The sequence below is a fragment of the Tachypleus tridentatus genome, chromosome 10, assembly GCF_004210375.1.
Source record: "Tachypleus tridentatus isolate NWPU-2018 chromosome 10, ASM421037v1, whole genome shotgun sequence".
NCBI classification, from domain to species: Eukaryota; Metazoa; Arthropoda; class Merostomata; order Xiphosura; family Limulidae; genus Tachypleus; species Tachypleus tridentatus.
This window is the reverse complement of record NC_134834.1, coordinates 77,258,774-77,402,952: the sequence shown is the minus strand read 5'-3', so window position 1 is coordinate 77,402,952 and position 144,179 is coordinate 77,258,774. Positions and strand designations below refer to the sequence as shown.

The 144,179-nt window shown below is 33.7% G+C and overlaps 1 protein-coding gene and 1 long non-coding RNA gene across 3 annotated transcripts; one reads left to right on the top strand and one right to left on the bottom strand.

The window, feature by feature from the left end:
• Window positions 1–35,932: 35,932 nt before the first annotated feature.
• On the bottom strand, window positions 35,933–37,725 carry LOC143229636 (uncharacterized). Its single transcript, XR_013015970.1, has 2 exons — window positions 37,587–37,725; window positions 35,933–36,468 (listed from the first exon to the last, which is right to left on the bottom strand). It is a non-coding gene; the product is annotated as an uncharacterized LOC143229636 (long non-coding RNA).
• Window positions 36,181–97,475, top strand: LOC143229635 (uncharacterized). Of its 2 annotated transcripts, none has more exons than XM_076462237.1 (3): window positions 36,181–36,476; window positions 89,410–89,584; window positions 94,408–97,475. In XM_076462237.1, exons 1-3 carry the CDS (start codon window positions 36,181–36,183, stop codon window positions 95,617–95,619), a joined length of 1,683 nt encoding a protein of 560 aa, XP_076318352.1. In that variant the 3' UTR covers window positions 95,620–97,475. The 2 variants fall into 2 exon arrangements, with proteins under 2 accessions (XP_076318352.1, XP_076318351.1); XM_076462236.1 differs by having other exon boundaries at window positions 94,405–97,475.
• Window positions 97,476–144,179: the final 46,704 nt, after the last annotated feature.

The following is a 144,179-nucleotide window of genomic DNA, read 5'->3' as shown; positions in this document are numbered from 1 at the left end:
GCATTAAAGCTAACCAAACAGTAGCAACAAATTTTGAATGTATATATATATATCGATATCGATTTATCTAAAAATACTAGTTAGACGAAAATAAAATATTAAATCTACAGTTAACGATGTAAGTATCAAAGGAAGTGGATTTACATTATTATCAAAGCTAGATGCAAACTTTGGTTTTTATCGTCTTGAACTTTCTTCTGAATAAATAACCATATTCTGCATAGACACTTTGAACCATACTTCGGAACCTTATGCATTGCAGAGAATTTATAATATGCTATTAGAGAAGTCATCAGCGATATCTATGGAAATTTCAACGTAAGTGATGATATTCTAGTTTTGGAAAAAAAAATATAGGAAGACCAACACGACGAGCAAGTAGCTGTTTTCAAGTTACATTAGAGGAAGTTTATTCTCAGCTAAAATCAAAGGGAATTCAACAGATCAGGGTTAGAATTATATTGATATGTTTACTTAGTTACGTTTCTTCTAGCCCACAAAACATTAGAGCAAATTAAAATATTACAACATGAAATAATCCCACAGATGTATGGGATTTCGTTGGACTAATGGATTTTGGTGTTAACTTTATTTAAATGTTGCTGTTGTATATCGCTCAAATGTTTCAATACTGAACAAGGAAAAAAAAATTAATGCCAGTGTACATAGCTAAACGAAAGTGATCGAGGTATATTTACAACCTCAACTTACAAGTAATAAGCTAGGTATTTACTTTCACCCAAAAAAAGAGATTGCACTTTAAGTAGATGCAAGCTTTTTTGGATTGACAATTCTGTTATTAAAAAAAAAAAACTACTTAGAAATCATTGATCAAATTTAATGACGATTTTCATAAATAGAAAATGAAACCTTGGTTGTTATTTTTGGCGGTGAACAGTTTCATTCTTACCTCTATGGATCGAAGTTTAAGATTATTACTGTCATAAACTTCCGGATCAGCTTTACAATAACCATAGTTTGTAATAGCCAGCTTTACGTCTTTAGTAGTATAATAACTTCCATGTGGTACACAATCCAGCAGGGTATATTTCACAACCGAGTATTTATTATAAACTCCAGAAAGAAAAAAGTGACTGAAGAGTATGGCTACTTTATAGTAAATTATGTAGGACATAAAATGATGTAAAAAAGTAAAAACTGAAAGAGAACGATGTTACAGTATGTCATTGTATGTCCAACCACAATAGAGTCGAAATAAGGAGTCGTTAATAATAAAATATTTAGGTGGTACTTTCAAGATTCATGAAAACCTACTCACTTAGTTTGATAGGTAGTAATCTTATTTGCTTTACCAAATTAAGTAATTTCTCTGATTCATTAATATATATAAGCTCTTCTGAAGTCAAACATATTTTTAAGAGAAAAGGTCTAGTTTGAGAGAATTGACAAGTGTATTGATAAAATAAATATAAAACTGTCTAACATTTCGAGCAACTGTCTCTACCACCATCTTTATAACTCTGGAGATGACAGATGTTTTCTTGTTGGTTTCTTTAGAATTTTCGCGCAAGGTTATGTAAGAGATCTCTGCGTATCCGTTCCTAATTTTGGATCGATAGGTTAGAGGGAAAGTTGCCATTCAACAACTCTTGATCTAGTGTTGTTTGACCAAATAGTGCTCTTTGACCTTAATTCTCATAGCATTCTACGTTCCAAAAGTTCGGGAGGAGTTATTATGGCAATAGGACGTGAGCCCCAAATCTTTGAATTAACAGTCTTGGCACGCTACTGTTTCGCCGCATCCATTTCCACTTCAGCAAAAGTTGTGGTTGAGATTCAATATAGCAAGTCTTCTCTCTGACATTTTCAAAGGGTGATTGTTGTTGTTGTTGTTGTTTTGAATTAAGCACAAAGCTACACAGTGGGTTATCTGTGCTCTGCTCACCACGGGTATCGAAACCCGGTTTTTAGCGTTGGAAGTCCGCAGACATATCGCTGAGCCACTGGGGGACTTAAAGGGTGACAATATGTGAGTAGCAATAGATGAATATACACAAACAAGAATATTCCTTAGTACGAAATGACAATGAGCCATTATTACACAGTCTAGATACACAAACAAGAATATTCCTTAGTACGAAATGACAATGAGCCATTATTACACAGTCTGGAATAAAGACAGCTTAGTAAACTTCCAAGTTTTAATCATAGAAGGATCATCCGTCACTGGCCTAGAGCCATCAAAGTAGCAGAAAGATTTTTGATGAACTGTGACACTTCTGGTGTTTAGTTCATATGTAAATTTGTTTTTTAATGAATGTTGTGTAAGATGTTTAATTCAGCAACGTAAACCAGTGAGACAGTATCGTAGTAGAAACGTTCACAATAAGTTGATAAATGTTCACTTGTGTCACTGAAGTAAGGAAGAAAACCATGAAAGTAGTGGTAAGAAAACATATATACCATGAATCCAGTAACGGAAATAGTATATTTTGAACAATTCTAACCACAATTACATAGTAAAAGGCAAAAAAAAAAGAGAGAAAATTATACCTATTGCAAAGAAACTGCAAAAAACGTAAGCCTGGCGGAAATATATCCAAAACATTTTAAGGATTCTTAGTTTCATTGAGAATCTGTCACACAAGAAACCGAAAAAGAATAAGGCTCAACAAGATGTAGATGTGATAATAACTTCAGTAATAGCAAATGTGTTAACAAAATAAACACAAACCTTTGAACAATATATGAGAATATTTTGTACTCTGTCTGTATAATTGGATAACATGTTATATAACGTTTCTATTTCTGTCCATAAGATCAAAGTTAAATAAGACAAGTCGTAAGCAGCTATTCAGCTCAGTACGAGCTGGGCTAAATAGGACTAACCCAGTTGCGTGTATAAACGCAAGGTACCAATTTTAATGTTTATGAAACATCGTAGAACTAATACATATAGATGAACAGGAAGACAGGAAATAAGAATATTTAATTACGTAAAGAAAACACATTTAATATGTTACCAATTATGGGGGAAATATGCAAATGTATTATAAATTTATGACATTCAAAGCAATAAAGTCTGATGTTTTGGCAAAGTATGTAAACATTGTTTAGAAACTTTTGTTCCAGGCAATTCTTTCACGCCCACCGTTAGTACAGCGGTAAGTCGACGGACTTACAACGCTAAAATCAGGGGTTCGATTCCCCTCGGTGGGCTCAGTAGATAGTCCTAGGTGGCTGTGCTATAAGAAAAGCACACATTTTTTAGCCCCCCAGTGGTTCAGCGGTATGTCTGCTGACTTACAACGCTAAAAACCGGGTTTCGATACCTGTGGTGGGCAGAGCACAGATAGCCCATGGTGTAGCTTTGTGCTTAATACAAAACAACAGCAATTCTTTCAGAATTTCGACTAAAGTTGCATAAAGGCCTTTTTGTTTATGAACAAACATAGCAACGAGTCCTCATGTTGTAGAGTGTGTTTGTGTGTTTTTCTTACAGCAAAGCCACATCAGGCTATGTGCAGTATCCACCGAGGGAAACCGACACGTAGTGGATTTTCAGGACTGGTTATTTACGTTCTTATTTTATCCATTTCAAACTTAGCATTTACTATGTTTGTTTTTAAAATAATGTCGCAAACCTACAATATAGTCTACCAGCTCAAAATTGGGCAGAATTTTACGTATATAGTGCTAGTTAGCAGTACCCACCGCCAACACTTGTTCTACTATTATCTGAGGAAATATTTGGATTTGAACGTCACTATTGTGGCGCAACTACGTTCTTAAAGTGCGGAGCGCATTTTTGTGATATGGGATATAAGCAATAATTTTTAATTATACAGTTGAGGAACGTTTAGGTTACTCCAAATCCTTAATGAAAACATAAGCAACAAGTAATTATTACAATATCACTATTGCCGTCCTTGTTTGCGAAACTACTTTTTACGACAAACAAACATCATCCAAAACTGATCAATTAATAAGTAAAATTTTTTTAAAAATCGCTGACCAAAAGTAACTTTTTATGTATAGTAAATTGACATAAAGTGTCTAAATATCGTGAAATTAAGCTATTATTATAATTAATTCGGGGTTATTTGATTGCTTGTTTGTTAGTATCAGAGAAATGTCACATGGACTATTTAATGTGTCCACTGCGGGTATCAGAACCTCGGGGTTTAGTGTTGTAAGTCCGTAAACTTATCGCTTTCTCACAGGGAGACGAATCCTCTAATAAGAAAACTTCGGTGTCAATTTCATTGGTTGAAAGCATTTGGAATTTTATTATAAATTAAAGCTTATGTAACTTTAGTATTGTGATGCGACGAAACACAAACAAGCGCTACCAGTCAGTATATTTGCTTTCTTAAAAAAGGCCCGGCATAGCTAGGTAGGCTAAGGGTCGAGGGTTCGTATTCCCATCGCATCAAACATGCTCGTCCTTTTAGCCATGGGGGCGTTATAATGTAACGGTCAATCCAACTATTAGTTGGTAAAAGAGTAGCCCAAGAGTTGGCGGTGGGTGGAGATGACTAGCTGCCTTCCCTCTAGTCTTACACTTCTAAATTAGGGACGAATAGCTTTGTGCGAAATTCAAAAACAAACAAACAAAACAAATATTTATTCACGTATGATTCACAAAATAATTTCAAGGCGTATCTATACAGTTCCTTTTCACAGTCGTTTATTTCTTTGTTCTAATTTAATTAGAGCAATATTAAATCGTTATGCAAACTATAAAATAATGTATAGTACATTTAACGTGGTCAGCAATCCGTATTTTGGAACATAGCCCCAATGTGCCTCTTTTGATACGTGCAATGAAATCTAGTAAAGGACGAAAATATGACAAAATGATCACGTGCTTTTTAAGAGTTGGCGGTGGGTGGTGATGGCTAGCTTCTTTCCCTTTAGTCTTACACTGCAAAATTAGGGACGGCTAGCGCAGATAGTCCTCATGTAGCGTTGCGCACAATTAAAAAAAACAAACAAACAAGGGTTAAAGCACCCATTAAGTTACATAATAGTGCTTTGAACAGCCTGCTACAATATCGATATTATTTTATTTTATGATTTTTGTAATATGTTAATGAAGTTACTAGAATTATTCTCTTCAAGTGTAGTGTTACAAGTCTTAACAACATTCTAAACATAACATTTAAAGCTGTTTCACCTGGTGCTTTGAAACCGTATTGTTGAATAAAATATTTTGAGATGAACTCACAGTTTTTAATTGAGCATATAGAATCTTTGTAAATGTTTACGTTGACTGAAAACACTGCAATAGATAAGCTAATCAATCATGTCTGTTTTGCGTAATAATGTTTTGAAAATTTTTCTGGACAGATAAGGAAATCAATAACATTTTGTGGTAATTGTATGTCTTATAAGAACTAAGTAAACTATAAAAAATCATTCTTGAAAGCACTCAGTTACATACACATAATTTAACATTATCACATTTTTATTCTATTTAAAATTTATGAGATGTTACAAACTTGTACTTCAGCATTTATTTTGAAAATTGGAAAAGAATTGGAAAATTTATTCTTAACATCCAAAATGACTGAATAGAAATGCTAAAAATACACAATACTTGTGTACACTTGTACTTTTACTCACCACGTGTAAGACCTTTTAGCAAATTTCGATCAAATTAGGATAAACTAAAGATAACTTTATGTGCGATAAACTTCTCTCCAACAGTACTTAAGTGAAATTTACATAGTCTGTGAGACATATTCTTTTCTATCATAAAAGTTAAATCAGATTATATGGTATATATATATATATATATATATATATATATATATATGATGTTGGTTAGCGTATAATATGATAACAGATTTATATATTTCCAACTCACGTCAGTATTAATTCAAGTCATAGCTAAATTATACTGGCCTGGATGTGTGACAAGAAAAGAAGAAATATATATCCACGTATAAAACCCTTTCATGTGAAGGACAGAGTAAGTTTCATTCCATACAATTCATTTTTTTATACTCCAATAAAGATTATTTCAAATATTGTTTTTATAACGGTTTAAAGAATTTTAAAAATAACATTTCCTACCGGAGAATATAGAATCAAGTGTCTATTTTAATCGGGTAATCTGATGGTCACGGGCTCGAATCCCCGTTACACCAAACATTTTCGCCCTTTCACCCATAGGGGCGTTTTGCAAAATTGGAGACGGTTAGCGCAGATAGCCCTCGTGTATATTTGCGCGAAATTCAAATCAAACCAATCATTAACCGATATCTTTATAGATCAAGAGCAAATATCTTGGAAAAGAAAATACAACTTATCTATATTATGAGTAAGACTGAAATTTGTTAATTTTTTATATTTATGGTTTTAAAATAGTGCAAAATTAGACGTTTGTAAAAATTGGTACTAGTTTTTGTTCTTAAGAAAACTGTATAGATCGACACTGGTAAAGATAAACTGTCAAGAGTATTTTGTGCAATGTAAAAAATGAAATACACGGAGTATTTTGGAAGAACATTTTAGGTACTTTTGTCTTTGCTTAATAAAAATCAATGCATGTATGTGTTTTTTATAGCAAAGCGGCATCGGGCTATCTGCTGAGTCCATCGAAGGGAATTGAACTCCTGATTTTAGCGTTATAAATTCGTAGACTTACCGCTGTAAGGGACAGAAATCGATGAACTTTATTTCTAATGTAAATGTAGTATTAAAGTTACTTTGGTTCTTGAAAATGAAGCATTGAAATTACTTTAAGCCACATTATAATAAAACAGATTTGAAAAAAATTATAATGAAATAGGGTAAACATATCGAGATTATTTGGGAATCTGTGAAAATCGAATTATTTAAGCCGCTTTAGGGTCTGATAAATTGAAATATTGGAGGTTCTCCATATTCTGATAAAATAAATTTTTCTAATTGTTTGTAGATTCTTATGATATAAAACCTCTAAACAACTTTGTTCTGTGATAGAAAGGGCATCTTGGATAGTATTTTGGAACTTTGTAAAACACAATTTTGGAATTACTTTGGGCTTTGGCGAAAAAAAAAAGAATGTTCTAATCTCTGACTAAAGTAGTTATTTAATTGTTTTTGAATTTTCGCGCAAAGCTACACGAGAGCTACTGCGCTAGCCGTCCCCAATTTAGCAATGTAGGATTAGAGGGAAGGTAGCTAGTCATCATCATCCACTGCCAACTCTTGGGGTACTCTTTTACCAACAAATAGTGTGATTAACCATACATTATATCGCCCCCACGGCTGAAAGGGCGAGCATGTTTGGTGGGTCGGGGATTCGAACCCGCGACTCTCGAATTATGAGTCGAGTGCCTTAACCAGCTGGCCATGCCGGGCCTCGGTTAACGAAGATAAATTAATCGCGTATTACAACAATCACGTAACTGTCAGAAATACACAATGTAAACAGAACCTTCCTGTTATACATAGTTTTTATATTAAACTCAAAGATTTTTTATAAGTGCAATAGTCCCATTTCTTACCGTAAACTGAATCATCACATTCAACAATTTTCGAGATTTGTACAAAACACAGAGCTCCTTCACGAATTCGTAAGTCTTTTTACACAAAAAAGAAGTGTCATTACACTCTAGAAGTATCCAATGTTAAAAATAAGCACAAAGGTTTTTCGCGAATGTATCATCGTGTGTAACAGCAGTAGGTCTAAAGATATACAAAACATGGGGTTCGATTCCCCATCAGTGGACACAGCAGATAACTCGATGTAGTTTGTGTCTTAATCATAAACACTTTCGTAGATGTAACAATCGTGTTGTCATCTGTAAATGTGTCAGCTTTCATATAACTTATTTTTCTTTTAATTAATAACTGAAACGTGTAATGACTAATGCAGTTTTGCCTGTAATTTACTTATGAAATGCTCAAAACTTATGAGTGAAAGTAAGGAAGAATATATGAAAACATAAAAACTATACCCGTCTCTTCAATATATTGAATATGCCAGAAAGTATTTTATTCGAATTTACCACTGATGTGATGTAAAATGTTGAAAATTCCGTGTATGAAACAATTTATGAAATATTTTTAAATATAAGATAATTACATTTATGTATTTAAAATGTGCATTTTTATTAAGTTCAAAAACTTCTGGGTACATTATTTTTTTGTAATTAAGCCCAAAGCTATACAAAGCAAAGCAGAGATAGTCCCCTGGTAAGTTTACACTCTTACAATACTAAGATCCCGAGTTTGAGTCCCTCGATAGACACAGCTTTACTCTAAACAAATAGATTTACTGCAAAGCCACCAGGGGGTCCAATAAAAAATAAAGTAAATTGCTGTGTTTAACGTTAGTGGTTATTTTCTGTATCGTTATTTATAGATAAATTTAACACTACCTTATTAAATTAAAATATTATTTCAAAATTTTGTCGGCTCTTTACAAGTACCATAGAATAAATTGAAATAAGTTTTGTATATATAAAGAGAAAAAATTTATAAATACAGAGCCTTGGGTAAAAACGAATTGCACAATACTTTTATGAAAAGTTAAAGTCTGTTTGTAAATGTGTCGGAAAGAGTATCGAAGTAACTTCTAAAGCAATCATCAACATATATCTTGTTATTTGTTTCTATTTTATTTATGTAAGATTAGTGTACCTCAGTACTTTGGAAATGGGTTACAATAAAATTAAAAATCGGACAATAAGCACAATGGTATTATACACATTATTGAATTTAACACAATTTTTCGTATATAACGTTATGTTTAACGACTAGAGAAGTCGTTTTTGCTCGTGTTACACTCATTAACCCGAGTTGTTGTTCTTTTGTCAGACTAGTTTCAATAGTTTAAAATGTAAGTTTTTCATTTGCCCTAAAGAAGAAAAGAGAATAAGTTAGTTCATTTTGAAATGGACGTTTGAAAGCAGTTTCTATTATTTGAAATCTCATAAATCTTCAGTAACAATACTCCCACTGCCCGAAATCCAGTGGTACATTAGCGAGAGCACAAGTGGGAACGTTAACAGTCTTCCCTCTGAGTGATCAGTTTCTTTGTCATGTTAATAGTTAAATCAGCATTTCACTTTGAGGTTCGTTTCGTTTACCTTGGTGTTGCCTTGAGGATTAATTCTTCAGTGAAGTAAAAATCTCATCCATATGTATGGAGTTTATAACACTGTGAGGGCAGGGACCGTCCAAGCCGATAACGTACACTTACTTCATCACGATACAGTTTCTTCGTGATATCAGGAAAGTTCTCGATGTCCGTTTTTACATCAGCGCCGATAATGTTAATCTTTCACACGATTTAATAAACACCGAAAACCTGACACCGGACGAGAGCGGCTTAGTCCATGTATTGTCTAATAAGGTTAACAGTAATAAGTCCTATATTTTCATTACTGCTACTTCTACACACAAAATTCATGATGTTTTTTCTTTTTCTTGTTACTTAAGCCTATTCGTCTATTACGTATTTAATTATCTTATCAAACTACAAAAACAACAACTAACAAACGATATCCTGAACATGTGGATTTTTCTCATTGTTTATGAGGATTTATGAAGCTTCTTTATGGTTGAGCACAAAGCTACATCATGGGCTATCTGTGCTCTGCCCACAACGGGTATCGAAACCCGGTTTCTAATGTTGTATGTTATTTTTGCTGTTTCCTCAGTCAGAAAATCTGTTGTGAAAAGTTCGTTCTTACGAAAAACTAAAATCTTTAGATATATTTTATGTCATCTCTAGTTATCAGTTGCAGTAGAAGAAAAGTTTATGTTTACTTCATAGTTTTAGTCCTAAGATACACAAAAAATATATCTACACATAACTCTCTTTAATTTTCAACTAGAATAAAAATGGCTACTAACGAAACATTCCATTGTTAACTCTTGCTCTTGTTTCAATGAATAATGGGATTTATCAGTCATTATAACTTATTTACATTTCATAGGTGTGAAACGCGTTTTTCCGGTAACGTGCCGTAACCAGTGTACCCTTACATTCATAAGTTTTTGGATTTACACTGCTAAAATCAGGGGTTCTGTTCCCTTCGGTGGCAACAGCAGATATCCCAGTACGGTTTTGCTGTAAGAAAAACAACAACAAAAGAAAAACGCACACGCACTTACAATATGAACACACTGAGAACTATCGGGCCAAGCCATGTCCAGGAAAAACAAACAAAAACACAAATGTGTTTAAATATATGAATATACTGAGAACTATCGGGCTAAACCATGTCCAGGTTTCATCTGTGAACGTGCGATTTTATAAAATAATGCTCTTCGTCTATTGGTCGCAGGATATCACTGCACAATGTTCTTTCAACTTTTAACGTTAGTTTTGAGCTGTTTATGTTGCTTTAGTTATTTGAACCTTTAATATTTTTGGCACTGCTTTCTTAGTGTGGTTATGAATAAATTCTTCCTGCTTATTTGAAAAAAAAAACACACACCAAAAAACATCAATTTCAAACTACTTTCAACAACTTCATATTTCTGTTTGGAGACATCAGAAAGTTTCGTTATGCCCTACCTGGAGTGTAAAAATCGACTCTTCCAAGCTGCTGAGAAATATTGACCTTAGCGGCCGCTAGGCTTCTATTTCACTGAGTGGTGTAACCCGCTGCATGGGTGGTGTATAATGTGGTATGGTAAGTGGCGCAGCGTTATCTCATGTCTCAAATTTTGTACGGTTTTTATGAAAGCGTAGAGTATTTATGTTAAATACACAAAGAGATTATTAATAAGGTTCTAGGATTTCTCTATCTTAGATATTGTGTTTGTTGCATATTCGAAGTATGGGACAGTTTCCCACCCAACGGCTGCCGTAGGCTAGCGTCCGACTGTGAAAAATGAAAAGAGGACCGACACATACCTGCGGTGGTGTTTCACTGAGAACCCTGCCGCGGCTGTTTCTCAGTTTGCCGTGAGGTGGCTACTAATTCACGTAAACTAACCCATCGGTCACACGGTACGAAGCTGTTCGTCGTGGTTTCCACTAGGAAATGAAAAGTGGAACGAATAAGGAAAGCCACCAAAACGGTAACACTGCTTTTTTAAAAATACATTTAATTACGATTTTAGTATCTACTGAGTGTAAACAATCGGATTCAATTGTGTTTGTACTTTGAAAATTCAATAGCTTTTAAACATTTTTGTTCTAAACAACGATCTCATTAACTTTGATAGAATAGGAATAAACCAGTTATTCTGTAAATGTATCACCGTATTATAATTTTAAGTAAATATCTTTTGTTTACTTTCTAGATTATAGTTTATTCTGTAAATGTATCACCGTATTATAATTTTAAGTAAATATCTTTTGTTTAATTTCTAGATTATGGGTTATTCTGTAAATGTATCACCGTATCATAATTTTAAGGAAATATCTTTGTTTGCTTTCTATATTATGGGTTATTCTGTAAATGTATCACCGTATTATTATTTTAAGGAAATATCTTTGTTTACTTTCCAGATTATGGGTTATTCTGTAAATGTATCACCGTATTATTATTTTAAGGAAATATCTTTGTTTACTTTCTAGATTATGGGTTATTCTGTAAATGTATCACCGTATTATTATTTTAAGGAAATATCTTTGTTTACTTTCTAGATTATGGGTTATTCTGTAAATGTATCACCGTATTATTATTTTAAGGAAATATCTTTGTTTACTTTCTAGATTATGGGTTACTGATATTATGATGATTATCCGTTGAGTAAGTTTTGGGCAAAGAAATATTTGTGAATTCTTTTAGTTTGGAGCGTTTTGAGATAATTTGTTTGAAGACATTTTGAGAACGATTTTCATCATCTTTCTAGGAAAAGCGTACAAAGGACTTAAACTGTGCCGCCGTTTGAACAATGGGTTGTACTGAGTAATGATTTAAAACGATTAAATCGTAGTCAATATACTTCACTTTTAGAGGGAGTAATAAATGTTAAATACGCAAGGAAAACACATTTCTATTTCAACATAAAAATAAAACATCTCGTTTGTTGCTATCTCTCACAACTCAGCTGAAATTTTACCAAAATACGATTTTAAAATCCAACAATAAAAGTCGAAAATAAATACTGAACCACCAGAACAAATAAGATTAGAAACTGTGATCAGACGAACGCTTAGTAAGCCTCGTAGTAAAATTGAAAAAAAAAAACAAACTATTGTCTATCGTCAGTTATAAAATTAATTGCTTGTTAATATTTTTACATAAAAGTTAATTGCTTCAAACGTAAGTGAAAGCAGTGCGAATAATATATTTAATGTTATTTATTTTATCAGGAACATATTATAAATCTTTCAGTAACACAAGTGGTTATTTTGGTGGTTTAACTTGTTTTTCATCTTTATTTTAAGTAGATCTGGAATTTAGGTTTTTTGTTTATCATTCTATTACTGATTTACAGACGTTACTTTGTAATTGAATAAAAATACTCGACGTACTCGGGTTTTTGTGTAAAATAAAGTTAAAACACAATGAATTCAATTATTTCTTGTCGTTGATGTCTCTTTCTTCTTTCAATAAAGAGACTTTGTTCTTCTGAACTTAATGAACATGGGAGCGCAATGTTCATCGTAATTCACTTACAAGGACCGTAATTTCAAAGCTTACGGAGGGACGATTATAAGAGGATCGTAATTAATTCTACTACTGAAGACTGCGCTTCAACTGATGTGAAGTTTAAACTTTTAAGCAGTTTCTGCAAACTGAATAAATCGATCAATAGTGCATGTATAAATAGGAGGAATTTCACGTACTAAATACTAGCTCAACTTTTATTTATTCAGTTATTTTGAGTTTTACTTAAACAAGAGTAAATCCTCACTAGCCGCAGCACTTGAAATTCGTTTAGGCAGCATCACAGTAGATTGATCTAAGAGACCTTTGGCATGATAAAATGCATCAGTCGAAATGGTTTGATCACCTGAGTCCAAACCTTATAATTAGATCTCTCATTGGTGAAGAGAAGATGGAGCTATGGGTTAAAAGTTTGTACTTCAAAAAAATCAAGTTGAGCTATTATATGAGCCGATATGCCGCGGCTGAAAACGATATGACTTTGAGCTACAATCTGCACTCGACAGGAAGTTGATTAGGTTTAGGTTGTGTTGCACTCGACAAGAAGTGGATTAGGTTTGAGTTGTGTTGCACTCGGCAAGTAGGTTTTGTATTTCACCTCACAAGAAGAGAGAAGTTTGTGACGTTAAATAGCTTTGAAAGTTTCCATTAGGAACTCTTAAGAAGACTTCCAGCGTTTAAGATTATTTATTAGGATTTGCTATATAACCAAGAGCAAGAAGACATACAGCCTGGCTTTACAAGTTCGACGCTGGTTTAATTTGTACAGATTAAATATCTGACTTTAGCAGTGAGCGACACGACACTTTTATTAGGTAGCACAGTCTCGCACACACACACACACACACACACACACTATGAGGATTGAGACGCTTGTAAGGTGGGTACAGCTTATTCGAAGGACTTTAATGATACACAGTATGTAACTAAAATATTACGTAAATGTATACAGAATATATTCTTTAGAGTATATCGTGAGTATGGAAAAGAAAAAAATTCTGAAGTTGTATCAGAAACATAATAGTATCATACAAGGAGGGTGGCATACCCAAGTAATACTACCTTGTTTTGACAGTATTTTCTGGGTAAAGTTACTTTTCTTGAGTAATTCCACCTTGTTTTTACAGTATTATCTAGGAAGGTTTATTTTCAGTTTCTCAGTTACAGTAGCTCAGTATGCGGGCTGCTTAATGAAGGAAACCGAAATATCTTTCTTTTTGATCAAAGTATGTTTGTAGTTACTGACTTCATCACCACACGAAAAACCCGCTTGAAATACATAGCTGGTGGGGTGTGTGAGTTGGGGTATTTACGGCCCATCTCGTGTATTGTCTCAGCACTAAAACTAAGGCTTGTGTTGAAAAGTGTGGCTTACATAAGGGTGTAGATATACTGCACGTGCCTTTAATTCGTGTATCAGATGTACTTTTAGTGAATTGCTAATGGAATTCTATAATGTACATTCACCTCCGTTGTCAAACTATTTTTTTTTTTTGTCATAGAAGTTACGACATAGTTATAATGAGAAACACTATACACTACCCAAGTTGTCAAACAGTCAATGGGTGAGGTGAATACCAGAAAAATAGTGTGCCATTATGGCACAAATGAATGGCAGCTTAAGAGAAGGGAAGAGTAGGTTTGGAGTGGCATAACGTAAGAAGGAGGCCTTCACATGTTTCAAAAACAGAAGTTTAATTTGTGTTACAGCCTGCATTTAAAGATAAGTAAAATAACTTAAAACTTGTTAAGTATTTTAGTTTAAAATGTTATTGATTATAACTGTATACGTAACACTTTGTGGGTGGGATGAACTACAGAAGATATGATATACGAGTTTGTATTTTGATACTGTATTCACAACCGAAAAAGCAAATCTTCTTATTCAAGTAAGACTGATGTGCCTCTTTTACGAATAAGATATTATGGTATAACAAAATACAAGTCTTTTGTTAAGTAAGTGAGTGACTTTTATTTTCTATTAATTTAACTGACTTGTTTTTTTTTACGCTGATGTAAATCTTGCGGCTGCCGAATTGAAAAGGACAAGATTAACTTTATAAATAAATGTTAAAGATATAAAGGTAATTGTTATATATTGTTCGTAAAAATCCTGAATAAGGTTTTCGTTCCAAAGGATAAGAGCCAGGTTTTGAATTTAAAATCAGGTTTCCAGAATGAAAGGTGAAATTTATGTAATTGTACTAATATATATATATAATAACATATATAATACTATGTTTGTAATATGCATATAATAAAGCAAAGAGGTAATAAGTCTTATATAACTGGTTTAATATTTAGAAAATGTTTAAAGTTACAAGGAAGAGTAAACAAAACTATAATGATATATAAAGTTTTCCTTTGTGGTTCCCTACAGTGATCAAACGATGGTAAAGTATTACATAGTTCATATACATATATGACCTTCAGTCAATAAGTATTTTCTGCCATTTGCATAGAAATATGTTTGAAATCGAATCGAAGAATTCAATAGATTAGTAACAAAGACATCAAGAACTCCCCAGAAATAGCTTTTCGATTATTAACATTTCGACCATTGTCTCAAAATCGACTTCCCGCAAATCTTAACGTTCGGTATCGGTAATTATATTATCGTTGATCAGTCGTCAATATCTTCCCGCAAATCTTAACGTTCGGTATCGGTAATTATCTTATCGTTGATCAGTCGTCAATATCTTTCTAGTAACCAGTACGTAATCTCTGTCCACCATTTGGCTATTGTGGGTAGATACAATAAACGAAAGAAATACACTTGGTTGTTTTTACCCTGAGAACTGTAGAGAAAACTACCAACCAAAACGTTTGAATAATTGTCGCTTGAATGGGAATTTAACTTGTACAAAAACTGTGTCGGTCATTATTATGCAGAAAAAGATATGACGTTATTGTGTTCGTTCCTCATAGGAACATATTTAAGTGATAGAAAACTGAAAAGAAAAACATTAAAAACAAAATATACTAGCAATTAAACAACTAAAGTAAACTTGCTAAGCATCTAATTTCATCTTCAGTTTTATTTTGCATATAGTTTTCTTCAACCAGTACGATCTCCAGCATTAATTAGACAAGTCATTTTCTAAAAGCGTCGATTCACGTAATACTGAAGCACGCTTTTGTGTGTAGTAATTATATATACATACAAGGACAGATTATGTGGGTGATCCACGTGGTGTCGCTATATGGTATTACAACATCACAAAATTTGTGAGGAAATATTTCTTTTACCAAATTCGTTACAGAAAAAAAAATAAAAATGATGATTGCTATTTCACGAACAATTAAAAACTTGTCAAAATGTCAATTTTTAAACTGTAGGTTATAATAATAACACATTTAACTACAACGACGTGGAAGCTAAGTTATAGAAATGATATTTTAAACCAGTGCAAGCACTTTAAACCTCGCTGTTCTGCAAACTAGATTTATACATTTAAATTAATTCAGTTAGTTCTTCATATTAACAGGGCCTGCATGGCTAGGTGGTTAAGATACTCGACTCGTAATCTGAGGGTCGCGGGTTCGAATCCCCAACCCACCAAACATGCTCGCCCTTTCAGTCGTGGGGGGACTATAATGTGACGGTAAAAGAGTAGCCCAAGAGTTGGCGGTGGGTGGTGATGACTAGCTGCCTTCCCTCTAGTCTTACACTGCTAAATTAGGGACGGCTAGCACAGATAGCCCTCGAGTAGCTTTGCGCGAAATTCAAAACAAACCAAATCATACGAACAATTAAACTTCTTAAATAACCCACTTGTCTACGTACCGTTCACTACCAGTAGGGTCCAGATATTTCTTAAAATCAACTTGTTTACGTACTAATCATTACATTTAGGGTCCACATATTGCTGAATACCTGATTTGGTTTTATACGTACTAGTAGGATCTACCTATTGCACTTGTATTACCAGTTATAGCACTCAATTTAAATAACTGACCGACATAAATCAGGTGAAATAACTCATTTTCTATGTTAAATTCATAGGAAGTCTCTACAGTAATTAATACAATTCATTACAGTATTGATCATTTTTGGTTACATTTTTGTGTATCAGTAGGAACAACGTGAACAACAAATCATGGGCTCACAAACGATAAATGAGAAAACTATGCTGCAGATGAGATATCCTTAAAATATATGCTTATGGCAATTAAATATTTAATATTGAATTTTTTTAATCGAGAGTTTAATGGTAGATACTTATGTTTGTCCACTACTTTATAACAAGAAATTAGTAGCAGCTACATAGGTTGGAATGCAGAGTTAAAATCTTGAGCTGATGTTTTCCCTCCAGGTTGTGGGTACACGTACTAATCCTGCATACTTCCTTATAACGTTACTCAGCACTGTATGTGTGTGGTTTCAGTAATAAGTTTTTCTCACTCTGGTTTAATGCTACAGTACTGGTGGGCAACAAGATGGATGAAAAAACTAAGAGTTTTTTAAGAAGAGAGTTGCTTAAGTTTTTCGTTTGTCTGCATTGTGATCTAATCAATAGAAGACTTATGCTCCTGTCAGCGGGAACTTCGTGACATAAATCTCTGTAGGAAACGTAAAGTGGACCGAGGGTTTCTTGGTGGTCTTCAAGAACAGTAGACCTGGAAGGAGGTCACTTGAAACTGGGACGCTGTGTATCATTTTCATGTCATATTTTTCCTAGAAACTAATGACATGAAGCAATAATAGAATATCTAATACGATTTAAGTAGCTTAATTACTGGCTTAGTGATGAAATAAAACTAACTCTTATCGATCAGTTTTTAAATTTACCCAAATACTAATCATAGATTATAAAGCATACAGAAGTTATTGATTTTCATAGAATCCAAAGTGCGCAAATAAGACAACATTCCGAAATGAAGGACACGTCCGTTGAATTAGACATGAATAATAAAAGTATAATATATATATAGTAATAATAATATATATATATATATATATATATATATTATAATACTTTTATTATAATAAAAGCAGGAGTTAAACAACCAGGAAGTACGTTGCTAACACACAAATTAAGCCTTTAATGATTACAATAACGACAGCAAACCGTTTGGTTTGGTCTGTTTTGAACTTCTCGCGAAACTACAAAAGGGCTATCTGCACGAGTCGCCCTTAATTTAACAGTTTTGTTGTGTTTTTTATTAAGTACAAACTTATGCAAAAGGCTGTGTCCATCACGGGTATCGAAACTAGGTTTCCAGCAGTATCAGCTGCAAACATATCGCTGTGCCACTGAGAGGGGGTGTATGTAACAGTTGTCGACTGAAGGAAATGTAGGTAGTCAACGTCACCCACCACCAGGCCCGGCATGGCCAGGTGTTTAAAGCACTCGACTCGTAATCCGAAGGTCGCGGGTTCGAATCCCTGTCACACCAAACATGCTCGCCCTTTCACTCGTTGGGGCGTTATTATGTAACGGTCAATCCCACTATTTCTTTGTAAGAGTAGTCCAAGAGTTGGTGGTTGGTGGTGATGACTAGCTGCCTTCTCTCTAATTTTACACTGCTAAATTAAGGACGACTAGCGCAGATAGCCCTCGTGTAGCTTCGCGTGAAATTCAAATGAGCAATCGTCCACCTCCACCTCACTTCAGACTGCCACATCGCCAAAATTTCTATGTCTAGCCTATGACTTAAAATTAACGTGGATTAACCATGTAAACGAAATTAAAAATAAAGTCTGGCGAAGAACCAACTATGTTAAGAGTCTAACTGGCAAGAACAGTGAAGTATCAACAGACAATACACTAAAAGTTTACAAAACATACATCAGACCAGTATTTGACTATGCAGCTCCAGCATGGATAACTGTAAGTGACAAAACAATTAACACCAAGCTACAAACAATACATAAAAATAAATGAAGAAAAAAAATATATATATATAATTTTATATATATAAATATTTATATATATTTAGAGCATTGCAAACCATTTAACTTTAGCAGATTAACTTCGGACATTAGTCTTTCTACAAGGAATTAAATGTTGTCGTCAGTGAAAAACTTTTGTTCTTCAAGCTAGCTAGCTGTCAAGATAAGTATATTTCTTTATCAACATAAAATTAAACTGCTCTCTGTTATATATATTACTCGCTATTATATATATAATTATTTTCATTTATTTTTATGTTTAAAATATATGTTGCTCTGGGAGAGGTGTTTAGGACTATCTTCATCATGTATGAGGTACCTATTTAGTTCGCATAATAATTAATTTTGTATCCAATTTTTATCAAAATACGTTATTGTACTATCTAGGAGTGTATCTGGTATGGCTGGTATGTTTGAATATTTATGTAAGAATTTGATGATGTTGCTCTGGGAACTCTGTATGTTGTTGTGTGTGTATATATATATATATATATATATATAGAGAGAGAGAGAGAGAGAAGAAAGGCTACCATGCAACTGGACTTCCTGCTGATAGGGCAAAATAATATCTGTAAATGTATACCAGTACATGGACATGAACAATTCAGTTTACCCTGACCCTAAAGCAGTAATTAACACCAACCAACACTGCATGACTGTACAAGTAAAGGAAGGAGGAAGAGGTCAAAGAGCACTTGACCCTCTAGGGTATATATATATATATATATATATATATATATGTATATGTGATACCCCAAACCAGAGTGAGAGAGATCTCTTGGGACACACTATTACTAAAGGATAGTGGGAGCGAACGTCTTATTATAATACCCCCGTCGTTAAAAGGACAAGCAAAGTGTTTTCTTAAATTAGATCATAAGTGAAAAAGGTAGTACAGGTGAACGACAAGTTAGTCTAAGATATGTGAAATATAAAGAAAGTGAAAATTTTAAGATATAAATATAGACATAAAATTAGACTACATGTTTTGGTGCGATATTTAGATCTCTTCATTTAATGCGGTACAGTAGTGTCAAAATTAACGGAAGTTATCTAATTTACGTACCTTTATTTGGTCTGTTAATTAGTCATATCTTGTACCTACTTGTGAACATATATGTAAATACCAGTGATTTTCATTAAATAACTTTTAAGTACAGCACAAGTATCTGTAAGTAGTTTGATTATGGCCAATACAATAGTCACGATTTTACAAATAAACATTCTGTGCTCGGGTCATTTTGAAATAAAAAAAATTCTTCAAGTTCGCAGAGAAACAATTTAATTTATTACAGCGTATTGTTTTGGTAAAACTGAAGCAGTTAAAAAATATCGAGAACTGTAAACTCGGGAAACGAAAACGGAAAATAAATGTATATAAAAATTAAAATACTAAAACTCGTTCAACTTGTAGTGTATTTCTCTGTATGCGAACATACCCAAAACACCAGCATCCTGTCCTTAAAGGTATTGTACACGTATTATGTTTTAAGTTCCGAAGGATTAGATGGTAATGCTGTGAAAAGAGCACCTCTTACGTTGGTTGCGTGTGCCTTTTGTTTTCTTAAGCTATTGATTTTACATTAGGCGAATTATTTGTGTGGAGACGTGGAAGTGGCTGTTTGTGTGGAGTACAATCTATAGTAGATGTTACACAAAATATTATCCACTCTATTTCTCTCTCTCACAAACACTCCTTTTGATAGTTCATTATGGTATATAAAAACATCTCTATGTAGACTAGACATATAAACACGTAGAAGTGGCTGTTTGTATGGAATCCAATTTATATTAGACGTTACACAAATTATTCTAATACACTCACTAACACACACACACACACACACACACATTGGTGTATACCAATATATCTCTATGTAGACTAGGCATATATTTCACCTATTTTTATACGTAAATATATGAAATAAAAAGAGTATTTTTTATTTTTTGCTTATTCAAGTAATACAGTTTTTGTTGTTGTTAATAAACATTAATACAAACGTTAAATCTCAATTATGTAAACTATATCCCTACAGAGCCTTAACGAAATAATGAAAAGTAACTGCTTGGATGTATATTTCTCAAATTATCGATAGTATCATTTGAAAGTGGCTTTTGAGTACAAATTTTAATTACTGTAACTTAATTAGCAAGATTTTCTTAATCAATTTCCAGACTAACTCTGAACCTCTAGAGTTTTAATTAAATATTTTTAAATGCTTGTTTGTTGTTAAGCGCAAAGATATACGTTGAGTTATCTGTGCTCTGCCCCTCGAGGTTATTGAAATCTGACTTTTAGTGTTATAAGCCCTTGGATTAGTCGCTGTGAAATTTGTTGATAATAAAATGAACTGACAAAGTGAACAATTCATAATTCTTTGCCAGGTTTAAAAGACAAAAGCGAGCATAATTTTCTAGTAAGTGTGCACATCAAATAATAATTTTACTTCTTGTTAATTCACGTTATACAGTAGTCATGCGGTATCTGTTTTTACTAAGATAATTATTACACTAGTAGGAGTGTTGATAGCGTATTTATTTTATCACATATTCAACATCAAAACTGATAATATACTCACAGCCCTACTAAGTCTGTATCTCAGCTAGCCTGATGAGCCCTGGTATTAAACTAAAGACCTCGTCGTCACCGGATGTGACACACACGCGCGCCCACACACGCGTCTTAGAGAGTAAAGTTAATTTTAAGTAAGGAAAACATACCACTGATTACACCCAGAAACTATATCTCTTTGGTTGCACCTGTGTAATTTACTTGTAAACATAACTGAGTTATATAAAATAAAAATTAACGTGTCTGGCCACATGTAACATTTTAAGACAGCTGAAAAACAAAAATTGAGTTTGAAATATTTCTATATATTGTAGTATTCTCCAAGTAAGCAACTTTTTAAAAATTTTATTTTTTATGTATATTGCCTAATTCCAGGTTATACATTGGATTTTCTGAGCTTCGCCCACTAAGGGTATCGAAACCTGGATTCTAATGTTTAAGCCCGCAGACATGTCGCTGTGCCACTGGGGGTGCCATGTAAGACTTTATAAGTTTTAATTTACATATTTGTGTACGTTTAGGATTAGGCATTGTAATACTTTACGACTTTGATTACATCTGAGGCTGTGCTTACATCCTGTTCGTAGTTATTTAAATTGCTAATTGTTTAATGCTTATGTTTAGCAACATTGTTTGAGTAATTTTTAACTCGCAAATTGCTGAAAATACTGTTTTTAAGTAGGAGATTAATTAATAGTTTGTATCCAGTTTTTGTTTTTCAGCTCTTTGCATTGGGTGTTGTAACAAACTTTACTTAATATGATACTATATATTGGTCACACTTGTAGTAAACAGAATAAAAACAAGTCTGTAATTCGACGATTATGGTTAGAATAAATTTTACCTAAAGATTAAAGATTAAAATATTCGAAAATTCAACTGCTAGAGTGAATGGTACCGAGTTTAGAAAGCACCTGTAAGATCCCACGAGGAAGCGTTCCAATGTTTTGCACGAGTGCGTCATCTGGTATCAAAATAGTATCATCTAGAATAACTGGTTGAAAATCGCAGAAATGAATACTCTACAAAGAAAACAATAAAAACAGATTAATTGTTCTAATTTCCTTATTTTTAGATAGATTAAAATCTTTAATATCTACAACATCCGCCGGAGCTGGGCAGTACCGGATACGTGAGAATCCGGTTACGAAAGCGCTTCCCTTTCGACATGTTACAGGATATATTTTTGACACCTTGTTAATGTTCTAAAGAAAAATATTTCTACATCGTCTGCAACAATAACAGCTTTAAATAATAAACATTGTAGAACAACACTAAAACTTAAACTATATAAAAACATTTAAGTACAGCATTTCAAATGTGAATCACACTATAGGCGACTAACAACTGAAATTTTATAGTAAAAAAAAAAAAACGTAAACATCACAATAGCGCCACTAAGCTACAATGAATATTTGTATTTGCAATTACTAAAATATCCTGTTAATAACAGCTTTCCGGATACGAAGATGCTAGGTAACAACAAAACTTTTACTGTATTAAAATCACCAACGTACATAAATTTAAAGACCTTTTGAGCTTGTGTTCCACCTAAAACAATAAATGTATATAATGGAAATTGTCCATAGCTGTCACCGTTGTAAAATATCCACGCATTCTTCAATCACCTCTTTGATTCAACGACAAGTTTGACAGCTTATAATGCTAAAAATCGAGTTTCGATACCCGCTATGGCTAAATTACAGATAGTTCAATGCACAGTTTTGTTCTTAAGAAACAAATACAAAATTCAGTTATTACTGCTTAGTTCAAGCGGTTTTATTTCGTCACCTAATTAATAAATTTTATTAGTTTGTAAATATTTCAAGACGTTTTTAGTCTTGTTGTGATCAAGTGAATGACTTTACCTTCTTACAAAGTTCTGTTTGTTGTTTTTCGTCTTAAGTCTTTCTCTGTTGCAGTATACTGTTTTCTTGGTGTGATTAGATCATTTAGGTACTTTTGAAAGTAAGAAACTTTAGATTGGCTTTACACTTACAACGGAAGAAAGAAACGTTAACATAGATCTACTCAACACACAAAATAGTAACCACAAGTTAAAATTACATGAAAACTGTTTGCATAATTTCTTCTTAGTTAATAAATCAGATATTAAACTTGGTTCGCTCTTCAGTTCACAAAAGTCAGTTGTTTTCTGTAACTGATAATGTGTATCGTTCCAGAGAGTTAATATCGCGTCTTTTGTTGTGAGAAGAACTCGTATGTAAGCAATTCGAGGAATCTTAACGCTGTAGATAAGTAGACGAAACAAAATAATGTGACTAATGTTCTTCTTTAGAAAACAAAATAATGTGACTAATGTTCTTCTTTAGAAAACAAAATAATGTGACTAATGTTCTTCTTTAGAAAACAAAATGTGACTAATGTTCTTCTTTAGAAAACAAAATAATGTGACTGATGTTCTTCTTTAGAAAACAAAATAATTTGACTGATGTTCTTCTTTAGAAAACAAAATAATGTGACTGATGTTCTTCTTTAGAAAACAAAATAATGTGACTGATGTTCTTCTTTAGAAAACAAAATAATGTGACTGATGTTCTTCTTTAGAAAACAAAATAATGTGACTAATGTTCTTCTTTAGAAAACAAAATAATGTGACTAATGTTCTTCTTTAGAAAACAAAATAATGTGACTAATGTTCTTCTTTAGAAAACAAAATAATGTGACTAATGTTCTTCTTTAGAAAACAAAATAATGTGACTAATGTTCTTCTTTAGAAAACAAAATAATGTGACTAACGTTCTTCTTTAGAAAACAAAATAATGTGACTAATGTAAAAAACTAATGTGACTAAAGTAAGTGAGACAAGTCAAAGTCTAAAGTAAGGAGACCAAGTCAGTCAAACAAATTTGCGGCTCTGTGTTCATAGGGTTCTGTCTGATAAAGTGTACAGAATTAATAAATCTAGTGTTCTTTTATCGCCGATAAAAGTAGGTGGCAGTGTAACAATGGATTAATGAAACTTATTAACAAGCAGCAGTATATCAATTTTAGTAGTGTGCACGTGACCACATGCATCAAGTACATTGAAAAACCGGAACTTGTTAAAGATATAAAACAGGTGATTTTTCAGCTGTCCACCAATTATCAGTATATTTACCTTTATTGTTATAGTTGATACTATAAGCTAAGTTTGGGTTCATTTTCTATTTTACCTGTGCTAGTAAGTGATAAGTATAATGTGAATAGAAAATTTTACAGGGTGTGACAAAAGTCGAAATATTTTAAGACAAGCTCGCAACTGTAATACTTAATGAATTGTCGTTTTAAGGTTTTGAAGATGCTTTACTGAACGTGTTTTAGACAGTCGATGATATAAATGTTGTTCAGAGATGTTGACTTGATAATCTTTTAAATCTGTTTTGGAAATGTAATTTCGGGTGTCATGCTAACTTGTACATAAAAGAAAATATTACTTCAGTAAACAAGATATGTTTAGGGAAATGGAATTCTTTGTACTCTTACTGTGCAATTGAAGTCGAACAATGTGTATCGAACTTTGATATGCAACAGATGTTGAAATCGAAACCCATCCATTCCCTGTGATTTATTGTATTTCTAGTACTCCACATATATTGTGGATCAAAACTGAAGTCAAAGTCTAAGATTCCTGACTTTATTTTCTGATATTTTGAATAAATTCCCAAAATTGCTAGAATGTCGACATTCCAATGTTCAACTTAAGTTCAGTGAATGATTTGTTTTAAGTTTCGCGCAACATTTCACAATGGCTATCTGCACTAGCCGTCCCTAACATAGTAGTGTAAGACTAGAAGGAAGGCAGCTAATCATCACCACCCACCGCCAGCGAATAATGGAATTGACCGATACATTATAATTTCCCTAAAGCTGATAGGGCGAGCATATTAGTGAGGGAAATTCGAATCCCCGACTCTCGTATTATGAGTCAAGTGCCTTAACCACCAGGCCATGCCGGGCCTCAGTAAATGAAGCTTATGTAGGTAACTGAATATTACACTACGTTATACAAATTTTGTTCCTGTATAGTATGTGTTATTTCTTAATTGCTTATGTTGTAAAAGTACAAAAAATGGTCATTATTTCCTTCAAACTTTTGCTTTTGTGACCTGGATAATGAAATTTAGAAATTAACTTATTTTCTATGTAAAATCGGGCAAATTTGCACATTTTCATTCACATAAGGTCTGAATAAAACAGTGTGAAATAAGATTTAAATATATTTATATTAAAGTTATGAAAAATGTTTAGAAGTGTGAAGTTTTTCGAGATTTGCGACTGTAATGTAAATCACTTTCAGTTATCAGCCCCCAAATATGGTCTCCAATCATGTTTTCTTTATACGTTCCCCGGTCACAAAAGCAAAGTTTGAAGAGAAAAATAGGTCTTTTCCATTTACTTTAGGCATAAGCAATTGGGAAATAACACTTTCTGCCCAAGAACAAGTAAAAGTAAACATTTTGTTACATAGTGTTATAAATCATACTGACTTAGTAGAAGAGAACTTTATAGGTTATGTATATTGTAAAGGTTAATTGATTCATTGCTCATTGAACGTTAATGCGTCTACATTTTTCTCACAATACTTAAAATATAAATTTATAAGGTTTAACAGCTCTTTGTCTGATTGTTTGTGCATAGAACAACAACAGATGTGAATAAGTGAAATACCTGTTCCTCGGAGAGTTTGTTGGATATGTAACAGCATTCAGAATTTGCCTGATTTGGTGTATGCAAACCATTAGGTTTTTGCTTAAGGGAATGAGGCATGTTTCTCTATAACCGATATTGGTCAGAGGATGGTGAGTGACAGTCAAGGTTTGAGCTAGAGTAACATCATTTTAACCCTTACCCTTTTAATTTTTGTATATTTTTTGCTGCTACTTTCTGATTGTGTTTTGCAAAATTGTATCGTGTGGTGAGTGCAATTGTGCGTATTTAATAGGTATGTATACTTTATTTAGATGTGTTTAACAGACATATATAACTATTATAATTTTATTTTTTCGATCCAAACACCATGTTTATGATATCTTTAAGAAAAAGGTCTTATCATAATAAATATTGTAAAAAAGTAATATTTCTCAGGAAATGATGAATCATTGAAATTTGCGAAATCAGAAGATTTGTTGCTGAACACGCACCAAAACTTTATTCTTGGAATAATAAACAAATGTAGCCACAGAGACTAGTACAAGTCAGTTCACGTGCAATATAACCTTATATAAACACGATTGTTTCAAAGGAAGGGTGTATCACAGAGACGTACTCAACAGGTACTCGGTGTACTTTATTATGACACTAGGACCGGAGCTATTACAAACTACTCTTGATGTAACTCGAAGGAAACCTGGGCCTCCTAGCGGTGCTTGGCTCGGTATCGTTATCGTAATAATAGTGCTTTGTTACTATAATTCGTCGTTTAAGTCTGAAGAAAGTACATACAAATAGTCGTATTTCGTTCAAACAAAACTGAGCGATAATTAAGTTCTAAATAGTCAATTGGACTTTCCACCATTATAGAACTTCTTTGTACAGTTGTAAAACAGTATTCTGGACTAGTGAGAATTCAAGCACTGGTTTCATATGCTAAAGCTAATTAAGATTTGAATACTTGATAGAAAAATGTAGTTTCACAGAAATCTTGAGATGTTAAATGTTACTTAAATCCACTATTTTTTCTAATGTTTACCTAAAAGCCTCCCCAATTAAAACAACAATAACAACAACTTTATAATCGCATGCAGGACAGTTTCTTTTTATATGCGCTGTTGTGTAGGTTATCGCTACTACAATATTGTATTTAGGTTATTAAGGGTATACGATTGAAGTGGTAAGAAATTTGTTCTTGGATTCTTGTTTGTTTGTTTGAATTTCGCTCAAAGCTACCCGAGGGCTATCTGCGCTAACCGTTCTTAATTTAGCAGTGTAAGACTGGAGGGAAGGCAGCTAGTCATCACCACCCACCGCCAACTCTTGGGCTACTTTTTTACTAACGAATAGTGGGATTGACCGTCACATTATAAATCCCCCCCCCCGACCTCAAGGGCGAGCATGTTTGGTGGGTCGGTGATTCGAACCCGCGACCCTCAGGTTACGAGTCGAACGCCTTAATCCATCTGGTCATGATGCCGGGCTTCTTGGATTCTTAATTTGACATTAATCGGAAATTAATTTATAATTGTTGATAAATGACCATTTTTTTTGTGGAATGTTTAATAGGTGATTTTCAAAGATGCTATTCCTGACTGCAAGTGACGTGTATTTTTTTTTCCATCACAGTATGTGTGGGTTGTTATATCTTATTTCCATCAACGGTATCAGGCTGAGATTTGATTCGTTTATTATATCACTATTTCCTCTCTATCTTGAATTATATTTGTAATGTGATGACTTCTTCTTTGATAGTAATTTCACAAGTGTGTGTGTGTGTGTACATACATATAATAAATACGAAACATTTTGTTTTTATTATTGAGGTAAATTTATAAACGTGCCATTTTAAAGTGACTTCAAATCTTATTAAATATGGGTTTTACTCTCATTAGAAATTAAACGAGAGAAAGAGGGAAACTGTTAAATAGAGTTGCGTAACTTCTTATTCAAATATTTTATTAATGTTCAATAACTGCTGTCTTACCCTCGTAGGCTACTCTTTAGTTACCTACTAAAATTAATGAAATTAAATCCTCGTTTCACAAATACTATACACAAAAGGACGCACGTACTAAAGTGATATATCCTAAAAACGAACTCTTGCACAAAGAAACTGGAGTTCATATTGAAATCGTAAAACGCCCTCGAAGCATTTTTTATTATAATACTTTAAAAAAAAACAATGATAAATAGTTTTCATAAAACAATCAATTTGGTGTTCGATACCAAACAGCAACACCGCCAATAACAAATGTGTAACTGTAATAACTGTGTGGGTGGGCGGAACTTTAAATTACATTTTAAGAATAAATATTAGTATGTGTCTATTGTAAGAAGTCCAAACATCCCTTGTGAGCCAGTAAACATTTCCATGAATATATTAAGATAAATCATAACTATTACAAGAACCTTATTACCAGATAGTTACTGATGCACTGCGTAAAGTAAATAACTACATAAATAACCGATCATTTCACTCAAAAGTATGCTTGATGTTAATCATGGAGTTACACAACGGGCTATTTATTTTGTGATCATAGTAAGTATCGAAATCCAATTTCTAGAATAATAAGCCCTCGGACTTAACGTAAAACTACTGGGAAAGTTCATTCGAAAGTACTGTTAACGTAAACAACCTTGCGGAAGGGTGGAACCCTGATTCAAAAGTACTAGGACACTAGAAAGGCGAATAGCAATTAAAGTGATAAAATGACGTTCACGTATCTAAACAATACTTGTGAAGAATCCTCGTATTTTCATAAGAATCCATAAAATGTGTAACTGATACTTTAACTAGATTGAAATTACTGACCAGAAAGTAAAACGAGACAGAGATTGTCTCTTAACACTTACACACTTTTAAATTCCTTTTATATTTCTGTAACAAAAACATGTGTAATTAGAAGCTACAGAGAGACTTTCTCTCTGTCTACTGTAAAAGAAACATCTGTAAGATTCATAAATACAGACCTTTATCTTGGAGAAACACTTGAAAGATGCATATCTACATTTCCCCAGCCCATGCTCTATTAACCATAACTCAACTTTCGTCCAGTTGGACGGATGGTACTTAGTGACATACACATAGATTCTTCTTTAATTATTCACCGTTTCATTATTTTCAGTATGTCAAAGGAATTTAGAATCCACCAAAATCAATGCTTGAACGAAACGAAAACAACAAAATGCTCTTACAGCTCAAATAACAATTGCGACATTTTAAACCGAACGACGTAAAACAACTCGATCTTATTTCACTTGTTTAAGTCGTATTTCACTTGTATAAAACTGAACTCAAATACTATTTGGCTCCTACTTCACCGCATCACATTTTGTTTAGTGTAACTTGGTGATTATTCTTAGACAAATTAGGAGATAAACAGTACGTGAATAAAACTATGTAATGCGAATAATTCCAGGTTTCTTTATTTTGTTGCTTTTAAGGTACCACTTATTGTTCGAGCTAAAGCAGAATTTCTGCTTTTGATTTCGCTCAAGTGACTTTTTCTATGGATTTCGCACATTTTTGTGCGTTATACAAATCCAAGACGCATTATAATCATTATCCAGCTCGTTCAAAAGAGTAAAATGTTCGTATACAGGCATTCGCACACGTGCTAACGTTATACATACCGTGTTTCTCCGATAATAAGACCTAGTGTGATTTTTGGGGATAGTTTTAATATAAGTCCTACCCTTAAAATAAGCCCTAGGTAAGAGTGGCAGGAAGAGGAAAGAAATAAAAAAAATTAATTTATTAATTAGTTTAATAGTTAGTTAATTAGTTTGTTTAAGTATCAATCAGTTAGTTTAATAGTTTATTTTAAATGGTTAGTTTAATAGTTTTACTTTGTAACTTCATTTTTTTAATATATCAAAATAAGACATCCCCCGAAAATAAGCCCTAGTGTCATATTTTGGAGTGAAAATTAATATAAGCCCTGTCTTATTTTCGGAGAAACACGGTATTAAACCATACAGGTGCCATGAATACCCACTATTAAGAAAACATTTCTGTCTGTCTGTGTGAAACCATTTCTTCCTAAACGAGTTGACCGATTCAAACCAAATAAGGCATGCTAACTTATTAGTCCAAAAGCAAATTAAATTCACATTAAACGTTTCCTTACATAGAAAAAATAAAAATGTTTTATAGAATAACCTGCAGTAGCTATTGTGAATAACTGAGTTTGGACAAAACTTACACCACAGTAAAATTCTACTAGTCAGTTATTTTCTGCAATAATCTAAATATACAGTAATAGGGTAATCAACTACAGTACAGAGAAATTTATTTATCGGTATCTGAGAAGGTTAGGACTGATGCTTTCATCTCTTCCTCCGATCAACTTTGGTATTTTAGTAAAACTGTTAAATGCTGAATACTTAACATTTAAGGGTGTTATTTCCATGTAATTTCACTATCGTGGTTACAATACCCTTACCACGGTCTTGTCCATTTATATGCAACGTTTAATGTTTGCACTGATATAAAAAATTACATGGAGAATAAAAACATAGCTGCTGGTTAAGTTTCCCTCTCTCTTCTGATTGACATAGCTTAACTTCTGGTTAATATTAAGGTTAGAATAGGCGTTAAATGGTGAATTAGAAAAGTATTTCTTAGTTAAAATATATTTTAAGATATTTCTTTATGTAGAATGTATTCCGTAATAGCAAATTTCAAGATTATCGTTAAGTTTAAGTCGTTAAGTGTACCAAATTCACAGTATAAATATTAACCACATCTCTATTGTGAAATGGGCTGCTTTGAACATGAAGTGACTCAACTGCCTTGCCATCTCTGCCAATTGTTCTTGACTCGTCTTTTACACTTCCGATGTACTTCCCCTATTTTACAACAATTTTCTTGAAATGAACTCTACTGAAGATCCTCGCAGAGATTTTGTTTATTCTTAGCCAACCTGTACGTAGTTTTCCGCGTTTTCAAGAGACGGAGGAACGCAGTCTTCTTAAAATAACCTGTAAAACTTAAGACGTTTAAAATACATTACAAGAGCTTAGACAAAAATAAGCTTGTTATCGTCTAAGAGTTCTTAAACTTATAGACTTTCATTAGATCTGTTGGGCTTTCACCAAGCTCTAGAATTCTGAGGCATTCTTAATTCGTGCGTTATACATATTAAGTCACACCAGTGCCATAAATATCCAATATCAAAGAACGCTTTCTGTCTGTTTGTCTGTGAAATAATTTCCTCCTAAACGATTGACCCATCCAGACCAAACATACCACGCTAACGTAGTAGTCCAAAAGCAAATCAAATTCATATTAAACTTTCCCATACATAGAAAAAAATGTATTAGAGAGTAATTTCTATACCCTCTATTGACCAAGAATAAAAAAAGTTTTTTTGTTTACAATGTCTCGTAAAATTCGTGAGAGTTAAAATGAGGATGGGCTGGCCTATTCAATCTAGCATTCACTATTGCACTTGGGGTACTCACGTTTTGCTTCCCATAGGGGTAAAGGAAAGGTTATTTTGACCAGCTGTGTTAAAGTAGATTTTACTTTATTGATAAACAAAATCTGCACATATGTGTACACTAAACATTCATATTCATACCAATGAAAAAATAACGCATGCATTTATTTCTCTTTGTTGCTGGACTAAAATTGGAAGTGCTGAAAGTTTATGGTAAATTCAAATGGCTCTAGAATCAATAGTAGGTAAAAGTAAGTGAAGGACATCTTGAAGACATGTTAGAGAGGCATTTCGTTCAAAGTAAATTAAAACATTCACTATTTTCAGTTCTGTAGAAGAGCAACAAGCATGCCTAATGAGTAAACTGTGTAAACACATATTACTTCAGTAGTTTTGACTTTTCTTCTTTGCTTATGTTCTGGTTACAAAACTATCGTTTTGTTTGATTACTTTGTAATTCGAATGTTTAAGTTAGAGTAACTTGAACACTCGGGTATAAGATTCACGGTTGGGTTTACTTCTAACATAATAATGTTAGTGCTGATGAAAAGTACAGGCTTATGTTGCCTTATAGTTACTTAATCTATCTCATGTTCATGGGTTAATAATCAATATTTAAAAAAATAAACTCAAACTTTAACTCGGTGCAGCCCAATAACCTCGATATGCATGTTCCTATTTACTGTTAATATAGAATGACGTTGCCTAATAAGTTTGGGTGTGGTGAGCCTTCTTCCCTCTGAAGATGGAGGACAATAAATTATTATTATTTCATTGTTATTTTGTTTACATGAAATACTTTGTAACCTGTAAAAATATTGCATAGTTTGAAAATAAATGTCACTTCAGCTTTTAACCTTCGTAATTAACCTTTTTCTGGTCAGCAGAAACAATTTTTTAACAATCAATAGAATCCGTTGTATAACTTTGGCGACTTTTTTACATCGGTAACATCTTTTATCACCAGTTAGGGCTCGTGTTATTTTGACGAGTAAACGTTTACGGATAAAGGATTTTGAATTAGATGTTTATCAATACATTTTCTCTCCTCATCGTGATACTTGTCGATTCAGTATGGCTTACGATATTCCTGTTCAGGTTTTTGTAGAAGCCTTTAAAAAAAAAAAGCTTTTCTTTCTTTGTCTGGAAATTAAATGTGTTGTTAAAATGCACATCTGAGTCAAACAAGTAGAGAACACGATACCTGTGTTAGTATGAATCTCCATCTTCATCACCAGCAAAAGAACAGTCTGGGTGTGTCACGATAATAGAAACAACTGTCTACTGATTTTAAGTTTTTTTTTGGAAATGTTTGTCAAAAATACACAATTTGAGAAGCATGTTATGTATTTGAATGATACTGATACTGCCAGTTAAAGGATTTGTTTTGTTTAACGTTAATTTTACAGGTGAATTATATTAAATATGAACAGAAATGAGAGTGATAATTATGTTTGTTAAAAATGTATTTGATAGCGAAATATCTTTTAACGTTTTGGTTGATTTTAGTTTCCAACATACGTCTATTGTTTTCATAACTGATAATGTAGAGTGTTAACACTTCACGCACGTGAGGCATCACTGTTATAACCTGTAATGCCATGGACTGTAGGTAAAAAAAGGAACAAAACAACTCGTTAATCTTTGCCTAAATCTTTTTTACACATTCTTTAAAGCAAATTACATTTTGGAAACATGTTACACTTTTATTTTTGTTTGCGAGTATGTTGTAGATATGTATCACCCCGTTGGGTCAGGTTTGGGTTACGAACTTATTGCAATGCGATGTTCGATTCTCCAGAATGTACAGAGCACAGATACTTTATTGTGCGTTTATCGTCAAACACAAACTTATAGAAATACATTTAAACTTTTCATATGGCAGTTTCATAAACGTTAATTTTTTTTTCTCCATGTTTTACGTAATAAATATAAACAAACGGCTTATGGTTGAAATGAATACAATTTTTCCTGAGGTTTACGAAGCCGAACGTTTGCTAGTGGTTAGTAGTCCGGTCTATGAGTTAAGGGTTTATTTTTGCCACAGAACTAATGTTCAAATCCCACTGTTCGGCCAGACAAAAGTTAACGGTGAGCACTGTTGATTAGCTGCCCTGCCTTTAATTTGTCATTTCAAAATTATAGTTAGTTAGGCCTTATGCAAACAAACAAAATCTGTTCTATGAGGTGGTAATAACATAATGCAGGATAATTATACAAGTAAGAATATATTGTGGCTACGAGCTGGTTGATGAACACCTTTCCTCATTGGTCTTAACGGGATACTCCGTTGAAAACTTGTAAGTATTTACTATTATTTTAAATGCTCAAGAAAGAATTAGCAAAAACGATAATCAAAAAGAAATTAGCTAGATGTAGAAAGGTTTAGAAACTTGAATAGTTTCATATTCTTTTTTAAGGGTAAAAAATGAGCGTTGAATTATTAACAAAAAAATACACACTTCGAAATTAAAAGTAAAGAAATTCCAGTTTTGTGAAAAATAGTTAAATCAATATTCCTCTAACTTTTTTTACTCTCTACAAAATACAACAAATAACTTATTTTAATCCTATATAGATCCCAGTAAATAATTAATCATTGATTCACATATTTTACTGTAAAACTGCATATGTTTATCTTTACCTATTCCATTTTGCTGAAACCAGTGCCCGGATTAAGCCTTTACAGGGAACTAGAAGCTAATGTACTTTTAGAGGCTTACCGATATAATTGTATATATATATATGTATTTTATTTCAAGGTCTGTAGGGATTCTAAAGCTTTCTGAGTCTCTGGAATTGCTGTTGAGTCAGACCGTATGTTAATCCGGGACTAGAGAGAACTATGTATTTGTATACAAAACTGATTTGTACGTCCGTCTGTTTAGTGCATTGGCATCCTAGGTTGTTGTGAGAAAGTGGTAATTTTTCGATGAATTCTAGTAAAGGAACTCGAGAGGTAACCTCGCAGGTAGATTGAAATTCGTATGTAATTGAACGAACGGATAAAGGTAGACTGCTATTTCAATCTTACTTCGGCGCAGCTGACTCCGAACAAGGCTCGCGTGGCACCGACACTTTCGTTGACCGCTAGATTTGCAAAGCGAACCACACACACACACACTCCTTTTCATCGTTTCCGTGGAACACAATTTAACCATTCTTGAAGGCGTGAGAGTCAAAGTGCACACACCACTCAACATACCATTATGTTTTTTTTTAATGTCAGAGTTATCACATTAATTTTAAATGTCAAAATAAATAATATCTAATTCTCTAGTTCTTTTGTTTTCTTAACCTTCCATGGTGGAAAATAATCAGTTATTCTGCTAATTTGCTTTATCGCTCATTAACACGATGGATTTTATCTTCTGTTTAGCAAGAGATTTGTGGTTTGTTAGCGAAGTGTTTACCCAACAAAATAGACTAATAGGAGGTTATTTAGACACTAAACCTTGTTTTTAAGGGTCTTTACACAACTTGCCGATACATAAACACCTCTTGTTGCAAGTTGCATTTCACAATCATCTAGACAAGACAAACATAGAAATACTATAACCAATCATTATTTATGACTAACGAAGTACAATTATATGCCACATGATCGATTTCTTAACGTACATTTAATGCTCGTGACCTTTATATTTATTTGTTCAATATTCACATTCAACTTTTTTTTTAGGAGTTATAGTTTTTTCATATTTAAACAACGCTTGTTAACTTATCATTTAATCCCTAAGAATGAAAAATATATTTGATCTTTATCATGGGAGCAGAAAATTAAACAGATGTAAATACATAGGGTTCAGTACACTTTTATATCAAAATTAATTTATAGCCTAACTATGTTGACTGCCTGGTCACGCTCTAAGTACAGTGCACTTTGAAAATAGCAGTGAAGTTTCCATTGCAAAAGGTATTATGCAATTGCCAAAGCACATCGCTTCTTCCTGTTGCCTTTCCATATACCATTTATACGAGGAACTGTTTCTCGCGCACGTTTCGACAGTGCAATCACACAGATATCTATAACCACTACTTGACTGGTGTGTTTTCATATAGAATAGCATGAATATCCGTTTCTTTAAGTGCTTTAGGCGCATGCGATGATTGTGCAGCTGTTATTTCTAAAAGCTTTTATTAGTGGACCCATGCTTTGTTTCCTCGATTAAAGATGGAAATCCTTTTTGAATATAGTGTTTGCTGTTACTTGGATCACATTGGCAAGTTTTTCCACCGACCTGTGCTCGTGATTTCGCACATGTAATAATACTCCAAATTTTGTGTGCCTCGGTTGGAGTATGACTTGTTGCACGTCTCTTTCTGAATGGTCATATTACTCCAAGTTTATCCATGCTCATTTGTTTTTCCAAAACCGTTCAGTAACAGCGATATCTCTGATTTTTAAATTCTAATCCATCAATCTGAACTTATCTTTGTGATCTGAGTGTACGAATATTTTGTATCAGAAGTGGCTGTACGTTCTCTTTACCAAATGAATCAATTTTCAGTGGAATTACCTTACCAACAAAAATCAAAATATTTTCAATTCAGGCTGTTTAAACGTGACTTTATATCGTTGGTGATTATTACGTTACTTGCTGATGTGCATATACAAAATCGTTTTAATGTAACTTACTTAACCCTCTCTGTAAAAGTCCTACGTTTATTCCAGTAAGAACATTGTTACTATTAAATATTCAAGATGTTCAGTCGTGCTTTTTTCTCTATTTTTGTTTGTAAACAGAATACGTTTCAAAAACTAGGGTTAGTTCGATTTAATGTAGAAAGTATTAAAATAATAGGATAAAGTAATGAAGATAAAAACCCATTTAGCTCAGTTGAAAAATTTATTTAGGGGCCAATCAAAGACCTTGATACAATTCATTTTCCACGACAGTAAATCATGGAGACTAATTGCATTGGAAGGAGAGCGTACTTGTGACATTCTTTTCCATCTCAAAACGTTTAAAAGTGAATGAGAGATATGTTAACTTAATATTTTAGTTTAGTAACAAGTAAGTGATTGTAATGAATTATTATTTTTTCAATTCTAGATTTCGTCTTTCCTGTTAAACGATGGACCCCGAGAATAACGGATACATAGATTTAAATCCATACTGGACTGGAGAAGATGAACAGTACGACAACTGTGACTGTCCAGGACCTCCTCCCCCTCAGTTTGTGATTCCCCTTCCCCCTGCTTCTCCTTCCTTCCAGCTGTGCCATGGCCAAAATTCCGATCTTCAATACTGTGATGTTCGACCCCTAGGGGCTGAATACACACATCCCACCTTTCCGTCTCTTCCTGTTATCGCTGTTTGCTCTTCTGTGGTACTTGTCGCCATCTTGGTTGTTTCTTTTCTACTATGGAAGTAAGGAGATTGTTCAATTCTGTTAGTTAAAGGTCACTACTACGGTTACCTTGATGTATCTTAGATTTAACTGTTAACTTAATGTTATCCTTTGCATCATGCAACTAGGACTAAAAGTATTTCACTTCGTAAGCTAATGTAACTTAGTAGTAAATAACTTAATGATGTACTTCTAAAACCTGTGTAATTAGTTTAAATGGACGAAGCGTGGCCTACTGGTTAGTGTGTCAGACTGTCGATCAAGAAGTCCAAGGTTTAAGCCCGCGACATACTTTTGAACGCGCTTCGCACTTTCAGCTGTGTGAGTGTTATAAAAGTTACATTAAACAAACAGTAAACCTGCTATTCGATTCAGCGAGTAGCTGTGTAAACAGCGTGTGCTTCTAACTGGTTACCCTCCCTTTCGTCAGCAGTTCTAAATTAGGGACGGCTGTACTTCAACGTTGGAAGTCTCTGACCTGTCTCTTTAATTTTAATCAATTATTTGAAGACAATCATTAACCTCGGATAGATATCGTTACAAGTTTCTTTAATTAGGTTTAGTACTTGTGGATATCCTAAACTTGTAACATAAATATTTTGCGTTACAAAACTCGATGTGAAGGGCTCGAATGTGTGTGTGTGTACAAATGGTAAAAGTAGGTGTCCGTTACGGTGTAAATATTTTCATATTTTGTTTAGTAATTCAAATTAATCCGTTGCTTAACAATTAACTAAAAAGCCTATGTTTAAACAATGATTTTTCTCGACTCCATAAATTTTAACATCAAATATACAGTAGTTTACTGTTTGCTTTCCTTTCATAGGAATCGCTTGTATGTTATACTAAATAGTTATATAGTAATTTTAAAAAATGCGATCGAAGCAGGACTAGTTTCTTTAATGTAAGCATAGTAAGTTATTTAATTCTGCAAAGTAAGAATTCTGGGAAATGAATGTTAAATATAACTTATGGATTAATACCAATACATTTAACATGACAGATAAATGTGATGGTGAACATTTTCATAAACAATCTTCCTTTAACACTTTCCGTTCCACTTAGGCACGTGCTTGTGTTAGATCTGGTTTCATCACGTCAGTAAACACACATACAATATTAAAACTTACCATCTGAAGAGAAAGACCGTCTGTTCTTTCTTTCCAGTTGTGGTTTTTTTTTTTATTAAATAGGCCCCCTTAATCAGCCCACACAACCTATACTTTGAGCCGTATAACATAAATCACTCTAGAAGGTTTTAGAACTTACGGGTCAGCGGAGGAAATAAACAGAGCAGTTTTATTCAAAAGCATTTTAATGACACATGATACTGTTTCTATTGAAAAACGCTTGTCGAGACACAATGTCAAAAAATTTGTTGTAGACTACAACTATCACTAAGTCCTTTGTACGACGAAGTTCTGTTCGCAAGGCAGGTTTAAACGTGCGAGGTAGGCATGTTAAGATAAATTATGTTCCTGTACCGCTTTGAATCCCAACTTTTCAAGAAAGCTTACAGCGTGAGATAGACGGATAGGCTTAATGGCGCGTTAAGGCATGAAACGGAAATAGGAGTTTCTTGATGGCGAACAAAGAAATGTCTGTTGTACGGAGCGCACGATCTCCCCACCGTGCTCTCGTGCACTCCGAAAAAAAGTGTTTTGATGTTTATAGAGATGACAGAAACATGCTTCCACTGCGGTATCAGGAACGAATGTTCTTCTGTGGATTACACGACAAAGTTCTTGAATACTTCACTAATATAATCCTGTTATTTGTATATGCACTGTTGGGAAACAGTACTCGATTCTAATATAAACTTAAGTTTTCTAGCATCTTTGTTCCCACTTTAAGACTGTTGGACGTCGTTGTTTTAGCCTAAAACATCTTAAAATATTCGTAAAATATTTGTTACTTGTGTAATATATAAAACAATATTAGTTATAATCACGTATCAAAGTGGAACTTACTATATATATCTATATAAATTAACAAAATAACGTAGTTAATTACTGTTACATATATAATGTCTATACACATATATAAACCTCAGCAACTAATAACACCATGCCTCGTATATACGTGTGTATATGAATATATTCGTACACGATAGCGTAGCAACCATAAAACTTAAAATTTATTGATAAAATATTCTAAATCTGTTAGAAGGTTCTGATGCACTATGTTGAGTTTCGTCAGCTCTTGGTCAGACTAAAACACCTTCGAAAGTATGTTGTAACGTTGTTTTCAACAAAAATCTTTCAACGTGCTGCCTGTAACAAAACCAGATATCTACGACCTTTGAAAATAATATTCTAATTATGTTTTTGTGTTCAGTTTGGTTTATTGATACCATAGTACTATTGCTCTTCTTTTTTCTCTTTTTCTGGACTAAATGTGGCCTGATATTATGAACCGAAGATTCACGGTCCGTATTCATCCAGTTGCTGAAAAACTAAACTTTAAATTCATAGTTGTCCTATAAGGGCGTCAGTCATATTGCTACTTGGTTATGAAAGAATAGTCTATAAGTTGGTAACTAGTACAATTGACTAATTGTTTTTAATTCTCTTCGTGTACGTTTAAATATGCATATCTCAAAGCAAAAACAAAGAACGTTGTTTGTTGAATTTCGCGCATAGCTACTCGAGGGATATCTTAGCCATCCCCAATTTACCAGTGTAAGACTAGAGGGAAGGCAGCTAGTCATCACCACCACCGCCAACTCTTGGGCTACTCTTTTACCAACGAATGGTGGGATTGACCGTCACATTGTAACACCTCCACGGCTGAAAGGGCGATCATGTTTGATGTGACGGGGATTCGAACCCGCGACCCTCAGATTACGAGTCGAACGCCTCAACCCACCTGGCCATGCAAGGGCCCTCCAATTAAATCTTATTGTTAATTCTTAAAGCATTTCCCAAACGTAAAACGTACTTTTTTAAAATTATTTGAAAACTTTTGTGTATATATGTGTGTGTGTGACAACTTTATGGAATAACCTACTGCCTAAAATCTCCAGTAAAGGCAACTATAGGTGTAACGCCTCCACGGCTGAAAGGGCGAGCATGCTTGGTGCGACGGGATTCGAACTTGCGACCTTCGGATAAAGAGTCGAGTATCTTAACCAACTGGCCATGCCGGGCCCACAAAAAAGTAATATCTTCCATAGAATTAAAACATTTTATACCTTTTACGTTTGTTATAATAATTATCAAAAACTACCGATATAGAAACTGACAACAGACTGAAATGTGAACAACTTATATCTTGAAATTCAAAATGTTATTTAAATATTGAATTAATCCGTAAAATATAATAACAATAATAATAATACTTAATTTAAGTAAGAGTAATTTTATTACTAATTTTTAGATAGTTTTCAAACAATAATATAGCAAAAGATAAAAATAAAATATAATGGTTTTCAATAATTGTTTGGTAATCTAGACAATATTTTTTGCTTAATCATTGATATATTATTCTTCCAAAAGATATCAGTTTAATCTTTTTAAGGAATGAACACTAATTAAATGAAATAAAAAATTAACATTTAGCAAAATCGCACAAAACATCTACTTCTAGATAGAGTGAACTATATTCTAAAACGTAACAGTTTATGGAGTGTTGAGAAAGATAAACCCAAAGAAAAACCTTCGTATTTAATGATACAGAAATTCAAAGTTTGATTCATTTTGTTTAAGGGTTGTTTTATTTTATATATGTTTGAGTGTGCGTGTAATATACGGAATGGCTTTCGAGTCTTAAGACTTGCAGCAGTATATAATCTACTTGAATAGGGTTAACATTTTTTTTGCAATGAAAGAAATGTTCAGAAGAAAACGGATAATGATAGGTACGTTAACGTAGATATTTGATAAAGAACTCAACAAAGTGAAATGTAGTAATGATTTCTGACGTATACAAACTAGTTTTAATAATAAACTTTAAAAAATGATTTATTTAAATTTTACATTCCCTACCTTTCTATCTAGTTACAGTTAGAGATGGTTTATCAAATTCATGGCAATAAAGATGTAAAACTTTACAGAAAGTTTGCTCTACTGACAAAAAAAAAACGAAGAAAAAAGCTTGTTAGATGTGTAGAGATGATTCAAACCTTCCCGTCTTAAATTCAGTCGCATAAATTCCAGGTAGATCGACTCTGTACATAAGAGATTCATCTCAACCTGATTAGGTTGACAAACACTTTTATATACATGCAAATGAAATGTCAAAAGTCACGTGTTTTGTAGAGAAGGCATGCAGTTAGAAACCATTTGAATCGAGTGTAACTAGTAATGGGATTGCGCAAAACACTATATTTACACGTTTTTCAGAAATGCCAGTTATTTTCTTGGTCTCGAGTCTTAAAACTATCGTCGTACTAATTGTATGACTTTGCATGCCCTGTTCTCAAGTTTGTTGTAACTTATCAGTGAAGAGAACAAACACGGTAAATTATTCAATTGAGTTAATCATTAAATGAAGGTTTGATTGTTAAGAGGCTTACAACAGCCAATTTCAGACTACGCCAGTTTATAGTTTTTGAAATTAAGCTTTATTGTTTCTTGTATATATCAATTTTCATAATTACCAGTGAGCCATTATCTATGACAATTGTAATGAGCTGGTTAAAACGAAATTTCCATGCAATACACAAAATATAAACTGTATTTAAGCTTTTTACTTTAATTATCTCTTTTTCTCCATGTTGATTCGTTGTAAAAATCCTTAAGTTTTTTGTATTTTTGTTTCGTACGATTTTATATATATATATATATATATATAATGAAATATAACTTCCCTCTTTGGTATTAATTTCAACCCTGACAAGTTTGTGTATTTTTATTAGATCTTTATATTTTCTACGTTAATGAGCATTCGTCTTGTTTCTCTATATATATGAAATCATGTGTGTTTTAGGTTCAAAAGAGTTTAAATCTCAGAAACCTTGCGTTGTAACTGAAGGACTATAATTCTTGATGACGAGAAAGTCACTTGAAGTAAAAATGTATCCTAAAACAGCTGGTATGGGTATTAAAACTTTTATTAAAATAAAGTAGAAAACAGCACTTCGACCTTCTTAGGTAAACGTTAACCTGAAGATGACTTGAAAAGATCGAAATGTTGTTCTTTACTTTATTTCAATAAAAGTTTTAATACCAATACTAACCGTCTTGAGAGACCTTTGAAGGACGAAAAGAACCATTTTGAAGATTTAGGTTATGTAAAATAAAAATTGATAACTTTATAGTTAATACTTTATGACGAGTTCTTGCATTGCTCCGTCTTTAATTGTGGAGTTTCGTTCTCGTAAAAAGTATCTTAATCAATATTCAGATGTACTTCTAAAAGAGTATCTATGTTGTCTGCTTATCCTTGTTTGGCTCTTATAACTAAATGAATATACTTCAGGAGATACATTTTTATATTCGGTCCTCCTTCACTTAATTAAGTAAATTCGCCTCTTTCAGAAATAAGTAAACTAATGTTTGGTTACAGTGTATTGATTCCTTAAACCGAGGTCTCGTTGAAGTAACCGTGAGCTGTATTGTTTCACGTAGTTTCTCACAGTGACAAACCATCATTGATTGTTAGCATTGATTTTTTGGCAGTTGCTAGTGGTGTAAACCATCACTAATTGTTAGTGCTAATTTTTTATTAGGTGTTAAAACTGAAGTAGATTGTCATTAATTGTTAGCATTAAGTTTTATTAGGTTTAAGATTGAAGTAAACGATAATTGGTTTTTAATATTAATTTTCTATTATCTGTCACAATGGCGTAAGCCATCGTTGATTGTCGGCGTTGTTTTTTGTTTTTTTTTGTCAGTGACGTAAACCGTCTTTGATTATTAACGATGATTTATAAATTATCTGTCAGAGTGACTTACACATTCTTTGTTTGGATGCTGATTTCGAGTACGTTGTTAAAGTGGCATTGATGAACTCTGGTTTGCCGACATTTGGGTTTTAATTGAATTCTGAGTAGTTGCTCAATCCGGTATAGTAAACTATTGTATAAAACTGGGTAATCTAACTAAATATTTCGTTTATCATCTCGAGATTAAAACGTCATTTTAGTATTTGACTGTTTATAACTTAGGGTACCCCTGACGAGACGCATCAGGTTATCATTGTACTGGATTGTTAATTACTTGTCGCGTCAGATCATAGTTAATACTCAATTGTTGATTAAGTTCTACGTGTAACACGTCATATTATCATATCACTTGATTGTCAATTAACAAATGTTTGGCAACAGAATTTTGAAATATAAGCTTAATCCACGTGTTACACTGCAGAGTATAATACTTGATTGTTGATTAAATGAACTTGTCAGACGTAACATATCAGGAAATAATACTTAGTCGATATTCGTTAATAAGGTTATATATGATACGCATAATATTGGATTATCGATTGATAAAACTCGTGCGGACGTGAAACATTGGATTATTTATTAGTTAGACTTTTGTGTAAAAAAAAGAAAAAACCAATTCGAATTTGAGGAGAACTTGGACGTAAATTGAATTCTGGCGGTTTAAGGCTGACTTCAGGTTGAAAGTCACAAGTCTCTTGTGAGGTCTTAATTGCATTTTATCCAGCCTTACTCAGTTCTCAGTTGTTCGCTATCATATGCAATCGTTATAAATTTGAACTATAGGAAACTTCTAAAAGAAAATCTGTTAAAAGAAAAAAAAATGCATAATATATTTTGCTGCATGTTGCAGGAAGTATTATATTACGTCTTGAAATGTTCATTTCTTTATAGTACGGAATACAGGACATGGGAGTATTTTATGGAATATAAATACAGAAGTTTATGCTTTAAACAATCCTACTTTCGCGTTATCTGTTTGTACTGTGTACAAATCCTTCAATTGATTTTGCAATATTTTATCTTAAGTCTACAGTATTTTAAACCATTAAGCAGTAATGCCAATTATGAAAGGTAGATGCTGTTTAAAAATAAATTTATTAATAGTTGTATTGTGCCTGAATATTAAATGCATATCAATTATACAATTAATTGTTATACAAATAATAACAGTAATAATAATTTTGATCAAATCTACTCACTTCATAAGTAAATCATTACTCATCGGATGATCTTACTGGCTCTACTATTTCTTCCGTTTGACTTTCGAAGCTAGTCGAATTAATTTTAAAGATAAAACTAAATAAACAAGTTTGGTTGATTGAAAAAAAATACTAGTGACAGATGTGTGCATCGGTACGATGTACTACGATAAAACATAAGAATTAAAACGCAACTAGGTAGTGAAACCAGATGAAGAGGGTAGTTTGAGATACATAATAAAAATGTATGACTGTAAGTAAATGTTTGTATTGAAACTACATACAAGTATGAAAGCCGCCCACATTTCCAGGTATGAAGTGTGTATTGGATCCAACTTGAATATTATTTAAATGGAAGGAATAAATATTGAGAATCAGTACTTCACAAACAATGTTTTTTGTTAAATATAAATTAAAGAATGTTGTCAACAAATAGTGTTTTAAATCATGTCATTGTTAGATTTAACCCAAACTAATCTGTTTTGTGGATTTTAAATTTCTTTTACAAACTGACACAGAGTAGGTAATATTTCACCTGTAACTAACATTATTAACTATTACCTTTCAAACACCATGCAAATGTTTATATGTATGAGATCTCGTACAGTTGTTCAGTTCATTCAGAAAACTATACTTATATGAAAGATGAATTTGCACTGGGATAAGCAAATTCATCTTTCATATAAGTGTAGTTTTCTGAATGAACTCTCGTTCATAAGCTCAAAACTGTGAAAATTTCAGACACTAGCTAACATTTTAAAAAACAATAACTATAAAAGGAAAGACGTATTTTTTATAACTTGTTAATCCTGGTATTTCCTCCACAGTAAATCATTTAAGGACACTTGTATTTCCGCTAGTTATGTACGACTGTGAACAACGAATGATGTAAATATATATAGGTATAATACTTGAACAGTGACACAAGTGTAAAGTATACCAGTACCTTCTTTTACTCCAAGTTACCGTAGACAATCTTTTAAGTTATGCAGCAGTGTGCTACATATCTCTCTAAACACTTTACTAATACGTTTTACTGTTCAGCAAAATGATTAACTTTTTAAAATTATTTTGTTAATGATTACCAACACTGTTTTCAGTTTATTTCCAGTCCAAATAGAATTATTCAAAATCAGATACCTTGTTATTAGATAATGCACAAATAACTATAATTCGATTAACTATAGATACGAATAACTTTATTATGCATTTATTACAAACTTGACAATATTCTAATATAATATGAGAATACAAGATTAATGTTGTAACTGAAAATATTTTGTTTTTAATAAAATCTAGGGATTCACTTGCTTGAGAAACAACAATAAAAGCACTGAGCAGCACTTATTAAATCACTGAAAACCTTTTGAAAGATATTATATACACCCATATGAATATACATCTCTCCTAACGAACAGCTTTGAAACGAGGCCCAACCATTACAACTTTTGTATGTGATTCTGTGTTCTAATTTCTGAATCAAAATGTTTTCTAACGAACACACAAACATTTTGCAGAATAATCTACATCTTCTAATGATTAAAACATGTTATTCATCTGAAGTTCGAATGAAACTGAGTAAAACAAATATCAATAAATAAAGACATTGTTAGTTCCATTTGAAAGCTTCTATTTGGAAAACATGCCTTTACTGACAAGAGATAGGTAAACGTGAAACACAGATACAAATTGTCCCTTAAAATTTAATAACTTGCATTGAAGTATTGCTCACCTGTCAGTTTGTAATTACAGAACAAAATGCGCTGTATACAGTTAGGTCTTAAATCAATGATAATCAATTTGAAAAAACTGAACAAATAACAGCATAGAGTAAGATGGGTTAAAATAAAAATATTTCGAATATTTTAAAATGTATGTCGTATAACTAAGCAACTTTCTACAATAATAATGTAATATCAAATCATTGAATGAATTTCATTAGCATAAACCAAAGCAACACATTTTATTTTAATTTATTTATCCATTTTTGATGTCAATGAAACCAGCTTGAAGTGAATTTGCACCTAAGATGGCTGATATGGTTACAGAATTTTTATTTTTCTCAAATACAAAACAGCGTTTCAATCTGGTTAGGTCATCGTCTCATTGAGGATATCAGATTCATTAAACATCTAATCATTAGTCAATATGTATTTATAATTGTCTCATTTTTAATTCTTAAAGAAAATTCAGTTTAGACAAGAGAGTTAAAGATTAATTCTTAAGTTTGGCATGTTCAATAGGATGGTATCAGAACCTCTTTGGAAATACGCTGTATGGAGAAAAGTTTCATCTTTCCATTTCTTGCAGCTTTTTAATATACTTTTTTAGTATTCATTTTCTTCTGAAAATAAATATTCCAATAATACAAGAGAAATAAAAAAATATTACTTTGTAACAGAAGAGCTCGCAAATACTTCCAGTTTTATACCAGGCTACCCCGAATTAAGCTCTTGTTAATGTTGTATTTTCCAGACACACGTTTTTAATTTCGTGGATAGCATCTTATTGGCGAGTCCAACACCTTCCACACGACAAGTAATCAATTAGTCTTAGTAATGATATCCTGAATTATTAATATATCATTTATTCTAAAAAGTCGTTTCACGATACACCGAATTTGAGTCTGTGAATGTAATCTGTCCAAGAGAATAGCTAACGTTTTCTTTACGAGACATTTGACCTGTTTATTTAAAATTTTGATCACTGATTTCTTGAAGAATGTGGACTCTGATGACGACCTGAGATATAATGACTTTATTTATATGATTATAGAATGTGTTATCAATGAAATTGGTGCAAAATTCACTGAATTTCAAAACCCTGAGAAGTATTACTATTTCTTCGGTTAATAGCGTAACTGTTCACAATTCTATGTCTCCCATTAATCAAAATCGTAAATATTTTTAAAGCAGTAGGTACAAAACTACCAAAATATGCATATAGTTTTGAAGAAAAATATGTTAGTTTTTGGTAAACTTTCTCCATAAGACAAGTTAGTTTAATTTGAATTAGGCGTGACTATGTATTTAACATTGTGAGAGTTTACTCTTAAATAATGTAGAGGTTTACCTGTATGTGTCTGTAACCGATAAATAACAAACTTAACTTTTGTGATTGAGTGTTCAACTGTTCTCAGAAAGCTTTTTCTTCCAAATATTCTTAGTTTGAGAAATAGACCGCTCTCTAGGGAAGAGAATCTTGAAACCTGTAAAGTGAAAAACAAAATATTTTAAAATGATATTCCTCATTGAAATTGTTTTTTGTGGCCTCTTAATATTTCGTGTTGCACAATAGTACGTTAGATCCACAACGATAATGTTTGTTTATTTGTTTACAACAACCACACAAAGCTATACAATGCCTATCTGCACATAGCCTTTAATAATTTTGAAATATACTAGACTAGATAGAAAGCAAGTCATATTTTTTGTTTGCCCTTGTATGACAGTCATTCTTAGTGCATACTCAGTCTCAGGGTGCAGAATGTGCTTATGGCAATGGGATACTCCACATGATCCCTGGGATTCACAGTCTGGGTAGGCTTACCATTTGGCCTCACTCCATGCGAATAAAGAAACGCACCCAATATCAAGAGGAAGTTTATTTGATGAAACAATATATTTTAATCCTTATAAATCAGAACGTAAGAATAATATTTAGTTGACTGTATCCAACTAAATACCGAATTGGTTATTAGTTACGGTGTAAGTAATTAGCGTGTTCCCATGAGGAGTTCATGTAGATTACAAAAGATGTGTAATGTCACAGCTTTAACTAATAACTTAATGGTGGTGTGTATGATCGAAGATGAAGTGCAGTTAATAATTTGTGAGCTTCTTCTGAATATCGTATTTGAATTTTGTATTTAAATAAGTGTATTACACAAAATATGTAACTGAAATATATTTTGGTAAATTATAAGTAGATACGTTACCTATAAGTAGCATTAATCATTTGAAGGAACCACAAAAATAATTCTGCCAAGTTTGGTGACAAAGAACCGACTTTTATGGATGCAATACAGTTTGAATATAGCTTCAATGGACAATGAAGAAATCCTTGTCAAAACGTTTAATATTTTTACCATGTTATATTTGTAATAAAGTTTTCTTCAAAACCCGTTTAAGCCGTTTAAACTGTTATCTTAAAGATGGTTTATTCGTCTACAGAACGGAAGTGTTTGTACGTGTATTAAGTAACAAAGATAACTTGTTACCAGAAAGTTACAAAATGCAATAGATGGACAATCTTTCACAAACTGCAAGCTGGTTGTTTTTGTACGTTATATAAATAATAATAAATTTAATCAGTAATATAGCTTCTTAAGCATGCATTATAGATTAATTAGTTTACCCTGAATGTGATTTGCAAAATCACTCCATTATTAATTAATAAACTGGCCCTGGATGTGATATATCAGAAATGGTGGATAACTGATTAAATGTACATCTGTTAAATGCTACATCATACAACTGGATTATTTACTAATTAAGTTGTCGTGGATGTGATCAGCGAGATGTACTGTGTTAGTGCTTAATTAACTTTTGAATTACTGAATAAATGGCTCATCCATTGTATAGTATATTAGGACATGTTTAGACTGGATTATTGGTATTATTAATTCGTCCAGGATGTGATAGTCCAAAACATTAGGTTAATTAGTTAATTCTTTATATGGCACATCATGACACTATGAACCTGAACTGATGGAGACAAGCAACTTTACAAAACAATTTTTTGGAGTTGATGTCTCTCTGGAGTAATATATTTTTAACCTTCTTCCACTATCATAAACCATAGATCAATCAGTCACCATTGTTTACTAAAACCCTTCCAGACACGCAGTGGCCTAATAAACTGTAAACAATTCTGAAGAATTGTTACCTTATTTCCAGAACTGGCCGCTTTTGCAATATTTTTTTTTGTTGTTGTTAAAAATATATTATTGCTAATATGAGAGACGTTTAGATTGCCACAGAGATACAATAAGAAAGGAAGTGCTATTCTTACGCTATTGATAGGAGCTTTCCACGAACCAATTAAAATTAACAATGTTAGCTTGAATATAATGCTTTAAATACAACTAACTGGTCGGTGATTTAATACTGTGAAAGAACTTTATACCGTTGATAACGGATGATGTGGGGCTATTGTTCATAGTAGAAAAATTCATGTGTTATCAATTTCCATTGTTTATTTCCTATTATATCTAGTTCTTTGCTGTGAACATTCTAAATACAGACTGTAATGTTATACAAACGCCCCATTATTAACCTGTCAAATTTGTAGAACATAATGGTTTTCTCATTATAAACTGTGCAAACAGTGAGCCCTCTTATTTGGATCAGCGGTAAAAATGAAAGCTTGCACGATGAAACTCGGTTTCATTATCGGTGATGGGCACAGCACAGATAGTCCATTTTGTAACTTTGCGCTTCACAAAATACAAATAAAGTAAACTGTATGTCATGCATTTTATCAAAAAGTGGATTTATTAATTATGCAAACTTTTGTTTGGATTTATAATGAATGAGCAAAGCAAATTAATGACTGTTCTCTTATTTTCTGTTCGTGAAGAATATTTTCCTGTAAATTAAATTCGATAAGATATGTATTTGGCAGTCTATTCTTTATTTTGCTGGTAATGTTTAACCCTAAAAGTCGCTAGACATTGCGTTACAAGGTAGTTATTCTGAGTATTTCATGGTATCGTTAAACTGTGAGAGAATATTAGCTATGTCACTGAAGGGTACGTTTTATTTATTTTCGTTCATATAATGTTTTTGGATCAAGAAATCTCGATTTTGTTTCTATGAAAATCAAGTCTCTGGGGCGTTAGACCTAGAATGTAGATTTTCATGTTATAATTTTAAAGTCCAAAAATCTAAGATTGTCGGACAAAGCTTTAGAGAGTAAATTTTCTTTCATATAAAGGAGATATTTGTTTGAATCATGAGATAAAAATTGCGGGTCAACATTTTCGAAAATAACGAGTGGTTGAAAATGTATACAAATAAACAAATCTGTACATTAATTATAAGCATGTTTTACTTTGAAATATACCTGTCATTCAATATTTCACGACGGAATTGAATCTTCATAATTGCTTTAAAACTAACCAAGTCTGAGCCCGAGACTAGGATTCTTGAATTGCGTAGTGTTAAAAAGTAAGAGGACGAACTCTGAACTTTGTTCGTGAATCTGTTTAGAGATATACACTCACTTATTATTACTACGGTTTAATTAATTCATTTCGAATTTCATTCTTGTCTAGGCTTCATAATAAATGTGACATGAAGTTGCATTATTTCAATTATCGTAATCACTATATAATACCGGTTTTTGAGGAAATAATCAACCACATTTAATGCCCCATTTTCTATTATTTTTTGACGTTAAGTTACTACTGCAATAAGTTTATTATGTAATATATAACGATTTTATGTAATCTAATTCAACCAGATGTGCTTTTCCTGTTTCGTGTAAATAACTGTCTCCTAAAGTACACTGTTGACATCAACATTAGTATCAGGAGAGCTTTACAGTTAGTATTAAATTAGGTACTAAGAGCCTATTATCGAAAAACGTCACGTACACGTGTGCTCCATACATTCATGCAATTTATAGGCTATTTCCCGGATTGACCAGTTCGTTTGTTTGATTTTCTCAGCATCTCTAGTTAACTTGTGTTTTACTACGATTAGTTTCAATTGTGTCAAACGTGATGACTTGTTTCATGGCACGAGTAATGATAATGAAAACTTCTGAATAATGAAGTAGGTTAATGATTAATAACTTGTATCAGTAACGAAATAATGGCTTCAGAGATAAATTACCTATACTAGAGACAGTTAAGTGGTCTGTCAAGTACGCACGTGCGGAGTCATTGGAATTTCTGCAGTTTGCATTTTGTATTCACTTCGAAAATAAACCAACTTTTAGACCGTTGTTGTCAAGTCAATGTCGTTACGGTTGTATCCACTCAAATTTCTCTAGCAACTGGCAGTGACTCGTGATGGTTGATTTATGCAACTAGTTTCACTGAGTGTTTTAAGGAATAATTATTTTGGTGCAGCATTGAAAATAGGATTCTTATTAATATTTGTGGCAAGGAATGACCCAAATGTTTACACATCATTTTGGTAATAATAATTACTCAATATTTCCTCAATAAAAAAAAAATCGTGTCTGCTCAATTAACTACTTTATTATTAATGTACCTTTTTTTAAAAAAAATAAAGTGAATCAGTAAACTAAACATTTTATAAATACGGATTTAAATAATTAAACCAAAAATTGTGTTATAATGTTCAAATAGAAGTAAACACTTAATTATTTAATTTCTGTAGTGAATGTGAGTGTAGAGAACCCACATTAATATTATAAATAAACAACTTTATAACAACAAACTGATGTTTTTATTTAATTAGACACACAATAATTGGAGCCCGGCATGGCCAGGTGGATTAAGGCGTTCGACTCGTAATCCGAGGATCGTGGGTTCGAATTCCGGTCGCACCAAACATGCTCGCCCTTTCCGCCGAGGGGGCGTTATAATGTGCCGGTCAATCCCACTATTCCTTGGTAAAAGAGTAGTTAAAGAAATGGCGGTGGGTGATGCTGACTTCCTCTAGTCTTACACTTGTAAATTAGGGACGACTAGCGCAGATAGCCCTCGAGTAGCTTTGCGCGAAATTGAAAACCAACAAACAAAAACACACAAACTTAACAATTGGCTCTATAGTTTCTTCGTGAGTGTTCACTAAGAAAGAAGCCGAAACTAATGGAACAAAGTATTACTGAGTTTTGTTGTTTTTGTTTTTTTGTAAAATATACTTTTTTTTTCAATTTAATCTGGAACACATTTCAAAGCATAACAATCAATACGAGAAAGTTTTTACGATGGAGACGTTCGATATCATTTTTCTACGAGTTATACAATTAGGATTAGAAACTTGTGTATTTATTGTTATAGGTTAAGTATACCAATTCTGAAGAATTAAAAGATAACCCATATTTAAAATGATGTTGAATACTTTACGGATTAAAAAAAATTTACTTCAAATATTCCTTTACAATACTATAGATTTGTTAGGATTCTCGCAAAGCTACTCGAGGGCTATCTATTTACGCTAGCTGTCTCCAATGTTGAAGTAATGGAGTAAAGGGAATGTAGCTAGTCAACGTCATCCATTGCCGAACCTTTGGCTATCTATAGCAAGAACTAATGGAATTGACCGTCACAGTATAATGCTCTGACAGCTGAAAGTACGAGTATCTTCGGCGAAAGGTCCTTTGATGCTACGACCCGTAGATTGCTTGCTAGTCGGGCGTCCTAATCACCAAACTATTTAATTAACTATTTTTAGCATACATAACTCGCAATAGGGAGGTATCAATCAGAGATATCAATCCCTAATTTTGGCGTTATAAAACCTCAAATTTACTGTTTAGCGAATTACAAACACAACAGGTTTGTGATTTCAGAGCTCCGGTGAAACACTGATCATTGTAAATCTCGTAAGGAGCACAATATTTTTGTGTTATAAATATCGCGCAAAGGGCTATCTGCGTTAACCTTCCCTAACTTAGTAGTATAAGACTTACCACCTTCTTCCAACTCTTGGGTTACTCTTCTGCCTACGAATAGTGCGATTGGTTATTACATTATAACGTCCCCAAGGCTAAAGGAGTGAGTGTGTTTGATGTGACGGGGATTCGAACCCGAAACCCTCAGATGCCGGGTCAGCAGATGATGAGTTTTAACTTGTTGCATATAAATAAAACAGATATTCGTATCATTTAATTTGATAATATGACGACATAAGCGATATAGTTGTTTTAAACGTGGAACGAGGAAAGGTTCAGTAATTCGTGACGTTGGTGTATCATCTCTGTTGCAAAGGGCTTTGAAATTAAATTTTAATAGTGGACTTTTCGAGTAGTCCTTTTACGAGCTTAAATTCACAAATTTCTTCCAGCTCTGACTTCCCAAGACCATTGTATTTTGATTTTAAGTGCTCAGTGAAGAATCTAACAAAAACAACGAGTTCTATTGTTGAACTACTCGAGCAGATAATACAAGTACTGATAAACGAAATACATACTTATGAGTAGTGTATTGGCAATGAATATGCTATGAAACTTTGCACAAACAACGTGTTTTACTCTTGACACCAAGGACTTTCTGAGGATGGGTATTAAATATTTATAGCCGATTAAATAATAATAAAGATATGATAAGACTTAAGACTAAGTAGGTCCTTGCAGCGTTCTTAATTACTTATTAATGATGTTTCATTTGAGTATACAATTCTAGTAACTTATTATCCCACGGCAATTTAAAATGGCTTAAAACTTTACTTGTTGTTTTGGGTTTAGACCTTGCGTGTTTTAAATAATACTGGAAGGATTTCATCAAAATATATCTTTTATTCAAACGGAAAACTTGGCTACAGATATAAACAGTTTTTCGTGTTTTTTTTTTCTTTCTAGCACCAAAAATGAATTTTTTCCTCACCCAAATACATATTTCTGTATGCGTACAGACGTTTAATCTATGTGCTACAAAATGATCAAAACTGTAATAATTTACTTAAAGCCCAAAGATACAATAATGAGGAAATCCTTCCAACATGTCAAGCAGGAGTATATGGTTTCTGGTAGATGGATCGTTTGTTTTGTTTCTTAGTTCCCATCTATTGAATTGTTTTGACTGTAATGACCAAGATACACTATAATTACGGATCTTCTAAACGAACGCTTGTAAGCTTTGATTTCCTGTGTCGGTTGTAGTGTAGGAAGATATTCTTTCTTAAGAAAAAAGAAAGAAAAGAATGGACGTGAACTTTCCAGGCACTTAACTGTACTGAAACCTGTTTGTTAGTCCGTCATGGTTACGCGAGCACTAAATGGCCCACCTTTTTTGCTGAAATGAGGCCTCAAACATATGTTTAAGTTGGTAGAAGTGGACTCTTACTCAAGTACAGTAATTACACTACCCACAGCAGGGCACTGTGCATCATCTGTTGATGATGTTCATCTGATAGTTTAAGAAAAAAAAACACAACAACATCAAATGTGGCTACTCATTATCATTCTTTCAGGTTACGTCGAAAACCGAACAGGATAAAAGTTACGAAATGAACCCCAACGTTTTCTTTTGGTTAAGGTCAGGGCGTGGCCTAGCGGTTATAATGCCGAACTTGTTCAGAGAGTGATAGGTTTTCGTCCATTTGCTGAAAAGTAATTTGCTCTTCGCAGTTTGCAGTCGTGGATGAATTATAAGAACGACGGTCAAATCTCACTATTTGATTAAAGTGGTCCAATAGTTAGCGGTAGGTACTGTTAACTAACTGCTTAATCTATTAATTCGAAATTAGGGAGAGATTTATTGGTCCAGAATGTATACAGAAAAGTAAAGAAGGGCTACGTAAAGTTGCTCTCCCTAATTTCGAATTAATAGACTAAGCAGTTAGTTAACAGCATCTACAGCTGACTATTGGACCACTTTAATCAAATATTTAATCAAATAAATCTCTCGGGTTAAAACCATTTAAATAATAAACACATTAGATCGACGTTTGTCACGCAACCCGTGTTTTGGCGACATTCTGAGAATAATGAGTACATTTTTACCCACCTATCACCTTTATGTACGTTAACATAGATACACTATCCATAGTTGAAATCACCTTTTTGCTAATGGACAGTATAAATACTTCAGATTAGGGTATGGCAAAATCTTAATAATCATATGTAGTATTACATGGATACTATAGTTACCAACTTAGTATAGTGTGACAGAATCTAAATATTTAAATTATAATAAATGCGAATGATTAAAAATAGGAATCCAGCAAATCATTTGACTTTGATATTACTGTAGTTCTAAGGTTAATAATATTCTATAAAAATGATGCTTTAAGTGAGTGCCGTATTTTCTTCATCTTCGATTATGATCCGTTGTGATAGTGATGATCATGCACTGTTGCTCAACACTGCAAAACTCTTTGTAACAAGCTTATGGAAGGGCGACAATGTCGGTCTTTTAGACCATGCATTATAACTAATTTCTTATAGAAGTCTGTTTTTCAGACTACATTTAAACATACCAAAGGTACAAAAGCATCATCGTTCATACTGTGATTTCAGTTTTCTTTTAATTTTGCGTGCATAGAAGTTTGACATTTTTATACGTGAAGCTTCGAAAACTCTAAAGCCTTGTTTATAATTATATTAGGTCCCAGTGGGACAGCTATGTGTTTAGGGTATACAACGCTAAAATCTGATTTTCAAAGTCTCGCGATAGTTACAGCAGATAGCCAAATGTGGTCTTGCTCCGAAACAAAATACACCATTGTTACTTTATTAATGGTACCATAATACATGTTTATTTTCATCACAATGACATTTTTAGGGTCAGAGGGTTCATTCTCATAAATATACCCTTTACTTTGTCAATGATTATATTGCTTCTAATTGGCTTCAGTTGTGCTTTCATTCAACGCAAGTTTCTCGATTTTGTAGAGAACTTGTAAACTTCATTACCATAAGTATTGTATTCTTTATTTCTATGCCTTTTAATAGTCTCACTATACGATTCTTCCATTACTAGTTTAAAGTTATCGGCACTGAGTCTCAAACGATTATAATTTGGAAATTCGTCATGACCAAAGTATATAGGTGTTAAAGGTGTCGCATATTTCGCCACGTCTGGTATCTGCGGTGGCATACTACTGTATTAACATATGCAAATGACTTTTTGAAAGCGTAATTAACCCCCTCAGCTCACACGCGATTTCAGATATCTTAATATTTCAAAATCTAAGCCACAAAACATTATCATGAATCTACCGCTATGATGAAAGCAAATTTTTATTTCAGCCGCAGCATTGCGGCTCATAACATGACAGTTTTTTGTTGTTGTTTTTGTACAAGTTAAAACTTTTAGCTTGCAGCTACGTGCCACATTATCTCTTGACCGATTGCAAATCTAATCAGTTTTGGCATCAGAAGGTCAAACCCTCTCTGATGTGTTTGACCACGCCTAAGGTATCATAGATTAATTTAATCTAATCACGCCTAAAAGAATTTCAATTTTTGAGTAGGCTGGCAGAGATCCTGAGGACTAGTAAAAGCGAATCTTGTATAGGAGTACTTCACGCTTGATATTGATAGGACACTAAAATATAGCCAATAAAAAAGGGAAAGAAGTCGCATAGATTAATTTACTTTAACCCTGCACTAAAATAATTTCAACTATTGAGAATTCCTTCTTGCTAATTTCTTTTTCATGAAACTTCTTTCTATTTTCAAGTTCTTAAAAATCATAGAATAGTTTATAACATTCATGATAACACTGATAATCAATAGTTTGATTTGATAAAGGGAATTAAAAATGAGGATAAACATTATTTTTCTCTTCTTTTGTTCTCAGTAAAAACAAGTTTTAAATGAAGAATTATCTAAGAGTTTTGCGCATCAACAGATATTGTGCTAAATAGTTGTCCCTCTGTTGTTCTTGCCCCTTCTAGTGTCACATCTGAATGTCTATGGACTTACACCGTTAGAAACCGGGGTTCGATACCCATGGTTGGCAAAGCACATATAGCCCAAACAAACTGTTGTAATAGTGATCTGACTCACCTGCCTGCATGCTGTTATTTTTTGTTCGTGAATTTATGAATGTACGCATTAATAGGAACCAGACTGTTTGCTCTACTAATAAAACGCTGATGGCTGTACGAAGTGAAAAAAATATTGAATTTTTCTCAAGTTCCGAAAGGTAACAACATACTGTACGGTAATAGTGTGATATTACAATGCTAAAATATTATTGTGAAGTAACTCTTAAGTATCCACACTTCCAGATTTACCCAAAAGTCTCATTACTCTGATATCGTATCAAATAAGCAGCTGGATATTTGCTATCGAACCTTATTTTGGTCAAATTATAATTTCAAACTGCACACTTAATAAATTTACTCATTGTACAATATTATGAGCAAACCAGTTAAATGTATGTTTATCAAGAACGTTGAATCTTTTAATACAAAACACTGTCATATGTTTTACTTCTCAATTAATATATTTTTTTTACCTTCAAGACGCTTGCCTTAAAAGCTTACCTGTGTTATAAATATATTACCTGTTCTCGTGATAACCTTACTCGGCACACTTTTGTTATGTTGCTTTTTCAGGGACACTTCGACATTTTTCTACTCTAACGTTTTACGATTTCATTATCAGTGAGTGCATTTCGACTTTTTTTCAAATCTAGTCAAGTCTGGGTTTTCTGAGACAACGTCACATAAGCGATCGATTACTAACATTTCTTTCAGCGCTATGTAGTTGATATGCGAATTACTAACACTCATAATAGTAGAGATTACTGGTGAATAAGATTAATTTGAAATACCTAAGGACGAGTTAATTGTTGGTGTAAAAACCAACCAACTGAAGTACAAAATAAGGTGCTGTGAAAACAGTAGAACAGGTAAGTATTGAGAGATTAAAAACAAATATGAATTTACTGTAAGTGAAGTGTGTAGACACGCAATGGAAACATACTAACAACTGACCATGTCAACACATTATCATAAATTAAATGTGTAGACATGTGGGTAAAATTTGTAGATTTACAACAAATCGTTCAAGTCATTTTTTTGCGAATGAGATATATGAACATATGGCAAAATATCGTGCAAGATATCATAACATAAACGACACTTTCGACATTAACTACCAAAGTAAATATGAAATGAGACATTAGATGTCACGTGCTTAGGGAAAAGTTTTTCCTTCTTAATGCTCCAAATAGATATTTTTTTCCTGTATTTGCATATTTATTATCTGAGCTTTATGTTTCACAAAATTATTTTTTTTTTTATAGGAATGCATTTACAAGTACTGGTTTTCGTTGCGCTTATCTGTGTGACAACAATTAAATGTTGAAACGCATAAATACCCGTTACGATAAACCGTAATGGATTTGATGTAAATCACCATTAAGTACATGGGACGTTAATCAAGTGGTAAATGTTTCACGAAAACCTATTTTATTTACATTCCTTTTAGTCATTTTTGTTTCTACTCTTCCTTAAATTACCAATTAGTTTGTACACCTCTCACGAACAGTGGTGTCCACATATTGAATGAATTTTAGTAACCATTATTTATTTTGTCCATTACAACTTCCAGTATAAAGAAATGATCAAATATATTAAGAGAAATCACTCTTTTTCTGTGAAATACGTTGGGAGCTCCCAACAGTAACTTGTGAGATTAACTGAATGCTAACGGTATATTTGTTTATGTTACTTTGTGTGGTTCGTATCTTATTAAGAATCTTATAACCAAAAAGTTCTGGAGCCATGAACACTTTAATGAGTGAAATTTTAGTGTAACTTCTTAATATTTATTGACTGAAGTATTCTTAAGCGTTATATTGATAAACTTATTACTTGTTAACCTAATGTGATAAAATATTATGTGTAACTATTAAGACAACAAATATTTATTCATTTATATTGGTCGAATGCTAAACAGTAATCTGAGTTTTTACGACAGTCAGTAATTGAAAAATCTGGGGATGTTTGTATTAAAAATGTTAACAATCTATAATGACCAGCAAGTTCCACATGGCTAGGATATATAACATTGGTATAAGAACAGCTGTTATTAATTTTCCCTTTGTCCCCCTCCCACTGAAATGTCTAACTTCAGTAAAGATAAAGACTTCATTAATGTCGCAAAAATCTAACCATTTTTTTCTTTTTTTTTTGGTTTTGCTACTTCCTACAAACAACTTTTATGGTTTTTAATTTAAAAATGTTAGCATATGGATATTGTTTATCTTTAATTTGTTAAAATATGAAACACAAAATGAAACGCGATACGTTGAAATGACCTATGAGTATTCTATGTTACATCTAATGTTTTGAAATTAAGCACTTTAATTATGGTAACAAAATCCAGCACTTAATTTGTTATATATTTATGGTAATTACTTTTTTAGTGTTGTAACTGCATGCTATAGAATTCCAATACAAGAAGTAAATCACTTTAGAATGCTCGGCATGGCCAGCTGGGTTAAGGCGTTCGACTCGCAATCTGAGGGTCGCGGGTTCGAATCCCGGTCGCACCAAAATGCTCGCCCTTTCAGCCATGGGAGTGTTATAATGTGATGGTCAATCCCACTATTCGTTGGTAAGAGAGTAGCTCAAGAGTTGGCGGTGGGTGGTGATGACTAGCTGCCTTCCCTTTAGTCTTACATTGCTTTGCATGAAATTAAAAAAAAGTAAAAACAAAAAATATAACTTCTAATTTCAAAAAACATTTCTTTTAAATAGGCCCGGCATGGCCAGGTGGGTTAGGGCGTTCGACTCGTAACCTGAGGGTCGCGGGTTCGAATCCCGGTCGCACCAAAATGCTCGCCCTTTCAGCCATGGGGCATTATAATGTGACAGTTAATCCCACTATTCGTTGGTAAAAGAATAACCCAAGAGTTGGCGGTGGGTGGTGATGACTAGCTGCCGTTTCTTTAGTTTCACACTGCAAAATTAGGGACGGCTAGCGCAGATAGCCCTCGGGTAGCTTTGCGCGAAATTCAAAACAAACAAACAAAACTTTAGAACGTTCTACAGGACGCTCAGTGCTGTGGAACAAATTTTAAAGCAAAGAGAATTTCTTAGAAAATGCAAATACTATAGGAGTAATTATCAAGTGAAATTGTTGGCATGAGGATCGTTCAGTGAATTTTTAAAATATGTATATACTGTTTACTTTCTGAACTACAAATAACTTGAGTACAGCAACCACTAAAAATTTCATTTCTACATTTCATATTGCCAAATTATTAGTTTGATGCTCTCAAAACTCGCAACTTTATCAACGTTCAAAATCAATGTATACTAAATACAGACAAGTATTGGTGGGTTCATTATTCTATTATCAGAAAAAGTCGATATGGTCTCAAAATGTTGTCACAGTCAGCATAATGATTTAACTAATCAAACAAATAGTAGAATTTTAAATAATTCAGGCTTTCTAAGTGTTTGTTTGTTTGTTTTTTTGTTTTTGAATTTCACGCAAAGCTACACGAGTGCTATCTGCGCTAGCTGTCACTAATTTAGCAGTGTAAAAGGGAAGGCAGCTAGTTATCACCACCCACCGCCAACTCTTTTACCAACGAATAGTGGGATTGACCGTCACATTATAACGCCCCCATGGCTGAAAGAGCAAGCATGTTTGGTGCAAAGGGGATTCGAACCCTCGACCCTCAGATTACGAGTCGAACACCTTAACCCACCTGGCCATGCCGGGCTTAAGACCAAAGTGTAACAAAAATAGTATTTTATTTTGAGAGGATGATATTGATTCAAGATATTTTTGGATATATATATTTATATGTATGTGATAATTATTTTGCATATATACAACCACCTGGCCATGTCAGGGCCCCTTTGAAGGGAGTTGTTTTTTTTTCTATTGCTCTTAGTAATGGAGCTCCACCCTGAGTTATAAAATAATTCTGGAATGTCTTGTTAGCCCTGTGTGACATTTTAATCTCTTAAAATCTCTTCTCGTGACTTAGTCTGTCGTATAAAGTCTTTTTTGATAACTGGGTGGCCATCATTTTTAAAAGGCGTCTGTCTCTCCCGTTACCTTCAGTTTCAAACCGTCAACATGCATACATTTACTCATTGTTTCATATGACTGTCACGAGATCAGAATACTGTAAATATCCATGAGCACAACACAGATAACCCAATCTGTAGCTTTGTGTGCATAGGTAAATAAAAAGAATAAATAAAATAAGTTAATGAAACATTAACTAAATAATAGCTTTACTCGAGAACTGTGTATCTACTATTAATTCGTGTGCATTACCATCTGTAACTAAACTTAGCACATTTTTATTAATTAATTAATGCTTTATTATGCTTTTAATGTTCCGTTCAATTTTTCAGTCGAACTGTACATTTTTTTTTACGAAATGTTATTCGACGAAAGGACCTGTGGGTAAATGTAGTTAGCTAGGCTTAAAAGGTTTATTTATGTATATGCGACCTTTCTTCCCATTAAATTTGTATTTTGAAGTATAAAAATATTTACGCAATATTTCCGTGAATATTGTCATCATAGTATAAGAAAAGACAAATTTAACCCATAAATATGAGTTCCGAACAAATTCTGTCTTCGGATCAATTATGTTTTGTATTCCAACCATAGGATGACTCAACTTGTCCAGCATTAGATTCTAGACTTTTAAACTATTATAAAGCGTTGATTTTGTTGCAGTAAAAGGAATAACAAGTAACAACTGTGGTTTTACAAGCCTCCATAAAGATATAAAAATTGACTTACCGCTGTGAGCAAATATGCAGGATTATATAAGCTTTGTTCTAATCCTGAAATATGTGAAGTCAACCATAACTGGGTTTATAATTTTGTATCAACACAAATAAAATGCATTCCCTCTTTAAACAACCCATAGCTTGCCAGAATCAAGTTTCAGATAAGAAATGAAATATTGTCTGCTCTTGTATACCTAAAATCTGAAACTGGGGGAGTTGTTTATCCTTAAACATGGCAGTGAAAGAAGGAGTCAACATGATGAACATTGTAACAAAGTAACTGAAAAATGTAACACAAATGCACGTGCAGTCGATAAATTATTAAGAACCTCAATTGTATGATAGTTATTTTGTCTCTTGAAGCATAGAAGGTAAAAATATATTTAAACAAGGATTATTTAAGTGAGAATTGGGGTAATTTAAGTTATGTAAAAATCACCCGAAAACACTGCATAACTCTAAGGTTAAAAATAAACTGACTATCCACGCAATGCACTGTTAAGTTTATTCATTAATGTTTGTCATTTGACATACGGATTGACTTAAGAACCCGGAGACTTTCGACAGGTGGTGATTTTGAGCTATTGGTGACTTAGGTCTAGCAGAGTGAAGTGCAGAATAGCACCGTCTCATTAAGACAAAAAAAATAAGAGACTTTCAGTAAACCTGAAATCAAAAATGCCAGCGTACTGAATGAAAAGGTAGCTGTACAAGATCGTATTCCAGAGGAGAAATGTAGTGGAAGAAGCAAGAATTGTTCGAATTTTATAATGTAGAAGGTGTAAACGAACCAAGGACAGAATTATGTGAACTTTCATCTTTGTACGTTCACCCATCATAAGAAATATTACTGGCATTAACTTTCGAGTTGGGTGTGGCCTCTTTGAGAGCTTTCCCGGATTGCGAAGACGGTGGTTTATGGTGCTCTTCCTGTTGCCACAATGAAAAACATGCATTCCATAATTTGGGGCTATGGGTACTCTATAGAAGTAAGTCAAGTCTCACTGTTCGGTCAGATAAGGTGCTATTGATTAGCTGCTTTCCATCTGGCTTATCAGTTCAAAATTAGAGACAGCTATGCACGGGTAAAAATACAACTGAGTAGTTTTGGGGAAATAATCTGTAACGGCATAAGTGGGTCGTATTTTAAATAGAAATGCTTAAATTTTCATTTTTGGAAATGGTTTCCTACGGTTGAAAGGATGGATATGTTCGGTTTGATGAGGATTCAAATACGCGATTGAGAATGATAGCTTACGTTCAAAAGTATCATTTTTAAGTAAGTTTTCTTTTTCTATTTTAGCAACACTGTTTTTAAAATTTTCAACTGAAAGCAAAATATTTAAACTTTGTTAGTTTCGGTGTTTGCTTATTATAGAATAAAGCCATATTGAGCTATCTCTTTGTATCCACCACGGAGAATCGTATACCTGGATTTAGCGTTGTAAATCCTTCAACTTACAACTGTTCCTCCAGAGGACTACCTTGGACGTATTTTCACTAACGCTATGACAACGGCAGTCACATTAGGGCTAGAAAATACATTTGAATATATGGATTGCAGCTTTTGGATGACAAGGCAATTTAATCTTTGTATCTCAGCATCTGGAAAACGATATTAAATGGTATTTACGAGAACAACAACATTAATATTATTATATGTTTCCTACTTTTACTTATTACAACATTCTTATTTCGAATCTGATTTTCCAGACAGTTCAGTATTGGTCCTTTAAACTGTAATCACCATTCACATTAAAAATATAATAAAATACCCTAATAAGCCGTTTTACAAGTAACAACGAAACAAAATATATTTTTAATGAGGTAATAAGGAGAATGGATATGTCATGGACGTTATTGAAGTTTATAATTAATACACAATGTTTTAGATAAGTTATAAACACTAAATGCAAGATTTCAACAAGATTCTTTGTGTGGTAATGAAACAAATCATTAAGATTGTAAATCTCATGTTTGTTTTTTGTATTTTGCGCAAAGCTACTCTAGGGATATCTACGCTAGCCGTCTCTAATTTAGCAGTGTAAGGCTAGAGGGAAGGCAGCTAGTCATCACCATCCTCACCAACTCTTGGGCTAATCTTTTACCACCGAATTGTGGGATCGACCGTCATATTATAACGTTCCCACGGCTGAAAATGCAAGCATGTTCAGTGTAACGGGGATTCGAACTTATATCTGAAATACCATATAAATAGTAAATAATAACTAATTAGAGGATTTGAAAATCCACGTTGATCGATGATGTACAGAATATATATTTTTTAAAATATTTCGTATAGTGTTTATAATTCGATAACGGTTAACATGACTATATATTTTATGGTTATTACATAAATACATTAGTAGATTAAATTAATTCTCGAGGCTATATTAATAAATTATTGACTTTTTCTTCTGTAGTTTGCAAATTTCTTTGTGTTTTTTTCTAATAATATAAAACAATATATAAGTTGCTAGTTTATTTACTGACAAATTTAATCCCCGAATAAAACAACTTTGGAAGAATTAATTTTTCTTTTCTTTGTTTTTTTCCTGTTGGAATGGAATAGTTTTAGAGATGCGGGTCGATTAGAGAAATTCTCACAGCCAAGTACAACCTTTATCTGGAGACTCCAAAGAACCGTACAAAACCCCCTCTCAGATCTCTCAGTGAGCAGATGTCTGTAAATTGTATTTGTTCAGCTTCAGTTACTGCGATAGTTCTTGTATATTAAAACAAGGTGATTCTAAAAACACGAATGAATAATGGTTAACGCAGTTCAGCAAAGCTAAATCAATACTCACTATACTGAATACAAATGTTTACTATAGAAGCAAGTGACAACAAAAATTGTTATTAATAAGTAAGAAAGAAAATAATTTCTTAGGATAAAGTGAAAATTGTGAATGAAACGAGTCGTATAAAACAACGAGAAAAATATTTAGCAAATCATCACGAATGCTATATGTGAAAGCTAGGCTTGAGGATGGTTATATTATCGTTATCTAGGTAAAAGATTCTATGAAAGTTTGCTCACTGGCCCATTAACCTCTCTTAAATTATACGCTTATTTTTATTACGATAATTATCTGTGGGGTCCTCATATTGTATCATTTTGAGTAAATTTATAATATGTCCTTTACAAAACTCATTGTACCATAACGAGTAATAAAAATTAAGTGATGTCACTTATTTTCTGTATTTAGAAAATCTTAGAAGTAATTAATTAAGGTTATCATAATATGGATGCTCTTTTATAAGGTGAGTTATTATGGGCACTAACTAAAACACCATGAATCTACAAATATTTGGAGGAACAATAGATACGAAGAAAGTGTTTAAAAATGATGTATTTTACTGTAAGTATTTTGTTATTCACTTTCAATTGTTAAAATTTACTTTAATATTGAAAATCTTTAAATTCCAAATCGTTTAATCACTACCCTGTTTGTTCTATCTGATAGTGGTTTTGCTAAATATATTTCAAATCGTCTGTGAAGCGAGTGTTAAATAAGTAAACTTACTCGTTAGTCATATATACCTGTGTTTGAAGTTAAGCACAAAGCTACACAATGGGCTAGCTGTACTATGTCCATCGCGAGTATCGAAACCCGGCTTCCAGCGTCATATATCCGCAGACATACTGCTATACCACTGGGAGGCTTTTGCATATTTAATTGACTCTTGTGCTTAGCCCAACTCAAAGTAGAGGTAAGACTGTTGACGTTTCCTTCCCTTATTAAGCCACGCTACAGACATAATAAAGAACACGAAAAGGAGCTTGGTATGAATCGGACAGTATAAGTTGAAAATAACATGTAAATAAACCTGACGGGAGTAGAACAATAGTGAACTGTAAAAAAAACAAACAACCTAAAAACATGAGATAACTCTGGTAGAGTAGCTTATGAAACTGGTATTAAATTCATCTTACAATTTTAAAATTCTTAAGTCTTTCTGAAGACGTTTATGTACAATAAGCTAAGATAAGGATGAAATTTTGTGTTAATAATACACACTGCAAATGTGTATAATAAAGCAGCGTTAGCTTCAAGTATGATAAATAGTTAAATACGTAGTTCAGCTCTTATTGTTTGAAGTTTTCTGGTAGAGGGTGCCAGTATACACGATGGTATATTCCTATCTGTAGGGTAAAAACGAGCCTCGCCCATGATTAGTATGGATCGAGTCCAACCATTGGTACAAGGTCTTATCAGTAGCAACCATCAACCTGCACGCTGCTGGTTCTGGCGAGACGTGACCAACATTGTGGGTTGGAAGCTGTTTTCCAGTGAATAGTAATAGATTTAGAATATACACTCGCTGTCATGATCAGTTTGTATACACTAAACTCATGGAATTGATTTATTGTTTTATGTGGTTTGAAATATTTTTATTTACCTTAAAATATTCGGGATATAATTTGATATCCAATCTGTTTAGCAACACAATGGGCTACCTGTACTATGCCCACAACGGCAATGGAAACCCGATTTTTAACATTACAAGGCTCTAGATTTACCGCTGAGTCATAGGGTGAAGAGCGATACAGAATATCTTTACATTTGGAAGACAATGATTAATTCACTCGCGAAGCAGAAGTGAATTTACGTTATTGTATTTATAAAGTTAATTACAGCTTTCTTGAGGTGTTTTGATACATTTTAATAATGGTAGTAACAGTTAATTACAGCTTTACTGAGGGGTATTTTGACATATTTTAATAATGGTAGTAACAATTAATTACAGCTTTTCTGGGGGGTATTTTGATATATTTTACTAATGGTAGTAACAGTTAATCACAACTTTCCTGAGATATTTTGATATATACTGAGCGGCATTAAAAACGCAACAAGTAATGAAATTAATTGTTTCATACAGGTTGAACAATAACGGTGCAAACACGCCTGAGTTTCAATCATGAATGTTCTCTGAAAACAATTCAGTAGTCCAGATCATTTTAATCAGCGTGATCGCATGTCAGTTTATATTGTCACCACCTTCATTTTAAGGAATATAAAGTCGAATAATTACATTCAGTTTGAAAATAAATTGTATTTCAAATAAACTATTCTCATAAAAAATGTATAAACATAGCTTGTTAGTTTAACTCTTTAATTATCTTTTTGAAACAGGTATTTCTACTCTGTTTATTCACCGGATTATTTATGGGTTCGTGACTTTCTGGGTTATAGGGTAACAAGTAAAACTGGAGCCTGTAACAGGCAAAAGCATAAATTAATATTCTGTACCAAATACTGAAGTACCTTATTTAGGTTTAGATATCAACATAATTAATAAGTGTAATAATATTATGAGAAACCTTTAATTAAATATTTTAAATTATTTTATCATAAATGTAAAAAGTATTTATATAAATTTGAAAATAATGATTCAAACAAAATTATAACATATAAAGTCATTATTTATAAAATTCATTCTAGTAAAAATAATAGCAGTAATTATTGGAGCATTTCATATCCTACCTAAATAGTTTAATATAAATATATCACTTGATAGGGTGAACATATTTGGTGGGAAGGTGATTTTGACCCCACAACCTCAGTATGCGACTCAAGCGCCCTCTTCACCTGGTAATGCCGGTCCTAACAAATTTGACATAGCTATAACAAATAACAGAAATGCAGATTTCTGTACACTGTAACTGTTCTGTCCCAGTATAAAATGTTAATTTTCTTTTTTAAACAGCACAGTGTTATATTATTTTGGGGGAAATAATTTGAGTTACTTATTTGAACATTTATATAGGTAGAGAAATGTTGTTGAATCATCTTAGTACATGAGACGTACTGTATGTATCCCTTCAGAACCACTAGAGATCCAGACAGTAGCATGGAATACCAAAGGAAAGGGGGACGGATACACATATAATATTGGTTACCTTTAGTGTAGCAATACCTTAACGTCTTGGTATTTACGTCCGAATATTATACTGGGGGCTACAATTTTAACTTGAGGAACAGGTTTTCTGTCTCCCCTATTTTGTCAGGAATCGCATTCCCACTTGTGTCTACAAACAGTGAAAGGTGGTAAAGAGTGGGTTGGTTTGACGTTTTTTGGCGCAAAGCAAATAGGCTATCTGCGCCATAAAGGGTGGAAAGTTGTAGGCTAGAGTACCAACAATTGTTCAATTTTTTTTGTTTCTTTCAAGCATTTGAATCCGGCAAAGTTGAGGATAAATTGGATATGCAGTAGACCTCCAATGCAATTTGGGTTTAACTTATTCGGTACCTTAAAATATCAGGACACATTACATAATGACCCACCTTATGTTTTGTGCCCCAGTATTTAATGTTTGTTTTGTAGCTGCGTATCTTTTGTTTCTCTCTCTTTCTCTGTAAATGTATATATAATTATGTGTTATCAAAATTCACGCTATCTTTTCTTATCTGATGCGTTTTATAAAAAAAAAAATATCAAGCTTATTTATAGTCACCCATAATTAATTTTGCGTTTTTGTTACACTTAAGTAAATTACGGTGCCGTCATGCAGTTTAATGATTTTTGGGAGGCACAGCTAGAAGACAAAGTAATTTTATTATTAGTGATTGGTTAATAAAAATACGTATAATATTTAGGATACTTTTTGCTTCCCACGTTGTTAAATTTCCTGTGCTGTTTTGATTGACGTACTGGTTTGCAGTACAAACAACTATTTTGAACACGAACATATTTAATCAAAGGTTTATACATGGATTTGGGATTGTTAAAACAGTAATGGAAGACATTTCAAGGAGGCCCATGACCTTGGGGAACGAGGTGACTGGTGGATCACACAGTATAAAGTGTACCAAGGTGTTCATGAACTATAGTTAGAATTCACAGAACACATTTGGCTACTTTACTAATGTAGATAACCATGGGACGAATCATAACAGCCTAATGCGAATTGACCAGAAGTGTCCATCAGAACGTGGAAGAATGATGTAATTCCTTGACACCTGGACAAAACAGACTTATCTATATCCTAGTGCACAAGCAGACGACTCTGTATGTCAATTATGGCTGTTGTCACTTTTGCAAATTACCTGCTCCGATATTCCATTACGTGTTTGTAGCCGTAATTGAACTTGTGTTAGGTGTAGTAGTAGGGTAAAGTTTGTTTGTTTGACGCATTTTGCGCAAAGCTACACGAGGGTTATCCTGGCTAGTCATCACTATTTTCTACGGTGTAATTATCCTTTTTAAAAAATAAGATATCGAGTTATTTTACGTGTTTTTACACCCAAAATATCATTAAACATGCACTGGCAGCTGAATTCTACAGTTCTCTGATTAACCTTTAGAAGTTAAGAGCTCATTGTACGAGTCTCCCGATAGCACAACAGTAAGTTTACGGATTTACAACGCTAAAATCAGGGGCTCGATTCCCCTCGGTGGACCCAGAAGATAGTCCGATGTGGTTTTGCTATATGAAAACACTCATTGTAGTTGTGTAGAAAGTTTCTACTACGACAGATAGTTTTAATATCTTCTAGTTCATTATATAAAAAAAATAAACTGAATTTTAGTATTTCGTTTTCTTAGTAAAACAATATTTTTGTGTATTATATCCTTAGCCCCCCAGTGGCTCAGCGGTATGTCTGCGGACTTACAGCGCTAAAAATCGGGTTTCGATACCCGTGGTGGGCAGAGCACAGATAGCCCTTTGTGTAGCTTTGTGCTTAATTCAAAACAACAACAACAAGAAAATTATATCCTTAACTTATTTTCCCCAGTTTAACGAGGAACGTTCCTTATCCATCTGTTTTGTCATGCGATCTTACTTGTATGTTTAGGAAATGTAAGAACGACCCAAAAAAACTAAAATGATTAACCAATACACACACACAAAAACTGAGTCAATGAAAGTTCTGACGGCAGCGGTTTGTAGTACCAAAGTTGTTGAAGTGTAAATGATCAATATAATTTTAACACTAGTGATTTCAGTTTCTTAAACCTAAAGAAACGAGCGTTATAAAATGACCAGCATTAATCTGAAGAGTCAATATATACTATTATGTATATTTTTGAAGTTGGCTCAGAATATGTAAAATGAACGTGAATATTTATACTTACGGAAAAAGTCACTCAATTTAATCGTATATTATTATCAATACATTTTGACAAATGAGTAGGAATTTGGAGTTTACCAGATTTCCACTAAATCGAACTATCTATAACTCTTGCATCATAACAGACGAATTCAAAACTTTCTTTTCTCAGAGAGTTCGACATTTGTCGTTTTTCATAAGAGCGAAATCTAGCTTATAGTGTTGTTAAGTCTTAAGCCAATACTGTTTCATACCAACAGAAGCTATTTTTCACATCAAGTACTTCGAATCAAAGTTACTTCTTCCTGTAAAGTAATTGAAACTTTGACGTTTGGTCTCTTATATTTCATCGTTATCTCTCACGCACAAATCTCCTCCACCTTTTAAAACTGTCAGGGTTTATCCCACGAGCGTGCCATGTTCATGACACGTTGTCTAGCGTCACAACCCCAGAAAAACTACAAAGGGGATCATAATTTCCAGTGTGAGTTCAGTGACTCTCCTTGCGGGTTTAACTAACTAATGCAATTCTTTGTCGTAACTTCAAGTGCTCGTTGGTTTATCGAAGATTAAGATTTTTTTAACTTCATTTATAAGCTCTCTTTTTTAACATTTTAACATCAGACCGTTTACATTGAATCTCGAGTCTTCAATTTTTACACTAGGGGTAGAAAACACGACGTATCAAATTATTTAAAACTTTCCACAACGTTGAATTAGTAGCAACGATTTGGAGATACGTAATCGCGTTTAAAATATTATGCGTTTTAAGTGTTTGTGAAATCCAAAATGGTTGTAGAGCGACCGTAGATCATTAGATAGATATATATTATGTGCATAAATGTGTTTGATTTTCTTTTTTAGCCCGGTGAGCTAACGTTTTACGGTGAACTTGTTCTCATAGTAATGAGTTACCATGAACAGACGTACTTGTTCGTAAACACAGTAAACTCCCAAGATATTTTTTTTGTTTTAAATGTTCGCTGTAAGGGAAGAAGTTTAGTCGTTATAGGTCTAGTCTGATGTTGAAAGATCTTAATGCGAGAGAATTCAAACAAGAAAACTCATCTATTTGTCGGTCTACGTACCCTGTAGGCACCGTTGTGATGGTATCTTTATCGGAAATCGGTGACCCTTGACAGAAGTGGTTCTACCAACTGAATATTGTAGCCTTAGGGATAGCAAATTGTTCCAACAGATGCAGAGAAGAATAGTTTTGTTAGTCAGATTCATAATGGTGCAACTAGCTGGGTGGTTACATGATTCCTTCACACACCTGCATGGAATATTGTTAATAAAGTGAAACCAATTTGTAATAGTGCCAGTGTCTGATTTGGTTAGAAGTGCAAGTGTGACTCTCACTAACAACCTTTTTTATTTTCCACAGCCTTGAACTGGGGACCTTGAAAGGCCGCCTGCCGTATATTGTACAATGTGAACCCCACGACTGGGGTGGTCTGTCCCTCTCTGATAAAACAAAATGATATATTTATGTATATATATATGTGTGTGTGTGTGTGTGTAATGTTAAAACAACATATGTTGTGGTTAACATCGTTTTATCTACCATAAATATTATGATATATTCTATGGAAACAAAGTTTCAAGTATATAGCTTATATTTATTATATTAGCAGTGTCAAGGTACCTGGCTAGTGTCGTTAGTTCATGTGTAGTGTATGTAACCCTTGGCCTTTAGTTAACTCCAGGATTAATGAGTTTCCAAGGGAATACGAACGAACAAGGGCCCACCCGTGAAGTCCTGTTAGTGGGCTAGGCAGAACGGTTACCTCTAATTATGCACAACCGCAATGTTACTTTTTAATAAGCAGGATGTAAAATTGTAAGTCAGCCATCTTTTCATCCATCTAAGCAGTCTGAGCCGTGAACTTCAAGGAGACTTTTTAGATAGGAGATTTCCCCTCCTTCCTAACTTGCTGGTGTCTGGTTCGACAGCTTTTCAGACCGTCTTGCAGCTGGTACAGGGGGCCGATAGAGATCGCCTTGAGCAATGAAGTTGCTCAAGGAAAACAAGCTTCAGTCAAGTCCCTGTTACCCCGTGGTAGCTCGTGTAGTAACAAATACAAGTTTTGGTCCTTTTGATAAACCTAGCCTTCGTATTGTATACCAATTGTTACGCAATCTGTCTTTAAAACGCACTGTAGGTGTGCTGACCTATAGTTTTTATCTCGTAGCTGGTGCTTTTGTGATTTATATTACCAGACTGCCAAGATTTAATTACCCGGTTCATGATTCTACTATCTAGGTGGTAAAATGGGAAAAAGGTGTCTGGAGGCAATTTCTAAGCAGTGAATGTTCAGAGCTGTCATTGTTATATCTCAATTGAAAGAAAGAAATCACTCTGTAGCAGGGAGAGGTACCTAAGTGTTTTCAAACAGCCTGAATAGCTATTTTACTGATAACTTAATAATATATTACGTAAATAGATTGTGTGTATGAAGTTTTAAAGCTTTAACTATCATCACACATAAATTTCAATGATCAAGTAATATATCAAATCCACATGTGTACGCGAGCACATTTTTGTTTATCGAATAATGCAACATTCACTTTCAAGGCTAAGGTTTCATTAAACATTTTTTTATAGTTTCAAATCTTTATTCCAACTAATTCCAGTATTAAATAACAGCGATAAAAGAATTACGACGAACGGAACCGCTTTACTTGCGATCGTCAGGAAAGAATGATTACTGAATGTACTTTTCCGTGTTAATAGCTTAAGTGCTTGTTTGGCATCTTGCTGTTTTTCGACAAAATAAGACTTTTGGGCATCTTATTGTTTGTTAATGATAAATTAATTTTTAAGAGAATGAAGAAGTTTTAAAGTTAATTAGATTTCGTGGCTAAAGATGGGATTGCAAATGAATTACTTCGAACAATTTATATGAGAATTACTTGGCATTAATCGATCACAGCTTTACATAAGTTTCACAGTTCAAGAATTATAATATGATATAGAGCGCACTGCCCAAGAAGCTTTTCACTTAATAAAGAACTGTCAAAAAAACTACAACTTATCATGTTGTGTTCTGACCAAAAATTACAGCCTAGTACGCTATGTCCTAATAAAGAGCATTAGATCTTAGCATTTCGTACTCTGAAAAATTACAACCTAACATGACGGGTCCTGATAAAAAAACACACATCACAATTAGCATGTCGTTTCTTGATCAAAAATTACAATCTAGCTTGTCGTGTTCTGACCGGAAATTAAACTTAAATCTTGTTCTAGTCAAAAATTACAATATAGCATACTGTGTACCGACCAAAAGTGAAACCTAGCATCACACTTACTAACCAGTAGTTACCACCGACGTCCCATGCCATATGTGGTTGCTCACAAAACATAAACAGAAACAACGATAAAAAGAAATAGTAGAATACAAGCTATCAATAGGAAAGATTGCAAAACTGTTTCTGAAGTTCGCGTTCTATTCCCCAGTATGATGTTTGGATGTAAATACCAAGATGTTAAGGTATCACAACACTAATCCTTACCAATATTTTACGTTTATTCCTTGTCTTCCAGTTTTCCATGCTACTATCTGAGTCTTCAATGGTTGTAAAGAGATCCACATAGCTGCAGATCTATACACAACTATAATAATCTACCTATATAAACTATGAAATGTCCAAATAAATAACTCAAATTATTTCCTCAAAAATAATCGAATCACTTTCCCACCAAATATGGTCGCCCTTTCAGCTGTGGAGGCATTATTACGTTACGGTCAATCCCACTGTTTGTTGGTAAAAAAGTAGCCCAAAAGTTGGCGGTAAATGGTTATGACTAACTGCTTTTCTTCTAGTCTTACACTGCTAAATTAGGGACGGCTATAGCAGATAGCCCTCACGAAGCTTTGCACGAAATTCAACACAAACTTGTATATTTAACTAAACAACGTACAATAATATTTAATACGAATTTGACTTTTGACTTTTTTCCATCTTTGTAGCTATATAAGTCCCAATTTATGTTTATCGCACACTTTCAAAAATGTTTGCATTTTTACTATTTTCTTGATATCGATTAAATAAAAAAATAAATTTCGGGGGTAACAACTCGTTTAATTAGTTAGTGAGAAGAGTTAATTATCGCTTAGATGTCAAACTCATTTTAACCTACATTCTACTTGTCATTTATACTTCAGAGGCTCACATAAGACAGTTGTTGTTTTTCATGCTATTATACTTGTAGCATGTTAAGTCCAAAACGACCGGTAAGAAGCTTTTCAGCTATACACATATATTTGCATGTCTTTTCCGCTACGTGTCTAGCAGATTATTTGCTGCTAGGATTCGCTCACATTTTCCCTTACGTTTATTGATAAAAGCAACAAAAAAATTCCGCCAGAAAAAACTTGACAAACGAGTCAGCGCCGCCACTGAAACGTCAAAGGTCATTTTGTCTCAAGGACAAAAAGGTATTGAAGTGTTAAGTGTACTTACAACTATACACGAATCTCCTGAAAGTCGAAAACCTTTCCTGGGTAGGACAGCCAAAATAAAAAAGTCCTTCATCACAAAAATATCTATTAACAATGTTTTTTTTTTTGTTATAAATATGGCACCTTACATGCCTTCCTTTTAGTACTGGATTCAAGTGCTAAGCTTTTTCACTTAATCAGAAGAAGATTTATAACAACATAAAAATATATTTGTTAGAGTTTCCAAAGTTAACTACTTGCTATCCTTGCTGTAAATAAAACCATATAGTACGCAATGCCGAACGCATTTTAAACGAAATTCAAATGAAAATGATAACCATGTCTTAAGAATTTGTTTTACTAACGAATATTTATTATTGTAATCGAGAAAAAACTGAAACTAATTATGCCATAAATTAGATACACATTTGTCATGAGCTGTTTATACGTATAGCAGAATAACAATTTCTAGTGATGACTCCATATTGAAACTGGTAAATATAAAAATACGATAAAAACAGGCCTCACTACAACAATGAAAATAACGGAAAAAACAAACTGAATAAAGATAATACATAATAATAGCAAGAAACATAGCTAATTGAATATATTATTAGCTATTATTTTATCCACTGGTATTTCTGGTGTTAATAAAAGCAACCTTCTTGAAATATACCTTTGTATGTGTATATAGGTGTAGGAAACAGGGGAAGTGTTCCCCACTTTTTAAAAAGTTGGTCTTGCGAAGAGCCGAAGAATACATAAAAATGTAATCCAGAACTCGAAATCTTCCAATGTCCTGATAAGGCAATATTTAGACCCTAGCTGTAATAAATGTTCCAATACCTATGTAGTATAGCTACATATTTTTTTTTCAATGTGTTATATTAATTTATTTCAGTTGTTGATTAATGAAAATAAGGTATGTGTAAGCTCTAGCCATCTGATGTGTGTTATGTCTTGAGCTCCATAATCTTATTGTGATTAAATCCTACGAACTCTCTTCCTTTTTCGTAAACAATGTTTGAGCAAATCATTTGTAAAAAAGCAAACAAAACAAAAATTCATTATCTTTTGCAATGGGTGCTCGAATGCCCTCTTTTTGCGACACTGAAAGAACCGCTTGTTTCATGTTGTATGTTATATTAAAGCTAATTGTCAATCACGTAAAGCCCTGGTGTTTATTTTACTACCTAGACTTTCCCCAAATGCCCAACCTGCAGGACGTAACGACACCGTAACTTAAGCTGCACAGGAAGACCAAACATAAAACATAACTTTTAAAGTAAATTCTAATTAACAGCTTTGAATTCTATGTACTAAAATATTCCACCAGGGGATATAAAAATAGCATGCACATCAAACAAATGGAGATATAAATTAATAAAAAATTAAGAAACTTTAGTGAACTTATTTCTTATTTAATGAAACCAACAAAACTTCTAATAAATCATTTCTTTCTTAAACAACTTGCTATAAATTGTATTTTGTTGTAGGACGATTCCGTTATTAAGTAGATGTAAGAGTCGCTTTGAAAAAAAGTAATGAATGCATTTAAAGAGTCTGCGGGAAAATATTTAAAACAATAATGGGAAGTAACTACATTCCTTACGAGGTATCCGACAGTTGTTGTTCAGCTGTTGAAAGATGCTTACTAGCAATCGATAGCGAGTTAACATTTTAAGTCAGTTGGTAAAACACACGTCTGGCAGGTAAAGGTCTCGAGTTCAATGCAGAGTCAAAGAATTATGATAATATTAATAATAAATTAATATTGCTATTGCGAAAAGATGGGTGGTCACCTAGAGGTCGTCCTTTACATAAGGAGAGGTTTTATTTGTGAGTGGGGAAGAACGTAGTAATTTGAGGTGTTTCAGAATACGTCTTACGAGCAAGTGCTAATGGGAATGATTTTTTTTTAGTTTAGACGATACAGCGAGTGCACACACGGGAGTTTGAACTACTACATGTCTAAAAAAAACAAAAAATTTGTAAGTTTAACTCCTATTATTCGCAAAAAAAATGAAAGACATAAATAGAAGAATTGGAATTGAATTAATTGCATTCAGAACGACACTAAAAGGATGATATCTTGTGTCGGATCGGAAACAAAGTTTCGATATGTTTGTTTGTTTTATTAATTTCGCGCAAAGCTGCACGAGGGCTATCTGCGCTAGCCGTCCCTAATTTAGCAGTGTAAGACTAGAGGGAAGGCAGCTAGTCATCACCACCCACCGCCAACTCTTGGACTACTCTTTTACCAACGTCACATTATAACGCCTCCGTGGCTGAAAGGGCGAGCATGTTTGGTGCGACCGGGATTCGAACCCACGACCCTTAGCTTACGAGTCGAACGCCTTAACGCACCTGGCCATGCCGAGCCTTTCGATCTGACATCGTCTGAAGATATCTCTATTGGTGATGTGTTTCGATATTCAGGAAGGTTTTCGTAAAATCTCATGCATGATTAATAGATAAGTTTGAAATGTTGGGTGTTGAATGATTAACAATAAGAGTCAAAACTGACTCAATTGTACAAATTAAATAATTGAGAACATGATATCAGTTGATTTTAATTTGTTTTTTCTTATAGTGTAGAAGCTGAAACGTCCTCATTATTTTCACTCAACAGACAGTTGCAACCCGTTAAGGTTCTCAATCTACTCTGCCTGAAGTTCCATTAAGACTTACATGTCTCTAAGATTTGGAATTTTCCCTTCAAGGAAATTTCAGCCTGGCATGGCCAGGTGGTTAAAACACTTGACTCGTAATCTGAGAGTCGCGGGTTCGAATTCCGGTCACACCAAACATGTTCGCCTTTTCAGCCGTGGGGGCGTTATAATGTTATGGTGTGTGTGTGTGTGTTTTTTATAGCAAAGCCACATCGAGCTATCTGCTGAGTTTACCGAGGGGAATCGAACCCCTGACTTTAGCATTGTAAATCCGTAGACTTACCGCTGTAATAGCTGGGGACTAATGTGACGGTCAATCCCACTATTCGTTGGTAAAAGAGTAGCTCAAGAGTTGGCAGTGGGTGGTGATGACTAGCTGCCTTCCCTCTATTCTTACACTGCTAAATTAGGGACGGCTAGCGCAGAGATAGGCCCTCGTGTAGCTTTGCGTGAAATGAAAAAGTAAACAAAATCAAGGATATTTCATATATGGAGGTGGAACGTGGAAAGCAATCTGTATTTGGAGTAGTATATTCGTGTTCATTATGCGCCCAAAATTAACCCAATGATAAAGAGTGCAGAGAACAGTTTCTAGAAATTTTGTGTACGAGTTAAAAAGATAAATTTCAACGTTATCTTGTATTTCTGGAACGCTAGATAATTCCAGGTTATTTAGTTTAATACATTCCTCAGTTATTAGCTTAGATAACTATCCATCAACGTTCTTCTATTCCTCTTAAGTTTACGTTGCCGTTTAGAAAATTGTTTCACAGTATTATACCTTCAGACAAAAGAACAAAAGACATTAGCTAGGAAAGTCTTAGCTCACGATATTCTAACTATAGAAAACAACATTAGCCATCAAAACATTAGCTCATAATATTCTAACTTAAAAAAACCAATATTACCTATTAAGAGCTATTACTTTTTGTTTCTTATTTATAGTTAGAATATAATGAACCAACTTTCGAAAGGTTTAACGCTGACAATAGAATTTGAAGCATTTTCGAAACGTATTTTCAAGAGGTTTGCTGTGAAATGCTGTTACTCACCCAATTGAGGTCCCTCGGTGGCACAGCGGCACGTCTGCGGACTTACACCGCTAAAAACCGGGTGGCGATACCCGTGGTGGGCGGAGCACAGACAGCCCATTGTGTAGCTTTGTGCTTAATTAGAAAACCAACCAATCAACCCAACTGTAATAATTATTATTTAGTTCTAATGAAGTGTGTGTGTGTTTTCTTAAAGCACATTGGGCTATCTGCCGAATCCACCAAGGGAAATCGAACCCCTGAATTTAGCGTTGTAGACAAAAGGTAAACAATTATAATACCGTATTGACTTTAGTATTAAAAGTACGAATTGTTTACATATTATCCATAAAGAATTTTCATATAGCATTATATTAACATCAGGGGGTCCTATAATTATTACTGATATTTGTGATAGTGAAACACCCTGTTAAATATTTGTAATTAATGTACTTACTGTAATTTAAGATCATATTATTTCTTTCCAACTCTAAATGGCCTAGCGCGTTAAGGCGTACGCTTCGTAATCTGAGAGTCGCGGGTTCGCGCCCGAGTCGCGCCAAAACATGCTCGCCCTCCCAGCCGTGGGGGCGTTATTATGTTACGGTCAATCCCACTATTCGTTGGTAAAAGAGTAGCCCAAGAGTTGGCGGTGGGTGGTGATGACTAGCTGCCTTCCCTCTAGTCTTACGCTGCTAAATTAGGGACGGCTAGCACAGATAGCCCTCGAGTTGCTTTGTGCGAAATTCCAAAACAAACAAACAAACAATCCAACTTTAACACTACTGTTGATTTTGTTAATATGATGACCCAATTAGAGCTTTAAAAATATCGCAGTTCAGTTTTTCTATCGTCCCTGAAACATTAGCTGGTGATTTTGTGACATAGACCCTTTACTTACATCAGTTTTTGTGATGAGAAGATACAAAGAACCAATTTTTCATCTTTCCTTTGTTTCAGTCTGATAGAAAGGTACCAATGTGCTCCAGGAAATTCATGTCTCTTAATGAAGTTGAGACATTTGTAGGTACTTGAAAGCAAACAGTTATATCATTCGTGGATTTAGCTATAAAAGCATTCAGTTGTTAAGCGCAAAGCGGGTTTTCCATTGGTGTAGTTAATGATTTGTTAGGTTTGCTTATAGGGAAAGTGGCAGATGGAGTTTGTCCTCACCTGCCCCTATGGCCGTTATAATGAGGTTTCGGATGTCTTCATCAACTGGAAGGCATAATATATAATTACCACAGCTAGCAGCCATAAAGTATGTGAAGGGCAGCTAGAGCCCTACCACCTTTCATTCTAACACACATATACATTGGCGCTGTTTATGCCCCAGCGACACGTGGGCATGCGTGTTGCAGTGAGCTATTTCACGATTAAACTACTTTAGCACCAGGTGGTGAGTGCTTTTAAAGATTCGCCGTGAAATGGTACTTCCAGTTTGCTACATTTCACAAAAGGTTTTCCGAGCCTCGTATAACGGTCATTTGTCACTACGACGACTTAATAAGAAGACCAGTGCCCCGCCATGCCTTCAAGTAGCAGAAGGAAGATCCCGTGAATGTCTCCTCCACCAACTTTTACATGTCTCTTTGTTATGGGATTTATGCTGGCGACGATGTCTCACAACTAGTTAGGGTATCCTCATTTTATTTACCCACTTATGTTAATAGAAGTGTAATCGGTGGATTTTCTTTACTCGGTGTTTCACAGTACATTACACTAAGAGTACATCTGTTCTTTATTGTATACTTTTCTTTAAAGCAAAAATCCTTTCAGTAGTGTTTTAAATCATTATTAGTAGTATCTATCAGAAGAGCACAATGAGAAAACCTCATTGAAGATAAAAATATTTCATCGAAAAGTATATATATTTATATACAGATATATTTTTTCTTCAATGAGGTTTTCGCATTGTGCTCTTCTGATAGATACTACTAATAATGATTTAAAACACTACTGAAAGGATTTTTGTTTTAAAGAAAAGTATACAATAAACTATACGAAGTACAAACAACTGACAATTTTTGTATTTTATGACAAAACTAATAATATCATCTACTGCCGTCTCCTATTTGAACTACGGAATATGAGGAAGATAGCACAAGAGATTGATTATTACTGTTATAATGCACCCACAGCTTGAAACGTACAGAATATTTTGAGGTACAGCACGGATTCAAACTCTGTTCACCAGCTTTGAAATCCGGAACTTTATGAAAGAAACTGACGCGCGACAATATTAGTATTAAACATGTAGCGTTTTAACTTCAAGACATAAATTGTTAAATTTAAAGAGAATATATTAGCAATGATTATATCGTTGTCATGTGATATCCTTAATGAGTATATTGTTGTAATTTAACGTACATAACAGTAACGATTCCACGTACTGAAACGCTACATTAAATACACCTACATGTAATGCGTTTGCACTTTTTTTTATCTGTGTTCACATCGTAATCTAAGGCAATCATTTTGTATTTGAAAAATGCCTTTGAAATAGACCTAAACACATGATAAAGTGCTGTTCACCAAAAGCCAGCTGCATTAATGCTTTCAAACGGAAAGAGTAAAAATTACACGTAGGTTCTATATTGAGTATGTAAGGTTGTGGTTCCAAAATGTTTGTTTCATATACGATCGGTCTAAGCGTGATCTAATGCTTAGCGTGCCGGACTGGGTATCACAATGTCTTAAGCTCGAGCTGCGATATACCGTAAACATGCATCATATATTTTGACTGAGATAATGGTTTCCCCGCTGATACAGCGGTAAGTCTACGGATTTACAACGCTCAAATCAGGGGTTCGATTCCACTCCGTAGAGTCAGCAGATAGCCCGAGGCAGCTTTGCTCTACCAAATCACACACACTAAGAGAATATTGTTACTGTCACGGTCAGTTGCACTATTTGGAATAGCTGCATAAATAACCTTATGTAGTTTTTAACGTGGTTGTTTAACACGTAATGCGTGAAGATAATGTATTCAAAATCGAACTGGAAAATAGTTCATATTCTTGTTCCACTGGTTTAGCAAGTAGCCAAAGTTCAACACATCCGAAAAACTTTTATTACCTGAATGTGAATGAAGATATAACTTAGTAATTTGTAGCAATGTTGATCTAAGTACATATATTTGTTATACTTTGAAACACTTTACTAACCAATAACTCGTGAAAACTTCAGAATAGATGCAGTATTTAACGTGTTACGCCAAGCAATGAAAAATAACAAATTAAGTTGGCAAACTGTAAAAAAGCCACAATAACAAAGTAAAAAGCGCAGATAGCTCTCGTGTAGCTTTGCGCGAAATCCAAAAACAAACTAAACAAACAAACAAATACAAAGTAAAAATATCTAAGCTAAAATAATTAATGTATGTGAGAGATACTGAGCAACTCTAGATGAGTATCAACAATATATTTTTAAATATTTACTTGTTTAGGACATATATTAGTTAAACATTAAATATTTCACATCAGATAATTTATGTAAAGTTAATATTACTGCCTGTTGTATGTCTATGTAGCTACTTCGCAAGGTGTGGATGGATCTTCACCAAAATTATCACGGAAATTCATTAGATACTTGTAAAGAAGCGTACAATGTTTCAGTTTTGTATTTTACGTTTTGTATTAACGTTTTTTTGCGTTTTTTATCACTACCTGACTTCCTGTGGATCAATATTCATCAATTTTGGTGTGAAGGTTCATTGGATCTCTTGGGAGATACATGCCAAGTTGTAGTTTTACAATTTATTTTTAGCAATGTTCATGGGTGTTTTTGTGTTTTCTACAATTACACATAAGGGAAACAACGTTTTATGTCATAAGATAAAGCTTTTCCTTAATCGTGAATTTACGTAACTTCCCTCCAGGGGATGGATACTCTTGCTAGCATGGAATAAAACTAGAAATTAATTAACTATTAGTTTTACCTACACCTCTGTGACGAAGGAGTTAAGATCTATTAATTGGTTTTTCAGATATTTTGTTCATTAAAAATGAAAAACGTTTCAAATAAAGCAGCATTTTAGTACGAGACGTATTGATACGGGTTTGAGAAACCTGTTCCTAGATCTATTTTATTGCTACTGTGGTGAGACGGTAAATTTGACGGTATTTGAACATTTACATAGAAAGAGCTGACGAGAGATTCGAGTGTTTTTACGTTTAAATGTGATAGCTGAAAAAATTTAACATTGAAATGTGTACATATGAAATCGTAACACGTTCTAATAACAAGTGTGGTAAAAACACACGTAAACTTCCCACTGATAACTAGAAAAAGTCTCATGAAAAGTTATTAATACAAGTAGCAAATTGACGGAAATACCAAATCTGTTATAAATGTAATTCAGTTGCTAACAAACGTAAGCCATTCGTTTCATGATAAACGTTATTCAATGATAAGATATATAAGAGATCCTATTTGTTTCCTTGGTTACCAATGCTGTCAAATGGTGATAACAGATCACAGATCTTGTAGTCTCGTCATGTCACAACGATAGTTTTAGCTTTTTGTTATTGAAAATAGAATTATACTTGTTCCACTTTCTTAGTAGCTAAAAAATTTGTTTGAAACCGTGTATTTGGTTATTGCTTATTTCAGTAATCTGTCTCTTTACTGGAAATAATAATGATTGTCAAGGACTTCTGATCCAAACCTAGCTAACTGTATAGATCAGAACTCAAACGTAACCTGTAAATTAATGAAGCTAATTTGACGAAACAAACTCACTAGAAATACACAGTTCTCATAAATCAATATACCAGAAAACTAAACGATATTTTCGGTTATAATTCAATTATATCTCACTATTGTCAGCCAGCTTAAAATCAATAGCCCCAAATACAAGTTTTCAGCACAAAATAACATTCGTAAATTAAAATTGAATATGTATATTAACAATATTAAATAATATAACTAATAATACTAAAGTAATTAACTTTAAAGGATAATGGATTATGTCATTACTACCTTACTAATATTATGAATTTTAAGTTTTAAACGTGTTAGTTGTTTGAAAAAAAAACACACGAAAAAGCTGCCAAGTTTCCTTGCAACCTAGGATTATGTTTTGTATTCTAGGATCAGAATATATGTATATAGTACTTTATACCGAGATAATAATCGTACGGCACTTTGCATGACAACGTGTTTCACAAAATACACAAACAAACCTGTATGAAACAAACAACGAGAGAATTTAAAAATAAGTATATTTTAATGTTATGAAACGGGCTATCAGCATTTTCTTTACAATAAAATTGAAACAAACACATCATTCGTGTTTACTATATATTGCTCCTCAGTGGCACAGCGATACATATGAGGCTAACACCATTAGAATCCAGGTTTCGATCTCCATGGTGGGCAGAACACAGATAGCCCTTTGTATAGCTTTGTGCTTGATTTCAAAACAATCAATAAAACAAACTATTACTTATTTCAACTTTTTAATTTGCGTTTGTTTTTTTTCCAATTTGGAAAAAGTGAACCACCAAAAAATAACTTAACGACTGGATTAAGTGTTCGGCCGTTTTGAAATCACGTGACCGTTTGTTTTACTGGGAGAGGCGACCACAGAAGTGCTAACGTTAAACGTAATTACAATGAAACGTATTTTTTACAGACTCGCTTTCGTTAAACACTGCTTTATATTCACAGAATACTACAGAAAGCACCCACACACACTATGTTATGTTCACAAGATACTGCCGAAAACACAGAAACTACAGAAGTCGCACACTATATTCACAGGAAACTACCGAAACCACACAATATGTAATCTCAAAAGAATCCATAGAAGTCTCACACCACGTTTATTCACAAGAAACTACAGAAGTCATACAATAATTAAATTCACAGGAAATTACAGAAGTCGTACACTACGTTATATACATACGACACTATAGAAGTCACACACTACATTATATTCACTAGATACTGCAGAACTAACACACTACGCCATATTCACAGAAAATTATACTTACCCACATCTGCTAGTGTTTGTGTTTTCAAGTACTTTAATGATGTCATATCAAGTTAATATGACTTAATGAATATGCTGTTTATTTTGGTACCATCATGTCATAAATAATACAAATTAAACAAATTGGAAATTCGTAGATTTAGTAATGCCTATTGTTAAAAGATAGTTTACACTGGAATATAAGCACTTCTTCCCTCCCACCACAAAGGCTAAACATTTAATGAGAAACATAATCCGTTGAACTTGAACACAAATTTGTTCGATGATTGTTTTAACTTCGTGAACAGGTTGGATTAAAAGACCTTAGTTTCGTTTATGTCTTTTATTTGTGTTATATTTTTCTTGTATTTTAATCAACTTGATTGGTTAACTATTTTGTTTTATCTATAACACTATATAAATAAAGTTTAAACGGAAGAATTTAGTTGTAACCGCCTACTAAAATATGATAAGAAATCTAATTTACATTTGATGGAATTATAACCTGTCGAGGCCTGGCATGGCCAGATGGGTTAAGGCGTTCGGCTCGTAATCTGAGGGTCGCGGGTTCGAATAGTGTGCTCGCCCTTTCAGCCGTGGGGGCGTTATAATGTGATGGTTAATCCCACTATTCGTTGGTAAAAGAATAGCCCAAAAGTTGGAGGTGGGTGGTGATGACTAGCTGCCTTCCCTCTAGTCTTACACTGCTAAATTAGGGACGGCTAGCACAGATAGCTCTCGAGTAGCTTTGTGCGAGATTCAAAAATAAATATAACTCGTCTGGAAAGACCAAACGTCAGAAACTTGCAAGCCTATTCCTTCCCTTATTTTTTCATCTGTAATTATAACATTGTGTTAAAACATGATTAACATTGCATTAAAATACGTGAAATACTTCAATCAAAATTAATTTCGATACATGTTGCTTCATTTTGATACGTTGTTAATATAATTATGCCCCGTAGTGAAACTAGTTTTACTACATGCTTGCATCTTGAGATATGGCGCCATCTCACATATAAAAAACGAACGACACATGTTGGAATATTTATATAAAATATATTTAAATGCAGAGCTTAACTATCATTAAGCAGGAAGTATATAAATGTATTGTAATAGTTAGCTGTGGGTAAAAAAGTAGATAGTGTCAACAATAGGCAATAGATAATTATACATATAAATATGAAAGGTGCCAATTAACGCAGGAGGTAGTACAGGTAAATTCATGGTTTAAGTTAATATCAGAAATATACTGAAAATATTTTCATTACTACAAATATCGATAAATAAAAAAAACTAGTGTCTCTCATATCGAATAAGCAAGAAAAGTGTTCCTCAAGGTTTTTATTGTAAATTATCTTAGAAAGAGATTTATCTTTGAAACAGGACTATATATGAACGATGTGTTTGTTTATCAGCCATATTTTCAAAATCTAAGTGCCTTCAACATATCAAGATATTGATTTATTACACCAGTTTATCATTATATGTAAAAAGTATCATAAGTTCTATATTATATATCTAGCACTAATAGCAGCAAAATGTTAATTTATTTTATTTACATCATAAGTACATTAACTGATATCGTGGATTAAATATGATCTGATTCGAGTAAACGTAACCGTAAAGTACATGGTTACCGTTCAACAATAACGTTAATAATGAATTAAGTCACATTATTGGACCAATATGCATGTTTTGTTATATGGTACTACTGATGAATTATTCTATTAACTTCCAGACTTATCAGGTTAATTGGTTTACAGTGTAGTCATAACTGAAATACTTGGGACGTAGAACGTCTTGGCATGTGAAGCAAAACACAGTAATATTGTGTGAGTGATGTTACATCACGGTCAGGATCCTAAAGAGTATAAATACCACCTTTCTTCACTAGCTAGCACAACCGATACTGTATATTAACTAAGGCTGTAGCCCAAATGACGTATCTATGAGTTCTGATATTAATAATTCATTGACAGCGGTGAAAAATCTTTAGTAATGCACTCTTCTTAGTGGAAACTTGTAGAGGACTTGTAAAGAATATCCTTATTGTAATATAATATTCAACACATTTCTACTTTAAATGTTGCAGCTAGAGCATTGTATACCATAAGAATTACTGACGTTAAACTTCTATTTTAATAAGGTCACAAGAGAAATAACCACGTGGTAAGTTAGGAGCTTATTCTATGGACAAAGGTTTTAAAGACCAGATTGTAACTGACATTACAATACATTTTTTTAAATTAAATAATTATGGATAAGGTGTAACGTTTTCAATTTGTAAAGGGGGTGTCTATCAGTAAAATAAACCCCTTGAACTCAGCGAAACAGATTGGGTGAAACGAGACATTTATATAGAATATTAAAAACATAAGCCAGTAAGTATAGAAAATAATAAGGAATTTTTGTGGTGCATTTAAAACAAGCATTTGTCATTTACGAAGGAACTTAAGTTTAACTACTTTGAAAATAACTGACATGTTTCGTTACTTAAGCATGCTAATTGAAAAGAGTCATTTGTTTTCCAAGTGCAATAAAATATTCTATTTTTTAGGTATATGATTTATGGCTTTATAGCTGCGCCAGAAGGATATAAGCCTAAAATCAGTAATGTATATTATATTATATTCTACTTTCCACACACAAACTATCAAATTTCCTTTCGAAAGGTCTAATCATGGGACAATGGAAAGAGGTGTTTTACGAAAGACTAGAGCATCATGCTGTGACACTAGTAATTTTTCAATATAAACCAATTGGCCTTTTGCGTGTCAGCAGCGCTTAACGTCACAGTGGAAGGGAAAACGCGCGTGTGCGAGTCTATTAATTTATTGTTGTGCTCTACTGTTTGGTGGCTGTTAGGCCTATATATGTGACTTGGTCACATGACAGATAGGCATCGCCTTGATTTGACAGCATAGAGAACGGGAAGTACTGAATTTCATGAACTGAATGGAAGTTGGTTATGTGAAAAATAAAATGACAGAAATATGGGAGGAATGAATAATAACGTGAAGTGCTGGAAACACACACACATGTGAGATTCACGAAAACTGTTCAACATTTCTCACACATACGTGTTTTTATATCAATATGTTTGTATTTCTCAGTAGTTATGTACCTACGATTTTTGTTTGAATGTAACTATGCGCAAAGCAGATCACGCAGTAAACAGAATTGGTTATTTTGATAATAATATTCAAAATGTTAGTAAAGACATAGTTCCAAACACTCATTTATTTTTATGATTGAATTAACAGTTTTACAGTACATAAACTATCATTCAAAAGAGGGTTTGAACTTTTAGAATATCTCGATTGCAACTCTCTTGCCTATTCCGTGTTAAAGGGTGCGACTCGTAATCTGAGGGTCGCTGGCTCGCATCCCCATTGCGCCAAACATGCTCGCCCTTTCAGCCGTGGGGGCGTTATAATGTGACGGTCAATCCCACTATTCGTTTGTAAAAGAGTAGCCCAAGAGTTGGCGGTGGGTGATGATGACTAGCTGCCTTCCCTCTCGTCTTACACTGCTAAATTAGGGACGGCTAGCACAGATAGCTCTCGAGTAGCTTTGTGCAAAATTAAAAAACAAACAAACTCTTACCTATTCAAAAAAAATAAAAATAAATATCGGATTAAAAAATGTCAAACTAAGAGAAAAGTCCTAACACTTGATCATCAGGGAAGTTTGCAAGTCTTTCAATATCTAACAAAGATTTAATTAAGCTGTAAGTAATTACACCGACATTGCGAATTAGAAGCATAACACATTGTTCACTCGAGAAATATAAATTGATATGTGTAAGCAGAAAAATATTAATACGAGGGCTGTTCAAAAAATACGCGGACTGACGTCATAAAACAAAATGTACTTTATTCAGAAGTTACAGGTCTGGGCCCCCATCAAAGTACTCTCCTTCCCAACGCACACACTTATCCCAACGGTGTTTCCACTTGTTGAAACAGTCGTGGTACGCTTCTTTTGTAATGTCCTCCAGCTCCTTCGTCGCATTTGCCTTAATCTCGGGAATCGTCTCAAATCTTCTTCCTTTCAAGGGTCTTTTGAGTTTGTGGAACAAGAAAAAATCGCAAGGAGCAAGGTCAGGTGAGTAGGGGGGGGGGAGAACAGTGATCGAGTGTTTGGCCAAAAACTCACGAGTTCTGAGGCACAAATTTCGCAGCAACGTGGTGCATCTTCAATTTTTCTGTCAAAATCTCGTAGCAAGATCCAATTGATATCCCACATTCTTCAGCAAGCTCCCTGACAGTCAGACGTTGATTTGCCCGCACCAGGGTGTTGATTTTGTCGACGTGTGGGTCGTCAGTTGACGTGGAAGGACGTCCAGGACGCTCATCATCTTCAATGGACTGTCGACCATCCTTAAAACGTTCATGCCACTTGAAACATGCCGTACGCTTCATAACAACATCACCGTAAGCCGTGTTAAGCATAGCAAAAGTTTCAGTCGCAGATTTTCCAAGTTTAACACAAAATTTCACAGGAAGTCGTTGCTCCTTCAGGTCATTCATTCTGAAATCCGCCAAACGAAAAAATCGCACTTCACTTAAAACCGCGTAGCTAATACACAAATGAAGATATCTGCAATCGGGAAATGGCGTCGTAATCATCTGATCTGTGCAAACCTAGCGACACCAAGCGGATTCCCCTGAAACTAACTGGAGTCGCGCAATTCAAACAGTCCGCCTATTTTTTGAACAGATGTTAAAACTCATTTTATGACAGAAGGAATTATTTCCGGCTATCATTTTGTGGAAAACAAAGATGTTCATTTCGTTTTTCATATTCTACATGAACAATCCACCGAAATGGAATGAAAATATAAGCTATGCAGCTTTGTTTTAGGAGAATGGAAATTTTTGCCCTTGAGTTCAACTTGACATTTTTGTAAATATTATTTTTTGAATAAGTATTATAAATAGAGTTTGGAGATGTGAGGTACAAGGTGTTTAAAGAGCACATGTTACGGTTATCTAGTTATGTTAAAAAGAGTTTTGATACGACACAAGGTATTTCAAAGCCACATGTTACAGTATACCAGAGCACACTCATTTATATTGAAAAAAAAAGTCTGTATATGGAAAAAGGCACTTCAAAACCACATTTCACAGCATATAGAGTTATATTAAAAGGAAATTTGGATGTGGTACAAGGCATTTCAAAACCACAAGTTACAGTATATCCAAGTGTACACAGGTATATTGAAGAAGGTTTTAATATGGTACAAGGCATTTCAAATCCACATGTTACAGTATATCCAAGTGTACACAGGTATATTGAAGAAGGTTTTAATATGGTACAAGGCATTTCAACACCACATGTTACAGTATATCCAAGTGTACACAGGTATATTGAAGAAGGTTTTAATATGGTACAAGGCATTTCAAAACCACATGTTACAGTATATCCAAGTGTACACAGGTATATTGAAGAAGGTTTTAATATGGTACAAGGCAATTCAAAACCACATGTTACAGGATACCCACTTATATGACAAGAGAAAGTTTGGATGTGGTATAAGGTATTTTAAAAGCACATGTTACGGTATGCATAAGCGTACCCAGTTTTATATTTCTGTTTCTCTGTAGCTTACTGTTTGTTTCCTGCTATGGAACTAATAAGCTATGGGACGTGACTTAACAAAGTGAGTTTGCGAATGTAAAAACATTAAGCATTACCAGACATTCTATATGCCTTATAAAAATTGAGAATCGCACTCCAGCTTTTTAATGAATTAATGTACGTGTGGTTGCACTTTCATCCTCCACGAGGCGCCATTGTGTCTTTCGTGTAACGACCACAGTCACGATGGAAGTTTGTAGTTTTGGCTTGATGAATTGTACACGTCAAACGATAACTTCCCTTCATCATTCAGTATGCAAAGCTCGCCGACTAACGTGTAATGTGAAGGCATGTGCTCCAATATGATGAGATTTTTTCATTGGAGTTATATGCGAGTAAGCCTATGCGTTCGATTGGATGCGTGCACGTGCTTATATATTTTAAACTGTATATTCTGTATGCGTAAATCAACATTTCATACAAAAGTGGCAGCTAGTAATATTTGATTTATAGATATGAATAAACAGATAAACAGACAGATGATGTTTGTAGACTGTATAAAAAGTATACTAACTTTTTAAAGCTGTATATTAATTTTGGGCATGTTATTTCAAGTGCTTGTTTCGATTATGTAAAAAAATTATTTTTGTTGTTGTTTGATTATCTACATAATATATTTCTTTCTTTTCAGTCTGTATTTTAGATATAATTTCTTTCTCTGTCTTTCATATAGGCACAAGAGGAAAGTCCAGAATTTTCTTCCTTGTAAAAGTGAACACCAACCTCCGTGTGGTATCCCCAGTTCTAATGGAGTGACGTACGATGACGTACTGATTGGTCATCATCCTACCCGGATACCCACTCACCACCATGTTGGACTGAACACCCAAACCCTAACTCCTATTGAAGTAAGCTGTGTTTCTGATGTTATGATGATACTTCTTCTAAGTCCAGTGATGCAATTAATACCCAATTCTTTACTTTATTGAATAAAATTATGTTTGGTGAGCCTTTATAGAATTTGTAAGTTTACTTCAGCAGTTTAATTGAGAGACTATAAACGCGTTTGGTCTATGACCTCTGACGTCTAGATAGCACCCTTTACAGACGCAGTTATATTCGTTAATCCATCTGGATCCAGTATATTCTTCTTTGAACCGAGGAGGCTGCTTAGTTAATTGTTCCTTATTGGTAATATTTAGTTATTGTCGTTTAATTGTTATATCTCTTCAACATCACTAGCAGTTAATCGTATTTTAATTACTAACGTTCAAGCTCTATTTGCGAATACGATTTAATGATTACAATGAATAACTCACTAAAAATAATGTTATCCAGACATACTCACTGTTAGGACCCACGACCTAGCTCATGTGGTTTGATCTGGTGATGGAACAAGTTTTGACACAGATGGTGACAGTATGAAGGCTTTCATAAAACCAGATGAGAATTTATGGCCAATTAGAAATAGCATATCTGACTGGGTAGACCAGTAACAGTAAGTTTCTAACTTTCGATGAAAGAGGTACTTTCCGATTCATTCCATACAACTACATAACAAGTCAAAAATTATCCCTCTATGACTATGAAGTAATCATATTGATACAATAAAGTATCGGTCTTTTGGTTTAGTTATACAATAACTAATGAATGGAGAACAACTAACAGACAAACTAATGACTTACTCGTAAGAATGGTAGATTAAGATTCGTATGCCATTGGAACGCATTAAGAAAATGAAATTATTTAAAATCGAATAAAAAAGTACTGGAATGTTAATAAAGCCTTGGAATTGGAAAAAAGACGTTATTAAAGACCAAGTCACTTAGCTCTCATGTTTTCGAGGCTGATGACAGCCTCATCAACTTTCACTTTGTGGTCATTTGGTTTTCCTGGGTATTTTAATGATCAATGTGTCCTCAAACTACTCTTTGGTTTTAATCTGACATAAAACAAAGTACAGGACGATACTTTAATGTATTGGTATGACTTTAAGCTAAACCGGTTACAGCCTAGAGGGGTAATTTCTGACTTATTATCTAGTTATGTAGAATACATCAGAGAGTACCTTTGAATGAATATTAAAACCCCACTGAAACTGGATTATCTCAATCAGTAAAGCCGCTTCTGATTGGTCAAGATTTATAATATGATTGTACAATAATCATGATGACGTCTCCGCCAATATCGGAACGTGTAGGCTTTGATGTATAGTCCTTTACGCACCACAAATAATCTAATTACTTTAGACAGAAGCAAATTGAAGAATAGATTGGGCCTTTACATAATCACGAATTTATTTTTATTTCTTTACTGAAAATACAAATTTTGGTGGGAAAAGTAAAAAACAACAACAAAAACAAACAAATATCGGAACTTGCTTTCTCATCAGAGGACACAATTATTTTAATTTTCTTTTGGGGTTTTTGGTTTAGTTGGAATTTTGCGCCAGCTAGTCATCACTACCCACTGCCAACTCTTGGGTTATTCTTTTACCAACGAATAGTGGGATTGACTGTCACATTATAATGCCCCCACACTTGAAAGGGCGAGCATGTTTGGTGCGACCGGGATTCGAACCCGCGACCCTCAGGTTACGAGTCGAACGCCCTAACCCACCTGGCCATGCCGGGCCTATTTAAAAGAAATGTTTTTTGAAATTAGAAGTTATATTTTTGGTTTTTGCTTTTTTTTAATTTCATGCAAAGCTACTCGAGGGCTATCTGCGCTAGCCGTCCCTAATTTAGCAGTGTAAGACCAGAGGAAATACAGCTCGTCATCACCACCCACCGCCAACTCTTGGGCTACTCTTTTTACCAACGAATAGTGGGATTGACCGTATATTATAACGCCCTCACGGCTGAAAGGATTCACGGGGATTCGAACTCGCGACCCTTGGATTACGTACGAGTCGAGTGTCTTAACAACCTGGCCTTTGGGTGGGTGTGTGCTAAGAGTGGCTGCGAATAAGACAAGCTTAGAAATTAGAAGTCCAACAAGTTAAGTTTCCCGACATGCTACTTATCCATTTTTCATTATACATTGATCTTGTGTTTGTATTACCTGTATTTTAAACAAGTTTAAATATATGTTTAAGTTTGTAAACAGTGATAAGCCATACACACAACTTTCCTCCACGCTGAAATATGATTTGCCAGACTCTGTTATTAATAGGTTATTAAAAATATTGTTACAGCCATACAAACAACCTTTTACTTACTGAAAAATGGTGTGCCAGCATCAATCATTAATATGTTTTTAATAATATTGTTACAGTCATACAAGTAACTTTTTTCATTGTTGAAATATGATTTGCCAGACTCTGTTATTAATAGGTTATTAAAAATATTGTTACAGCCATACAAACAACCTTTTACTTACTGAAAAATGGTGTGCCAGCATCAATCATTAATATGTTTTCAATAATATTGTTACAGTCATACAAGTAACTTTTTTCATTGTTGAAATATGATTTGCCAGACTCTGTTATTAATAGGTTATTAAAAATATTGTTACAGCCATACAAACAACCTTTTACTTACTGAAAAATGGTGTGCCAGCATCAATCATTAATATGTTTTTAATAATATTGTTACAGTCATACAAGTAACTTTTTTCATTGTTGAAATATGATTTGCCAGAATATATCATTAATAGATTATAAATAGTAATGTGTGAAACATTAATCTGAACTACGACTTCTAGTATTATTGTAAATATTGAACTTTATTTAATATAATGTAACAGCTTAATGTGTATACGTTATTTCCTTCCAATAGCTAGTTATCTATATCTTTCGAAGGTAGAAAACAATGACTCGTCTTACTCACCCTAAGGTCACTTGTTAAACACAAAAATATCATAAACATTTAGTACTACACGGTCGTGTTGTTTGATTTCACTTTACAATCTTTATTTCTATCGGACTGCTTGTTTTTTTCTCTCCAAAATATTGTTCGATTAATATAATTAAACAAAATAAAACAACTTTAGATTAATATACTAGCTGATGGCACCTGATGAAGTAAAAATGTTAAATAATATTATTCTTTGTTATTTCTTATTGTTATTAAGTCCCTAATGACTTCATTAGATATTAATTGCATCCTCTACCTTGTGAAAGGTAATAATTGATTCATTTAACTAAGTATTTATGTCTTTAAATTCAAAACAAAAGAATAATTAAAGTGAAAACGTCCCACATTTAAGAGTATTTAGTATATATTTTCATTCAACGACAAAATCTTAAAAGAAAACACCACCGTACAGTGTCAAGCTACTATGCAAAAAAAGAAAAAAAAATCACTGTAAAGGAGCTCACAAACTCTAGGTGAAGGAAATCAAAAGTATGTAAAAAAGATGGAAATGTACACTATATTTCTTGGCCTATTTTATCCCTCCTTCTCAAGCAGAAGACTTCCAAATAAAGGAGCCCTTATGCACAGTTTCTTGTTTCTACGTTATGTAAACAAATACCTAAAGCAAAATAACACACACACGTATATATAATAAAATTGTATATAAGATCATATGACTACAAAATGATACTTAAAGGATCTTTAGAGTATATGTTAAGTCTAATCACTATTCAGTCGTACGAAAATAAAAGAATACTTGGTGGAAATCATTACTCTTAGCTTCAGCGCTCAATTTTTATTAAGACAGAGTTTAATGAACCAGAGTAGGTCAGCATTAAGTTTACCCACTTGGAATATTAAAATCGACGGCTCGATTTCCCATGATGAACAGAACGAGATAGCTCATTTTGGAACTGTGTGCTGAGACAAACAAACAAGTTAATGACACTTATAAAAATACTCTTCCCTAAGCGATTGTTGAGCTGTTACGAAACTATTAACATAAAGAGTGTTGTCTCTCACTTCATATGATATTTTAAATTCCCGCGTAGCTGTTTGATAACAGCTGATACCAGACAAGGACTATTCTTCATCTGGTTTTGTAATGAATACCGTTACCTAATAAAGATTGGTTTATACGTTTTGTATACCAATATACTTAATAGATATTAGGATATTTAAATATCGTAACCCATAAAACATTTGTATGAAATGTTAGTCTTCAGATCTAAGGCATCGTAAAATTTAGATAAAATAAAAGTAAAAAAAAAATTATAAGACTCTAAAGTATTGATAAATACACGAGATTTAATTATGTGAATCATTGCGTTTCTTTATTCAATAAATATTTGAAAATATTATAACATTGTTAATAAAATAAATGTAAAATCAGATTTATGAACGTTAGTAGCTATAGATGTTTGAATTGTTTTTCAAAGTTATATGAATCATTGGCCAAGATCTTAGACTATAGAATTTTCGCAAACGTTTGCAGAAGTTTATTGTAAAAGGGAACAGTAGTTAAATTACAGTTTATTTTATTAATATAAGGATGAAATTAAACAACATTTTCAGTAGTAACTTCAGTTTGAAGTTCTTTACTTTGAAAATAACATCAGATATCAAACGTATTTTATGTCGTAGCTGAAAATGTCATTATCTTTTTCTTGTATTAATGTTCCAACAGATATTTTAACACTTTGGGTATTTTGTAGCATTATCAAAAAATAAAGAAAATATTGTTTCAAATATTCCACATGATTTTTTCAGTATTGAGTTTTAAGCTCTTAAAATAATTTAAAATGCTTGTTAGTATATTTACATTTGCTTTACTAGTAATTTTGACAGTTTTTTGTCTCGTTTGTTATTAGCAGCTTCTGGATGTCAAATATGGCGGCTTCTCACAACCTCAGTTCTCCCATACCAACTTTACCTTCTCAAGTAAACAAATGGGGAGTTTGAAGTCAAACAAAAGCAAAGAACACTTTAATCCTATATATGAAGAGGTTTCTGGAGGCTCCGAAGAAAAGGGTGATGCTCGCAGTGGTGATTCAGACATCGAGGATAGCGAAACGGAAGCTCGAGTAATTGGAAGTGAAGATGAATTTGCAGAAGATGAATTGAGCCTCGCAGAGTTCCCTAAAGAAGCCGTTCACGTGGAGTCAACAACTAGTAGTCTACGGGGCTCCACTGGAGGAGACTTGTGTCCAGATGTGGCTTCTGGGTCCAGCGAAGGCGCACTTACTGACATCTCTGATTCGCGAGAATTACGTGGACTATTTCGTGGGAATAAGAGCGAATCTTTAACTCGTAGAAATGCTGGTCAATCTTCAGAACGTCTTCGAGATAAACGTGCTAACGGAAAGGGCCAATCCAAGGGTCGCCATTATTTAGATAAGAACATAAGAGGTACTGATCAGTCTTATCCTAGTTTACAAAAGCGAGACGACGTCCCACACCTTGAAAAATCTGGCATATCATCCAATACTAAAGTTTATTCACATGAACCTGAATACCTACGCAATGGCCACAGAGAAACGTACTCTGATCACTCGAACGAAAGACGGTCACATAAACGTCATACGGACTCCCCTGCCCCTCTACCTAATCCATTTGGCAAAGACAGTGACCAGCCGTCGGTGATGTATAGTCCAACCTCTGGACCTAAGGCTGGAGGATTACCGGGAGCTGTCCTTTCTGAACTCCACCAGAGAATTAGTGATTCTAATAAGAGACCAGATAGTCAGTCTCGTAAGAGTCCCATGCCTGGTAATCAGCGATCAACTGCCCCTGTCGAATTAGAAACTTTTCGACCAAAAGCGGGGCTTAGATCCATACATAACCCTCACAAGGACAATATATACGCATCAATAGACGAAGAAGAGCCTTATACCAATGATGGCAATTGCCAACACACTAGTCGGAACCCGGGAGAATCCCGACACAGCTTAAGCAGACGGGGAGTGCCAAAGGGCTGGAATAAAGCCTTAACCAGCCAATACATTCCACCCATTCTCAGTACCGAAGAACAAGAACCATATGGTGATATTAGGCCTGTGAACGATTCCAGGACAATAGGAACGTGACTGCTTATATAAGTGTTTGTTCTTTATTGAAATTTTAGTCGAAATATTTTAATCACTCCAGGCAATATGATGAAGCACACAATTGCTGTTTGCAGGAAAACAGCTTGTCCTGGTTTGTGACGTTCAGTTCTGGTCCCTCGTAGCTTCTTCTTATTAGCTAGAAGTTCTCGTTGGTTGAAGGTTCTTATGCCATCCTTCATGTGGCGTGAAATAAAGTAAAACAAATTCTGGTTGTGAAGATAAAATTAAATCGACTGCTCATCGTAAATATTGTAACTATAAAAAATCTTCTATTCTGTTTTAATGTGTATAAATAATTGGTATAAATGTCAAACTGTAAGAACGTTTTGCTTTTGAGCTGGAATTTAATCCTACTGTAGCTTATGCCTAGGTAACAAGTAAAATATGTTTGGTGTGTATAGTCAATACTGTGATAATGTGCGTGTAAGCTGTTTCCCATATCTTGCAGGCTTTTTCTGCTACTTAGGGCTCTTGGGCAAACCTTTGTAAATAAGCGTATGCATTTTTAAGTTTCCAAACAAAGAAGCCAAGAAAAAACCCAGTTTTCACTTCTCTTGAAAATTTACTCCCGTTTTATTACTACTTAATGCTCAAAATCTATAGAGTGTCATAATAGTAAACAAACTCTCTTTTCTAAATCAATAAAGTATTTCTTCTCTGTATGAATATGAAATATCGACAGAATTAAAACCTTTGTTTTTTTCTCAAAACATCAGTATAAAATTATAATTGTTAACAACATTAATATCCACGATTTGTTTAAAAATGAAAAAAAATATATAATTTTGCACATCTTATTTACTTTCTCACTTTGAGATAGTAAAAAATGATTATATATCAAATTAAAATATATATATTGCAGGTGTAATCAATATATTTGGCTGTAGAATACCTTTTAGGCTTGTAACTGTTTGCAGTGCAAGTTGTTTTGCATATATCTGTTTTATTATTATTAATGGAGAAGTGAAACGACAAGGTGTATCGGTGTGGACGATCTTTGCTAATTCTGAGACGTTCACTGATAAGAGAAAGAAAAAGGTAAGACTAAACCGATATTCAAAGATAATTATTAGAAATTTAAATCTTCAGATATTTACGTCATTAGGTCTGTTACTCGTTAATATTCGAATAAGAGCGACATAAAATGATAATATGATAGCAAGTACCGCAGTACAGTTATACGTGTGTAGAAAACTGATATATTAAAAACGATATTTGAAATACAATTGAAAACTTTAAGTGATAGCCACTAATAATTATTATCTGCTTTACGCTTTCATTGTTATTATTGTTCTTAAGACTTTTTTTTCGGGTTTTAAACTTTTCGGTTACTCCAAAACATTAAAACGAAGCAGAATCTTGTTATATCTAATTTCAAAAGTTTTTTGTGAAATAACTTTCGAAAGACATTTTGTATACTTGCAGATACTAACAACAAAAAACAAGAATTACAAACATTTACGAATTCGTTCAGAAGTGATATTAATGATTGAAATAAACGTTAATGTTCTCTTTTTGTTTCTGAACTAATTAAAAGTGGACAAAAATCATTATTGAAACGTTTATATTTTATCATTCTTTTTTGTTCCGATAGGGAAAAAATGTTATATGTGAGCTTAAAATGCATATAATCACGAGTAGAACACGTGATGTCATTTAAAGTTACTATCAAATATACAAACTTGCTGAGAGGAAACACCACCTACAGAGGAAGTGTTTATTTTGTTATCAGCAGCGCTGTTCCTATGCTTCAAATAAAATCTGAAGACTCGTATTTATCCTTGCTTTTCTTAAATTTTCAGAATGAATGAAGTGAATAAATAATAATATTAACAGCGGCACTACTGTGTCAGTTATTTCCAACTTAAACTGTTGACAATGTGAACACATTTCTATGTTTTGTACTCATTAAGACTTGTTACGTTTTTCATTAATTAATGACTCTAGTTAAAGTCAACGCGTGTACGAAAACCTGAGAAATATAGGGAATAACAGAAACGCCTTTGTAAACATCGTTAACATTCATAAGCTACAACATGGTTTTGAAGAACATTCTGACATGATGTGGTTCACAAGAGTACACATGCTGCAGAAAATCTAAAAAATCAATTTTTTTTTTTTTTAAATTTTGCACAAAGCTACTCGAGGGCTATCTGTGCTAGCCGTCCCTAATTTAGCAGTGTAAGACTAGAGGGAAGGCAGCTAGTCATCACCAACCACCGCCAACTCTTGGGCTACTCTTTTACCAACGAATAGTGGGATTAATCCTCACATTATAACGCCCTCACGCCTGGGAGGGCGAGTATGTTTGGCGCGACGGGGATGCGAAATCGCGACTCTCAGATTACGAGTCGCTCGCCTTAACACGCTTGGCCATGCCGGGCCTAAAATAATCAAAAGTTTCTACTGTTACACCAAGTTAAGATGTACAGCTAACAGACTGAAATTGTTCGTTTCCTTAGAGTGGATGTGGCCTTGTTACAAGAAACACACGCACGCACACACAGACTGAAATCAATAATACAAGTTACTCATTTATAATTGATATTAAGCCCAGCGCATTTAAGAGTTTTCACACGCATTATATAACCAAAAATAACAGGTTAAAAAGCACGTGAGATGTACGATAAATACACTACTGTACAACACAATTGTTTCATTTTTTAACATCATTGATTTAATCACATTTGACTATAATCATACAATATTAATTAATCATGTTACATTATTTAACAGAAGTGGCATACAGAATCAGCATACACAAATTGTTCTAGGATGTTTTTTTAATTTTAATAGTTTTAACTTGGGTTTGTAAAGATTTTCAAACTTAAAGAACTTTATGAAGGGTTTCAACATTTTAATATTGTTTTCAATATTTGCTCTAGGACTGAAAATGTTAAAAAAAATATCTTTGTATTTAAATATTTAAATGGCAAAAGTAAAAATATACATTTATAAACATACTGTGGAAAAGATTTTCCAACAATAATGGATGAACCTTTATGAATACAGATCTATACTACTCGGACGTTACATGTTCCATCCTCATATTTTACAATTTCGGGTCGGACGTAATTTATTTCTAAAAATGTCGTACTGTGAATCAGAGACAACACGGTCAATGTCCGTCGTCACACACACACACACAAAATAGTTCTCGGCAATTGACGGCCGTGGATGCATTATAAGAGTGGCAATCAGAAAAGCCCGAAAATGAGATGTAGGTCTTACACATTAGCTCAAAACTAAAGTTAGCTAGTAGATAGTCATCGTATAGCTTTCTTATCGACTATTCTAAACACCAATTAAATTTTAATTTCTTGTAATAAAACTACAAAGGAAATAAAATGGTGGAAGCTGCCATCTGTCGTTGAATTTTCTAGTCACTATTATATAAAAACGAATTGTATGATTGCTTGTCGTTTGTTCATACGAACTCTTGACCGATATGTAATTAGCTGTAAATATCAATAGGACTTCGTTAAACACTTTTTCTTCGAAACATTAAAATACTTGGATTACATTATTAAATTCAGGGGATACTTTATTTATTTATTTGGATTAATGAGGTACGTTTGGTTGGATTTGCTACCAGTAACATCATACAATTACCACCATTAAATATTACTTAAAAACATTTCCCCCTTTGAAATACAAATAGAATAAAAAAATAACAAAACTTTAAATAAATTTAACTTCTGCAGTTTGAATTTGTGATATTTAGTTATACATGTAGGAGAGAAAAAATGTAGGGAAATGAATATTTGAAATAATAATAAAAAATATTATTTTTTTCCGCTAGGGACACAATAGAGTCTAGAGCACTAAAATTGTATAGTTTTTCCTTTAATTTTTGGTCTGTTGAGCCTATGTTAAAAGGAAAATTAGGTAAACCGGTCTATTTATCTGTAGAATAAACAGAAGTGATGTGGAACTGTGTTCAGTTCTTAATGGGCATCACAGGTATAATAGTCTTGAAAATTGGACCTTTTTAACCATATATTGCCTTCCGCTAGTACAGCGGTATGTCTACAGATTTACAACGCTAAAATCAGGGGTTCGATTCCCTTCGGTGGGCCCAGGGGTAACACACACCGGCATGGCCGGGTGGGTTAAGGTTCGCATCCCTGTCGCACCAAACATGCTCGCCCTTTCAGCCGTGGGAGCGTTATATAATGACAGTCAACCCCACTATTCGTTGGTAAAAGAGTAGCCCAAAAGTTTGCGGTGGGTGGTGATGACTAGCTGCCTTCCCTCTAGTCTTACACCCCTAAATTAGGGACGGCTAGCGCAGATAGCTTTTGAATAGCTTTGCGCGAAATATAAACAAACAATTAAATACATAATTTCATATTTTTATTTTAAATAACTTAATACTTCAGCTAAACCAATCTTCTAATAACGGAGGGCCATGCGATGCCTTATGGTTAGCGTACCTAGCTGTAGATCTCAGGGTCCATGGTTTGCTTCTCTTTATGGCAAAAACAAAACAGCTGTTCCCTGTTGTTACAGCGGTAAGTCTATGGATTTACAACGCTAAAATCAGGGGTTCGATTCCCTTCTGTGGACTCGGCGGATAGCCCGATGTGGCTTTGCTATAACAAAACACACAAACGAAACAACTACGTTCTCTACGTTGCGGTATATGACTGACAGTCAGATCACACCACTTTATTTGAGTAACTTAAAATCTGAATGTAGGTACTAATGAAGAACACCATTGGCTTTAATTTATCAGTTTGGAATTAGGAACATTTAATGGAGATATATAACTATTCTGTAGCTGTGCACGAATATCCGAAAACAAACAAAACTTTAGTCCGCGTGTTATAGTAACTCCAATAAAAGTGATCCACGCCTTTTCAAATAAAAACAAACAATTTTTATAGTAATTCGAAACGCAGACGTAGCAATAAGAGCAAGCCATTTGTTGTTGTTTTTTGTATATTGTTATGCATTTGCTAATATTGCGAAATAGTAATAAAAACAATGTTTTAGAAAGGTAAAATAAAGAGAGAAAGTTGTAACGAGCTTTTAAAAGTTAAAATGGGAGAAACGAATTTAGTAGGTTACAGAAAGGATAAAATAGAACACTTTACAGTAAGGATAACATAGAACAATTTACTGTAAGGATAAAATAGAACAATTTACAGTAAGAATAAAATAGAACACTTTACAGAAATGATAAAATAGAACACTTTACGGAAAGGATAAAATAGAACACTTTACAGAAAGTATAAAATAGAACACTTTACAGAAAGGATAAAATAGAACACTTTACAGTAAGGATAAAATAGAACATTTTACAGAAAGGATAAAATAGAACACTTTACAGTAAGGATAAAATAGAACACTTTACAGAAAGGATAAAATAGAACACTTTACAGAAAGGATAAAATAGAACACTTTACAGTAAAGATAAAATAGAACACTTTACAGAAAGGATAAAATAGAACACTTTACAGAAAGGATAAAATAGAACACTTTACAGTAAGGATAAAATAGAACACTTTACAGAAAGGATAAAATAGAACACTTTACAGAAAGGATAAAATAGAACACTTTACAGAAAGGATAAAATAGAACACTTTACAGTAAGGATAAAATAGAACAATTTACAGTAAGAATAAAATAAAACAATTTACAGTAAGAATAAAATAGAACAATTTACAGTAAGAATAAAATAAAACAATTTACAGTAAGAATAAAATAGAACAATTTACAGCATTGATGAAAGAGAACACTTTACAGTTTCGTCAGAGGTATTAATTATATTTTCGGGTTGTTGCTTATGTTGTTTTTTTCTTGCAAAGTTACAGAATTTACTGTATTTACGCTATCCACAGTTGGGAATCGAGCCCCAGATTTGAAAACTCTAAGTCCGTAGACGTATTGTTGACCCACAACAGGACTTAAGTTTCAGGGTTTTATATAGAGATATGTACATAAATATTAACTACTACTTAGTTTTGGCATGATCAGATGATGCGGGCACTCGACTCACAAGCATGATCAGACGATTAAGGCACTCGACACACAAGCTAAAGGTCGCGGGCTCAAATCCCTGTCCCACCAAACATGATCGGCCTTTCAGCTGTGGGGACATTATAATGGGGCAATGAATCTCATTATTTGTTGGTATAAGAGAAGCCCAAGAGCTAGCAGTGAGAGATGCCTTTTCTTCAGTTTTTTTTTCTGCTAAATTAGGAACAACTAGCACATATAAACCTCGTGTAGTTTTGAACGAAATTCAAATAAACCAAGCTTAATTTTGAATTAAGCACTTGTTAAACTACATTGTTATTCACTTATTTGCGGATATCCTAATCTTTGTTTTCTTTACTTAGCTGTTATTGGGTTTTTTTACATCATACTTTTATGACGTATTAACATTCTGATGATGTAGCAGCGTGTAACAGTTTGAATTGTTGCGTGATTTTATCCAAAGCTTAACCTTTGGTTTTTCTAAGTAAACCAAGGGACGCATAATATTTTTATACGTAATTCAACAGCTTTTATAGTTTTGTATCTATGACACAGTAACTAAACCTAATGTTCCTTCTTTATTAGGATTCAGTTTATGTCTTGACCAGGTAAGATCAGGTTAAGCGCTGACCTCTTCTTCCCTCTCAGGAATTCTTATTTATTTTATATATTCTGGCTGAATCCTAGGAAATAACCCTTGTTATGTTGTTGTATTACTCATAGCGTGTAAAATGTCGTCCGTTGTCCGCAGTTTTAATTAACATACCCTTTCTATGCCATGTCGAATTCAAAATTAACGGAACTAAGCCCAGTTGTTGTCGTCCTTAATTTGTGAACTACTAAACAGAGGGACGGCAACCTGTCGTTAACACTCTACCGTCTGTTATCCACGCTCAGAGATTAACTCTCACTCTTATAACTGACAATATTGTTTGGTGTCGCACGTATTTAAATCCAGCTCGAAAACTTGGAAATGAAAGCTTTACCATAAGACCAAACTTTATGGTTAATATTATTTAACTGAATACCATTGTTAAGGAACATTACAATTAGAAGGACCATTTTTGAATAATAAGTACATTTCTTAATCTGAAGTGCTTAAAGAACAGGTTTACAGAATAAGACAGAGCTTATTAGTAATTTAAGTAAGTCGTGATGTGAAACTGGGAAAAACTATTTTCTCGCTCTGCTGGAGGTTATTACGTATTTTATTACTTTTATGTTCGAAGAAAAATACAAAACCTTTGCAAAAGTGAAGTGAACATGTTATTATGTGATATAAAAAACTGTCCTCCGCTAGTACAGCAGTAATTCTACGGATTTACAATGATAAATTATGGGTTAGATTCTCCTCGGTGGACTCAGCCGATAGCCCGATGTAGCTTTGCTACAAGAATACACACAGACGTATAAAGGACTACATATGTGTAGGCATCTGTTAGCATATTTATTGAACATTTACAAGCAATCGTAAATTTCTACTTTTATATACATGATTTCATCAAATTTATTGAACCCTCATTTTAAATATTTCTTTTAACAACTTTACTATTCAAATCTATACATAAAAACTGAAAAGTATGAAAACTGTAGCTCTACATTTCACTAAAATTATTAACAAAACAACGTAATCTGATGGCCCTAACTGCCATTTAAAGTGCACAACTGCTCTTCAATGATTAATTAATGATATTCATTATTAGCTAATCTTTTAAATGGCTAAATAATGACCCAAGGCATAAAGGAGTAATTTGAAAAGCTATGGAAACGTACTAAAAGTTATGTGATAATTGCAAATGTTAAGTAAAGTTCTTATCAGTAAAGTTTTCACAGATACATTGTAATGCTTTCTAGTAGCATTTTCAACGCTTAACAGCGTTATAAAGTATTAAGTCAGGTTTTAATTTCAAAATAATACATTTGAAAGTTAAGAAATTCACCACGTTTTAAGTAACACTTTCAATTTGCAAATAATTTTCTAAGTGGCGTTACTAGATGACAAAAATGCCCTCAGTTTCTAAGACATGTTCCCAAGTATTAAGTAATGACTTGAAATGCTAAGAAGAATTACTTACTAATTATTGAGGTGTTAATTAATATTTTTAAGAAGTTAATTAGCGATCTCAAGTAAAGATAGTGATAACTGATGTTTATTAAAAGATTAAATATTGCTAACTAATATACTCAAGGAGCTAGGCATTTATGTCTAGTTGTAAGTATTACTAATTAATATTTTCAAAAGGTTAAGCGGCTTGTAGCGCTAGCTAATGTTTATAAGTGTTAAATATTAATAACTAATATCCTCAAGGGACTAATTAGTGATTTTAGTGATTTTAAGTATCGGCTAATATAAATAAACGAGTAGATCATTCCAAGTTCCTTACGATTTTTGGTCTGTAAAGTGTTATTTCCAATTTCTGATATCCCTTGAATTATAATATGTGAAAAACGCTGGGACATATCATCACCATTTTTACCATGATAGCAAGAACAAATAATTGAATAACTTTAAAACTTGGGTGCGCGATACGTTCACTTTAGACATTAAACCTGGTACTGGTGGAAGTACAGAGACCCACAAGTGAAGGTTAATGTCCAGTTAATGTTTTAAAAATGTGCGACATGGCAACACAATTTTACTTATATTAATTACAGATATCCAATGTTTTCAAAAACCCATCCATACATATACACAGGTAGTTAAAATAATGTAAAATGGATGGAAGACAAATGTTTTAGAGTCAGACAACCTTTTGCCTTGTGATAAATTTTTTTCAAAGTTCGTGACTTGTTAAGAGGAGTATGAAATTATCAAACATTATATTTTTACACAGAGACATTCATGGCCCGGCATGGCCAAGTGTGTTAAGGCGTTCGACTCGTAATCCGAGGGTCGCGGGTCCGAATTCCGGTCGCACCAAACATGCTCATCTTTTCAGCCGTGGGGGCGTTATAATGTGACGGTCAATCCCACTATTTGTTGGTAAAAGAGTAGCCCAAGAGTTGGCGGTGGGTGGTGATGACTACCTGCCTTCCCTCTAGTCTCACACTGCTAAATTAGGGACGGCTAGCGCAGATAACCCTCAAGTAGCTTTGCACAAAATCCAAAACGAACAAACAGGAACATGTGATCTAAATTGTAAACCAGTGTTTAATATATGGTACAATTAAATCAAACAACATAGTTGGTCTATATAACCTTTTTGTCACATAATGTATTGTCATTTCTAACAAAGTTTCTAAGCTTTCAATAGCCCGTTCTCTCCAGTTCAAGTTATAGTGTAACAATAGTTTACCACAACATTATAGACCATAATTAACGTCCAGAAAGAAGGATGTTATGAAAAAACACAAGTATACTACTACACTAGTTAACATATTGACTTGGTAAACAATTGACCGTTTAAATTACTAAAAAAAAAACGATACACAAAATCACATAAAAGGAGAGGTATTATATTGTTAAATATTGTGTTGTACTCATAAGTTACAGAAAAACAAATACTAATATTCATTATCAATTTATGAATAGCTTTAAAAAGACCTGCATATTTGAAAGTTTGTCATGAGGAATATTTTTATAAGTTATTGTTAAAAAGAGAAAAAAAACAACAAATATACAAAATTCTACTATTATTTTAAATAACAAACATATATTTCATTTCAGTCTGGTAACGTCTGAAAACAGAAAAAATATCCAAATAATAGTCATTTAGCCAGAACATTCCAAATAATACTCATTTAACCAGAACATTCGAAATAATACTCATTTAACCAGAACATTCAACTGATAATTTTTCCCTTTATTTTTTCACGTTATTATGAATCATTTTCATATTTGCTACTTGCAGAACTGTGCAAAAATGTTAGGGCAAAATAATATTTCATCAATCTTACTATTTTATGGTGCCAATTCTCCATTACGTGATGTAAATTTCAGTACTATGGTAATGCATCGTTGATCCCTATTAGCAACTGAATAAGGCAGGGTGGGAATACTTATCATTCTTTAGAATTCCCATATACTTGTATCAAGAATATCTCACAAACACTGATCAAATTTATGGTCTTAAATAACTGTCTTGGGACCTCATATAGTGTTTTAACTGTATGGAAAGAAGCTGACGAGGAGCTATTATATGCCACCATCATATAGTAGAAGAAATCCGTTTAATGGTGCTTCACAAACAAACCTTGATAAAGATTGGTTTTTAAAACTATATATTGAGCCAAGGCCAAAAAAGCATAGAGAATTACTGGAAGAGCATACAGTTATCATAAGAGCTTTATGTTATGGTGGTTGGCCTCTCCGACAAATATTTGCAGACTTGAAATACTCCCTATGCACTGTCAAGTACAACCTAGATCGTGAGACAGAAAAAGGTAAATTCGAAAATATGGAACGAAGAAGCAGCTACTGATATTAAGCATCTTCGTTTATATAGCCTTCGGGACAGACGGAAGACTGCCACTGCAAATATGAGATAAACGACCATATACCAATTGATAGAAAAGTGTCCATATCTATAGTATCTAGAAGACTCAAAGAAAATGGAATATTTGGCTGTATAGGAGTTAAAAAACCTTTACTTCTATCTTCAAATATTGTCAAGAGACTGAGAAATTGCTAAAAAGTACAAAACCGGATTGCGGATGATTGGAAAAAGGTATTATGGACGCACGAGTCTAAATTTGAAATATTTGGTTCAAAGTGTGGATTGTACATCCAGTAAAAGAAAGTTGAAAGATACTTGCCTCAATGTATAGCATTACCATGAAGCATGGGAAAGGCATTGTGATGGTTTGGGGGATTTTTACTGCTGAGACAACAGGATATGTCTGCAAAACAGACTGAATGATGGACGGTGCAAGGATCATCGGACATTGATTCGTCATGGTGTACCCAGTTGTTTATATATTACTGGTAAAGAATTCTACAACGAAGAAGATAACAATCTCAAATGCTTATCAAACCTATTTAGAAAGTATTTAGCTAAGAAAGAAGCTACTGGAATCTTTCGAATGATACAATAGACCCACTCTGCAAAGCTCCGATCTTAACTCAAATCTCAGATCTGGAATTTGATAGATCAGAAACTTCACAAATCAAACGTTATTTCCGAACAAACTTTATGGGAGGTGTAAGAAACACTTAGAGTAAAACTACAAAGGAACCTGATTAAGTGTGTTGAAGCAATGCTAAAAAACTGTCTACAGTTATTAGAGCAAAAGGGGAGACACCAAATATTAACTGTTTGCTAAACTCAAGAGCTTTCACTGAATTTTTGTTGTACTAAGCATAAAAATTATTAGCATTCTGATGTTTCACCCGTGATTTACCTTCCATTATTATGTGAAAGTAGTCTGAAATCTTATTTTTGGCTGTGTCGCAACACTTCTGCGCAGTACCTTATGTTATAGGTTAATTCGTAAACAGTTGAAGCTTAAAAATGAAGTAAGGTAGGGAGTATATAACTCCCAAAACATTACATTCATATCCCTTACATTTAACGTAGAGGAATAGATATAATTATTTGATAAAATGCCTGTTGCACTGTTTCTGGAAAACTGAGTCATTTTAACAGCTTCACATAGAAACTATAAGTAATAATATTTTTTATCAGAAGATAAAGATTTCATCAGCACTGGTCAAATCAATATAATTTAACCAAGATCCTACGCACCGATAACGATTTATGACTGACAATATATACATAATAAGCTTGGTATTTCTGGTATTTCCTTTTTATTGAGTTACATACAGTAATATCAGCTTCGATGCACAATATGTATCCATGGAAGGGGGTTAATCGATTTAGAACCATATTGCTCATCAACACGCGATGCACAATATGTATCCATGGAAAAGGGTTAATCGATCTAGAACCATATTGCTCATTAACACGTGATGCACAATATGCATCCATGGAAAAGGGTTAATCGATCTAGAACCATATTGTTCATCAACACGCGATGCACAATATGTATCCATGGAAGGGGGTTAATCGATCTAGAAACATATTACTCATCAACACACGATACATAATATGTATCCATGAAAAGGGGTTAATCGATTTAGAACCATATTGCTCATCAACACGCGATGCACAATATGTATCCATGGAAAAGGGTTAATCGATCTAGAACCATATTGCTCATTAACACGTGATGCACAATATGTATCCATGGAAGGGGGTTAATCGATCTAGAACCATATTGCTCATCAACACGCGATGCACAATATGTGTCCATGGAAGGGGGTTAATCGATCTAGAACCATATTGCTCATTAACACGTGATGCACAATATGTATCCATAGAAGGAGGTTAATCAATCTAGAACCATATTGCTCATCAACACGCGATGCACAATATGCATCCATGGAAGGGGGTTAATCGATCTAGAACCATATTGCTCATCAACACGCGATTCACAATATGTATCCATGGAAGGGGGTTAATCGATCTAGAAACATATTGCCCATCAACACGCGACGCACAATATGTATCCATGGAAGGGGGTTAATCGATCTAGAACCATATTGCTCATCAACACGTGATGCACAATATGTATCCATGGAAGGGGGTTAATCGATCTAGAACCATATTGCTCATCAACACGCGATGCACAATATGTGTCCATGGAAGGGGGTTAATCGATCTAGAACCATATTGCTCATTAACACGTGATGCACAATATGTATCCATGGAAGGAGGTTAATCAATCTAGAACCATATTGCTCATCAACACGCGATGCACAATATGCATCCATGGAAGGGGGTTAATCGATCTAGAACCATATTGCTCATCAACACGCGATTCACAATATGTATCCATGGAAGGGGGTTAATCGATCTAGAAACATATTGCTCATCAACACGCGATGCACAATATGTATCCATGGAAGGGGGTTAATCAATCTAGAACCATATTGCCCATCAACACGCGACGCACAATATGTATCCATGGAAGGGGGTTAATCGATCTAGAACCATATTGCTCATCAACACGCGATGCACAATATGTATCCATGGAAGGGGGTTAATCGATCTAGAACCATATTGCTCATTAACACGTGATGCACAATATGTATCCATGGAAGGAGGTTAATCAATCTAGAACCATATTGCTCATCAACACGCGATGCACAATATGTATCCATGGAAGGGGGTTAATCGATCTAGAACCATATTGCTCATCAACACGCGATGCACAATATGTATCCATGGAAGGGGGTTAATCGATCTAGAACCATATTGCTCATTAACACGTGATGCACAATATGTATCCATGGAAGGAGGTTAATCAATCTAGAACCATATTGCTCATCAACACGCGATGCACAATATGTATCCATGGAAGGGGGTTAATCAATCTAGAACCATATTGCCCATCAACACGCGACGCACAATATGTATCCATGGAAGGGGGTTAATCGATCTAGAACCCTATTGCTCATCAACACGCGATGCACAATATGTATCCATGGAAGGGGGTTAATCGATTTAGAACCATATTGCTCATCAACACGTGCTAAAACAATGTTTTATCGAAACTTAAGAGATATACACATTAGAAAACGACACTAACTACTGTATACAAATTAGGATACACGTTTTAACCTATAAAGGTATTGACTACTGTGGACACACTATGATATAAGTTTTAACAATAAACCTATTGGCTGCCGTAGTCACACTATGATACAAGTTTTAACAATAAACCTATTGGCTACTGTAGACACACTAGGATACAAGTTTTAACAATAAAAATATTGGCAGTGTAAAAACTATTCAATAGCAGTGTTTGGTTTCCAGAATAAACGTAATAACTCTCTCATGCTTTCAAAACAAAATGTCAGCAACAATCCTAGTTTTGGTATCAAAACTTCGTGTTTATATCGATCTGTAGAACAAAAAAAAAAAAAAGACTATCTAGTGATAGAGCGGTGTGTATGCGGAGTTAAAACGCTAGAAACCGAGTTTGATGCCCATGGAGAGCGGAACACATTGTGTGGCTTTGGGTTTAATTCTAAACAAACAAAACCAAGAATGATTTCCTACTCTTTGTTGACGTGTAACAGATATTGAACTGGATTTTTTTCGAATTAGCATTTGACTAGAAAAGAGCTGTATATTTTCTTCACTGAGATATAGAAATAACCATGGTTTAGCTATGTGTATGTTCTATAATTTAACGAAACGATTGGTTGAGAATCACGTTTTGAAGGAAACAATTCTAGTTACGTTAACTTCTTGATCTTAAAGGAAGCAATAGTTTTGATTTATTCATAAGGTTGTACGTCTACGTGAAGGGTAAAGTAACAATAGAACACAAAACCAATAGTTCAAAATACTATAAAAGTATTTAACTAATAAAACGATAAAAAACAATAAAGATTTACTGAAAGAGATTCCGTTAGGAGAAATTCTAGTTTAATCAATCAAAAAATCAAAACACTCCAGTATTGCCACCTATAGACCACAGTTTAAACTCAAAATTATTATTAATCAAAACATATATATTTTATTATAGAAAAACCTAACATCTTTCAAATGTGACAGTAAAAAAATAATACAAATCACTAAATTTTAACACAATATTCCTTGAAACTGGTTTTATGTTGAAAATAAAAATAAGATTATTTATCTTTACAATTTCCTAATTTGTGGTTGGAGAACCATAATATCAAAAATTACTCCTTAACTGGTGTTTTAAAACTGTAGTGATGTAATGCTCCTACTTCTTCACGTGGACATTAATATCTTGACATCGCTTTTCACAGATAGGAGACATTCTACTTAGTATAGTCATTCAACTACTTGGTTAGCAATCTTTTCAACATCATGGTTTCCAGCTGTGTTGAGATATCACGAGAACAAAGTGCTTCTGTCAGCTGCAATTAGTTTGTAAGAAACTATTCAAAGAGGTTAAGGAAACCTTACGGTGAGTAATAAATTTCATTTTTAGAACTGCATAATTACTGTCAGCCTACACAGTCTCGGAAGTTTATTATTTAATAGCTTCCTTTAATTAGCTTCCTTAATCTGAACTATCTGTACTTGTTCTTTACGTCACACAAAAGTTTCTAAACTTATTAAATCGACTGATTAAAAACTGTTAAATGATAAACAAAAATACCATTATAGAAACACACATAAACACGTGTCCAATCAATTGGAGGGCAGCTTTATTATACATGGGCAAAATATCATAATCTATTTCTATCATGAACGTGATTTCAAATTGTTTTGAGTTCAAGTTTAACTAAGCTTTATATAAAAGAGTTCTTTGATTTGTATGTAAGGTAAAATGTATGTAAATCTATTATTGAAACAAATGTTTTTTATCCAATTCGCATGAACTCAAAAAACAGCCTTATAAACTTCAAACTATTATCAGATAGAAATAAATTAAACATGTATAACATGATCAAGTAAAAATCGTTCAAATGTTGATTAATTTCGCAGAATAATTAATTCGCTTCTTTACAGACATGTTAATCACCTTCTCTCAAAGTTAAATATAGCTAAATATACAATTAACCGTGTCTATTTGTTCATGTAATTGAAATCCAACACTTCTGACGCATCTGAGAAAAAAGTCTTCTGGTTGAAGGTGACAGATAGTATAATTGGAAATAGTTAAATACTGACTACTGTTGAGTCAGTTGGTTAACTGTAATTGTTGGACTTTATTCAATTATTTTGTTTCATGGTCAGTGAACAAGGGTTTGAGGCCGAAGTTTTTCCTAATGTAAGATTCTACTTTATTTGTTGTTGTTCATAGATGTTATTGAACATTTGGTCAAACCAAAGGTCTTTAACAACAATATTTCTATGAAACAGACACAGAGAAATTCATGCTTTTAACTTATAAAAGTAATCATAATATAACCACTTATTTGCATTTTGTTTGGTATTCGAGCAATAACCAGATACATCTAACGATCAGTGTACTTTGCATATAAATGTAAATGGACAATTTAACAAATGTGTGTGTGGAGAGGAGGCGGTGCTAAGAAGCTGGTCAGTCGTTGTATGAGTAATTGTCCAAAACTACTTTTGACCAGTGACTACCATTCTGTCCAGTGACTACCATTCTGTTAGATTATCCATCTATTTTAGTGCAAAGTTAACAACGTTAAAAATAGAAAAGTAAACTAAGGTTTTTGTTAAACAGTTGAAGCCACTAAAGTCGATCATGTTCTTTGTGGTTCCTGTCATGATACGGTATGAATGTAAAACCATTTCCTTTATGGCTCATGTATTGCATGGTATGCATGTAAGGTCATATTTCTCGTGGAGCATATACTATGGTATAGAAAAGAAATACAAACATTACTGGTTGGTGGAGTTTTGATGTTTGGTTGGTAAATAAGATACCTAATTGATTAACGTATTTAATATTTGTTATTGTTTCAATGCAAAAAAAACGTTTTATAAATACGTTAGTACACAATTAATAACATACAGATATTTGAATATTCATTTTCTTTAAGATGTAATTTTCTAAACCTTTAAATGTTTGAACCAGAAAAGGTGTGGCGTATCCTATAAATACTACAGGAGATATTCCAATTGTATTTTAAACGAAGTTTTATTAGTGGAAGATTTCTATTTAAAGTAAGTCACTTTTGCATCTTATAAAGTGTAAGAAACACATACCTTTTAATCTTAAATTAAAGACTGTATACTTGATTCATGAACTAATTTTTAATAAATTAATCCATGTTTTTGGTTATTTCTTATAGCTTTCTAACCGTTTTTCTCGTCTCATTAAAGTGATATGGATTCATATTGAGAAATAAAGTGTAGTTTATTGACTACTAATAACCATCCAGTTTACAGTAATAAACTGACAATGTTCAGTGATTGGCTTAAATTATTTCAATGAAGCTTATTCACTCTACAAAATACAAAATAATAACAGCACGTTTCTCTTTTTGTTCTGTAACGTAAACGTGATTGATTACAATAGGTTTCAGCAATATGTTTGTGAAAACAAATTAACTGACTGTGAGTCATGCTTTTAAAAAAAGAATACATATTTGGTTAATATTATAAATACTATTGCAATAAATGCCCAAATTAATTAGATTTTTTAAAAGAAACTTTCTAAAAGTTTTCCCATTATAAAATAATAGTAATAAAAACTAAAGATGTGCATTTTTTCTTCTGTAAACTTCACTAAGAAAGGTTTTAGTTACTTATTAAAAAATAACATAGCTTTGAAATTTCAAAGTAGACTGTAAGATTTTGCATCTTTGTATGTTAAGCAAATCCGTATGTTGAAGAGAAGTCGAGAAATGTTCTTCCTGTTCTTTCAAAATGTTAATGTTTAAAACATGGGGTGTACAAAGAAGCGATAAAATTAACCTCAAAATGATTAATTTGAGCAAAGTGGTTTAAAATTGTTTCTTGAACATGGCGCATAAAACAATCACAACTTTCTTGATAAACATACGTTGAATATTGTTAAAAACACAGAAGCAAAGAAAATTTTCAACAAACTAAAAATATTATTAGAAAAAAAAAGTAACAATAAACAAGGTAGAATTTTTTTGAAACTCATTTTGTGTTATGAACAGAGACCAGTGGATCAGCTGCAAATATAAAGGTTTATAACATTAAAAGCTGAGTTCAAATACCATCTATGGACACAATAACCCATTGTGTAATTATGAGCTTAATAACAAACATACATTGGCATGGTAAGTATATATAGCTAGGTATTTATAGAGATGACTAAAATATTGAATTCAATCAACTGTATATGAACTTTGATAATACCCCTGTAAATGTTCATTTTTGTCGAGCTATATTGTTATGTACAAAAGCAAGCCACTCCGTTAGTTATCTATTAAGAATATAATGATTATAAGCTGTCTTTTATAAACTAGTTCTAACAAATGGTTTTCTATAATTACAAATAAAATGTCAAAGTGGTAGCTAAATTATTATGATAGAAAATCATGGAGATAGTTCTTTTAATGTGTAATGTTCTCTGTATTTATATTTCATAAGCAACTGATTATTTACGATTATTTCTATCATAAGGAGAATGTTTGATAAGAACTAAAAACCTTCATTTACTTTCTATAATTACAAATAAAATGTCAAAGTGGTAGCTAAATTATTATGATAGAAAACCATGGAGATAGTTCTTTTAATGTGTAATGTTCTCTGTATTTATATTTCATAAGCAACTGATTATTTACGATTATTTCTATCATAAGGAGAATGTTTGATAAGAACTAAAAACCTTCATTTACAAAACTCATTGTAATACATTTTAGGTGTTCTTCCTAAATATAAGATGGCTGAGAAACTACGAAAAATCTAATTTGAGACAAATCATAATTATTAGGGTTACATTTCTTTCTGTTATTGTCTAAGCCACTTGCTGTATTTCAATGAGTCTCAGCTTATTCTGGCAGTTTTTATCAATGTTACGGATCTCTACATAGGTGTGTAGTATCGGGATAATGAAATGGTGCTGAATCCAAATGGCAACTCGCAATCTCAAGATCTCATCTTTATAACTGATAGACATACACCAGATGACTCCTAGATTATCACTTCCTCCCTCTATCACCCAATATGCTCTGTCTTTGCAAATTCAATTTAGCTACACTTATTCTCATCTGCACTGTTTTCTACACATATCAGGCTCATTGAATCTCATATTGTATGAATAATGCAACTTCTCATGTAGAGTAAACATAGCCTACCATAAATTCTTAACGCTATGTAAATGACACCAGTATCTGTAGTTACTTGCACAAACAAACAAAGCTACATCGCACGCATTTCCATATGACAGAGTTTCATATACGTCTACATATAAGTATATATATATATATAAGTTTCCCTTTGAGGCTAGATACCTACGTTCTATCACGTGTACTTGGCGTCGTATAGTCTGATTACAAGTTTGCGTGCCTAACATGCTTGTATAAGTACACAGTACAGCTTGTATGTTTACTTCCCTTGTTCCGCTGCATAAAATAAAATCTCAAGTCTTCCTGGACAGTTTTTACGGATGTTATTCCTTATTTTGGTTTACATAGAGAGATCATGATTGGCTGATTATTAAATCTATATCCAATAAGCATACACATGGGATCACATAATTAATGTTGTTTTTATCTTGTATTATAAAAACATTGTCCCTTCTAAAACTGAACTAATGTATGTCCGATAATAAAACCATAAAAAAACAAACGGAATAGATTTTGAAAACATAAAATAATAATTGTTTGAAAAAAAACCAGAAACATTTCAATCTTTAATTCATTGTAATATGTTTTGTAAGTTAAGTGAGTTGCATCACAAGCGGAGGAAATATTGGGTTAATATAATTATATTTTGAAATAAATCAATTTATTTGAATTGTAAGATTTCATAATTCGGTAGTAACAAAGTAATATTTTGTAACAAGATGTTGAAGTGTAAGTGTTACTCAAGCTAACGAACCAGAAGATGATGTAAGTGTATTTAATCTGTGCTACTTTTATCATAAAATTAAACAAATATCACGGTAAATACGCACATCGCAGCAATTATAAAAAGTTTCAAGCTATACTAAGTACAAATTATCAAAATTCATGTTATACAGGAGGAACCACCATAAGTTTGAGAAAACAAAATGCACCAGTCCACATTATCAGTTAGACTGGCAACCATAGAAATGTGACACAGGTGAATGTGTTATCTTACCAGGTAACACTATACTTTAATATTTATATCATGCAATATTCTGTTACTTGAAATCTTTATAAATCGTCTCGTCTTTTAATTGGTATTTTCACCAAATATTCGTAGTTTATATTTCACCGAATATCATAAAACAAGTTTCTAGTCCGTTTAGTGTCACCTTTAACTTCTAGCGAACACAGTGTAAAACTAAAGGCACGTTTATACTTTGAGATATTTGTAATTTAAAAGTGAATGACATCTTACAGACACTTCAATGTAAACAGCACCTCATGTGACACACAGCTTAAACGGCTAGATCACGAACTTCAGAATTAGCCCTCCCTAATTTAGAACTCATGACCAGAAGGAGGGAAGCAGCTAATCAGCAACACTCATCGGCCACACATTTAGTTTTAAGACAATAGTTCGACTGACTGTTACTTTTATAACGTCTCCACATCTTAAACGTGCCGAGTTTGCTTATTAGTGTATCGCGACTCAAACAGTCTTTGACCTTAGATCCATATTCGGACACCCTAACCAATAGGCTAAGCACAGCCATTTATACTGTACATTTTTGAGTAAAATCGTGACAACAAAATGAACAGTTTATTATCGCTTTAAATAATAACAAACACTAAACTGTATGTTGTAAGTTTGGACTATGACTGTCAATTTGCAGATGATCTTTATTAAGGAATGTATATTGCACATTAAAAATGTGTTTAGTATTGAAGATAACACTGTTGTCATGATAAATGTATCAGAGGACTGGCGCGCGATAAATTTTCAGAAAATAACTTGTTATTACGTTCACTCATTGAACACGTTCACATGTTTTTCTTTTGAAATATAATTCCAACAATGATTTTGTTTAATATTTAGAAAAAAAAGCATATAGGATATTATCCGAAAGCACATCTGCGTTTGGATTTAAAATATTCTAAATATGTTTGAAAACCTCAATTTATAGTGGGATAAATCTGCATATATTAAGGAACCAGAAATGTTATATTATGTGAAGGTGAAATCCTTCTATGTCCACAGACTAGATGGTCTACTTTGTGGTGAATAGATATAATAACACATTTAGGGTTATCACCAGTAATCGTTGTTTCTAGGACACATAGATTTATTTAAATAAAGATGTACATTACGTTGACGTAGTTACTACTATCTATTTTCTTATCACAAATGTAAATAACACTTTAAAAAGAACTTCAGATAAAACCGAAACTTTTTATGTTTTACATCAAAATAATAAAAACAACAACAAGATGAAACACCTTACGTAGGTTAGGTAAAGTGGTTGTTTTCTTTTTATGCACATTCAAACAATAATGTAGATCTAATGGTAGCAATGATTTACCACAAAGAGCCACCGTTTACTATAATATCTCTTTTCTTCTTATTAATAGAGTTGTGAGCCAGCTGTACAGTTCTACCCGTTTATTTTATGTACGTATTGCTTTAACTCTTTACAAGGTAAGACTGCAATTTTCTAATGTTGCGAAACACATTTCTAAGTAAGACGTTCTGTTACTTGCAATATCACACAGAGTTTTGATAAATTTTATAAGCCTTCTCAAGCAATGTATCCTTATTATGCATATAGAAAAACTAATGCTTGAACCAGCTATGCGATTTGCCTGACTGTATATTGTATTTAGTTCACATGTATTAATTTATTGTAGAATATGAATATAGATAAATAGAAAGTTTAATGAACTGTAAGTACTGAATGACAAAACCTGTACATACGTCACTGTATCAATACACATGTTATTTTAGCGGATTTGTTTTTGTTTGTTTGTTTTGAATTTCGCACAAAGCTACTCGAGGGCTATCTGTGCTAGCCGTCCCTAATTTAGCAGTGCAAGACTAGAGGGACGGCAGCTAGTCATCACCACCCACCGCCAACTCTTGGGCTACTCTTTTACCAACGAATAGTGGGATTGACCGTCACATTATAACGCCCTCACAGCTGGGAGGGCGAGCGTGTTTGGCGCGACGGGATGCGAACCTGCGACCCTCAGATTACGAGTCGCACGCCTTAACACGCTTGGCCATGCCGGGCCTATTTTAACGGAAAGATACGTCATGGACTATCTGGATTTTGTCCATATCAATATGCAAGTAACATTTTCATTGTAAAAATATCTATTAGATCAAAGCTAGCTATCTACATAGATCATAACTGAAAATATAGTCATTAATAAACTAACTAAATATGCTATTCATACTAATTTATAATGATTAGGATTAACTATGTTATCACTTGGATAACTGATGTTATTTTCGACTAATGCGCCACAAAATCAGTTATATTGACCTTCTAGTAATTTTTTAAATATCTATTCGAATACAAGCTCATATGTTTGCGAAGAAAATTTTCTTCTGTTTTTTAAATATCTGAGCAAAGCGTATATAATAAGTTAGCTATAGGTTAGGACCTACACTTTAGCAGCACCGTCAGAAGGATCTTGAGCAGGCCTTTGTATAGTTAATGTATTCTTATGTCATTACGTCGTCATTATGCAAGATATTATAATAATAGTTTCGTATTTCAAATAATTTTGATTTTACTATTTCAAGAAATAACATACCAAAATAATTGTTTTTGACTAAATCAAGAAGTAATACACCAAATAACTTGTTATTGACTACCTCAAGTAATTAATAAAAGCCTTTGCAACAATATTTATATGTTATTATAGAAAAGTTCAATATCTAAAACAAATCAGCTATTAATCTGGTCAGTTTCGCTTTCTGTGAATATGAAGAAAATTGGTTACAATAAAGAACATAATTAAACAGCCTATTATTATTCTGCTTATTCCTTATGCATTTTCAAAGTGTCGGCACTATATATTTTTGTGTATAAGACTGTTATAACCACTCGTACGTTAGTTTAACCAATTTTCTCCATACTCTCAAATTTAGGGCACATCACTACACTCTGTATTCTATCCTTCCAATTTCTGGTTCATTTTGTGCACATTGCTATTCTATTGTTCCTGTTCCTACAATTAATTCCTTTCTTTACAATACTTAATTTAAACTTTCACAACAAAAAGGAAAAGTTGACGATGATTTCATAATAGTCAGGAAACAAACTCGTTTTAATGATTTTAAGACGTTCATAAACGTGTCATTCTACCATGAGTAAACAGAATTACTTTTTATCAAAACAACCATCAGTCATTATAAGGATTCGATTCAAATCAGGTTAACATTTTTTTATAATTTTTTAGTTTCCTTGTCTTTTCTTTTCGACGTTAGATCAAATAGAACACATCAAAACGACAAGTCTATCGAAGAGCAGAACAAATATATCACTGAGATAACTGACATTATATGAAATGTTTCTATTCAAACTGTCATAGTCAGTGCCATAAAAGTGTCTTTTATAGATCTGGTTGAGCAGTCAAGCAATTTCCTGGCCTTATCACACCCATTATAAGGTTCTATTTAAGTCTTCAAAAACATCAAACTGAGCTCCCGTTAATACATTTCAATTTTAATGTTCCTAAATCATTTGAAAATGTTGAGTTACTGGTGAGTTGCAGTGCCTAATACTTTTTATTCTTTAATTGAATGCTTTCAAAACGTGAATAAGAATATGCGGAGTGAAATTAACGACCGTGGCTCAGTGTCTTCTCTCAAATGGAGACGTGTAAGTGGTAAACAGGCCTGGATTCAACAAGGCGTGGAGAATATGTCCTGCCATCGAGCGTTAGAGAAGCAGAAAGCGGAGAAAATTTGCGAGGTTGTGCTTGCAAAATTTCATAAAGCTACAAATTCATAAAGTTAGCAGCTCGCCTGTTAACTAGACACTTATTAACGATGAGCAGTCGACCCCTAGTCGGGTTGTTTGTCATTAAGCTAAGTAACTACTCCATTTTAGTTTTTATTTTTTAAATAAATGAATGTCGAAGATAAAAAAATAACAACAAATAGGAAAATATATATATAAAAGGTATTGAAAATTAACTGGACTCATGTCAGTTAATATACTGAGAGGCATTAAAAACGCAATAATGTACTACAGTTAAACAATTTTAATACGCTACGTTAAACATAAGTTTAAAACGTACATATCATGAAATCATCGTGTTTTTGCAATACACAATATTTAAATTTGATTAGAAACTGCACACAAACGGTTTGATCAGGATTTCAACGTCCAGGACACTAATAACGGGAAAGTTCTCCATTCGCCGCCAGAAAAGCCTGGATCCTGTGTGACATAGATGTCACCAGATTGTCAATCTGTTTCTGGGGAATGATGTCCCACTCAGCCAGAAGTGCTGCACGTTGTTCAGCGAGACAGCCGGGGGCAGGATCTCAATGACGGATGCGCTAATCCAGAATGTCCCAGAGATGCTCTGTGGGATTCATATCAGGTGAATATGGAGGACAGTCCAAAACATTCACATTGTTCTCTTTCAAACAATTTGTGCACATCTTTGCCGTGTGCGGACGTGCCTTGTCTTGCATGAAGGTGCACCCTAAAATGTGCCGTGACCCTAGCTGGTATCATTAGCATCCTGACCGCCTGATCTCTGCTCTCTTGTGTCAGCCAGCCGTGGTATCTTTCTTTGTGGTGAAATTAAACTTTTAAAATCTGGAATTTTATAGGCTGAAGGAACAGTGTTTACTGCACACAAAAGTTTTTCCATACTCTCACGTTATGTACAACAGCAAGGGATGGGTAAGTTTTGACCGGTTTAAGTACTGACACGTGATCATGCTGATTAAAATGATCTGAACTACTGAATTGTTTTCAGAGAACATTCATGATTAAAACTCAGGCGTGTTTGAATCGTTATTGCTCAACCTGTATGAAACAATTAATTTCATTACTTGTTGCGTTTTTAATGCTGCTCAGTATATTTGGGTTAAAAAACAAACCTTGTAGCACCAGAACTTTGTTATTTTCTGTTGTCTTAAAGTTAAGAACTTATCTGAAAACAATAACTTTTATGTAGTGGTTTATTATCCTCTGGCACAATGTTTATACTTCCAAACAGGACATTTTAAGTTGACAAAACTCGATAAGTAAACATCTGACTTATTGTGTACTGACACATTATGTTCATATTGTTTCTTCACAATTATTGATTACACTCCTAACATGAATGCGAGGTACATACTTTCAACGGATCGTTTAGAAATGTTTACTTCTTATTTCGAAGGGATGAAACTCAGATAAACTCATATTAAGTTCTTTGATATCTTAGAGGTGTTTGTGTGTTTTCTTATAGCAAAGCCACATCGGGTTATTTGCCGAGTCCACCGAGGGGAATCAAACCCCTGATTTTAGCGTTGTATATCCGTACTTATTGCTGTACCAGCGAGGGACTAAAATATTGGTTTGTTTGTTTCTGAATTTTGCGCAAAGCTACACGAAGACTATCTGTGCTAGCCGTCCCTAATTTAGCAGTGTAAAACCAGAGGGAAGACAGCTACTCATCACTATCCACTGCCAACTCTTGGGCTACTCTTTTACCAACGAATAGTGGGATTGAACGTCACATTATAACACCCCCCACGGCTGAAAGGGCAAGCATGTTTGGTATGACGGGGATTCGAACCTGCGACCCTCGGATGACGAGTCGAGAGTTTTAACCACCTGGCCATGCTTGGCCTTATACTAGGTCTGTTCAAAAAATACGCGGACTGTTTGAATTGCGCGGCTCCAGTTGGTTCCAGGGGAATCCGCTTGGTGTCGCTAGGTTCGCACATATCAGCTGATTACGACGCCATTTCTCGATTGCAGATATTTTCATTTGTGTATTAGCTACGCGGTTTTAAGTGAAGTGCGATTTTTTCGTTTGGCGGATTTCAGAATGAATGACCTGAAGGAGCAACGACTTGCTGTGAAATTTTGTGTTAAACTTGGAAAATCTGCGACTGAAACTTTTTCTATGCTTAACACGGCTTACGGTGATATTGCTATGAATCGTACGGCATGTTTCAAGTGGCATGAACGTTTTAAGGATGGTCGACAGTCCATTGAAGATGATGAGCGTCCTGGACGTCCTTCCACGTCAACTGACGACCCACACGTCGACAAAATCAACACCCTGGTGCGGGCAAATCGACGTCTGACTGTCAGGGAGCTTGCTGAAGAGTGTGGGATATCAGTTGGATCTTGCTACGAGATTTTGACAGAAAAATTGAATATGCACCGCGTTGCTGCGAAATTTGTGTCTCAGAACTCGTGAGTTTTTGGCCAAACACTCGATCACTGTTCTTCCCCACCCCCCCCTACTCACCTGACCTTGCTCCTTGCGATTTTTTCTTGTTTCCCAAACTCAAAAGACCCTTGAAAGGAAGAAGATTTGAGACGATTCCCGAGATTAAGGCAAATGCGACGAAGGAGCTGGAGGACATTACAAAAGAAGTGTACCAGGACTGTTTCAACAAGTGGAAACACCGTTGGGATAAGTGTGTGCGTTGTGGAGGAGAGTACTTTGAAGGGGTCCCAGACCTGTAACTTCTAAATAAAGTACATTTTGTTTTATGACGTCAGTTCGCGTATTTTTTGAACAGCCCTCGTATGCTAGTATAAATAGGTGAAGAAATATAAGAAGAAATCACATAAAAACTGATAAATAAAGTTCATATTCAGTTATTGAAACATATTTAAATTTGCTACACCTGAATCAAAATAAAGTATATTTTTATTATAATTGGTAGAACATATTAAGTGCTATACCAGAATATAAGAAAAGCAATAACACAAAATATATTAAGATGTAATGTATTATCATGTACTTCATTGTTTTTGAAATATTTTGTATTAATATTAAAAAACTAATTTTCGTAATAAGAGAACAAAATATTTTGGATTTAAAACGATGACGAATATGGTTTGTTTTAGCTCTTTACGGTTCCACAAAATGGGATATTTTTTAAAGTTAAAATAGAATTTGAGCAATTTCCCACTCTGTTATCAATCTTAAATATAAAATATGAAATTTACTTCTTAACATTGATTGCCTAAATATTTGTTTCTGCGGTACAAATTTTACTCTTAATAATTTCAAAGAGTGAACTTAATAGAATTAAAAAGAAAAGATCTTAAGAATTATATGTTATATATTCTATACCAAGTAACATTTGATTATAATGATTTAATTTATCTAGATATAGCTAAGCATCCTAATTCATTCAGAAGTTAATAATGAATACAAATGGAAGTTAATTGTAAAGCTGCGATATTACATCTCCATCGGACCATACTGTCTTTATGACCCAGACTTCAAGTGGGGAGATGCACAACCGTTAACATTATGTCGAAGGTAACAAGAGGCTTAGAGTTTGAAGCATTATCACCGCTGTTGTTTTGCATTACATAGATCTCAAGTACTTAGTTACTAACATCTACGACATTTACATAAACTAATTAGCACAACACACATTAATATGACGTGGATAAATTCTGTACGAACATTACTGCAACTGGTATTCCTATTAGCCACTAGCCCATTGAATTAATGAGAATAATTCCAAGTAAACAAAGAGCTTAGTAGCTAGTTATAAATCTCTGGCATAGTGATATGACTTTATATCACTAACTACGTTATTATTGTTAACTGGAACAGTATTTCAAGCAGGGATACTTCACGACATTAGAAATGAACTGACTTTCCAAATGTTCCCACAGTGTCTTCGATGTTATGAGTGCTCATGAAAACATTTTCAAGACACTTTAACTTATATAAGTAACTTTAGGTGATTGTGTATCTTGTACAACTGCGTCTTTTTTCCTTTTTAATTTTATAGATATTTCATAAGTTAAGAAATAGAATTCATTCAGATTTAAAAGAACCTTTGATTTATGTATGTGTATATATATATATTATAACCATAAATTTGTAAGCCATAAACAAAACACATTAAAATTTTTAAAAAAAATACGCTACGTATTTTTAAAAAGATCCTAGGACACAAGTTACAACGTGATATTATAAATATATCCTAGGTTTTGGAAGTGACTGAAAAAAGGAAGACCCACATTGCAGTGGAGATACACCGTCTATCAGTCGTAACCTACAATTCGCTAGTTTCACATAAGATTAGAAATTTAGGAGTTAGGAGAGCGAAATGTGGATGCTCAAGCCCAAAACGTATTATATACATATATATATATATATACATGCTCCTTTGTGACATTGATGATAAGAAAAATTTGTATCTCACAGAAACATGCTTCATTGTAGGTAACTGCTAATGTAGTCTAAGTATTCTGTAGAAGACAACAAGAAATTGAGGGTTTAGGTTGGGCTATCCTTTATTTTCTAAAGAATGACTCACCACAGAGTTCTGCACAGTTAGTTAACTGATAATTTAAGAAGGAAAGGAAATATTTTAAAGTTTAACTGAACTAAAATATTTCAATTCGTTGTTCAGAGGAAATGTTGCAGTCTATCAGGTCTCCTAATAATGCGTTTTTCAAACGTATTGTCTCGGTATTACAGTAAAACTATTAAAGTTTTTCATTTAAGGTTTAAGGAGGATTGAATTTTTTCCAGTTACTGAAAGTGTTACTTATTCGATGGTTAAAAACGTACATGCTTACGATCAGTTAACCTTACTTATGCTAACTAAATCCCACTAAGAGGAACGTAGGATATTATTAGATATTTTATTTGATAAAGATGATAGTTTTGAATAAGTAATACACATACACACGTGTATATATATGTGCACATTGTTGTTGTTGTTTTTAATTAAACACAAAGCTACACAATGAGCTATCTGTGCTCTGCCCACCACGGGTATCGAAACACGGTTTTTAGCGTTGTAAGTCTGCAGACATACCGCTGAGCCACACATATATATATATATATATACACATAAATGGGTATTTTAACATATCTGTAGTATTGGTCGATTAGCTTATCATATTGTGTCCTAAATATGATACTAAGTGTTACAATTAGCCATAAAGTCAAAGTTAATTATATCTGAACTGTATGAAGGCAGTTTTCAACCAATGTTCAGGAGTCTTCATGTTGTAACAATTATCCCTAAAGTCAAAGTTAATTATATCTGAGTTGTATGAAGGCAGTTTTCAACCAATGTTCAGGAGTCTTCATGTTGTAACAATTAGCCCTAAAGTCAAAGTTAATTATATCTGAACTGTATGAAGGCAGTTTTCAACCAATGTTCAGGAGTCTTCATGTTGTAACAATTAGCCATAAAGTCAAAGTTAATTATATCTGAACTGTATGAAGGCAGTTTTCAACCAATGTTCAGGAGTCTTCATGTTGTAACAATTAGCCCTAAAGTCAAAGTTAATTATATCTGAACTGTATGAAGGCAGTTTTCAACCAATGTTCAGGAGTCTTCATGTTGTAACAATTATAAACTAATTTTATTTCGTTTTTTCACTAACTTAGAGGCCATATTACTTTGCTGGGTAAAACTCTTTTCTTAATGATTGTTGATTTTGTAGTTTTTACTACAAAAGGCGTTCGTTTGCCCTCGGTGGGCTCAGCAGATCGCCCGATGTGGATTTGCTATAAGAAAAACACACATCCACAACAATCCATACATAGTATTCTATTAAAAAGTACGCAAACAAGAGAAACGTAGAGATTTTAAGGATTGATCAAATCTAAATTATTTTGAATTACAAACAAGTAATATTATCTTTAAGGAGAATTTATGTTTGTTTGTAGTGAAGCACAAAGCTATACAATGGGTTATCTGTGCGCTGTCCACCACAGGTAACGAAACCCGGTCCGTAGCGTTGTAAGTCTATTAATAACGCTATGCCATTGGAGGGTCTCTAAACAAAGAGAAAGAGTACAAAAAATGAAGAGAAACTAACATAAAAAAAACTTACCAACTGACAAGTAATAAACATTTGCCTCCAATAACTTTCCATCATAACAACTTTTTTAATTATTGAGTTTCCTGATCAATGATTGTTGGTTTTGTTTGTTTTTTTCTTAATTTTGCGCATAGCTATTCAAAGGCTATTTGCGCTAGCCGTCCCTAGTTTAGTAGTGTTATAATGTGACGGTCAATCCCACTATTCGTTGGTAAAAGAGTAGCCCAAGAGTTGGCGGTGGGTGGTGATGACTAGCTGCTCTCCCTCTAGTCTTACACTGCAAAATTAGGGACAGCTAGCGCAGATAGCCCTCGAGTAGCTTTGCGCGAAATTCAAAGACAGATTAATGTTTACTCTGTTCAATTAACACACTTAGTGTTAAAAGAACACTACATCCCAAAAATTGGATATAACACTACAGGTTTTACTGTGAATTCATATGTTTTATATTTCGTGAGTTCGAATTTTATGATCAAATTTTATGAGTGGCTTTACGCTAAAAATTAAAAATTGGACTTTTAATATAGTTTACAACAATTTCGCATATATACTGAAAACGTTTTCGGCTTAAGGGTTTAATATATGTTTTATGTTGTTTTCGTTTCACTGTGCAAATCAGTGACACCAATTTACTTATTACAAAAAGACAAAGAAATGCTAACGGATACGTCCAAACAAATAGCACACTGTTTATAAAGCTTGTTATAAAAAACATACGACTAAGAAAATGTGCTCCTAAATTTTGAAATCTCACGAATTACTTTTTTTTCGAAATATCACTTTTTAAACTTTTAACCTATCCAGGATCACAGTCTGATTGACTGTAGAATGCAAGAAATTTGGGTGACGGATTATCGTATCTTCGAGACTGTCAACAATCCCAAGTGTTTTGATCACTGGATTTAATTTATATACTTCAAGCTTTTATTCATTCTTCTATCCAAGATAATCGATCTCACTCAATATCACTTGATTTATCAGAGAAAAAAAAGCATCATTTTTAAGTCTTCCTTAAAAAGTCCGAGTCTAGTGGTTCCTAACCTGGGTTCAGTCGAACCCCAGGGGTTCGGCGGAGGTCAAGACACACACTGTGTGTGTGTTCGTTCCGTTCACCCTACTCGTATGATTTGTGACGTCAATCTCTACTTGACCTTTATTGGCTGCGGCTGATCACGTCACATCACTTGGCCTTAATATCTGTGCTGCAGGGAACTTTGTGCGCTTAGCAGCCGACTTGTGACTGTAGTATTCGTGCGTCATTCGTGAGTTTTTCCTAATCTTTCAATTCTTTCATACTAACTATATCGAGCAAAATCAGAAAGTGGTCGAACGAATACGTACAATATGGATTCACGTATATAACGGAACATGATGGGAGTCAGCATCTTCAATGCATGATTTGCAATGCTAAGTTGAGAAGCTTTAGTCTAGCACCGGCAAAACTAAGAGAACACTCCCTAAAGCTGCATGGAGGTGGGAAATACAAGAACACAACACTTGCTGAATTCAAGGTAAAGAGAGCCAGGTTCGATGAAAGGCTACTTTGCCTGTTCTCGGCTTTGTACCCATCGACAAACCGATCCTCACAGCATCGTACTCAGTTGCGTACTTGATCGCAAAGCAGGGCAAACCACACACCATTGGTGAAGCACTCGTAAAACCAGCTGCGTTGAAGATGGCGAATATCATGCTGGGAAAAGCTGCTGAAAATAAGTTGTCCCAAATTCCTCTTTCAAATGACACCATCAGCAGTAGAATAAATGACAGGAGCGATGACATCTTGGTTCAAGTAGTTGCTGCTCTGATTTCAAGCCCAGTAAAATTCAGCCTTCAACTCGACGAGACCACCGACGTTTCCAATCTAAGTCAACTTGTTGTATTCATGCGCTATGTGAAGAACGACGAAATAAAAGTAGATCTTTTATTTTGTTGCCTCTTACAACAACAACTAAGGCAGCCGACGTAAAGAAACTTGTGGATGACTTCTTCAGAGACAACTATCTTTCGTGGGATATGGTTTCTGCAGTTTGTTCGGACGGAGCTCCAATCATGCTGGGACAAAACTCTGGTTTTGGTGTTCTGATGAAAGCCGATGCACCACACATCATTGTAACGCACTGTGTTCTTCACAGGCATGCGTTGGCAAAAAAACCTTGCCTTCAAAACTGGCAGAAGTATTAAAAATTGTAGTGGAATGTGTGAACTGTGCCCTGAAACACCGCATCTTCAAAGAGTTGTGTAATGAAATGGGCTCTGAATTCGAGGTACTTCTCTACCATTCTAACGTCCGGTGATTATCCCGGGGAAAGGTGCTGAATCGTGTTTTTGCCATGCGTGTGGAATTACCTCTGTTTCTGCGAGAGCACCAACATTGTCATGCAGATTGCTTCGAAAAATCTGAGTTCATTCTCATTTTGGCGTACATGGCCGATATCTTCAATGCTCTCAATCATCTCAATCAACAGATGCAGGGGGTGAAGTCAACATCATCGAAGCGGACGAAAACCTGAATACTTTTCAAAAAAAGCTACCGTTATGGAAACGACGAACAGAGAATGATAACTTCGCAAACTTTCCCCTGCTGGACGACTGTGTAAGCAAGATCGAAGATGTGTTTGAAATCGAAGACATTTCTGTACCCGGAGAACTGAAGCAAGCAATTGCCATGCACTTAGATGAGCTCGCAAAGTCTCTCGACGGATACTTCTCCACCAGAGAATCATATCCAGCATGGGTGAGACAGCCGTTCACATTTAGTGTTGCGACAGCAGATGTCAATGATGAATACCTGGACGAAATTATTGAACTTCAGCAGAGCCGGGTTCAACAGCAACTTTTCAGAACAACAACACTCTCAACGTTTTGGTGTCACCAAATCGTAGCGTACCCTCTTATTGCCAAGAAAGCCCTTGAGATGCTCATACCGTTTGTTACAACGTATCTTTGCGAGCAATCCTTTTCGAGGATGGTAGATATAAAACGAAGAAAAGGAACAGACGTTGTTGCAAAAATGATATGAGAGTGGCACTTGCCAAGGTGAAGCCACGCATTTCTGAACTTGGCTCTGACAAGCAACAGCAAAATCCACATTGATTTGCAGTAAATATTCATTGAGTTATGTTTTGTTTTTGTGTGAAATTCACGTTTTGTTGGTTTTGTTCTTTGAACACAGTGATATTGTGTGTAACTGATGCATGGTTCATTTTGTGCACTAAAAAAATATCTACTTATGTTTTGAATTTGAAAAAAATCATATTTTATTTTTTCAATTACGAAGAGTTCAGTGAATGCAAGTACAAAGCTTCCTGGGTTCAGTACCTCCAAGAACCACTGGAGTCATTGCTTCTCTTGAGAATTATAATATTTTATCATTTTGATAAATTCGTGTCCGGCTACGATGAAACATATTTGACTTCGTCTTTAGAAATTAATATTTTGCATGAGTCACACTGACTACTTCAAGCGAGTTTTCCAGATTCGACTTAACGTTGGTGATGTACCTGTTCTTCTATTAGAGTAGTACAAACACGTCATATAGTCGTAACTGAACTTGCACCAGCTGTTCACAAGTGAGCGTTATAAACAATCCTCCCTCAGTGGCTCATCGGCAAGTTTAACAACTTTTAATACTAAGACTGGAATTTCAATCCCAGCACAGATGGCCAAGTGCGAATTTTTGCGATTACGCATAAAACAAGCGTATTAAACGTCATAAAAAATTGCAGTCGGCAAAATTCCTGTCTTTCCTTCATTGAGAAAATAGCAACCGATCAAAGACAGCGTCTAAAGATAACGTCCATAGTGTCTAATGTACATATTGTAGAAGTTTTACTTTCACTCAACCGTGTATTTGTTACAACTTGCTTTATAATGAATTATTAATGTTTGTGTGTAAAAAAGACTTGATTTAACATGTATCGTTAACGCTTTGCACTTTATAGTTACGCAAGTGAGTAAACTCTAAACGTGTTAGTCAGTGTATTACGTATTGTAACAGTACAGTATTTCGAGAGTAGAATGTTTGGCATCTTTCTTTTTAAATTGCATTAGGACTAAAGAATGTTATGCAGAATTCTCATGATTGCACTTTCGTCAAGCAATAATAAAAACTTGACATCTTATACAGATGTTCCTGCGATGGGCATTTATCACATAATCATTAACCATACAATCAATATTCGTTTTGGTTTTGTCTAAGTCTTTGTTACGAATATTCATGGCATAATTTATAACCAATTAATCTCTCTGACTTAGATAGAAATCTTCGTTTTAAACGTTGCTAGTACTTTCAGAAAGGAGGTAATTGCAAAAACAGTAACAAAAATTACAGTGGTCGTTCGCGTCAAATATTTACTAATAAAAGTGTTTTCTTACAGCAAAGCCACATGGAGCTATCTGCTGTGTCGAAACCCTAATTTTAAGGTTGTAAATCCCCAGACATGACGCTGTCCCAGTGGGGTGCTGCTAATAAAAGCAGATAACGTAGTTCAAAATTTTGTTAGTAAAGCAGGTTTTATGTAACGTCTAACTTTTATTTTTTTATATTCATTGATGTAATGTTGTTAATTACCTTTCATTTTACATACACAACGCACAAAAATATAGTCCGAAGTACAACAAAAAATTAACAATTAGAATAAGTGAAAAAAATTGTCAACATCTCATTCAAAGTTTCAACTGTGATTATCTACTTTAAAATGAACAGGTTTAAATTAGATATAAAAGAAAAAGTCACGACAATGTTCAGAATGTTTAACTATTGTGAGGAGAACTATTTAAAAACATACAGTGTAAAGTACGCCATACCGACGAACCGTCATTAGCACAGCAATATTCGGCTACGTAAAGAAAATAAGTAAACCCACCAAATTCACTTTGATCACGCACTTTCATCATGAAAGGTGGTCATTAGTGAATATGAGAGCTTACGGTTATTAGTATTTGTATCAGCCTTTTTCGCACTACACACGTCCAGGAAATAGAGTGTGCTTCATATGTAGTTCTATTAATTCAATTGTGCCTTCTTTTATTTTGAATTTCTTTTGCAAAACAATTACCTTATTTTCAGTTTTATAACCGTAATAAGCCACGCGAATATTTCAATGGTACAATAAAAGCCAGCGATAATCCAAGTTTATAGATGGACAATGCATATTTACTGTATCAAGCTGATAGGCAGCGGCGAAAGGCAATAAACCGTATCTGCTGGGTTTATCAACCGTCAAAGAAATTCCAGGAAATATAAGATATGATTCTTTTCTCTAAAAAATAAAATCACTTAGAGAATTCATGAAAAGAATGAGGCTTCAGTGCATTCTGTGAGAATTTTCCAAAAGCCGATCGTATAACTAACACATTTTAAAGGTATCTATCAGAGCTGTGATATTTTAGCAACGTGCAGAATTTTCTATTTCTTATAAGGAATGAATGATAATAGTTAGAGTTTTCCTTCATTTTCAGCTTTCACCTTCTCAGTCGCTACAGTTGTTTACATTGTACTGATAAGTAGTCATTCTTAGATCCGACGAGATAAACCAGCAGTCATTACTGATGTATACAAATACATTTTATAACACTGACAAAAGTGCCGTGATTGAACCGTTTTATGAAATTTACGATAAGTTATTAGAAGTGTTTACGTTTTAACTGTGCGAAACGTTTATTGAAATCGGGGGTGTTGATTTAGCTTTCTACATAGGCAAGTGTATTCAGTTAAACAAATTGAACTGAAGGGAAAACAGAAACATGACGTGTTTTATTTTGCTTAGCTGTAACAAATACACAGACAAGTCTTGATGATAATAAAATACTAAAAACATTAGCACAATAACACAGGGCTGATGCTTCTTCAATCCACACCATAGTTTGTTTATTCCTTACAGTTTTGCTGACTCAATCTCACTGTCGTTAAATTGTTAAATTATTTTTCTTAGAGCAGCTGGAATCTTAAATAAGGCAAACATAAAAACATGCAAAAATATACAAAAATAAAGTGAGAGTGAACGCAATTAGGTTTAGGCCCGTTATGGTCACATGGTTAAGGCGCTCGACTAGTACTTTGAAGGTCGTGAGTTCGAATCCCAATCACACCAAACATGCTCGCCCTTTCAGCCGTGGGAGCGTTATAATATTACAATCAATCCCACTATTCGTTGGTAGAAAAATAGCCCAAAAGTTGGTGGTGGGTGGTGATGACTAGGTGTCTTCCCTCTAGCCTTACACTGCAAAATTAGGGCGCTAGCATAGATAGCCCTTGAGTAGCTTTGCGCGAAATACAATTAAATACATAATTTCACATTTTTATTTTAAATAACTTAATACTACAACTAAACCAATCATCAAAGCTCAATCGATTTAAAATGACTAGCGCCAAATAATAAAAGAACTTACAACTCAGAAACGAAGTGCTTCTAGAACGATAATAAACATTTGTATTACGAAATAAAACAATCTATAAATTGTGTTAACAAGTTAATTTCAGGATGAAATATTAAAATATGTCCTGTGACACAAATAAAGTGGCAAATATGGGCCTCGTAAGTAGTTAAAAGTCCATATTTCTTTACTTTGCTTGAAAACTATGGTCTATAATGGCCTCAAGACTCTCATTTGTAACAACCAGATCAGTCTTAAGGTCATTAAAATGTGAGCATGAAACTAACAATAAGTCATTTCAGTGTAAAAGATAGCGTTATAAATTTGATAAGGGACTCTAAGTGAAAAAATCCTCTTTCGCAGAGCTATAATATACTCTACTTTGGCAAGAGTTTTTTATATGTTTTTAATATGTTCATCTCATCTTAAGTTATTTTGAGTAATAACTCAAAGAACTTTTACTGCTTTAACTCTAGATAGTATGTTACCATAAAACGTAAATCATCATTTGTTCCAAAGATGCACCCACAGTAGCTAGGAAACGGGATTCGATCCCCGTGGTGGGCAAAACACTAATGGCCTATTGTGTAGCTTTATACTTACCTACAAATAAACAAAGTTCCCTTGAAACAATCACATGTTGTGATTTACAAATATCTAAAACTAAGCAGTTGTCGACAAGCCAAGTGTATATTGAAATCAACTCCTTCTTTGCTATTTTAAAACAATCAGTTGAAGAATCAACCTCTACAATAAGCCAATCATCAACGTACGGATTGGTTGTATGTTGTGAACATACCTAAATTAAAAATTTAGCATAAATAATAGATAAGAGAGGGCAAATGATTGAGCCTCAAGGTGCCTCATCATGGAGACTAGAAAAATGAACCTTCACACCATTGCTAAGGCTATAACATTGTCTATTTAGAAAGTACGTTTTAAGAATATCATAAATATTACCGCGAAGACCATAATGAGCACTTTAATAAAGTAAAACTGTGTAATTAATGCTGTGAAATGCCTTGACGATATGAAGAGCACAAACTAAAACATATTTCTTAGCCTCATAAGCCTGAATAAGTTCCGTAGTAATGGCCAATATGTACTTTTTAATAAATTTGTTCTTACTGAAACAAAACTGCAAATTACTTAGAATATTTTTTCAAGAAACACAGTAATTATATTGTAAAATAAACACTTATTAGTACGAGCATGTTCAGATAAAATGGAAATACCACGATAATTTTCTACATGATCAGAATTGCCCCCTTGTAGATAGAACAACCTCAGCAATTTGAAGAATATGAGAAGGTTTTACCAGTTGTAGATGTTAACATGTACAGTTAAAGGTTCAATAATTGATCATTTAACCACTGATGGTGGAACATCATCCAATCCAGCAGAATAAGAGAAAAAGAGTGCCTTCATGGCAGCCTGAATTTCAATCACAGATGTGGTTGCAAGATAAATAGTCTGAGTTATAGTCTTATCCTGACATTTAATGTTAGTAGAAGTAAAATAATCATTACAAACATTGGCAATACCAGTTGGGTCAGTAACACAGAAATGTGTGTTGTCATAAATACGTGTTATTTATGGATTTCTTTCTTGAGTTCTATCTAGTTGTATGTTATTGGATCGCCATATGTAACGAGCCATTATTCTAAAAACATCTGTTTAGGTACTTAGTTTTACGATCAACAACTTGATACTGAATAAGTACCTTAAGTTCTAGATATTTACTGTAATGTTCAAAAATTACATGTATCTTTAATGTGGCGATACAATATTTGCTTTCGTCTAATCATACGTAATAAAATTAGGATCATCCGTTGCGGATATCTCATATAATTTTATAGTTTTAACAAAAGAAAAACATGAATTATAAGTCTAAAATAGTATTTTACTACAAGAGGAAAGCTGAATCAATACTTGGAACTCATTATAGATGGAAAACCATGGTGACACATTGATCAGTTTTTCTTATGTATTGTAATTACTGATACAGCAAAGAATAATGTTAATCCATAATAGTCTAAACTTTTACAAAAAAATTAATCACAACAATTTGTAGAAATAGGTCAAGGGTCGATACAGCAGCCCCTACTAACCTACTAGGTTGGTGAATAGAGGAATGTTCTTTATTAATGTGTCCTACATGGTCAGGTTGGTTAAGATGTTCGACTCGTAATCTGAGGGTCGCGGGTTCGAATCTCCGTCGCACCAAACATGCTCGCCCTTTCAGCCGTGAGAGCGTTATAATGTGATGGTCAATCTCACTATTCTGCCCACCACGGGGATCGAATCCCGCTTTCTACCTCTAGCCCTTGGGGTGCATCTTTGGAATTCTACCTCTAGCCACTGGGGGTGCATCTTTGGAACTAACAAATGATGATTTACGTTTTATGGTAATATACTATCTAGCGTTAAAGCAGTAAAAGTTCTTAGAGTTATTACTTAAAATAACTTAAGATGAGATGAACATATTAAAAACATATCAAAATCTCTTGCCAAAGTAGAGTATATTATAGCTCTGCGAAAGAGAATTTTTTCACTTAGAGTCCCTTATCAAATTTATAACGCTATCTTCTAAAATTAAAAGGTTGTTAACAGTTTTATCAGTTACATCTTTCTACAGTGCTCGCTCACGGCTTTACAACGCTAAAATCAGGGGTTCAATTCCCCTTGGTTGGCTCAGCTGATAGCCCGATGTGGCCTTGCTGTGAGAAAACACACACACGCTCGCTCAAAATATGTTTTTCTAGAATTAACAGCTAACACTGTAATAAATTTATTTTCTTTCTGGGTTACTCGAACATTCTTCTTTCTGGAATCATAAGCTCACCTGTGGACACTTATTCAAACTATTTGTGTACGTACATAAAACGTACAGGGAACACCTCGAAAAGAACTCTACAAAGTTCAACATGGCTTCTATTTCATGTGACAAAGAAGCAAAGAGAATGAAACAAAAAGAGAAATAAATGCCAATGTCGTTATAATAATTCCTCTACCAAAAAAAAATTAAATTATCTCCTTCAAGAGAACACCATAAAATCACATAGAAAATCGAATCAAAGTATTTCAGAATCCGCCTTTAGCCTTTGCCCATAAAATTTCTAAGACTGAAGCAGTATACATCACGTTATCTCGTGTCCCACGAGGCTTGTTCTTACGTTGACAGAAGCTTCAGGCATTCACGTATTTCTCTTTAAAGTCTTACTCGTTTTTCGAATTTGTCTTCAGCAATTTCAGTAAAAAAAAGGTTCTTTATCAAAAACCTTATAGTAAATTGTTAACACTCAGCAACTTCAAAGGCAAAAACTAAACTGAAAACTCATGACCATTCAAAAGACAGTTGATATCCTACTTTTTTACGAGAGAAGGAAAAATTTTGCCTTGGGATTTCTGGAGATTGATTATTATTTTTCCTATGCTAAGCAAAATGCAATGTGTTTGCATCAGAATAAAAAAAACTTTCCTATATATTTTTTTCTAAAAAATCACACATTGAAGTCAAAATATGAAATCATAGCAATTTTAAATCAAAATATCATTATTCCGATTAAAATATGTTCAATATTTTGTCCAAATTATTATGCATTTATGAAGAAAATATGTGTTAAGTGCAACTGCTTAAATTTCTTTTCGAAATAAATACTCATACTGCAGCACATTGTATTACAAAAATACTGAGTAGTTTTATAGAAAATGGGTGGAAGTCGTTTAGAATCTTACAAAAAGAAAACTACTTTATTGTGATATATATTTTCAAAATGTTATGATACCAATACATGTTAGAAACAATATCTGTTTTTGTCTTTATAACTTTCTTCTACTGTTTCTAATTTCCCCGCCTGGAGAGTTCCTTTGTTTTAAACCATTCAGACCATTATACAGAGGTGTTTTGTCTGTCATTCAGTTGTTAGACGTTAAAAATGACACCACATAGGGACACTTAACGTTGCAATTTGAGTTGTTGTGACGTCAGGGAGACGTGCGCATGCCATGAATCACGAGAAGAATTGCATCCACTGTAAGGTACAGCACAGTATGATATATAAACTTTAAAGGAAAGAAAGAACATTTTTGTTATTGCTAATTTTCGTTTTATGTACATTAAAACAAAACAGCTTCGATGACCTTGCGGAAATTCATTTAGTTATAATTATGGTCTTAATGTTATCCTAGTTAGTAAAGAATTACCTCGCGTTTCATTGTTTGCTATGTGTGATTATACTGATTTGGAAATGTCAAATGCACTGCTTGCACACCAGTTTGATATTTTAACCTAACTGCAAAAATATTCATGTTACTAAATATAGTATTGTAAATTTCGACAATAGGTGATCACAACGAAGTGTAGCAAAGCTACACAAGGGCTATCTGCGCTAGCCGTTCCTAATTTAGCAGTGTAAGACTAGAGGGAGGCAGCTAGCTAGTCATCACCACCCACCGCCAACTATTGGGCTACTCGTTTACCAACGAATAGTGGGATTGAACGTTACACCACAAGTATGTTTGGTGCGACGGGGATTCGACGGATTACGAGTCGCCAATTTTAAATACTATGCGTTCTCTGTGAGTGAATAGGGAATGTTACTACTATCAACAACAGGAAATTTAATGGTGCATTTTGATTAAATGTATATGAAAATTTATCCATATCGAATTCTTGTGGGACTGATAGTCACATTTGATAATGCCCCTTTCTGTTACGGCTGAAAGGGCGAGCATATTTGGTGTGACGGAGATTCGAACCCGCGACCCTCGAATAGCGAGTCGAGCTTTCTGTTAGAGGTAATAAGTTAAAACATTTTACGTTTATAATCCTGCATCATATTTATAGTATTGATCATGAATTGATTAACATACAGAGAGAAGAAACATAATTTTAAAAAGCACATTCAAAGTAGAAGTAATAATTAGAATGCTAACTCAAGAGACTTAAACTAAATGTTAACATTCGCCAATGATAAATTTGCAAGTACAAATTTCAACCAAGAGATATGGGTCTCAGATAATGTATTACTTAAAATATCAAACACTTATATACAAATTGTTAATGGTCTTTATTTAACTGTTTTTTTTTTCCGAATCGTTAAATATTCGTCGTCTTAGAATTAACAGTTCTTATCTTCCTGTAACATAGTTGATTTTACACACACATACCAGTTCAAAGTTGTCGAAAAAAGAACAATCAAGCACACAAAAGTCAAACAAACCTTTCGGTTTATTTTTAATAGACTGTTAAATGGTGAGTAGTTTAACATTCTGCTCACACCAGCTGCTGCATTAAATAAGGAGGAAGACCCTTATTCAACCCCTCCTCTCTCCTTGAGATAGGGTATTTCTTGAACGTGGTTCTAAAGCAGAGAGAAACGTGACCTGCATTCGTAGCTACACGTAAACAGACAGCTGGGAGTTGTGGCGCTCATTGTACTCACGTTTTTTATTCAACTCACTTTGCTACTGTCAACTGTTTACGCCAGTTAGGTTTATGGATAGCAGAATACCTCAGTTTCTGAAACCTGTCATTTACTCTGTTTTGTCTGAAGAAGCAGTTCTTCTTATCTTGTGAAAAATAAACTTACAAGTTGAAGGAGAATATATTTCGCGTAGGAAGACAAGAAAAAGTTGTTGTAAGCACATATCAACATGGCTTTGAAAAAATTCCTGTCTTGATATTTCATGTTTAAGTCCTCCTGAGATAAAGTGTAACACCATTTGCGATCAATTTAAACCCAAGAGTAAAACGATTAATCTTATTCTCATGAGTAAGATCCATATCACGAGAAATCAGAATTGTGACACAGTATGTGTAACACCAGATAGAGAAGAGAAGTAACACAACGGACCACAGGTGTAAGAACAGAGAGATGATAGTTACAGCTAAGTAGAACAGATATAAGATCAGATGCAGGATCTGCGAGACGAGACGCAAACTACTCCACTCAATAAATTTAATGATATGGATACAATCTAACAGAAAGTATAAGGAAAAATTCAGATACAACAGATATAACATCAGCTACAACAAAGATAATATATCAGATGGAAAACGATGGAAACCATACATAAGAAGTGTTACACGTAGTACATAATGTTTATCTACAAGATACAATAAACGCAACATCAAGTAGAAGAGATAACAAGTATTAAGATATAACAGTGTAACATCAGAGATGATACAAGAGATGTAACATGCATCGCGTAAAAATGATGTTGCAATGATGATGATACGATAAACACGATACATCGGATAGGAGATTATTCCACTGCGCTCAATATGAGAGTCCAAAAATGGTATATTATCTTGGCCTTGTAACTGGACCGAATTTAAGCACAATACACGACATCTAGTTACAATATTTTATTCAGTTTTCACCAGGTAATTTACTGGGCTTAACCTTAAATATTTAGCGCACACCATGTTAAACCATGAACAGCTAATAACTGAAGTTCGAGTGTTATCAGTTTTTATCAGCTTAGCAACAAGTGAGTGAATAAAACATACACATTTAGATAAAAACATTAAATATAATTAAAGAGGCTAGCTAACATTCGCGGGCGAAAGCAACATGGCTCAGCCTCGCCACCTGGACATGGCCAATTTTCATACCAGAAAAGTTGTATAAAATAAAATAAAAAAGGCAAAACTGTCTGTATCATTGTTTGAAGAAAATTATTGGTATATCAAATTCTTTGTACATATCTCGAAACAAAGTAAGTACTTGATCAAAACCACTGAAATTATAAGTTTGTTTAACGTTTTTATTCTTCATAAAATAACCCAAAATTGGAAAATTCCAAAGTTTAGTACATGTATGTACGGAACCTGTAATAAAGTAAGTTTGTACGAAATCCCATGAAGGTTGGTCTAAATGCGGTGTAATAGTTGTCAAGAAACCCTAAAATTATTCTTTTTGTAGCATCTTGACTCTTCTATAGCTACTAAAAATGTGAAGCCTGGCATAGCTAGGTGGTTAAGGAATTCGAGTTAAGGCATTCGACTTATAATCCAAGGGTCGTGGGTTTGAATCTCCATCGCACCAAACATGCTTACCCTTTCAGCCATGGGGGCGTAATAAAGTTACTGTCAATCTCACTATTCGTTGGTAAAAGAATAGCCTAAGAAATGGCGATGGGTGGTGATGACTAGCTGCCTTTCTTCTAGTCTTACTTTACATTGCTAAATTAAGAACGGCTAGCGCAGATAGCCCGCGAAATTCAAACCAAAACTAAAAATAGGTAAGTTCATCATTTTTGTATATTAATCTATGAAACTTATAGAAAAGTATCTTTGTTGCAAACACCATGTAAATTGGGCAAAACCTAGACAAGTAACTGACCTAAATTCCACTAAAAATGTTTTTATCTGAGCTTTGACTCCTCTGAAAAAGATTCAAAATGGGCAAATTCAACTTTCTTATTTCAGTATGTTTGCCATAAAAAAAAGCCCGAAACTTATAATTTTTACTTATTTAATTTTTTACCCTGTAAAATCCTTGAAAATTTCTAAATCAAATACTGAAAAAGATGTCTTGGTATATTAGATCAGGGTATAAGGCAGCCGAATTTCAAGTTAATTTGCCAATAAATAAAGCAACATAGTCGATTGAAAAGTGTTTGGAAGCTCAAGAAGAAATATAAAAAAAAATATTTCTGCGGAAACCTAATAACGTCATTAAGACTAATGAAACATGCTTCAAATCTTTAAGGTTTTATAAATTGTGCCTCCTTAAGAAATATTTTATCTAAGCCTTGGGTAACCTTCCTGTTGTTTGTACAAAACTCAAGTCTGTTTAGTGACGTTTTTCGTCTTTTCTTACCGAAACGTGAGCTTATTTATTGATCTGATTTTACAATGCTTACTAAACTTGAAATGTTTGTAGCTTTTTTTAGAATGTTTGCCTTGTTCACGTGTCTTCGATTAGTTTTGTAATACAGATAAATTGAAATCGAGACCGTGATAGAGTAACTTGCCAACAGTTGGAGAAACGAATATGTTTTAATAACATTATATTCCAATATATATATATGTGTTTAACATTCTCTCGTAATTCGGCGTCTTCAGACTTATAAACTGGAAAGAATAAATTTTATGAAAGGACAAAAGAAAAGTCTTGATATAATACTGATAAAAATGTTTTAAATTAATTAAAGACTGGTTGATTAAACATTCAGCCCCCCATCTAGTACAGCGGTATGTCTCCGGATTTACAACGCTAAAATCAGGGGTTCGATTCCCTTTGGTGGGCTGAGCAGATAGCCCGATGTGGCTTTGCAAAAATAAAAACAAACAAAAACAATTAAACATTCAATTAAAAATAAATACGATTCACTTTTCACACGTTTATTACTTTTTGTCATAAGTTATGTAATTTGTATATACACGTGTGTGTGTGGCTACCATATTCATTTAAAAAAATCATTGTTTTGTTTGTTGGATTAATCGGACATGTTGGCTTTTATTACCAACAGGCCTCTCGTCAAGAGGTATGCTGTTAAATTAATATTTTCAGTTGAATTTAAATAATATTAACTAACAATATATATTAAGTAACTAGTTTTAGTCTTGTATTATGTTTTGATAACTAACTCCTCTCCAAACGTCTTAGAACTAACATCTTATAATTCGTAACATACAGTTATATATTTAAATATTTGTAATAAGCCATTTTTAAATGAGCTCTGAAATTTCTAGTTTACTTTATGATATTAATAATAGATTATTACAGTAGCGCTATTAATTTTCTATCATATATTTGAAGCAGATGCATATGTGTAACTCATTTGGTATGAAGGAACATAATGTAGATCACACCAAGGAAGACCCAGAATTTTTTTTTTTGGTTTTGGTTTCTTTGAATTAAGCGCAAAGCTACACAATGAACTATCTGTGCTCTGCCATCACGGGTGTCGAAACCCGATTTTTAGCGGTGTGACGCCGCAGACATACCGCTGTGTCACTGGGGAGCGAAGACTCACCACACATCAGCATTAAGTCATTGGGTGAAAACAGAACTATGAATATTGGCTGGATTCTAGGCTATAGAAGCACAACAGTGAATGCAAGGACGCTATATGTCGATCTTTAATTAAAGATAAAACACTTTTACTCAGACTTGTGTACCTGAACAAAACAACGTATATTACATATGAATAAGGAGAAAGATATTATGACTTTTCGTCAGTTTAATATAATTATTCTCTGGTAAACAATAATAATCTGATATTTTTCTGCCTTTTCTACATGTATCTAATTAAGTATAAGTTAAACAAATACTGACAAACCGGGACATCTTTAGGCAATTACTTATTACAACCATATTCCACTGCCCACTGTTCTATATAATAGTGTATGATATTGGGGTTGTTTTCATATAACACTAACGAATTGTTGAAATAATGGTTTTGTTGTATATAATACGATGTTGTAACACACGCTATATTATATCAGTGTTCTTTTATTCTATATACTTATTTACCCGTCAAGGTGCGTTCCATTTATGCCAAGGCACAAAACAATTCACTTGTAATGGTACTAAACCCAGGTCCATTATTCTCTCTTTACTGAATAATCGAGCTCCATTTTTTATAATTTTATTTTTATAGTGATATGTGATCTATGTGGTGGCACTGAAAGTGTGGTGAGAGCAAGAAGAAACACTGGTATTGGTGAATATACCACCTTCCAACACAACAGACTAGTACCGTTAGAGGGATGCATTATAGGGCCTATACTGAACGATTTTTTTTTTGTGCTGCCATATAACATAGAAATTGGCTCTGGCTTTAGCCTATTTGATGAAATAACCACCAAACTTTGCCAAGTTTGAGCAAATATGCGGAGATTTTGGAAGACACGAATGCATCTCATTAAGTGGCTCCAGACATTAAAGATGACATGGTAACAGCTCTTTGAGATAGGTAGTTGACACTAGCTCTTTTCAGCATTCTGGTTTTAAGCATGCCAGAACATCAAAACGTCTCTCATGCACTCAGAAGAGAGATATAGAATTCTCAGCCTCAGGATCCCTTTTAGCATCTCTCGTGACAGCTACAACAAAGGGCCGGACAAGATGTAACAGGCAACATTAGCAGATGTCCAGGAATCAGCTGATCACAGGCAACATTAGAAGTACACTCGACCTCCTGTTAACCAAAAGGGTCAAGAAGGAAAGGATTTGTGACCCGCTGGACACACCCTCCGGGATGCCCACTGGCCAACCCAAGTAACCTAAGCATGATTATTATTGTCTTTCATAGTGACCAGACTCCAGTCTGAAGTGAAATTGAAACACGTAAAATTATCTTTATAAATTTCCGTTTTCGAAAATAGGCTAATTAACAAATGTCTTGTATTTCAGACAACATGACAGATTACCAAACTTTCATTTGTATAAAAAAAATTAAGAGGCATTTATATTATTCTGTAGTAGTAGTTACTCATATTTTGGAAAATTATTACAATTACACAAAATAATGGAAACGCCGCACCTTTTTATTCAAGTTTTGATGTCTTCAAAAGGGAGAAATGAAGCCATGCAGGTAATTTAACTTGCATAAGTTATCTTATATCAATTATTTGTGTAGGAATAATGTATCATCGTTTTACTGAAAGATGTTGTTGTTGTTGTTTTGAATGAAGCACAAAGTTACACAATGAGGTCTCTGTGTTCTGCCCACCACAGATATCGAAACCCGGTTTTTAGCGTTGTAAGTCCGCAGACATACCGCTGAGCCACTGTGAGGGCTTTTCTCAAAGAAAGGTTATGAAATATCAAACTGAAATGGTCCGTCAGATTTCCAAAGAAGCATAATTCTAGGTAAACGTCTCACTTGATGTTCAGTAACACGAATACCTAAAACAATGAATGTATCTTGCTGACCAGTGTTAAAAGGTATGTCAGCATGGATATCCAGAAATAAGACTATATTACCCAAACATAAAATGGTGGAAAAGCTAAGTCGACAGATCGTGATAGTCAAGTATCAAAAGAACAGTGAGACAAAAACACAAGAGTACAACATTAAAATTGCAAACTGAAATTAAGGTTAACCTACAACAACAAATCTCTGTCAAAACAACTCCAATGGATCTGTACTAGATAGGTTACCATGGTAGGTATGCCAGTTAGGAACATCTAATAAAAACGAAAACATTAAACCTAAGAATATCAATAGACTAACGTAACTCAATCAGATGAACAACATTGCACACTATTTCCGTCATAATGACAAAAACTAACAGAATATTGCAGCTCCGAATGTCTTGTAACATCATTAACCATGGTAAAGACTCTATAGAAGTCTAGGTAGTTCTTATTTGTTTAAATTGGAACAGTTATGGCCTGTGATCTCGATAAAAAGTAAAGTTAACGCAAGTTTACTTTATTTCAGACAATGTCCACTCTATGGTTAACACAAGTGATTACTTTATTTCAGACAATGTCCACTCTATGGTTAACACAAGTGATTACTTTATTTCACACAATGTTCACTCTATGGTTAACACAAGTGATTACTTTATTTCACACAAGGTTCACTCTATGGTTAACACAAGTGATTACTTTATTTCAGACAATCTCCACTCTATGGTTAACACAAGTGATTACTTTATTTCATACAAGGTCCTCTCTATGATTAACACTTTATTTATAAAGGGTGCTGGTCTATTTCACAAAGTTCATAGTGGTGAAGTTATTAAAGATTGGTTCAAGTAAGAATTCGGCCGTTAGACTTGACCACTACAATTACTAGTTTTAAATACTGTCAAGCACTACGGTCAATTCTTGAAACCAATCTTCGAAGCATATTTCCAGCACAAACGATCCAAACATCACTTGAACAATCAGAACAAACTATAATCAACGAACGGTAAAAAAAATGGACAACATCATCCTTCATCAATGTAACCTCATATAAACACTGTATTGTCTGCTTATATCAAAATGGTAAATTTATTTTTTCACACTATATTTGCTCATTTCAGAACTGAAACCAAAACCTGCCATATAAGATTCAAGTTTAATATTTTACCAACAGAACATCATAATATTTGGCAGTAAGGCACCTTCTAACCACTAGGACTGCTATATTAATAAATAAATGTCAGAAAATAAACGGTGTTTCTGTTATTTTGTTCAACTTCTGAATGTATAAACACATAAATAAAACGTAAAATACATTGAATAATTGACTTATATGTGATAAGATAGTAGAACTAATATTTATTTTAACTCGTTAATTCGCCAAAGGTTACCGTTTAACGTCAACCGTAGAAATTTTTGTACCGCTGTGAATTTGTTAAAGGATTTGAAATCTTTATTTCAACGAGCAAAGTGCTCTCACTATGTACAAGTAGTTTGTATCAAACCTGATGATGTAACAAAACGTCGCTAAGTTACACAGTGTCACGAATAGTTCACTTAATTAAGGTGCTTCCTTGTGTGAGTATTGGACAAATGGGCGCGCTCGTGCATGGTAAAATTGGGGCTGTCGTGCAAAAGCTACCATAATTCATATCCGAATGTACTTCTCATAACTAACTCCTTCATCGGTACCTCGTTCCTTGATTAATAGCTTTTGTCATAGTATTGTAAATTACGTTAACAGAGATTAAC

Coding starts and splice junctions, on each gene's coding strand:
- LOC143229635 (XM_076462236.1), top strand. CDS start 36,181: ATGGACCCCGAGAATAACGGATACATAGATTTAAATCCATACTGGACT. Junction 36,477..89,409: donor GTTTCTTTTCTACTATGGAA/GTAAGGAGATTG, acceptor TCTTTCATATAG/GCACAAGAGGAAAGTCCAGA. Junction 89,585..94,404: donor AAACCCTAACTCCTATTGAA/GTAAGCTGTGTT, acceptor GTTTGTTATTAG/CAGCTTCTGGATGTCAAATA.